Source organism: Elephas maximus, chromosome 16 (assembly GCF_024166365.1).
Source record: "Elephas maximus indicus isolate mEleMax1 chromosome 16, mEleMax1 primary haplotype, whole genome shotgun sequence".
NCBI lineage: Eukaryota > Metazoa > Chordata > Mammalia > Proboscidea > Elephantidae > Elephas > Elephas maximus.
The window spans coordinates 42,741,409-42,885,587 of record NC_064834.1 but is presented as its reverse complement, the minus strand read 5'-3'; the positions used below and the strand labels follow the sequence as shown (position 1 = coordinate 42,885,587).

The window sequence follows — 144,179 nt, the reverse complement described above, 5'->3', positions numbered from 1 at the left end:
CCAAGCTCTTAACCACTAAGCCGCCAGGGGTCCTTTTGATAAATACACCAGCTTATATTCTTTTCACAAATTTAACCCAATCTTTTTTTTTTTTTTTAGTGTGTGTCTCAGCTAAGAAGCTTCCAGCTTTGCTGCTTACAAGCACTTCTGTAGGATAGTTGTTAGTTGCCATTGAGTCAGCTCCAACTTATTGTGACCCCATGTATAAGAGAACGAAATGGTGCCCTGTCCTGCACTATCTTCGTGATCACTGGTATGCTCAAGTCCACTCTTGCAACCACTGTATATTTTGAGTACCTTCCAACCTAGGGGGCTCATTGGACAATATTCTGTTGTGATCCATAGAATTTTCCGTTGTTTGATTTTTGGAAGTAGATCACCAGGCCTTTCTTCCTAGTTTGTCTTAGTCTGGAAGCTCCACTGAAACCTGTTTAGCATCAGAGCAACGCACAAGCCTCCTCTGACAGAAGGTGGTGGCTGCACATGAAGTGCATTGACCAGGAACCGAACCCAGGTCTCATGCTTACCAAGACCAAGCCCTCTGCTGCAGAGTGGATTTTGACTCATAACGACCCTATAAAACAGGGTAGAACTGTCCCATAGGGTTTCCAAGGCTGTAAATCTTTACAGAAGCAGACTGCCACATCTTTCTCCTGTGGAGAGGATGATGTATTCGAACCACCGACCTTTCACTTAGCGGCCGAGTGCTTTAACCATTGCACCACCAGGGCTCCTAGGTCTCCTGCTCAGGAAGTGAGAATTCTACTGTTGAACCACCATCACCTCATGAGGAGGATGGAAAACTCCATTGCTGTTGAGTCGATTCCGGTTTATAGCGAGCCTAGAATTTCCTCACTGGGTTTCTAAGGAGCGGCTGGTGGATTCAAACTGCTGACCTTTTTGTTAGCAGCCATAGCTCTTAACCACTGCGCCACCAGCACTTCTCTGAGGTAGGAAGAGGTAACAGTAATGTAACAGGAAGGCAGAAGCTGGGCTGCAATTTGATCCAAGCTGCAACCTTATCTATCCAGAGATTAACTGTGATAGGGCAAGTGGGGCACGGTAGTGCCCAGGGCTGCCTGGCCTTCTGGCATTACAGCTATGGGCACAGGGCTTTGGCAAATGCCACACTGACCAACACAGACCAGTATAGACTCTACTGACCTGGGAGGCTCTGGAGGCAGAGGTTGTAGCCTGTTTAACTTTGCATCCCCAGTGCCTGAGCTGAAACATAGTTGGAGCTCAATGAATATTTGTTCAGGAATGAATAAATGAAGACATGGACTATAAGCACTGCAGGAATTTTAGAAGGGAGAGATCATTATGAACTTTTTTGAGGCCTTGAAGGACAAGACATGAAATTGTTGTGTTATGAGTTGCTAGGTAGGTAACAAATAAAAAAAAAGAAGTGTGTTCCTCTGAGAGGATGGACACAGCTGATTATCTTGTAGTGTAGTCCTCTCTGCTCAGGGAAGAGTCACTCAAAGGTGTTTCTTAGTTAAGCAAATATAAACAGACATAGACCTACTTATTAGCCTGGGAGAAAGGTGTAATGGGGGCTTCTTTTGTGCCTTAATAGCAGCTCCTTCTTAATCAGATTGAGGATGGATTGTGCAATAAGGGGCTGAGGTTTACCGAAGTATTTGTAGGGAAGTGACGTTGATTGCCTACCCATTCTCTTTCTTTTCTTCTCTATATTTTCTTCCCCAGTTCTGTTCAGGAATCTATTTCTATGCCATGTAGCCACATGGTTCAGGGGAAGCTGACTATCTTGAAGGTGATTGTTCAGGAAGAAAAGCCATTCCTTTTGCCAGTGATTGGTTCAGGCGTGGGCATGTGACCTGATTCTGGCCAATGAGATCTGAACCAACACCAGGGGGCGTCTGGAAAACTTCTTTTCTGAGAGAGGCTACATGAAGAAATGGTCTCTCTTCTTCTTCTGCCGTGTATGAGGCCTGACTGTGATGCCTGGAATTGCCCTCTCAAGAGCAGCCTGAAGAAAAAGTTGACCCTGAGGATGTTAGAAGAAAATAAATGTGAGGGAAAAACCCCTCAAAAGTCGTCCCTACTTCTCTGAAAGTCTGTTTTGTGAGATATCAATGACTATATTGTTTATTCTAGTTTTGAGTCATGGTTTCTGTCACTTGCAGCTGTACCGTACCTGACACAGTCATAAAATAAGATTAGGAGCTTGGCTTAAATAAAGCTCATGAGGTTTTCTTTATTCCTACACTTTTCAATTAACAGCATTTACTATGTGGATGTGCTCTGAAAATCTCCCACCAACCACTCCAAGGGTAGGGTATAATACGCTCCATTTCCCAAACATGCTTGACCATGGAAACCACTGTAGTGAAGGATCCATGGAACTGATGTTCCACAGAGATGTTACTATAGGCAATGGTGAGACCTCAAAGCAGGCAGGTGACAGCATCATACTCTCAGTAAAGCCACACCGGCAATCATGTCTCTGGTGATCATAAAATTTAAGAAAACTTAGAAGTAGCTCCCCAGAAGAAGGTCGGGAGTCCTGCCCTTACTATACTAATTTCTTAGTCTCCTCCCATTTATCAAATTGTGTGGGGCTTGTGTAATTCGGTACATTCATCTCTGAGCATTGAACAAAGTTTCCCTTCTTTTTTAGTTGCTTACCAACATCTGTGAATGAGGTTGGTGATGTATATAGGCATACATACTCAACCAGTCTTTTTCTGGAGTGAATTATTTAAAATAGCCAACTAAATGAATCCCTGCTTGGTGGGTCTCAGAGGAACATTCAAGTTTCTCTCAGGCTCTGACCGCATTTTTCTTCTTCTTTTTTTTTAAGTCCAGCAGCCCCAGGGAAATGCCTTGAGGCCACAAAGGGTAGTTTTAGAATGTTTTCTCTGCAGTTAGTGACAGGGTAGACAAATGGCATAAAATAGAAGGATATACTCCATCCCAGATGGGAAAAATTGCTGCTGCTGGTTTTCTTGATCTATGTTAAATTTATCATGGTTTTTAAACAAAAACTACTTAAAGCCCAAATAGCGAAAGTAAAAAAAGAAGAGGAGAAAATGTGGCCGATTTCTACACGAAGGGCCTCGACCCCCTGAAGATATGAAGAATTGTGCAACCCTGGGCAGATCAATGATCCTGTTTTTCCTCCACACAATGGGGATAATAATAAGTCCTACCCATCTCCAGGGGTAGTGTGAAATTTATGTGGACTAAGGTCCCTGGGTGGTGCAAATAGTTAATGTGCTCAGCTGCTAACCGACAGGTTGGAGGTTCGAGTCCACCCAGAGGTGTCTTGGAAGAAACACTTGGTGATCCACTTCAAAAAAATCATCCATTGAAAACCCTATGGAGCACAGTTCTACTCTGACACACGTGGGGTTCTCATGAGTTAGAATTGACTTGGTGGCAACTGGGGGAAAAAAGATACTTTTGCAAACAGTGGAGCTCTTGTGTGAATGAAATGGAAAAATTGCTGCTGTTTTCTGCCCTCATGTTGTGCTGCGGTAAGGTCACTACTGAGAACCCTCTTGGCTCCAGAATGGGAAGGTCTCTGTGGTAGGTGGTGACTTATTGTGAAGTAGGGCCAATGGAAGTAGACATCCTGTCACAGTCTCTCCTTTGTTAGAAGAAAGGTCACATTCCTACACCAAAGCCCAAACCCAAAGTTCTTCACTGGGAATTCCACTTTAACCCTTAGAGCACCACACTGCTCAGCTCAGGTCTCACATGGATTTAGGGTTGCCCAACTCAGCAGTCGCTGATTCCCTAACTGTTGACTGAGGCCAAGCCAATATGGGAGCTGGTTTGAAAACCCCAGCTAAGACCAGGAAGGCCAGACAAGTGAACTTTCATTGCAGGGTGAGGATTGCATGTTTCCTCTGGCCAGGTAACTATTGGTTACAGGACAAAGAGGAAGACTGACCATCAATCAATAAAATGAGATTAAAAATTAACATGCTCCTGTTTGCTCAACTGTAATCTTTGAATCAGTCAATATCCAGAGGCTGTTCCAGTAACCTGATTTAAGGGCGGCCACAGATTCTGCTCAGAGACCAGCCCAAGTAAACAGTCAAAGCTGAGATAAGTTGAGTAAGACTGTGATGAAATATGTCTAGGAGGTGGATACCCATGAAATGCTTAGAGATTTCTTGCTGGGGGTTGGCATTGTGCTGCTGGGTGTAGTGGGTTTAAGAGAACCCACAGCCCCAGCTTTCCCTGATGGCTTTTATTTCAGCTGTTTATTCCAAGGAAGGGCCATGGGCATCAGGCAACATCCCTTCCTTTTCTCTCCCCTTTTCTGCTGCTTCCCTTCTCCCCAGCCCAACTTCCCAAAGCCCAGTATGGTAGCCTGTCAGAGAGAGGTGTGTGGGCAGAAGGCAGGGAGGGAGCTGGGCACAGATGAGAGTGATGTTCTTGGAGTTTGAGATATAAACGGACCCAGTCTGGGGATGACTTGCTCCCACTCCTTCCTTTCTGGGAGGCTGAAAATATCTGTGAGGAAGTGGAGGATGACAGAAAGTTTACCCATAGTTGTTTAGTATTTTAAATCTATCTATGAGCATAGTATCCAGCACATAGTAGGCACTCAATAAATATTTGGTGAGTGAAAGAAAAAATTAATGAGTGGACTAGGACCACACAAAACTGGGAATCAGAGAACAGGAATTTCAATTTGCATTTTTCCATTTAACTTATTATATATAATTCTCTCTCCTCTCCACTTTCCTTTGCTCTTGCATACTTGTTCTCTCAGCCTGTGTGTGTGTGTGTGTGTGTGTGTGTGTGTGTGTGTGTGTGTATAGAACAGTGGTTCTCAGTCAAGAGTGGTTTTCTTTCCTGAGGACATTTGGCACTGTCTGGAGATATTTTTGGTTGTCACAACTGGGGGAATGCTACTGGTATCTAGTGGGTAGAGATTGGATATGCTACTAACCATCTAACGACAAAGAATTATCTGGCTCAAAATGTCAATAGTGAAAGGCTGAGAAATCCTAGTATTAAAGAATATTTGTGGCAAAACTGCTAATAATGGTTATGGAGGAGGGGTGTAGAATGAGATTATGGAAAACTTTTCACTTTTTAATTTTAATCTTTTATGTATTAGGATTTTTAAACAACATGCATGTATCACGTTTGTGATCAGAATCAATTAAAAAGATATAGAAGTATTTACTGTGCACTTAACTGTATCTTGGGTATCACCCAGGCCCTGAGGGTACAGAAATGGGTGGGATGTAGATGCTGCACTTAGGCGGCCCACAGTTCAACAGGGAATATCAGAAAAGTACTCGCTTAGTGAAAACACAAAGTAGAGGGTGCCCACAGCTTTGTGATATACTGCCTTTATTGTTTATTTTTTTAATTAAGAAGAAAAAGTGCTGAGTGTCACCAGGTGCAATCACCGTGCAGCGCTTCCTGCCTGATGGGGAAGCGCTTGTTGAGTGGTGAGGCTTTGCCCAGGCCTAGGAAACCCTTGACCTGCTCTGCTCTTGGTCAGGCCCAACCTCTGCCCTGGCCTCACTAGCTCCCTCCCAGGGGCTCTCCGAAGCCTAGGGGAGAATGGACAGGACCATGGTGAGAGCGAGCTCCTATTACCAAAGGAGAAGCAAGACTCACTGAGCAAACCCAATGTTTGTGCAGGAAGGGCCTTAGGAACACTAGTGCCAACCCCAGTGGCATCACTAGGGTTGGTGCCACCCAGTGCAGTAGCTCATGGTGTCACCTCCCCCCACCATGGGCCTCCTCCCATACCAGACCATACAGAATCCTTATTAATTTTTTTGTACTAATGTGACTCAAATTCTAATTCTCATATATCATTCCTTCTTTTCCTTTAATTACAATTCATCCTCAAAAAAGTTATTAATATAAGTTCAGAAATACTAATTACCACAATATTACAGCTAAAACACCAGAAAATGTGATGAAAATCAATGGCTATAAAACCAGTCGCAGCAATGAAAATAACAGCTGAGCTTATGGCCTGTGCAGATGAAATCATGTGATTCAAGGCATCACCGTAATTGGGTAATAGCTCTGACTGGAGTGCATTAAAAGTTTCAAAAAGTAAATTAGCATAGAGTTTTAGCCTTATAGGTATATTGATACATGTAAGCTGGGCTTACAAAAAATGTTTTTGTTGTTATAACTAATGTTTTCGCACTGGGTACAGGGATATTTTATAAAAAATAATTTCTGCTGAAACACTGCACAAAAATTTCATAGACAGCCATTTTGGTGTCATCCCTCTGACAGTGTCACCCAGTGCAGTTCACACCCCCATACTCCGATAGTGACATCACTGGCCAACCCCTTGTTTTATGAAAGTGGAAACAGGCCCAGCGAGGGTAAAGGTTTGCCGGAGATAACACAGTGAGTCAATGGCAGGGCTGAAATTGGAACCAGGATTCTCATTTCTAGGCTTGGGGGTCCATTGCTGCTCCAGGACATCCCTTGCTTTTTCCTGGGCTAATTTTCTCCCTCTCCTCCTATCACCGTAGTATCCTCCAGAAGTGTTTGCCTGGCCCTAAGCTTGTTCCCTATTCCCAGGCTGCAGCTTTCACCCTCAAAAGTCTGGATCAGAGACTGAGGAGGTTACCAGAGCAGCCTAGTCAGATGCTCAGCTTCAGTCAGGTGGGTGGCCTTTAACACCTATAAGCGTCAAGCCAGTGAGGTCTGGAAGTCTGGGGGTCATTTGGGGAGGGGACCACACAGCAGGAACCTTGTGTTTGACAGGCTGGGCATCATGATGATGGTGGTGGAGAAGTGGGGATGGGGTGGTGTGTGTGTGTGTGTGTGTGTGTTCCACATAAACAGTCGTCTGTGTTGATATATGTAGATAGGAATTGTGTGTGTGTAGCCGTTAAAAAGAGTTATATCCACATATGAGTCTGAATGGACTTGATAGTACATAAAAAGTGGCTGAAAAACAAGTTTAGTAACAATCCCATTTTTAGATCTAAAATCCTTGATGAATGCTTATGTATGTTTGAATCAGTATAGAGAAAGATACAGAAGGATATACCCCAAACTGCTAATACTGATTACATCAAGTGGTTGAGATTATTACTTAAAAAATTATCTCTAATATCTTGCTTATCATAGAGAGCCTACTACTTTTGTGATTATAAAATCTTGAATAAAATAAAAAAGAACACAGTGTGTGTAATTATATGTATGTGTCTTGGTGGCATGGTGGGTAAGATCTTGGCTGCTAACTAAAAGTTTGGCACTTTGAATCCACCAGCCATTGCTTAGAAATTCTGTGGGGCAGTTCTACTTTATCCTACAGGGCCGCTATGAGTCAGAATCAACTCGAATGCAATGGGTTGGGTTTTTCTTTTTGGTGCATGTATTAATATGTGTACACATGTACATATGTGTCTGCATGTACATGTGAGTAGGTGTGCACACATGTATGTATGGGAGAGCAGTTTCAAGGGAGAACAGTGCTTTCGGTACAAATTCCAGACACTGGCCACATCCTTCAACCCACACACTTACTTGAAAATGTTGACATAAACATCATTGGCATGGCAGATGTGGGCTATTCTGTGGCTCCTCGCTTAGCCAAATGACCTTGGATAAGTCACAAATGGGAGAGGCTGGAGGAGAAACCACCCCTTGAAGCCAAGACCATTCTGCTGATTGACACTGCCTACATGACTATCAAATGCAAAGTGTGATCCTGGATCCTAGACTGAATCTTGGATGGGAAAAATTGACACAACGGACATTATTGGGACAACTGATAAAACTTGAAAATGTAATATATATTAGATAATAGTACTGTATCAATGTTAAACTTCCTGAATTTGATCGTTGTATTATGGTTATATAAGAGAATATCCTTGTTCTTAAGAGATAAATGCAAAATATTTAGGGATAAAGGATCATGATATCCACAACTTACTGTCAATGAGTTCAGTAATAATAATAATTATAGTATAATATAATAATGCAATATAATATGCATAGAGAAGGGGAGAGAGATGATAAAGCAAATATGGCAAAATGTTAATCTAGGTAAAAGTATATACCAAATTCATTGTATTATTCTTGCTACTTATCCGTAAGTTTGAAAAATTTTTTGAAACTTAAATAAAAAAATAAGCTGTTGATGGCAGACCTCTCTTTCTCATTGTCTACATATGATTCCCATGGAAGAGTCTAATTAGTTAGCCTGGATCACATGCTCACTTCATTGAGATGAATGTTGAGACACTGATATACAGCCTTACCAGAAACCCATTGCAGACAAGTTGATTCTGACTCATACCAGAGACTTTATGAAATGGGGAGCAATTCCCCCAAAGAATCTAAAGCAGGTGCAGAGGAGGGTGTTGTGGACATAAAAATGAAGACCAGTACAACCCATCACAACCCTCTCTCAATCTTCACTCTCCTCACAGCTCACAGTTTCCCAGATCTTCCTCTGCTGGTCACTTAGTGTCCACTGACCCCAGGCCATTACTTTCTTCAAAATGGCACCAGACAGAGCCAGATTACACTCAACAAATACCTCTGCACTTGCGACTTTTTCTGATTCCTCTCTCCTGTCAACATACCCACCTGAACCTTATTCCTCTAGGTCTTACCTTTTCTTACTTCATTGAAGAAGGAATCCCTGTTCACATGAGAAGGGTTACCAAGGGTTGTCTCTGTGCACTCTCCCTCAGGGTAAGATTTGCATTTTGAGTAGGCCTTAACCCAGGGAAGAGAAGCCAAAGGTAGCAGTTTTAAGTACAGAAGCAGCCTGAGAAGGTAGTAAATTTGGGACAGATGGGCCTTTTGGCTTCTTTCACATACCACTGTGTAGGTGGCTTTTCCTTCTACCTCAGGCCAGAGTTTCTGACAGGGGGCTGACTGCTGTCCCTCTCGGTTGGAGGAGTCTAGAGTAGCCAAAAGGAACCAAGCCAACATCACTTCATTTCCTGTTAGGCAATTCTGACAATTCCCAAGGAGTAAAGCAGAGTTAGCAAAGAGGTTGCTGGAACTCAGTCAGCGCAGTCGTGACATGGATGTGTCCGCGTTCAGCCTTCTTGAGAACAAGGCAGGATTTAGGGAGCCTGTCTGCAGAGGGTGTAGAGGGAGTGGCAGGATGCACTCTCTGAGTCTGAGGACGGGTTTTAAAAAAAGTCACCTACAGTATTTGGAACTAGTTAAAATAAAGAATACAGCCTCGTTTATCCTTTTTTAAAATAAATTCATTTATGAAAGACTGAATAGTATAACAGTTAAGGTAAAGACACATGTGCTTTCTTGAAAGTGGTGATGTGTTTCGCACAACTCTAGGAAGTACCATCCACGAGGATAGTATGTGGGAGCCCTTGGTTAGGAGCATTACTTGGCTGCTGCTTCCGTGGGCATCATGAGGATTTTCATTTTCTTTACGTTCAAATGTAACCCATACTGAAGGCCGTAGCCTTTCACTTCCATCAGTAAGTGCTTCACATCATCTTCACTTTCGGCAAGCAAGGTCATGTCATCTGCATAAGGCAGGTTGTTAATGAGTCTTCCTTCAGCTCTGATGCCGCATTCTCCTTCATATAGTCCAGCTTCTTGAATTATTTGCTCAGCATACAGATTGAATAAGTATGGCGAAAGGATACAACCCTGCTGCACACCTTTTCCAATTTTAAACCACAATATCCCCTTGTTCTGTTTGAATGACTGCCTCTTCATCTATGTATAGGTTCCACATGAGCACATTTAAGTGTTCTGGAATTCCCAGATCCCCAGTCTTCATAATGTTATATATAGTTTGTTACGATCCACACAGTCCAATGCCTTCACTTAGTTGATAAAATACAAGTAAACATCTTTCTGGTATTCTCTGTTTTCAGCCAAGACCTACCTGACATTAGTAATGATATCCTCATTCCTAAAGAGCACTAATATCAAGTCTATATTCAAATTTCTGACTGCCTCAATTATTTCTTATAGTTGGTTTTCAAATCAGAATCCAAACGAAGTCCACAAATGGTATTAATAGATGCCTTAATTTGCTTTTAATCAATAATAATTAAAAAAAAAACCTTTTCTGGGTTTTTTAAAATTTGTTTTTAATCAGTAATATTTACCCTCTTCATCTCTTATCTTTTTCCTTGAGTCATTGGTCCCATACATTAAAAAAAAATCTTTTAATTTGGCTAACTGCCTTCTTGTGGTATCATTTAATTTAGTCCTCTATCCCCTGTATGTTTTGAAAACTGGTTCATTTGATCTAAAATCTTGATTAGATTGGGGATCAGTTTTTTTTTTTTTGGCAAGATTGCATTACCAATCAGGAGGCACAGGATGTCTGGTTGTTTTATTTTTGGTGATGATTGATCAGTGGATTCAGGTGTTGTCAACCTGATCCTTCCATTATAAAGTGCCTAAAAACCATTTAGCCATTGATGGTTGTTGTCTAGATCAACCATTTAATTAGGAGTTACAAAAGGGAAACTTTCTAATTTTATCAATAAGTATGTGTGTGTATATTTTCCCCATATTTACAATGGTTTATATTTTTTTAGTATGGTTTACCTTTATTGCTATAATTTAGTTTAATATTCTTAACCACTCATTTACTTACAGAGTAGCTAGAACCCTGGTGATGCAGTGGTTAAGAGCTCAGCTGCTAACCAAAAGGTGGGCAGTTCAGATCCACCAGTCACTTCTTGGAAACCTTATGGGACAGGTCTACTCTGTCCTATAGGGTTGCTATGAGTCAGAATCAACTTGGAGGCACTGGGTTTGGTTTTTTGGTATGTGTCATTTCTAGATTGTTAGAGCATATATTATTTGACTTCTTTTCTTAATTCCCTTATTTGTTTTTTATCATTGACTAATGGTTAAATAGAATCTACTAAGCTAAAGGCAGTCCTTTTACTATAGTTTTTCCGGTCACTAGGTCGTTTACATAAGTTAGTCCTCTAGTAGATTCCTCAAGAGGGCTCATAAAAACATTTCCTAAGTTCTTACATGTTCAAAACTATTTGTCTATTGACTTGTTTTCCTGGATTACTGTGTACCCTTTCAATATATGGATTTAGCTCCTATGATGCAAGATTTTGTGAGTTCAACCACTTAGTCTTTGCATCTCCTCAGGCAGTGGAGATGGTTAATTGTGGTTTTTCCCCCTCCACAATACTAAGATTCTTTCCTCCTCCTCTGCCATGAATACAAACGCTTCCTGCAAATATGGCTTGTCTGTGATTGTTAATCTAGCCACAACTCCTTTGCTCCTCAAAACCAAATGGATTTTTCTATGCCGTCATAAACCAAAAAAAAACCAAACCCAGTGCTGTCGAGTCGATTCCGACTCATAGCAACCCTATAGGACAGAGTAGAACCGCCCCAAAGTTTCCAAGGAGCGACTGATGGATTTGAACTGCTGACCCTTCGTGTTCAGCCCCTAAAAAAAAAAAAAAAAAAAAAAAAAAACCCTACTTCTGCTAAATCTCCATGACTCTTGTTGTCTGGGATTGGTCTCCTAGATGTACCAAAAATAGAGTTTGCAGTTTTATTTCTCTTTCTCTTTGATGCTTTTTGGAGGTTTCCACCTAGGAAGAAAAGACAAAAAAGCAGACTGCACATGATCCTACTCAAAAAGAAATCCTGATTCTACCGCGGCTTTCTAGTGGACTTCTGGTTACAGATCTGCTCATTCTACGCGACCCTGACTTATGTGAGGCATTCTGTCTTTTTTCTCTTTGCCTTCCCAGCACCCAGCACAATGCCTAACACTTGATAGGCAGCCTTCCCCTGTGTGTTGAATGAATAACACATGGATGATCTTTATCTTCAAGGAGTTCACAGTGTAGCAGGAATAGAAGAATTTGTAACCTAGACTGGATGCCAACTGGGTAACCTGTGTCTTCCTTCCTGAAGTCATCCTGACCACAAATTCCTCAAACCCCCTTCTCACATATGGGGAAAATCCTTGATGCCCTGTACCTTTCCCGGGATAGTGCTCATGGGCACCTCTTGTTCCAGTTTCCTGCTCTTATAAAGTCTCAACATCTGCTTCTCAAGGCTACTTGCTTTTCTCCTCCAGGCGCCCACGCAGACACGGTCCATAGCCCCTCATTTCCTCAAAACGCTACTTGCATGTAGTGCTCTGAAGACTCAGGGAACTGGAATCAGGAGTGATTGGGTAGAGAACTCATTAAACCGCAGCAACACACAACACAAAAACACATCCTGGTTCTTAAACGCTCCCTTACAACCCCTGTCACCTGAAACATCTCGCTGGTCTTTGCTTCTCCTGGGAATCCTGGCCTCTTGCCATCTTGCTGGGCTCTCTCTACTCCCACTGCAGCACTTTCTCCCCATTCTGGTTCTTCCTCATTCCTTCCTCTGGAAATGCTCATGGAGACTGCAACTTCTTTGTATTAGGCCAGGAACATAATTCCCTTAATCTAACTCCTCTCTCTCTAGACCATGCCCTAGGACCTTTTCCTACAGTTAATATGCCCATGAGAGTGTTTTGTTAAAGAGTTCTCTGCCTCCCAATTCCCATCCCTACATTCTCTACCTCTTCTGTCACTGTGCTAGTCCCTGACATCATTCTTGGCTCTGTCCAACCCAAACTTACTTTACAGTATAAACCAGAGCAATGTTTCCAAGAACTAATACGATTTCACAGCTTCCCTGCTTAAAACACATCAGTGGAATCCCATGTCCCTTAGAAAAAACCAATGAACAAAACAAACAAACAAACAGACAAACAAACACCCCAAACCCTTTGCAGTCGAGTCATTTTCAACTCATAATGACCCTATAGGACAGAGTAGAACTACCCCATAGGGTTTCCAAGGAGCGGCTGGTGGATTCAAGCTGCCAACCTTTGGTTAGCAGCTGAGCTCTTAACTACTATGCCATCAAGGCTCCGTGTCCTTTAGATAACATTGCAAATCCTCAATGCTCTCTACCCCCTTCCCACTCTCATCTCACTCTGCTCTCCCTCTTCTTCTCTCCATCCACACTGGTTTTCCATCAGTTCCTCAAATGCTCCAGTTCTCTCTAGTGGCCAGGCCTTGGTTATATATACTTTTTCCTCTACCAGCTTTGTTCTCCTTCTCCCTCCTTTCCCCTGGCTACATCTCACTCCTCCCTGGAGTATCTGCTTCGGGAGAACTTCCCTATCCTCTCATTGCACCTTGCATCTCCCGCTCCCTTGTAGTACTTACAATACTTACTAATTTTTGTTTCTTGTCTGCTAGGGTGTGCCTTATGTAAAGGCAGGGAGCACTACAGTCTTGTTCATTACCCTGCTTTCATCTCCTGACACAGTGTCTGGCTCAAGTAACAAATAACTATGAATTGAACTTAATGCCTAAGAGAATGCTATGACTGCCCACTGGTGCCATTGATACTGGTTAGGATGAAAAAGTCCAAGTAACTCAGAAGAGGGATCATCACTCTTCCAAGAAAGAAATCAACAATGCTGCATCGTGTTCATGTGGAGGTGCCAGGAGTCTGCCATTCCAACAGAGAGAAAGACAAAAAAGTGCATCCTGAGCTGCCCAGCTGGTGTTTACAGAAACACTGTTCTGTGGTGTTTCTTTCATCACCCAGGAGATAATATTTTTTAAGCCATGTTTCCAGAATTATATAATTGCAATGGAAATGGTTCAGCTCCTGCTGACGAAGTGATTTCTTCAGAGAACTGGGTTCCTTCCAAGAGGAAGGAAGGGCTCCTGAGATGCCTCTGAAAAAGATGAAAGAATTTCCAAAATAGCTGCTTAACGTTATATCACATATGGGATTTTCACATTCATAGCTGGTTGGAAAACCATTTCCGGCTTCAAACCATTTGATTTACTGTCTCTGTGGCTTCAAGCACCCAGAGCTTTACTTATCTGCTGGTTACCAAGGGTTTCTCTGCCGTTTTCTTCCCCCATCCCTCCTTCCTGTCAAATTTTGCCAGTTGTATGATACTAGCATTTGACTATTTTAAGTGTCCACTTAGAGTATAAGCTTCATGGAAGCTGGTACCATGTCTATGCTTTTTGCCTTTGATCCTTCAAATAGCAAGATCTTAATGTATATTGTTGAATAAATAAGTCTCCAATCAAAAAGTATACACGAGAGAATCAGTCATTGATATAGAAAAGAACATTGATAACCTAAACATGCAACTTAAATATGCTCATTCATGCCCATATTAAATATATTCCCTGTTCCAGTTACTTTTACTGCATAACAAACTACTCGAAAACTTAGTGGCTTAAAAAACAACCATTTTTATTATGTTCACAGGTTCTATGGGTCAGGGATTCAGTCAGGGCGCAATGGGGATGGTTTATTTCTGCTCCAAGACATCTGGGACCTCAGCTGGGAAGACTCAAAGGCCTCTTGGCAGGTGGGTCTGTAACTTGACAGATGGGTCTGTAATCATCTTGAGGCCCCTTCACTTAAATGTCTGGTGCCTAGGCTGCTATGATTCAAAAGCCAGGACTGCTGAACCAAGCAAGCATCCACATGTGTCCTTTCCATGTGCCTTGGGCTTCCCCTTAGCATGGCAGCCTCAGAGTAGTTGGCTTTTTACATGGTTGTGAGTATTCCAGTAAGCAAGGTAGAATTTGCATCACTTTTTATGACTCAGTCCCAGAGTCCCATAGTGTTACTACCTTCCATGCTGTGTTGGTCAAACATCACAAGGGAGAAGATTCAAAGAGGGAAATCACCTCTACGTTTTGATGGGGTAGTGTTAAGGTCAGATTGCTGATGAGCTTGTAGGATGGGAGATATTTTTGCTGCCATCTTTGGAAAATACAATCTGGCACAATCCCTTGAGCTTCACCTGTGGATAGGTGGGTAACAAACTTCCTTGCCTCAGTTATTGAAGGGAGACCTGCAGCCAAGGTGATTCCATGCTCATACTGAATCTTTCTTGGGTTTTACCTTGAGGCTTATCTTTTTTCTTTTCAGGAAAGGTACCCCGTCTTTACCTTCTTAACCATTATTAATTTTAGTCTAGAAAAAAAAAATTTTTAAGTGTAAATAGGTGAGATGAGAACATTTCCCATCTGTGTTCATTTATCGAGACATTGAGAAATATTTCTTGGAAAAAAAGAGCAAAATGTTTGAAAAGTTTCATAAACAATTTTCCTCTTAAATATTAATGCACATTAGTAAAATAAAGGCTCTGAGAAGTACTGCAGTAAAGAAACCTTCAAAAAATTTTAATTTGAATATGTATTAGATGGTCAACAAAACATTAATTTCTATTCCTGGTATGATCTAGGATGAATTGAAGCTTTCTGAGCCTTAATTTTTTCATCTATAAGGTGATTTTTGAATATTTCCTTCTCAATTTATTGTTGTTGTTGTTATTAAGTTGCCCCAGAATTCTTTTGCAGGAAATCAACTTTTCCTTCATTCTTCCCTAGCCCTTCACAAGGAGTAGAAACCTGCAGTTTCCACCTCCATATCCTTCCACACCAACTCCTCTCATGTGCCCCACTGACCCTGATATAAGACACCCAGCCCATACCTTCCATAGAACCACATGCCTGGAGTGAGGAAAGATCCACAACATGCACTCTTCTTGGAAAGACCTACCTTTGGGGAATCTCACTAAGTAACAGGGACCATTTCCGTGAAGACAGGGCACTTTAGTGAAAGGAAATTTTGGAGTAGAAGGTACTTACTCCCATCTGCTTCACCACTCTCCTTCCCTATCCCATGGAGGACTTTTCCTAGCTTTTAAGAGCAGGAAATGCCCACAACCCCAACATGTGATCACAGTCGTGTTCATCCCCGTCCAGCAGGCTACTGCTTTCCCAAAGGAACCAAAAGTGTGTCCATTCTCACTAGCCACATAAGCTTTAGGTTCGTGCTGAGACAACCAGGAAAAGGAGAAAGATCAATAGTCCAGGCACCAGGATAGCTGAACACCTGTCCAACTTTGCCACTTCCCAGCTGTGTGATCTGGGGCAACTCACCTGAGCTCTTAGGGCCTGAGTTTTCCTCACTTTATAAGAGTGCAGGGGCAGAACTCTTATTCTCAGATGGTGGTTTGGTTTAGTTTTTGAAAACAGTTTGCCATTATCTCCTGAAGCTGAACAGATGTATACCCTATGACTCAGCAGTTCCAAAAGATATTTACAATAATGTTTAGAGCAGAAGTTTTTCTAATAGCCCCATCTGAATGTCAATCCACAGTAGAACAGATAAATACATGGTAGTATATTCACACACTGTAATACAGTGCAGTAATGAAAAGGTCAATGAGCTAAAATTACATGCAATAACACAGATGAATCTCACAACTATGATGCTGAGAAAAAAAGATACATATATTAATAATGATATTATTTCACTTAAATAAAGATCTAGAAGCAGACTAACCAATCTACAATGTTAGAAATAAGGATAGTGTTTGTTTTGGGGGGCTGGTGACCACAAAGGGGTACAGAGGGCTGGTAATGTTGTTTCTTGATCTGGGTGCTAGGAGGTCTGCTGGCGCAGTGGTTAAGTTCTTGGCTGTTAACTAAAAGGCTACAGCCTTGGAAACTCTGTGGGGCAGTTCTTCTGTGCTATGAGACAGAATCAACTCGACAGCAATGGGTTTATTTACTTATTTGTATCTGGGTGCTGGTTACTTATACTTCATTCAAACGTTTACCAAATAAAAACATGCTCGGGTCATGCGGTGCAGTAGAAAAATCACAAAAGTGGGAGTTGGGATATCAGAATCCTGTTCCCAGTTCTGCAGTGACCATCTCATGACTTTGGGCAAGTTGCTTCCCTTCTTTGGGCCTCAACTTTTTCCGTTTGTAAAATGAGGAAGTTGAATTAGATGAAATAGAAGGTCTGGTGGCACTCAGGAATGGCTGTGAGTTCCTCAGGCCACCCCCAAATCAACCCAGAGCCTTGTGCTTGCCATGCAAACCAAGCCTCAAGATAATCTCCCTTCCAGTTCACTGGCCCTCAACAGTGCCAATTTAGAAAAATTGGAATGGCCACTGAAGAATCATTTACTCTTAACATGCTGGGATAATCCTTACGCCCATCACCCTCACCATGGGATTGTTGTGAGGATTGAGTGTGACTCTGTGTGACAAAGATGCTGTTTAAACTGGACAGAGATTATTCGTTATTGTGCTGTCATAACAACTCAGAAGCAAGGTCATAGTTCAACTTGGGTTTCGAGTGAACGAATTGAGGAATGGGTTGATTTTGATGGTACTATTGATTGCTCACAGTTGAACATGTAAACTATCCATTGGAAGAAAGTTTCAGAGAAACAGGTTAGAGTTCTTGGGATGGAGGTGGGAACAATAGGTGGTGTGTTAAAATCAATTGAACAAACAGGTTTCTACAAAGCTTTTGAGACATTGGGTGGAGTGGTCTCCAGATGAAAGGACTCATAGGGGGCTTATGGCTGTTGCTGCTCTGTCTTCAGCTCCTACAAGACCCTCACCCTGTGCCCCCAATATAGGCCATTTGGGATTTGGGCCAGTGAGTGACACCTGCCAGTCATCTCAGGTGCCTGAGCCCATAAGTTTTGACAGTAAACCAAAACCAGTTGTTTTGGTCTACTGCATGTCATACATGTCAGAGTTGAACTACTCAGACTTTCAATCTTTTGGTTAGCAGTTGAGTACATTAACCATTTGTACCACACAGTAGCAAACATTTATTAAGGGTTCACCATCTATCAAGTCCTTAGCTAATCTCTTTACAAGCTCATTCCATTTTGTCCTCCCAACAGCCCTCTGAGTTAGGTCCTATTATCATTCCCATTTTATTGGTGAGGAAACTGAAGTTCAAAGAGGCCAAATAATTTCCTAGGACTCGAACCCAGCTCTTCTGACTCCACGGCCATGTCCTTAGCCCTGCCATACTTCACCCTGCTCAGAGAGTTTACATTTGCCTCCTCCATGGAAATAGAAAGACAACTGTTGAGCACCCTTGATGAGGCAAGCATCAAACGTACATCCTCCCTAAGTCACCAATGACCCTGTGAGGTAGGTATTGTCATCCCTACTTTACAGGTGAAGAGACTGGCGCTGAGAGATGTTAACACTTACAAAGTCCCACAGCAGGAAGTGAAGAATTTAAACCCGGTCTCTGTGGGACAGAGAGTCCTTGCTCTTCTTCCTTCTGCTCTCCTGCCCCTCCCATCCACCCCCAGTCTTCCCAGATCCACTCACTTAGAAATGATTGCTGCCTTCTTGGGATTCCATGGCTCTTTGACTCTCTCCTACAGCACACCTGGCCATGGACTCTAAGTGCAGAGGTGCATCTACATGCCCTCTCTCTACCAGGTTGGAGGGCTTCCACAGGACAGGGCCAGGTCTGACTTCATCTCTGTTTTCTGTGCCCTGCCCACCCCCCTCCCCCCCAGCGCCAGGGATTCGTGAAGGCAGTCCAGCACTGAACTGTGGAGAGGCTTGGTTATAAACAACCTGGGTGGAATTTGGGAAGCTAAAAAAAAAAATTTTTTTTTTTTTTAAGACTAGCAGGAAGGATCCTGGGATCTTATTGGCCAGATATAATGAATTGGTGTGGGGGGAGATCCTAGTGCTTTAGAGGCTAAATAGCTGAAGAAGGACTCAGGGAGGAACAGCGGAGGTCAGTAAGGGGGTAAGAGATATAAGAGACTTGGATACCGGGTGCCAACAAATACAGTCTCAGGTGCTTCGCAAATGGCATCTTATTAATCCTCACCCCTGAGGTGGATAATATTTCCATCCCCATTTTACAGAGCAGGAAACTTAAATTCAGCTACAGTAACTTATTTGAGGTCCCCCAGGTGGAGCTGGGGTTGGAAACCGGGTCTATGTGACAATAGAATCAGGCAGGAAAAGCCCAACCAGGCATACAGCAGGCTCTGGGTAGTGGTGGCCATCACAGAGCGTGGTGGAGATCCAGCCTTTTCCATCCAGGCCACAATTGCTTGTAGCTCAGCCTAGTGGGCCAAATGGCCCTGCCTACCAGGTTCAGGGTGCCTCCCCTGGATAGTGCTGGCTGGAAGCACCACTCCCACATTCTTGTTCTTTGAAGCTGGAAAGGCCGTGGTTTCAAAACACTGCCACCCCTCTGTCCACACAGGCTTTTGTCAGATACTTCCTGTGCTGTGGCTTGGTTAGAGGTATCAGCAGAGCAAGCAGAGACAGAAGTGGGGCCTTGGAGATGGGAACACAGCCTCCATCCCAGTCACGTGACTTAGCACTGGGCCACCCTGCACAGAGAAGCCAGGGATGCCAAACCATCTTGCAAACTCTCTAGGGCCAGTATGATGCAACCACAGGCCTTGCTGCAAGTTAACACGGCGTCAAAGCTCCAGTAAATTTTGAGAGGAGGAAGAGCAGCGCGGTACAGACTGAGTAGCCGGAGGAGCCAGGACCGAGCCCTGCTCGGCCCTCCCCAGGAGCATGACTGATGCAGGTCATCTCCTCCTCCCCCTGGGTGCCAGACCTCAGCCGGGCACTGAGGGGATGGACTGGGTGGGTGACTTTTCCTATTCCTTAGGGCTTCAAGCTCTGAGGTTCTGCAAAACTGCAAGGCAGAGGCCACAGGGCCAGAGCCCTGAGTCCCTCACTCTCATCTCGGATGAAGCAGCTCTTCCCTTACCGATGCCTGTGCTTAGCTGATGGGTGGTCTCTTGGCAAGGCTTTTTCCTCCCTCCTGTGCTGCCACATCACCACTGTGAGGGAGTGAGTGCCCTTCCTTTCCCCCTTTCTCTGCTGATGACCAGCACATGCGCACACTCAAAGGCCAATGAAGATGGGTTACTTAGTTCTTCACTGAGGTTCGCAGCGATGCATTCAGAATACAGAGGGGATGAACATATTGGGTGCATGGGCCTTCGTCTACCTGCCTCATTTTAGGGCACCTATGTCAGTGCGGGGCCTCTGTCCAGTCCATCAGGATGTTCCACAGGGATGTTTCTTGAAGTTTCCCCTGGACCCACTCTGTGTCTTCTCACTCATCTCTTCTCAACGCAGTGCCTTCATAGCTTTTAGCTCTCCTGTGGCCTGCTCCTCTGCACAGGTGCCCCCTGTGGATGGGGAAAGGATGGGAGTGTTGTGATGCCTCAGTCCAGCTCTGAGGGTGAGGGAGAGGGAAGACCGCCAAGGTGCTGGTGACTCAGGGAACTGTCTGCCTCTTCTTGCTTTCTGGCACACCCTCGATAGTGAAACTGAAAACCTGATGCCGCAAAAGTGGTTGTTCTCCCGAGAAGGCTCCCAGGGCTCTGGAGACCTAATTTGCTCTAAGATCATCACCCATCTCCTTTCCTTACAAAGCCTCATTGGTGTGACTGTGTTCTCTGCTCCGTGGTCTCTGAGTTCTGACCCAGGTTAGTCAGCCTCTGATTCTGTGGGCTCAGCCTGGATATTGGCCATGGCAAGAGAAGCAAGAGGTAAGGAGCAAGCCTTCAACAAATCAACATCCAGTGGTGTAAAAATGACTTCACCACAGTTCCCAGGCATTTGAATATAGGAACTCAGAAGGAACAAAATATCTCCATTGGAAAGAACACTTCCTGGTGTCTGAGATCTGGTCTTGCATCCTCCCAACACCAGAACACCTGCTATTTTGAGTGAGATTATTGGTGGAAGACCCAGAGCTTCTCCCCATTTGTCAAACACAGGTTTATAAGCAGTGGAGCAGAGGGAGGGATGCTCCTTTCCAAGGCCTCTCTGGGTTCTTGGGCGAAGATGGAAGGACCACCCTTCTGGCACAGAGGACAGCTGATTTTTTCCTCCACTGGCGAGTCCTTGAAAGATAGGACTGATTAGAGTGGAGCTCTAGCAGCTCTAGAGCAGTTGAAAGGATACTGAGTCTGAGTAGATGCTCTAGTTCTTATTTGTCACCCCTTAGAACAAAGCACGTGTTTCCAGCTTTCAAGGAACTGGGCAGTGCTGTGGCTGGATCCATACAGTATGTCACTAGGACTCCAGTTCCTTGGAGATGAAGGCAGGTGGTGAAAGCCTGGTCCTTCTGGCCCTGGGAGTTCACACAGAAGCAGCTCTGCGCTGTCCCGCCCCCCAGTGCTCTGCTTGCACCACCCTCTGCTGGACACCCTGTTTGGGTCGGAGGAGGGTATGGTGCCCACACTAATGCCAGCAGAGTCTAATGGGAAGATGTCAGCAGCATCTCCAGGCTGGCTACCAGCTGGACCACTTTCCTGCGTAGACTCCTGGACACTGGTGAGCTCGGGGCAAATGCTGCCGTACCCCGAGACCTCCTGTCCTCACCCTCTGGGTGCAGCTCAGGCTTTTCTGCATGTGAGTCTTCCAGCTCAGCTGAGCTTTGGGGGGTGATGTGAGTACCCCCAGCGATTTCTGGAGGGTGGTCCTACTTGTCTGAGCAGGTGCTCTCAGGGCTCAGCACCATTCTAGGGTCCATAAGTCAGATCCCATTTAGCTCAGTCAAGAGAATGGCACAGTTGTAAAAACTTCTTATTTAAGGAACCAAGATTATAGACAAGAAAATCCTATGGGGCAATTCTACTTTGTCACATGGGGTCGCTTTGGGTTGGAATGGATTCCGCGGTACCTAACAACACAACAACAACAAGGCTACCTAGGAGTCCCTAGGTGGTGTAAACAGTTAACATGCTCCCACTCACAGATGCCTTGAAGAAAGGCCTGGTGATCTATGTTGGAAAAAATAAAGTGCCATTGAAAGCCGTGTGGAGCACAGTTCTACTCTGACACGTGAAGTTGCCATGAGTCGGGGTCAACTCGACAACAACATTTTTTCTAAGGTTACCTAACAAATTGCCATGAGTCGACTTGACAACAACTAAAAACAACAAGAAGAAATTGCCAAAACTGCAGCTTTGCAGTAGAAGCAGCCCAAACCAAAGAAATCAAACCCATCGCCATCGGGTTGATTCCGGCTCATAGCAACCCTATAGGACAGAGTAGAACTGCCCTACAAGGTTTCCAAGGCTGTAAATCTTCACAGAAGCAGACTGCTACATCTTTCTCCTGCGGAGTGGCTGGTGGGTTCAAAAAACTGCCAAACTTGTGGTTAACAGCTGAGCACTTAACCACTGTGCCCCCAGGACTCCTTGGGAGCAGCCCAGCCCTCTCAAACTTTTGATCCATTGGTGACATGTACAACTTGGAGCTGTTTGGGTGGCAAATGCTCCGAGTCACTCCCCAAGGTCACCAGCGTCCCACCCAAGCTAAAGAGGACCAGGAGCGCTGCAAACTGTCAGGAGCCCAGGCTGGACTCCCAGGAAAGGGCTATATTCGGTAGTTGACTGGGAGGCAGTCAAGTGGCAGTAGTATGACTTCTGGGGTCCCACAGGTCTGACTGGAGTCCCAGCTCTGCTGCTGACTAGCTGGTGACCTAGCTAGCCTCAGGATACAACAACGGGCTTGCTTTCAGTGACCTCCAGCGTCCCTCCCCTCTCAAAAACTGTGGGATTCTGCCCTGAGAAATGGAACTAGCCTATTTTGCCAGTGTGTATTGAATATTTTCCACAGCAAATAAACCCTAGCTACTAATTCGACCAAAAAACCCATTGCTGTCGAATCAATTCCGACTCATAGTGAGGACAGAGTAGAACTTCCCCTTAGGGTTTCCAAGGCAGTAAATCTTTACAGAAGTAGGCTGCCACATCTTTCTCCTGCAGAGTGGCTGGTTGGTGGGTTCAAACCTCTGACCTTTTGGTTAGCAGCCTAGAGCTTTAACCACTGTACCACCAGGGCTCCTGGGTTACTAATTACCTGACCTACATTCCCTGTGATTGCAACTGCAGGTGGCGAACCTGGGGATTTCTAACAAGGAAGTGGACAGGAGGTAATAGGAAGCACTCGGGTTTGAGCCCCAGGGCGTGCACTGATCTGGCAGAACCCTGAATTTTTGCTTCCTGCTCTTCTCCAGAAAAAAAAGCCATGTTTTGTTGTTGTTATGTTGCCGTCCATTTGGTTCTGACTCATGGCAACCCCATGTGTGCAGAGTAGAACTGTTCTGTAGAGTTTTCGAGGTGGAAGTAGATGAACAGGTTCATCTTCCAAGCACCTGAGGGCGGGTTCAAACTGCCAACCTTTTGGCTAGTAGTCAAGCTCTTAACTGTTTGCGCTACCCAGGGACTCCAGAAAAAGCCATAATTTAGAAGAGCACCTTAGTCTTTAAAGAAAAACTTTTTTTCTCCTGGTTGCAAAAAAATGAGTTTCTTACACATATAAAAACCTCAAACATTCCAGACATTATGACTCAGAAAGTAAAGTCTCCTGAAATCCTATTGTTGACTCCTTGCTGCTCCCACCCCGCAAGATAACCATGGTTAACAGTTTGTTGATATTCTTGTGGGTATTTTCTATGTAGAAACAACATAATTATATTAATTTATGGACATAGGATACTAAACAGGTTGTTCTTTTATACCTAACAATGTGTTTGGACAACTGCCCATCTTAGTACGTATTAAAAGATCTATTTTATTTCTTTTAGGAAGAGTTTTCTTAACACAATGGGAATCTAGAAAAAGGAGAAAACCATGAAGTATACAACATTTTTTTCTTTCATTTTCAGTATATATTTTTTTCTGCTGTATTTGGGAATTGGAGAACATCTGAAATTAGTTCAAGCACTTCAAATGTAGGTAAATAAAAAAGCCATCACAGAAATGACAGTTGGACTATTGTAGGAGATTGGTGAATAATGGACAAGGCTCACTATGCCATTCTGATCATTCTTTTTTATTATGTCCCTTTTGTCTCCGGGTGGACTGTTTGGACAAGGGGAAATCTTTGTGGTAGGCAGAGTAATGGCCCCCAAAGATGTCCATGTCCTAATATCTGGAACCTGTGAATATGTTACCTTATATGGCAAACGACACTTTGCAGTTGTGATTAAGTCAAGGATCTAGAGATGGGGAGATTATTCTGTTTATCAGGGTAAGCTTGATATAATCACAAGAGTCCTTAAAGTGAGAGCGGTGACAGGAGAGTCAAGGGAGACTTGAAGATGCTACAAGGCTGACTGTGAAGATGGAGGAAGGGGCCAAGGAAGGCGGGCAGCTTCTTGCAGCTGAAAAGACAAGGAAACAATTCTCCACTAGAGCTTCCAGAAGGAATACAGCCCTTCTGACACCTTGATTTTAGCCCAGTGAGACCCATTTTGGACTTCTGACCTCCAGAACTATAAAATAATAAATTTGTGTTGTTTTAAGCCACTAAGTTTGTAGTAATTTATATAGAAGCCATAGGAAACTAATACACCTTTATTCATTCATCTTACATGTTGCAATGTCATTTGGCCCTCCCTTGGCAGAAATAGGATTGAAACACAATTATTGTGTCTGAAATCATGACATGTCTATGGTTCCAGATGACTAGGAACTAACCCGGTACTCACTATCACGTGGCTGTCTAGGTGAGCCAGAATGGGCTTGTGGAAGTCTTCTTTGGCTACCAAAATAAAAAACAAAAATGACAGTGAGAGTCCATTGACCTATAAGAAATGTGCGAGGACCCCAGAGGTTGACAGATCCAAGGTGAAAAAGGCTGCCGGAGAGGTAGGTGGACTTGATATTCTTGCTCCACTTAATGGTCGAAATCCTGGGGGGTCTGTGAGGTTACTTGCCCAAGGTCAAGAGTGGGCCAGGGCCCTGGCAGGGCTAAGACAGATGGTCTCTTCCTCCCAGTGCTGTGATGGTTCCCCTGCTCCTTAAGGGGAACTGTGTAAGGCTTGTCACAGGGTCCACTAGTACCTTCTGTGGCACATCACCTCTCTACCAGCCTTTGGGTCTAGGCACCATTGAGGGGGAACTGGGAGGAGGAGGATGAGTGGGCCCAGATTCGCCCATCTTTGCAACTCTCCAGGACCTAACCCAGGCAGCCTCTCCAGGTGTGTTTGGTTTCAATTTCCCAATGCCCCCTGTGAAGGGTCAAAGGGAGAGGGCCTGGCAGCTGTGGCCTCAGCTGTGATGTGCACAGAGAACTTCCCAACTTTTCCTTTGATCACTGGAACCTCAGAGATCACAAAGAAGAAAAGTAGGTCACTTGGTACACTTCTAGGTCTCCAGATTTCTCTTTTGTTCTGGGAAAACGATCGGAGGTCCTCGGCACCTCTCAGGTCAAGGCTGATGGGCCCATGCATAAACAAGGGCAGTTGCATAACTCAAAGGCCATGTTTTGTGTCCCCCTTTTACTTAAGAAATCACTCTGAGCACTGGTGAGCTGGGCTCTGATTATGGCTGTTTGTACTCCCAACAAAGCACAATTCAGCAATAAAAACTGGAGACTGAAGCCACATTGATCATCTCCTACTGCCTAGCCACTTTACTGGTATTCTTGTTGAGTTTATGTTCATTGTGACAGTCATGTCTGCTCCCCTAGTGTTCTAGCAGATGGAATAAACACACGTGGCCAATGGAGATCAAAATATCTGCTATAGCATTTAGCTCCCAAGTGTAAGGCTCCTTTGTAAAAATCAGTTTGGAGAACATGGCTGAGACCGTACCTCCCTCTCGGATTTATATGCAGAGGAGACTGCTGGTTTCCATCGAACCCCTGCCTTCTTCTCTTTTTAGACACACAGCTGGAGTCCCGAGGCTAAGCAAATGGTTCAGCACCGGGCTACTTATGGACAGGTTGGTGGTTCAAACCCATCCAGAGGTGACTCAGAAGACAGGCCTCGCAATCTGCTTCTGAAAAGTCACAGTCTTGAAAACCCCAAGGAGGGCAGTTCTGCTCTGAAACGCATGGGGTTACCATGAGTCAGAGTCAACTCGATGTGGTTTAGGCACACAACTAGGCCACCTTTTTCAGCCTACCTTGCAGGTAAGCATGGTAATGTGTGATAGATGTGCACTGTGTCTCCAGATCTCCCTCCCAGGAAAGCCTTGCTGCCCAGCTGTAGAAGTGTGGTCAGCAGATGGCTTCCCGCTTTCAGTCCCTTCAGGGAGCTGGCCTGAACATCCTTCCGGAACTGTTGAGTGAGTTACAAATGAACTTCTCCTGTACAAAGGCACTGCTTCTTCAGCTTAGTCTACCCTAACTAGCCCATTTGACCTTGATACCAACAGGATCCTCACTTACCTCTGTAATGTCTTACCTCTATAATTTAAATGGAAAAGCTAGAGTATGGCCAGTCTTCCTTGATGGTGGCCATTGCAGAGCGACTAGAAGCTCAAGTGCCCACTATGTGTAGGCTCAAGCAGACCAGAGATTCCCAGAGAACCAGAGAGAAGAACAGGGCCTGGGGCAGCTTTCCTGTGCAGAGATCCATACTCCAGGGAAACATGGCCCGGTGCTACCAGGCTTTCATCGATCTAAAAGCGGCTTAGTTTCATGTCTCAATTATACAGTTTTTAATGTTTTCTAGTTTATTTGTTGATGCTTTTGTATTTACTTCACCTTGTTGTTCTTTGTTATCCTGCCCAGTCAGCTGAAATTTTGTTAAATTCATTTTCTCTTTTGGTAACAAAATATTTAGAGCTATAATTTTTTTTTTTATAAATACTGCTTTGTCCATATCCCAGGCAGTTGGGTATACAGTGTTTTCACTGTCATGGTTTGGCAAGTGGTCCATTATTACAGACTTAATTTATTCCTTATGTACTATATTTTAAAATTCCAAGTATATTCATTTTTTTTTTCCCTAGAAGAAGAAAAGGGAAACTAAGGAAATCATCTAAAAAGGGGAGCTAAAGAAATCATCTAAAGTCACACAGCCAGTATGTGTCCCATTTAGGACTGTATTGACTGACTCCTGGTTCAGTCAGTGAGAAAACATATCCGGAGTTTCTGGAAAGCATCACTAGTTGCGGGGGGGGGGGGGGGGGGGAGGTGCCGATGGGGAGGGAGACGTGAAATGGAAAATCACCATGTTTGGAGTCAGGCAGACCTGAGTTCAAATTCTGGCTGGACTCCTTGACAACCGTGATTTGGGCAAGGTCCTCTCTGAGTTTCAATTTTCTTATATGTAACATGTGGAAAATAACATTAATTTTCTATGGTTGTTATGAGGATTAAGTGAAATGTGAAATGGTGTGCATACAAGGAAATGTGAACTGGTGTACCATAGATGATCAATAAATATTCTTCTATACTTTTAATTAATATTCCATAGATTCTCAGGGAACTGGATGGGGGGCGGTTAAGCAAAAGTGTCTTTTTCCTATTACAAAGTATTTATCACAGAAAAATTAAAAAAAAACACAAAAAAGGGCAAAAGACAAAAATTAAAATCATGCATATTCTGTGATAACTACAAACACAGTCATATCTTCCCGAACATACACCACACACACACACAAACACACACACACAGCCTTCAAATCTGGATATATCATAGACCTATTCTGTAACCTACCTTTTTTTCCATTCCCCAGTTAATGTACAATGGCCGCCTTTGCTCATGGTTTGTTTCATCTGATAAGTGGGTCATATGGTAATTGGAGGTGGGCAGGCCAAGGCTGTGTACAGTTTGGAGTGGAAAGGTAGACCCAGACTGATGGGAACATCGTGGTAGGTGGGGTCTCAGATGCTTCTCCAAGGCTGACATACTGAAGTCCTGACTTTGAGGGTGTGAGCGGGTTTGTATGAATCAGGGCAACAGGCTACAAATTAAAGACAAAGTACTTACTCATGCAGGTCTCCGGTTCACATCACTGATTTGATGGGTGTTTCATCTGCCCAATCAAGACAAATCAGGCAGGATTTTACCTGAAGTTTACTGACCCAGGACTGTGCCAGGTGCTACATGGGGGCACAGGAAATCTGTGTTTTCAAGCTGCGGATATGTACACATTTAACCGCACATTTGGAAATACTAAGTGCCACCTGAGAAATGAAGATAGGTGTTACGGGTGTGAAAAACAGGGAGATACACCATCTGGCTAGCTGTTTTTTGGGGCTAGGAGAATGGTTCAGGGCAAAGTTTTCCCATGGAGAAAGAATTCTGATCTGGAGAGGTCATGGAGGCAGGAGACCTGGGCTAGGTCAGCATAGACAGGGAGGAATTGGTTGGAAAGGGGCAGGAAGAGCACCTCAGAAGCCAGTAATAGGCTCAGCAGGGATGGCACTGAGCAGGGTGTGTTCAGGAAACAATAAAGGGGCTATCCATCTGGAATTTGCTATTGGGGAATAAAAATAAATTATGAAAAATAAAAGTAGAGCTTATGCTAGGTTTGGAGTTGGAAGGTGGTCAGATAAGCTCCAGATACATATTAGATGCTTGACAGATACATGGTAAAAACAGAATTTTTATAGGGGCATTAGGGTGAATGGGAGAAGAGTAAGTGTACAGTCAGGGAGGCCAATTGGCTATGACAGGTTGGGTGTCTATCTAAACCAAGAAAGTGCCTATAGGAATGGAGCAGAAAGGTCACATCTGAGAGACAACATAAAGATGAAGCTTGATCACACGGAAGTCATGAAGAAGAAAAGTTGAAGATATGACCAACGTATACAAGCCAAGGAAATCAGGAGAATATGACCGTCAGTGTCAGGAATAGAGAGGTAAGAAAGATGTATTGAAGGACTTGTGAGTAGAGACAGTCTGTATGCAACTGGAAGTACAGTACAAGATAGTGCTCCCTGAGAAACCAGCTGAAAATAATTCTGTATTTATTGAAATGTGTGTGTACATAGAAAAATTAAGTTGGGTAGCAGGAAAACCCAGCTGCTTAACTCAGTGGTGACTAATGCTCTACTGTATGTATTCCCATGGGTCAGAGTCACAGTGTCTAAATGGCATGAAAACATTGAGTTATATAATTGTCCTAGAAATCTGGAGAAAATTTCCTGCTATGATACACCTTTTACTGTTTCATAAGGGAAGTATTTAGCATTACATCTGCTTCTTACATCTGTAATTTAGAGTAAGCACATGAAGCATGGAGCTAAAAATCAGTCTCTAGCTGAAATATAATAACCCACTGCTGTCGAGTGGGTTCCGATTCACCGCGACCTCACAGGACAGAGCAGAACTGCCCAATAGGGTTTCCAAGGAAAGCTTGGTGGATTCGAACTGCCAACCTTTTGGTTAGCAGCCTTAACTCTTAGCCACCAGGGTTTCCAAAATATAATAGGCACTCAATAACCAGTGTTGAATGAACAAAATGAATAAACATTGGTGCAAATAACTTACAGAGAACAATGCACGGTCTTGTGCCATATAACATCCATTTGGGCAACGTCCGACCACGTATGTCTGTGGTCCCATAAGGTTATAACAGTGTTCAGAAATCCCAATCAGAGAATGGGATGTAGTGGATTTAGGCATGTGGCACTCGAAAATCACTATGATCCTCAAAAACAAAGAAAAAATTCTCCAAGTTGTTATAGGATCAGCCCCACTGAAAACTACAAGGCGACAGGGACTGATATCAGATATGGAGAAACTGCTAATGACGTGGATTGAGGATCAAACACACAAGCGAATTCCTCTCGGCACGCTGACAATCACTGCTGTAAGAATAAGCTTGCTCAAGATGCTTAAAGAAAAGCAGGACCAGACTACGATATGGAGTTTAGTGCCAGCTCTGGGTGGTTCACATGCTTCAAACAATGTTCTTGGCTGCACAGTGTGAAAGTGAGTGGGGAGTCTGTGAGTGCTGATGCAAAGGCAGCAGAAGCATTTACTGAAACCTTAGATAAACTAAGGGAGGTTATTGGCCTCAGTAAATTTTTAATATGGACAAAACCTCCTTATTCCAGAAGCGAATGCTCTAAAGGACCTTCGTCTATACTGTGGTGTTCACACAACATCCAAATCATGTAACATCCTATTTCCCGCAATGTAGCATGGGTGTTAAATGACGCATGACTGTATTTAGAAGTTTTAGACACTTGTAAAAGGCTAGCCGATGGGGTGAAAAAAGCAAAGGGACACACACTTCTATAGGCTGAGCTGAAGTGGAACAGACTATCTACTACAACTTTTATAAATTTTGGACAATATGTATCTACAAAAATCATAAAATAGACATGTCCAAGCTTGAAAGAACAGGAAATTGTAAGATATAGAAATGAAGAAGAATAGCAGAAAGAAGGAAGCAGGAGCTAATATTAGGGTGACCCATGAGGGTGATCAATTCTGATGGATTTTAATCTACACATGATTTGAAAAGACATGCCTTAGGTCTATTCAAAGTGAGAAGCTGAAACTGATGCCCTGCATAAAGCCTAGAGCTTTACAGGTTGCTGTCTATGCAAAGAGGCTAGGAAAACTCTATTTGTAAACCCTAAACTGCGGTCCAAATTTACACAGTGGTAAAGGAACACTAATCCTAGAAGTTAACATAAAAACTAATGTGGGAAACATGTAGGATCTTGGTTGAAAACAAAATGAAACAGATCTGCTAGGGTACTTCTATTCAGGGCGCATAAAACTCTCAGAGGAAAAGACTATCCCATCTGAAATTTAACAAAAAAACCAAAGTTACAACATTACAAACCACGGATGAAACAAATCACTGAGAGCCAATAGATGAACAAATAAGAAAATTTTAACTCATGAACTGAAGAGAGCTAAACAACCTGAAACAAAATATCAAACAAGTATGCTGAAAATTATTAAAGAAATAAAGCCATATGAACAAAAAACAAGATGAAAAAAGAGCAGGTTGATATGAAAAGGAACCCAAATAGAGCTTTTGAAAATGAACAATACAGCCATTTACCTTAAAAACTCAGTGAGTTGCTTAAACAACAGATTAGGTAGAGAGTGATGGAATGGTTGAATGAGATGGTCCAAGGAGTATGTTTAACAGGAGAGATTAGGGGGGAACAAGGAAGTGCAATATTCAAAGAGGAAATGGCTATTTTCCAGAATTGATGAAAGTTACAAATAACATAGATTCACAAATCATAATGAATCCAAAATGGACTTAAAACCCACAGGCCTAGGCACATTGTCTTTGACGTTCTCTGCAATTTCTTGGCAAAAGAAATATCTTAAAAGTAGTCAGAGAGAAAAGAGAGAATATCTACCAAGGAATAACAAATTATACCGACAGCTAACTTCCTCGTATTAATCCAAAAATCGTGGGCTAATATATTCAAAATGCTAAGAGAAAAATAACCATCAACTAGAAATGCATGCCTAATGAATCCATCTCTTATGGAATAAAGGCAACATAAAGTTATTTTCAGACAAATGAAAAAAGAATTTACTATCAACAAATTCTCATTAAAAGAGCGTCTAATGGATGTACTTCAGGAGGAAGAAAACTGATCCCAGAGGTAACTGTGAGGACCATAAAAGAAGAAGTGGTGTGCAAAGAAAATGTCAATATGTGGTTACATCTTAAAAAAACAAACAAAAAAAAAACTATATAAAAGAATAGTAATTATGTTTAATTTCTGAGGCTAAAAAAGAACTAAATACTGAATAAAAGTAATATGTAAGTCAGGAGAAGGGTGATCAAAGTTAAAGAATTCTAAGACAAAAATTAAAATTCTAAGACAAAAATTAAGATACAAAAATTACATCAGGGATCACAATAAATGGACTAAAACCAAAACCCACTGAAAACAAAGATAGTGATATCGGAAAGAATAACTTAGCTGTAAGCTATTTGCAAAAGACAAACCTAAAATATAAGGGCACAGACTGAAAGTAAAAGGATGGAAAAATATTAGAGATAAAGAAGGTTGCTACATAAGGTTTAATTCACTAGTATAAAACCTACTGCTGTCGAGTTGATTCCGACTTAAAGCGACCCTATAGGACACGGTAGAGCTGCCCCATAGAGTTTCCAAGGAGCAGCTGGTGGATTCGAACTGCTGGCCTTTTGGTTAGAAGCCAACGCTTAACTACTGTGCCACCAGGGCTCCAAATTCATCAGTAGATACAAGTATTCTAAACTCACATCCATAAACTTATATTCATAAACTTATAACCAAACGTCATGGAAAAAAAAATGACCGATTTACCATCATAGTGGGAGATTTTAACATGCCACTCAAAAGCTGATGATCAATATTTAAAAGACTTTATAAAGGTGTAAAGATTTGAACAATACATTAACAACAATAATCAAATGAGTATGTATTTTACACTGTACCCAATAATTAGAGAATACTTTCAACAAATTTCAAAGAATTGGTGTGATCATACAGATATTGGATATATATCATTTTATATTGAAAATAATGCTAAAGAAATTGGTTCTACCTAGTGTCAACAATAGCACATTTTTTTTCTTTATTATTATTGTGCTTTAGGTGAAAGTTTACAGCTCAAGTTAGTTTCTCATACAAAAATTTACATACATATTGGTATGTGACCCTAGCTGCAATCCCTAGAAGGTGACAGCACACTCCCCCTTTCCACATCAGGTTTCCCCTGTCCATTCACCCAGCTCCTAACCCTTTCTGCCTTCTTATCCCACCCCAGACAGGAGCTGCCCATTAAAAAAAAAAAAAAAAATTTTTTTATCTACTTGAACTAAGAAGCACACTCTTCGCAAGTATTATTTTATGTTTTATAGTCCAGTCTCATCTTTGTCTGAAGAGTTGGCTTTGGGAACGGTTTAAGTTCTGGGTTAACAGAGAGTCTGGGGGCCACGTCTCCTGGTGTTCCTCTGGTCTCAGTCAGACCATTAAGTCTGGTCTTGTTACTTGAATTTGAATCTGCACCACACTTTTCTCCTGCTGTGTCAGGGACTCCCTGTTAACGGCACATTTTTTTGTCGCTGTATGCATCCAGCCATTCCCCTAAGAGACAGTGTGATGCGAAAAACAGTCAGCACCTGTAACACCGTTACAGTGAACTGCCTGGTGTTCAAAAAATGAACTGAAGCCTGACTATACAACTTTAATACTTGAAAAACTTTATCCAGAAATTCATAACTTAATACAATACAGATTTGTACAAAAAGAGGGACTGTTAAAAACTTCTGATTATAAAGACAAGAACATGATTAAGCAAAGATTAAAAAAGGACACGACATTTGTAAATGCTGATAAATACTGTGCAATACTTTAATTTACTGTGGCAGATACAAAAACCAAGAATTCATTAACAGCTTATGCTTAAAAAGTAACTGCATGAATTTTCTAGGCTGTTTAAATTAATGAAATATAACAATAGTGGTTTTTTAAAAAAATGAGGTATTAATACACTGTAAACCAAAAACAGAGCATAAATAAATAAAGGCAATGTTCAATTTAGTGATACATGGTTATAAATTTCAACTTAATAGAACAGACAACAAAAAATTTCCAGTTTTTTATGGACTCTGTCATTTAAAAATCTGGCTTGCTTGTGAACTTCTTATTTAAAAGGGACATAGCTATCAATATACAAGCACATCGCTAAACATGCAGACCAAGCCAACACAAATTTTCCATGAGTCATCTCTACCAAATAAAAACTTTGTTTACATTTTACCTAAAACACTTAAACTGGTTTCCTATACATAATTCTTTTGTGCTTATTAGTTAGTATTAACCTACATTAAACATCTGACTTTCTAGTTCAAGCAGTGTTAAGTGGGAAGCAGTTTTATTTGCATATGGATTAAAAACAGCAAAACCAAACCACACCAATATGCCTTTCTCTCTCAGGTTTTCCAAGATTTCTAAGGAGAAAAACCCTTTACGTAGTATACCCAAATGGAAAAGCAGGGTCCTTTCCATCTCAAAATGAGAAGAGTAAGAAGAAAGCAACTCCTTTTCCTCAAAGATTTGTGGTTTGGCTTCCGAACTGCAGGAGAAAAAGCTGATCAGCTCCTCCACCCTGGAAGGATTCTGCTGGTTGGGTTCAAGGAGCAGAGCAACAAGAAAATAGCCTAACTCAGAAAAAAGGGTGGGAAATTATTTGCGTGTGAACTGTATGCTGGTACTAAATGCTGGCGTCATTATTATTGCAAACGTAACTTCAGAGTTTTCTGAAGGGAAGCTGTCAAAGTATAACAGAGAAGTCTGGAATTGGAAACACTTGTAACACGCTAGTAACACTGCTTCATTTTCTGTTAATTAAAAAAAAAGTCATTTACCGTCAGACTTAAAGTATAGTTTCTTTTCACATGCTACTTTATTAGAACATTCACAAAAGGGTACTATTGAATTTACTATGTTCAGAATCCAAAACGTTGAACTTCATTTTTACCAAGCTTTTTTTTTACATCATTTGACACAAATATTATTGTATTCACTTTTGTCAAATATCTTATCCTACTTTTTCCGTAAGTTAGTGTTTCAGTACAAGTGCTGATCAAAAATATTAGAAATAAGCTTTGTACATGAATCAAAATATATATGTGTATATATAAAAACTGTTCTTTTGTGCTTGTAATTGACTTAATGCATCAGGGATTAATTAGATCTGATTTCTTTTCTAATAACCTGACCCATAGGAAGAAATGATCATTATATAAACATTACAGAGTACTCAAAGTAACTAGCTTACTGCCATGTGCATGCAGACTAACACTGATATTTAAAAGAATATAACCTTGAATCCAGTTAGTCTGAAAATAGTTACACTCTTGTACAATCATCTTTATTGATTTGTAAAAGCTGTACACACATCTAAAACCCTGAATTTACTTTGTAAAAATAAATCTTTAGCAATAAATGGCACTATCAAAATCCCATGACCTCAGGCTACTATGTAGCTATTTACATGCTTTTCAGCAATAGGTGAAAAGAATCTTACAGGACCAAAGCCAGTATATCAAAAAACCCTGTGAACTGCATTTGCAATTATACTGTTGCTTACCTCTATATGAAAATATGGCTACGTGCCTCATATTGATGATAATGTAGCTATCTGCTTGGCTACTGTGTGCCGGCAGCATACAATCTGCCACTGGGCTCGGCTATGCCGTTCTCCAATGCATTCTGCTCTCCCAGTGGAACCTGTGACAAACTGCCAACGGGGAATGGGAAAGTGCTATAAAAAAGAGGGACTGGACCCACACTTATCTTTGCTACCTGGTCTTTTCCTCAGTCGAGCAATTTCTGTGCTCTTAGAAAATCATGCCTTCGTTGAAACACTTCATATTTGATTTTAGAAAATCAGCATTTTAAAGTTGGTGAGCTGTGTCAAGGTGTTTGAGACAGAAACATGAAGAGGTAAAAGGCACAATAAGAGGGAAGTGAATGCTACATATAAAAAGTATTATATTTCAAGTCTTCTAGGTTACTCAAGTCCAAAACCTTCTGAATTTGAAATTCCAATGATCAATTTCTGTTTCAGGTCTTTTTTGCTCTTGTAGGGGGGAAGGCAAAGTTGATTGAAGCAGGTGTGGGCCACAGGTAACCTAGGGGAAAAAAAATTTTTTTAATACACTAAGTACTAAAACATACACAAAACGAGTGGTAAAATTTTTTTTAAATACCAGGATACACACATACAAATCTGTTTTACTATGCTGAGATCACTTGCTCATCCCTTCATTGGACAAATACTTTCTGAGAACCTGCCATGTATTGGGCACCATTCTGGACACTCAGGCTGTGTTTACAAACAAGACAGTCAAGTGTCGCTGCTCTCATGAAACTTGCATTTTAATGGTATTTTTTTTAGAGTGAGACAGATTGGGGTTTGAATACTGCCTTCCTCACTAGCTGTGGGACCTTGTTCAAGTTGCTTATGGTCTCCAAATCTCAGTTTCCTCATCAATACGATAGGATAAACTATCCAACTGGACTATTTAACAGGTTAAATGAGCTATATACATATAACACTTCGCAGAGTAGTAGATAATATAACTGTTACTATTATTTCCATCTTGCCTGTCAAAAAATAACAAAAAGGGTGTTTCTGGGGCACTTGATGCCCACACTTCTGAAGCTGCTGCCCTCCATGTACATGCAACGTTCATCCTTTGAATCCTTCTGATCAGCCCCCTACCCCTCTTCCTGATGACACAAGTTATATTCAATCAGGAATTTCTACCTTAGACCCTTTCCTTCAGTCTTTATGAACTCAACAGCATCAGAACAGCTGTCAAAGAAGTCAATGAATGAAACAGAGAAAAGGAGAAGATTTAAAAGGCAGTAAGCCTGTATGATTAGAAATTAAACTTGGAGCCCCCTGTATTAAATGACTCTTAAACTTATCAGAATCAGCATTTACTGAGTGCCTAGCCCTGGTGGCACAGTGGTTAAGTGCTTGGCTGCTAACCAAAAAGTCTGCAATTTGAATCTACCAGTTGCTCCTTGGACACCTTATGGGGCAGTTCTCTTCTGTCCTATAGGATGGCTATGAGTCGGAATCAACACGATGGCAACAGGTTTGTTGTTTTGTTTTTGGTCTACGACGACAAGCATTGTGCTATGTGCTTTTATATGCATTGTTTCATTGAAATTAAACCTCAAAACAACGAAAAAAGTGGTTATTTTAATTCTCATTTTACTGATGAGAAAAAAGACACACACATATATATAAAAAACATATATATACACAGGTTAAATAATCTGTTCAAGACCACTGAGCTGGTAAAGTGTAAACCTGAGATTCAAACCTAGATCAGTCTGACTTCAAGACCAGTGTCCTTGATGTGTAAAGATTTAACATTTTTATTTAACAAAATCAGTGGCTCTGCAATGGTGGGCCTTACAGGAGGAACGGAAATGCCCTTCTCAGCTACAGCACCGTCCTTCCTTTGAGGCACACTGTTGCTGTGCCAGACTGAAGTGTCCGGTGTCTTTGATGGCTGACTGTCTTTAATATAAAGGAGGTCCCCATTGGGAGTCCTAGAGTTGTCTGAGTTTTAGATTCATGCCTAAGCCACAAGAGCGCACCAAATGATTCCTGAAATAAAATAATATGTGAAAAAGTTTAGACGTAATGCCACCTCTGTATTAAAATGGACTACTCAGATTATCTTTTTAATTGATAATATTTTTGTTTAATATAAAGTATTCTGAAAAATTAATTTGTCAAGCAATTAAATCTTTAACCTCAAAAGGCTTCTCTTGGATTTTTTCATTTTGAATGTTGTAAATCTTGTACAGAAATTTCTTAATTTTATATGCATATATTTGTTTTACGTTTTAAATATAATCTCGATGTTGATATTAATATTCATTCATCTACATGTATGTGGCTACATGGAGAATACAAAGTTGTATATGGCATGGCCTCTGCTCTTCAGGAGCTAAATGACTAAGAGGTATGGTGAAATATGGTAAGTGTCATATGACTTAAGGCTTTAAAGAGGACTCTGTCTTCCAACTGGGTCTTTAAGGAGGCGTAGAGTTTTCATAAGTAGAGAGGTAGTAAGCAAACACCATATATATATAAAACCATTTACTGGTACAGAGGAAGGCAGGCACAAAATGTGCCTAACAAATAGCAAAACAGCCCACTGACTAAAGCATAGGGGAAAAAACGAAATTGAAAGGTAGCTTGGGGGAGAAGGCCGTAGAGCTTTATTTGACAAGCTCTAGATGCTAGAACTTAAGCTGATGGGGAGCTACAAAGCTATGCCCAAGGAAATGGTATGATCAATGCAGTGTTGAGGAAAATGAATTAAACAAGATAAAATTATTAGAAAGGGAAGAACCTGAGCAGGCAAATCAGGAAGGAGGCTATTTAAATAAGCTAGGAATGACGTAAAACTGCATTAAGTAAGCCAGGAATGAAGTAAAACCACATTAAGTAAGCCAGGAATGAAGTAAAACTGCATTAAATAAGCTGGAATGAAGTAAAACTACACCAGGGTGGAGGCAGTGGGAATAGAAAAGGCAGATTCTAGCTCTAAAATGAAAGAAAGAACTGGCCAGCCTTGGGGAATGCTCAATGTATGGGGGAGGGCTAAAAAACGATTACAACCCAAGGTAGTGTCTACTCAAATCACTCACTTCATAAATTTCAAAGTGTTTGGGAAAAGGAGTGAGATGATCAGCATTAAACCATCAACACTGCTAGAAAATAATTTAAAGCCATCATCATCACTTTCATATACAAAGAGCACTAGAGGAGACTGATGCTACAGGACTTCTGGTACTAATAGTAAAAAAAAATTAATGTTTTTTCTAAAAAAAAAAAAAAACCTTTAAATAAAAATGAAGGTTAGACAATATACTACTACAAAGCAAGCTGGGTTGTAAAAGACTACAAAGCAGCTATTTGGCTTAGCAAAGTAAAAAGATGATGGAAAGGAACTCTTACCAGTTGGTGTTGGCGTGCCTCAAAAATTAATAATAGAGAACTTTAAGCTGTAGCCTCTCTCATTTCAAGGCCAAGTTTACTCCAAGATTTCGGTATAAATACTTGAGACTGAAAGAATCCCCTGATTACTAACATATTATTTTTACTCTTAGCAAAAACCTACAGCTTAAAATAAAATTACAATCCGGAAATTTACCAGTTAGTAGAAGTTTCATTCTTTGAGATTTTGAAGTTCAAATCAGCCATCCCTCCTACAGGTACTCTGTCACTTCCTGTAGTAAAATGCAGCAACTTCTTTTGAAGATCAAGGGGAAATCCAAGCACAACATCCCAAAAGTATCTAGATGATACCAAAGGAAATAGATATAAACTGTCTCAACAAAATCTTGCATATCAGAATAAAGTAAGCATAAAGAGTAAGCTCTAAGGAAAAAAAAAAAGTCATCAAATATACATAATATCCGTAATGTGAAATTAATGAATCATGAATTCTTTATGTGAGTTAGATTTTCAACTACTATTATAAAATACCATTATTATAAAGTTATAAAAGCAGTCCAACAGTATTCAACTACTATTATAAAATATCATTATTATAAAGTTATAAAAGTAGTCCAACAGTAGATGGCATAAAAGCCATTTTCTTCTCCCACATAATTCAAAGCCTTATTTTTTCAACATACTACTAAAATGGTCTTTATCTGTATCCAACCAAAGCCCTGAAATTCTGGGACCAATGGCATTAAAAAAAAATTGTGGAAACTTACTGCTATCTTTCTGCCAAGGGATTGCTAAGTGATTTCATATTTAATATTCTTGCATTACTTTCTGGAGATAAAATAAGACAGTGTGGAACTTGATGGTATTTTAGCTAACTTACTTGATTTAAACATTTTAAGTAAAACAAGTAAACAAACCACATTCTCTTTCATTCCCTCTTCCACAGCCCCACTACGGGAAGCATGAAGAGATCACCTTATAGTTAAGTCAGTTTTTGCGTAGCCCTCATACTGCGTACTTCTTTGCAGAGCGTGCATATCCAGCTCAGGACTTCCACAGACCAGAATTTCAACCTCTTCTGGCCGAAGCAGCTGCCAATAATTATTTATCAAAAATGATGATTACAGATAATTTAAAAAAAATTAAATTGAAACTATTTTCACTGAATCATATTACCAAAAATTATGACTTCTCTTATAGTAAATCAAACCACGTTTATTGAAGAAAAAGCATTTATATTTTCCCTACTCAGGGAAGATATTTTTGCTTTTGAAAGTTTATAAATCTTGTCAAACCATTAGGTTTCCCTTTCATAAATGGTAATTAGCAGTATACCAGAGAAACAAGCAGAAGACTAAGCATGAATCCAAAGTACGACTCTTCCCCAAAGCCCAGCCTTCAGCTCCCTTAGCTACTCCAGCAACTACTGATTGCCCTGCCTCCTTTCGCTATCCCATGACATATCCTGTCAGCACCGTACAGTGTGGGTACTTGGTTACAGTCTGTCTTGTACTATTAGCTTGTTCTTTTGTCTACATAGTCTTCTACCTAAAGAAATTAAAAAATTTTTTTTTTAAGTTTTTTTTATTGAACTTTAGATGAAGGTTTATAGAACAGGTTAGTTTCTCATCAAACCGCTAGTAAACACATTGTTCTATGACACAGGTTAACAACCCCATGACATGTCAACACTCTCCCCTTCTCAACCCTGGGTTCCCTATTACCTGCTTGCCTGTTCCCTGCTATCTTCCAGTCCCCACCCCAGGGCCAGTGTGCCCCTTTAGTCTTGTTTTGTTCCATGGGCCTGTTCAATCTTTGGCTGAAGGGAGAACCTCAGGAGTGGCCTTGCTACTGAGCTGAAAGGGTGTCTGGGGGCCATGGTCTCAGGGTTTCTCTAGTCTCTGTCAGGCCAGCAAGTCTGGTCTTTCTTTTTGAGTTGCAATTTTGTTCTACATTTTTTCTTCGGCTCTGTCCAGGACCCTCTATTGTGATCCCTGTCAGAGCAGTCAGTGGTAGCCGGGCACCATCTAGTTGTACTGGACTCAGTCTTGTGGAGGCCATGGAAGATGTGGTGCATTATTAGTCATTTGCCTTTGGATTAATCTTCCCCTCGTGTCTTTAGTTTTCTTCATTCTTCCTTGCCCCTGTAAGGCCGGTGGAGTATCCTAGATGGCTGCTCACAGGCTTTTAAGACCCCAGACTCTACTCACCGAAGTAGAATGTAGAACATTTTCTTTATAAGCTCTGTTATGCCAATTGAGCTAGATGTTCCCTGAGACCATGGTCCCCACAGCCCTCAGCCCAGCAATTTGGTCCCTCAGGGAGTTTGGATGTGTCTATGGAGCCACCACGGCCCTGCCTTGTACAGGCTGTGCTGGCTTCTCCAGTATTGTGTACTGTCTTACCCTTCACCAAAGTTGGGGGATTAAAATTCTTAAAAATAGAGACCATGCTATGCTACTTAATTCTTACCTTCCTTTCCTCCACCTCCACAACTGAACTAACAGTGTATCACAGACAAACTCATTTAGAGCTCAATAAATTGCTTCTTTTTCAAAGGTACTTCTAACAACAAACACGTGACATGGGTTACTCTAAAACAAGCTGGAAACAATGTAAGCACACTTGCTCCTGCCCCAAAGTAACACTTCTCTAGAGTCCATTTCTCTCCTACGAAAAATAATTCAAATGAAAGACCTTACTTGAAACCCTCAGAGTAGAACTGAAGGGAGTCACAAGCGGCATGATGGAGCATGCCCTGGGTAGCTGGGGTAAAGAGCACTGGCTCTTTAGAAAACTATGCTTTAATCTTATGCTATTTTCTATGTGGTATTCTAAACAGCAGCTAACCCATAACTACATGGTAAGAGAAGTCAAACCAACCTGAGTCTGCCATGACTCTGGAGACAAACTACTTCCTATAGGTAGAAGGTAACTCAGTTGCTGAGGGACCCTAGAGGCAGCGGGAAGTAGATATATGTGTGTTGTCTACATCAGTAAGAAGTTATAGCTTCTCACTGATTTAATTTTGTCTTCTGTGTTTATCCCTCAGTATTAAGGCCCTGAGCCCATGAGATCTCTTCAACCACTCTGGCTGGAGACATTTTTTTTAAACCCTAAAAGATATAAAGTAAGAAAACAGGGTTCTCTAGTAGAAGGGGAGAAATTGGAGGAACTACTTTAATTTCTAGCTCTACTTAATGGGTTTTGGGTTACTTAACAAAGTAGAAAGCATTTTCTTATTTAAAAAGTTTATCTACTAAAATATTTAAAGAATTATATGACAAATGTTATAGTACTATAAAATCCAATTGAAAACAAAATTCAATGTCTTAAACTCACCATTAGGGCATTTGAAGTGCACACACCATGGAATCCATAATAAAACGCAGCAAACTGCTTATAGATGGATTTGTTGAGAAGAAAGTCAATATAAAGCTGTACATATTCTGGAAAACAATTTTACATCTGTTAAATAGTAAAAGCAGTAGGTGAACACTCATGCATTTTAAGTAAAAAATGGTGTTGAACTTACCTTTCCTATTTTGATTGGTAACTGGAATTTTGTCACCTCCCGGCTTTAAATTATAGGATTTAATTATTCCAAATTCTTCTTGGAAAACCTGATGGGAGATGCCATCACAGCATATTTATTGGTATGGGTGCTGTAACAGCAGGCTTCAATGAACAGGTTTGTAAAATTTTAAGTTTAAGCAGAACAGTTTTTAAAAATTTTCTTTCACAATACACAAACTACAAAAAGGCTAAGCTCTTATGACACTTGTATTAAGAATGAGGTGTCAAAGAAGCATTACGGGGCACAACAGTAGAGCTTTAACTTAACACTATCTGTTTAATACAGTAAATATTTTACTGATGTTCACAAAACTCGGTGTGGCCACTGAGATAATACTTAGGTGTTTGGAACTGTATGGAACACTGTTATTTCCATCGCCCAACTATTGTTCCAAAAACTAACTCATTCTTATGAAGTTGATTCCAACTAATAGGGATCTTGTAGGACAGAGCAGAACTGCCCCACAGGGTTTCCAAGGCTGTAAATCTTTACAGAAGCAGATTGCCACATCTTTCTCCTGCCAACTATTGTTAAAAAAAAAAAAAAAAAAAAACTAGTGCCAACTATTGTTAGGGGAGAGGAAATGAGTGTTTTGGTCTGACTCATTAGTTTCCGCTCCTAACTTCTTGTGTTGAGGGCACAGCAGAGGCTCACTTTTAGAAGCTGAAAAGCTGAGAGAGTAATCAAGTCAAGAGACTATGCTCGTTGCCTATCCCCTTGGTGAATTCCTTTATGCACCTGGTTGATGGCTCACCTACGTGTGTCTTGAAAGACACTTTATCAGGTTAAGACCCTTTAAGACAGGAGATTTTATGTGTTGATTAACCCTTGTTCATCCTTGCTAATGGTAGGTGTTTAATAAGAAATGGCAACACTTATATGAAATATATGGTTAACAGAAAGGTATTTGCCCTTAATAGTACCTGGAAAGTTGAATAGAAATCTTCTTCAACATTGCCTTCATATGATAAGAGCTCACTTAATCCATGGGCCAATTCCTATAAAAATAAATCTGTTATCTGTCTTCCAAAATAAAACAGTATTACATTAAATAATTAAGCAGATCTACTATATAGCTAACTTACATGTAAGGTAGATACACTCTAAATTTAAGAATACAGGTAATATTTGAGATATATTTTCCAGGGCTCAGCATGTTTGTCAATGATTTCTACCATCTGAGAGACTCAGAGAAATTCATTATAGGGTACATAAAAGGGAAATACTCAATTCTAACCACAGAGCAAACTCTGGGGTAGATTTGTTTGTTTATTGAACTTTAGCTAAGGTTTACAGAACAAACTAGTTTCGCATCAAACAGTCAGTACACACACAACACACTCCCTTCTCAACCCTGGGTTCCCTATTACCTGCTTTTCTGTCCCCTCCTGCCTTCTAGTCCTTGCCCCTAGGCTGGTGTGCTCCTTTAGTCTTGTTTAGTTCCATGGGCCTGTTTAATCTTTGGCTGAAGAATGAACCTCAGGAGTGACCTCATTACTGAGCTGAAAGGGTGTCCGGGGGCCATTCTCTCAGGGTTTCTCCAGTTTCTGTCAGGCCAGCAAGTCTAGTCTTTCTTTCTGAGTTAGAATTTTGTTTTACATTTTCCTCCAGCTCTGTCCGGGACCCTCTATTATGATCCCTGTCAGAGCGGTCAGTGGTGGTAGCTGGCACCATCCAGTTGTACTGGACTCAGTCTGGTGAAGGCCATGGTAGATGTGGTCCATTAGTCCTTTGGACTAATCTTTCCCTTGTGTCTTTAGTTTTCTTAATTTTTCTTTGCTCTTGAAGGGGTGAGACCAGTGGAATATCCTAAATGGCCACTCACAGGCTTTTAAGAACCCAGACCCTACTCAACAAAGCAGAATGTAGAACATTTTCTTTATAAACTGTTATACCAATTGAGCTAGATATTCTCTGAGACCATGGTGCCCACAGCCTTGAGCCCAGCACTTCGATCCCTTAGGGAGTTTGGATGTGTCTATGGAGCTACCATGACCTTGCCTTATACAGGCTGTGCTGGCTTCTCCAGTATTGTATACTGTCTTATCCTTTACCAAAGTTACCACTTATCTATTGTCTATTAAATATTTTTTCATCCCCACTCTGGGGTAGATTTTTAAGGAACAAGCTAAATGCATCTTTAATATGGTTGCCACCATAATTTCTTAATATCGGTTACATTACTATTTAGAAATTTATAGTATTCTTACTTTGAATTTATATATTTTTAAAAACCTGCTAATGTTTCAGAATTCATCTTTTAAACAAAAACATGTTACGTGGTTTCTACATTTCATTTACATTTTCCCGCCAAGAAAAAGTTGAGAATACTGGAATACTTTCTTACATTATAACTCATGTTATTCATGAACAAGGATTTAAAAAGAGAAATTAACCCAATATTTAAATTTTTTTTCAGATTTTATAAAAAAATTAAGTTTTAATTTATTAGAAAAAAGGATAAAGAGCTGCATGATTGAATAAGCTTACATAGCTTGCATAATAAATTTTTCATTCCATTAAAGTCAGAAATTTTTATACAAATCCAGACTGATATAGATTTGATACGACTGTCATAACTTATTTTAATTACTAATAAAAATTATGGATTCTGAAAATCAGAATTGGGTATTTGAAATTTTCATTAAGAATTCCAGGGGCTAGTAAGTAAATCCAAGGGAAAGACTTACCATCTTCTTTTAAAGGTTAAACTTTTAATTATAAAATACAGAGCCAATTGGTAATAAAGTTATTTATTCAGCTCTGCTTAATTCAGAAAAGGAGTCAGTAGGATTGTAGCTCTTTTTTTCCAGCCCATTGAATTTTCAAACCCATTTTTATTGAGAATTGTTTTACCTATACTGTGAAACTTAGGCTCTTAGGTGTAATATGCTACCTCTAAAATATTATTAATTATTCACATAGTTAAACTTGCTTACAGAGTATTCTGTTTTTACACACTCTTTCAATGCCCTGGTCTTGTTTGACAGAGCATATCTGACAGCGATTTCTACAGAAGGAAAAGAGATATTGCTGGGCTGGAATCAAGGCTATACTTTCCTCTCCTCTATTCTCAACTACATAAAACCCTTGAAATGTATTTTTCGTATTAAGACTGTGTCAGGAAGATCTTTTTGTTCTTTTGACTGATTATTAATGAGCCAATATAAGAATATGAAATTAATTTAATCTCACTTTTAGCTCTATAACATAAACAGTATATTGATAGAATCTACATAAAATATTCATCACTATTATCTAAAAGAAAGCAGGACCTAAATAAATAAAATTAGAATAGCTTCGGTCACAAAATCAGGCAATTTAGTGGTAAAATTTGGTAAAACTTGAGAATGTGGCACCCCTCCCCCCCAAAAAAAAATCACAGAAGTCTAAAATGAGGAGGTAATCAGAGGTCAGTTAGTCTACTTCCCTCATTTTATAGGTAAGAAAATCAAGGCCCTAAACATTTAAGTGAGCCATCCAAGGTCATAGCTAGTGTGTTATACATCCACGATTATAAAACAGAAATCTTTCAGTTTTTAAAGAAAATGTCCTATCACACTATTTTTCTAACTCTTGAGTTTTATGAAAATGTGAATTTTGGCTATTAATCGGAAAGAATGCAAAATTACAAAGATGCATCTGACATTATCCTCTAGGAAGTATGAAGAATGCTTTTCTGATCAGACTCATGTTCTGGATATGCTTCTCAATTTCATAGGAAGGTGCCAACACTACACTGAACTCATCCGGCCATTAGTGTAGCGATATTTGGACAGCCCCTAACGAGCAATGCAGACTATCCATATTCTAGGTACTTGATAAGAATATAACCAGGAATTCTCTGCTGACCAAAAGTTATCAAAACTCAGCTGTCAAAAAAAAAAAAAAAAAAAAATTATTGAGGGGGCAGGGCTAAGATGGCAGAGTAGTCAGATGTTTCCAGTCAGCCCTCTTATAACAAAGACCCGAAAAAACAAGTGAAATGATTACATTTGTGACAAGCTAGGACCCCTGAACATCAAAGGCAAAGTTAGAAAACAGACTGTGTGGCAGGGGGAAGGAGAGACAGTTCAGAAGCCGAGAGGAGTTGCCAGACCTGAATTGCTGGTAACCCTCAGGCACCATTCCTGGGAGTGACTGCAGCAGGCTGGTGGTAGCATTTGGCTGCAGTTTCCTCAGGGAGAAGCAGCCAGCTACACAGCCTACTCACACCTTCAGAACCAGAAGAGAACGGCACTCTCAGCAAAAGCTAAGTACTTGCGTATATTTTTACCATGGCCCAGCCCCCAAGCTGGCTTCAGTGGCTGTTGATTTTGCCGGGCCTGAGATAGGTCCTGTTGAGCATCCTGAGCCATTCTCCTGGCCCTGGAGAAGGGATAAATTCACAACTGGGGGGAAAGATAATCTGCTAGCTCCACTAACCTGGGAAGCTCAGGACAGAAGTGGCTCCTGTCCAGGCACAAATGGTCCATGGACTTTGAATACCTTCCCGCTTCCCGCCCCAACCCAGACATGTGTGGGCCTATTTCAGGAGCATAGGCCCTTGTTGGCAGACTGCAATTGTTTCAGCTGTACAGTACAGTGGAGAGGTGGGTGTCTGATGTTTGACACTGCTTTGCCTATTAAACAGGGTCCTCACCTACCCACATCAGAGGCCTACGGACTGGTGCCTCCAATCACATCACCCAGCCACCCATGACAGTCCAAGTATAACTGGTACCTCCTCCTCCTTAGAACCAAAAGCACTGGGTGCCCATGGTCTGTCTGCAGAACCCACTCACCTGTGTGCTCTACAGAAAAGGGATGCTCTTTCCTCATAGACATTCGGGGGATGGTTTTCAGTCCCCTGCCTTGGTCAGAGCGTGACACCCTACTGCAACCAGATACCTCTACCTACATCAATCACCCCTGTCCCTCTAAGACTAGGACAGAGCCTGTACCACACACTTGATGACCAACTACCTGGACACCTGGGCTGAATCCATACAAGAAAAGTGAATGGACTCCTAGACTGATATACCTGATAACAGCTCTGGCCATCTGGTGACAGGACGTTAGAGCTTCAAAGGTGAAAATAATCAAGCTAGCTCACTCATGCAACCTATCTGGGCATATCAAAACAAAACAAGGCAACAAGCTAGGATACAGTAAGCAAACATAAAACTAGCTAATACAATAACTTATAGGTGGCTCAGAGACAACAGTCAATATCAAATCACATAAAGATACAGACCATGATCGCTTCAACAAGCTCTCAAGACAAGGAATCAATGGATCTTCTGGATGAAGGTGCCTTCCTGGAATTACCAGATGCAGATTACAAAAGATTAATATACAGAACTCTTCAAGATATCAGGGACGAGATCAGGCAATAAGAACAAGCAAAGGAAGACACAGATAAAGCAGCTGAAGAAATTAAAAAGGTTATTCAAGAACATAATGAAAAATTTAATAAGCTGCAAGAATCCACAGAGACAGCAATCAGAAATTCAGAAGATTAACAACAAAATTACAGAATTAGATCACTCGATAGAAAGTCAGAGGAGCAGAATTGTGGAAGTGGAAGGCAGAATTTGTGAGTCTGAAGATAAAACACTTGGCAATGATAAAATCAAAGAAAAATCAGATAAAAGAATTAAAAAAATGAAGAAACCCTAAGAATCACGTGGGACTCTATCAAGAGAAATAACCTATGAGTGACTAGAGCACCAGAACAGGGAGGGATAACAGAAAATACAGAGAAAATTGTTGAAGATTTGTTGGCAGAAAACTTCCCTGATATCATGAAAGATGAGAACATAATCTATCCAAGATGCTCACTGAACTCCACATAAGGTAGATCTTAAAAGGAAGTCACCAAGCCTTATTATAATCAAACTTGCCAAAACCAAAGATAAAGAGAGAATTTTAAGAGCAGCTATGGATAAACAAAAAGTCACCTACAAAGGAGAGACAATAGAATAAGCTCGGACTACTTGGGAGAAACCATGCAGGCAAGAAGACAATGGGATGGCTTTTACAAAGCACTGAAGGAAAAAAATTGCCAGCCAAGAATCATATATCCAGCAAAACTGTCTCTCAAATATAATGGCAAAATGAGGACATTTCCAGATAAAGACAAGTTTAGGGAATTTGTAAAAACCAAACCAAAACTAAAAGAAATACTAAAAGGAGTTCGCTGGTTAGAAAATCAATAATATCAGAAATCAACCCAAGACTAGAACATAAGACAGAGCAACCAGATGTCAATCCAGATAGAGAAATCACAAAAATAAATCAAGATAAAAAAAGTTCAAATGGGAAAACAGCAATGCCATTATGTAAAGGAAGACAACATTAAAACAATAATGAAGGACTAAGAAATGTAGTCACAGATCTTTCATATGCAGAGAAAGACAAGGTGATATAAAGAAAAAAAAAGTTAGGTTTAAACTTAGAAAAATAGTGGTAAATATTAAGGTAACCACAAAGGAGACTAACAATCCTACTCATCAAAATAAAACACAAAAAATAGAAACTCAGCAGAAACAAAATCAACAACAACAAATAAGAGGAAATGACAATATATAAAATACTCAGCACAAAAAATTAAGTGGGAAAAAGAAACTGTCAACCACACACAGAAAAAGACATCAAAATGATAGCACTAAACTCATAAAAAAAAAAAAATTTTTTTTTTATACCTATCCATAATTATACTGAATGTAAATGGACTAAGTGCACCAATAAAGAGACAGAGTGGCAGAATGGATAAAAAAAATATGATCCATCTATATGCTGCCTACAAGAGACACACCTTAGACTCAGAGACACAAACTAAAACTCAAAGTATGGAAAAAATATATCAAGCAAACAACAATCAAAAAAGAGCAGGAGTGGCAATATTAATTTCTGACAGACTGAAGTTAAAACCACCACAAAGGATAAGGAAGGACACTATATAATGATTAAAGGGACAATATACCAGGAGGACGTAAACATATTAAATATTTATGCACCCAATGACAAGGCTGCAAGATACATAAAACAAACTCTAATAGCATTGAAAAGTGAGATAGCGCCACAATTATAGTAGGAGACTTCAACATACCACTTTCAGTGAAGGACAGAAAATCCAGAAAAAAGCTCAATAAAGACACAAGATCTAAATGTCACAAACAACCAACTTGACCTCATAGACATATACAGAACATTCCACCCAACAGCAGCCAAGTGTACTTTCTTTTCTAGCGCACATGGAATACTCCCTAGAATAGACCACATATTAGGTCATAAAGCAACCCTTGGCAGAATCCAACACATCAAAATATTACAAAGCATATTCTCTGACCATGAGACCATAAAAGTAGCAATCAGTAACAGAAAAAGCAGGGAAAAGAAATCAAACACTTAGAAACTGAATAATACTCTGCTCATAAACAACTGGGGTTATAGAAGACATGAAGGATGGAATAAAGAAATTCATAGAATCCAATGAGAATGAAAACACTTCCTATCAGAACCTTTGGGACACAGTGAAAGCAGTGCTCAGAGGTCAATTTATATCAATAAATGCACATATCCAGAAAGAAGAAAGGGCCAAAATCAAAGGATTATCCCTACAACATGAACAAATAGAGAGAAACAAAAGAAGGCACCAGAAGAAAGTGAATAATAAAAATTAGAGCAGAATTAAATGAAATAGAAAACAGAAAAACAATTGAAAGAATTAACAAGACCAAAAGCTGGTTTTTTAAAAAATCAACAAAATTGGTAAACCATTGGCCAAACTGACAAAAGAAAAACAGGAGAGGAAGCAAAGAACCCGAATAAGAAATGAGATGGGCGGTATTACAACAGACCCAATTGAAATTAAAAGAATCGTATCAATTACTATGAAAAATTGTACTTGAACATATTTGAAAACCTAGAAGAAATGGATGAATTTTTAGAAACACTACCCACCTAAACTAACATAAACAGAGGTAGAACAGCCAATAAACCCATAACAAAGGAAGAGATTGAAAAGGTAATAAAAAAACTCCCAACAAAAAAAAAGCCCTGGCCCAGAAGCCTTCACTGCAGAGCTCTACCAAACTTTCAGAGAAGAGTTAACACCACTACTACTAAAGGTATTTCAGAGCATAGAAAGGACGAAATAATCCCAAACTCATTCTCTGAAGCCAGCATATCTCTGATACTAAAACCAGGTAAAGATACCACAAATAAAGAAAATTACAGACCTATATCCCTCATGAACTTATATGCAAAAATCCTCAACAAAATTCTAGCCAATAGAATTCAACATTTTATAAAAAAAAAAAAAAATTCACCATGACCAAGTGGAATTCATATCAGGTATGCAGGGATGGTTCAACATTAGAAAAACAATTAATGTAATCCATCATATAAATAAAACAAAAGAGAAGAACTACACGATCTCATCAATTGATGCAGAAAAGGCATTTGACAAAGTTCAACACTGATTCATGATAAAAACTCTCAGCAAAATAGAAATAGAAGGAAAATTCCTCAACATAATAAAGGGCATTTATACAAAGCCAACAGCCAACATCATCCTAAATGGAGAGAGTCTGAAAGCATTCCCCTTGAGATGGGGAACCAGACAAGGATGCCCTTTATCACTGCTCTTATTCAACATTGTGTTGGAGGTCCTAGCCAGAGCAATTACGCTAAATAAAGAAATAAAGGGCATCCAGATTGGCAAGGAAGAAGCAAAATATCTCTACTTGCAGATGACATGATCTTATACACAGAAAACGCTAAGGAATCCTCCAGAAAACTACTGAAACTAATAGAAGAGTTCAGCAAAGTATCAGGATACAAGATAAACATACAAAAATCAGTTGGATTCCTCTACACCGAAGAGGAAACCATCAAATCAATACCATTTACAACAGACCCCAAGAAGATAAAATACTTAGGAATAAATCTTACCAGAGATGTAAAAGACCCATACAAAGAAAACTACAAGACACTACTGCAAGAAACCAAAAGAGACCTACAAAAGTGGAAAAACATACCTTGCTCATGGAAAGGGAGACATAACATTGTAAAAATGTCTATCCTACCAAAAGCGATCTATAGATACAATGTAATTCTGATCCAAATTCCAATGACATTTTTCAATGAGATGGAGAAACAAATCACTAACTTCATATGGAAGGGAAAGAGGCTTCAGATAAGTAAAGCATTACTGAAAAAGAGCAAAGTGGGAGGCCTCACTGTACCAGTAGTCAAAACAGCCTGGTACTGGTACAACAACGGATATACAGACCAAAGGAAGAGAATCGAGACATAAATCCACCAACATATGAGCAGCTGATATATGACAAAGGCCCAAAATCAATTAAATGGGGAAAAGACAGTCTCTTTAACAAATGGTGCTGGAAAACTGGATATCCACCTGCAAAAAAATGAAACAAGACCCATACCTCACTCCATGCACAAAAACTAACTCAAAATGGATCAAAAACCTAAATATAAAATCTAAAACGGTAAAGATCATGGAAGAAAAAACAGGGACAATGCTAGGAGCCATAATACATGGCATAAACAGTGTGTGAAACATTAAGAATGCAGAAGAGAAACTAGATAACTGGGAGCTCCTAAAAATCAAACACCTATGCTCATCTAAAGACTTCACCAAAAGAGTAAAAAGGTTACCCTACAGACTGGGAAAAAGTTTTTAGCTATGACATTTCCGATCAGCATCTGATCTCTAAAGTCTACATGATACTGCAAAAACTCAACTACAAAAAGACAATTTGTCAATAGCCCAATTAAAAAAATGGGCAAAGGATATGAACAGGAACTTCACTAAAGAAGACATTCAGGTAGCTAACAGATGTGTGAGGAAATGTTCACGATCATTAGCCATTAGAGAAATGCAGATCAAAACTACAATGAGATTCCATCTCACTCCAACAAGGCTGGTGTTAATCCAAAAAACACAAAATAAGAAATGTTGGAGAGGTTGTGGAGAGACTGGAACACTTATACACTGCTGGTGGGAATGTAAAATGGTACACCCACTTTGGAAATCGATTTGGTGCTTCCTTAAACAGCTAGAAATAGAACTACCATATGATCCAGAAATTCCACTCCTTGGAGTATATCCTAGAGAAATAAGAGCCTTTACATGAACAGATATAGGCACACCCATGTTCACTGCAGCACTGTTTACAATAGCAAAAAATGGAAGCAACGAAGGTGCCCATCGACAGATGAATGGATAAATTATGGTATATTCGCACAATGGAATACTACGCATCCATAAAGAACAGAGATGAATCTGTGAAACATTTCATAACATGGAGGAATCTGGAAGGCATTATGCTGAGTGAAATTAGTCAGTTGCAAAAGGACAAATATTGTATAAGATCACTATTATCAGAACTTGAGAAATAGTTTAAACAGAGAAGAAAATCTTAGATGGTTATGTGAGTGTGGAAGGAGGGTGGGAGAGGGGTGTTCACTAATTAGATAGTAGACAAGGAGTATTTTAGGTGAAGGGAAAGACAACACACAATACAGAAGACGTCAGCAGAACTGGACCAAACCAAAAGCAGTTTCCTGAATAAACTGAATACTTCAAAAGCCAGCGTAGCAGGGGCAGGGGTTTGGGGACCACGGTTTCAGGGGATGTCTAGGTCAACTGGCATAGTAAAATCTATTAAGAAAACATGCTTAATGGTCTTTTTAGGACCCCAGAGGTCATGGTCCCCAGGCCCAAGACAGGAACCATTCCCAAAGCTAACACTTCAGACAGGGACTGGACTGGACTATGGGATACAAAACGATACTGGTGAGGAGTGAGCTTCTTGGATCAAGTAAGACATATGAGACTATGCAGGCAGCTCCTGTCTGGCGGGGAGGTGAGAGGGCCGAGGTGGTCAGAGGCTGGCTGAATGGATATGAAAACAGTGGAGAGAAGGAGTGTGCTGTCTTATTAGGGGGAGATTAACTAGGAGTATATCAAACAAAACAAACAAATCCAGTGCCACTGAGTCGGTTCCGGCTCATAGCAACCCTATAGGACAGAGTAGAACTGCCCCACAGAGTTTCCAAGGACCACCTGGCGGATTCGAACTGCTGACCCTTTGGTTAGCAGCTATAGATAGCACTTAACCACTATGCCACCAGGGTTTCCTAGCAGTATATAGGAAGGTGTACACAAATTTTTGTTTATGAGAGACCCACCTTATTTGTAAACTTTCACTTAAAGCACAATTAAGAAAAAAAACCACCAAAAAAAAAAATTATTATAGGGGACTGTCAGAAGGATGTGTATACTACCCATTCCTCTATCAAATTTTAACCTTGGATTAAATTTTGATGGGAAACTTGCATACTTAGACTGCATTATTTGGCTCCTCATACAATTAAATTTTCTGGTCTGCACAACCTGCCTGCTGTGAGGAATGCTAAAATAAAGTCGTGTGAAATGCATTTATTATATTTCTTTTAGGGGTGTTGTTGCAGACATTGTTAATGACATTACATAGTGTCATCTTAATAAAGATCTGGAGAAGAAATTTCTCTCAAGTCTCAGTACCAACACCTCTTTTTTTCTGAAAACTACCGTTCACTTTTATCTTAAGATCACTGTTGTTCATGTAATAGACTGTGTTTTCTTTTTTGTGAAAGCTCAGGCATATTTATGGCAAGTAGAGGTTTAGACATATGAATGCTACAAAATGCATTCTGATTATTAACCTAATCTCAGGCTTAACTTTATTTTCTAACCCTTATTTCCCCCTTAATCCAATATCCTTGATTTTTAAAATCTAAGATACTTCTTATATGTATCTTTGTAATCTACCTCAAGTTTTTCTTTATTTATGAACAGTAAGTAAACATTAAAGTTATTTATTGTGGATACTCTATCAGTAATCCCTGTAGATTAGTATGAAAAGCCCATTTGTTCCCTTGAGTCTTCTGAACTCCGTCCAAACCCTGTTATTTTACCATTTAACAGCAGCATATCCAGACACCCAGGCAGTTGACTTTCATTACCACTTAATACCTGTTAGTCTAATACTAGTACCACCAACAGAAATTATAATAGAACCACCATGACCATTTAAGCATTCAGCACAGTGATTCAAGTACTAAGTTCTTTATTATCTCATACAGTCCTACCAATACAAAAGTATCACTACCCCACAGTTCATATAACAAAACTTGAACTCAGAAAGGTTCAGCAACTTATCCAAGTTCACAGAGCTAATGTAGTGCAATCGATCACTTTTGTGTGGCCTTTCTTCACATGGTCTTGTCATTCTCACCCAAGTGATTGGGTAGGACTGTGAGTATAAGGTAATTGTGGCCCACCAAAGGGACTGGTCAGCTTTGCCATCCTGCTAGGCTTAAAATGAGCCATCCCAGAGGTGGGAAGGAAAGGATCTCACCACAACCAAGGAAGAACAGCCAAGAGCAGAGCGTATCCTTTGAACCCGGAATGCCTGAGCTGAGAATCTCCTGGAACCAGGAGACTGATAGGGAGAGAAGACAGCAAGCAGAGGTGGCAGAGAAACAGCTGCAGGAGAGACAGAAAGGAGATGGTGTGGCGGGCTTCCTGGCCCACAGAGGGAGAAAGCTAAGTGCCTTCGGACGGGAGTATTACTGGCAGAGTTGGGTGCCTCTGGGCACTTGGTAGAACTAGGTTTACTGTCCCATGGAGCTAGAAAATGAACACCTTTGGGCTGAGCCTTACTGGTGGAGTGGGGTGACTCTGGCACCTACTGGCAGAGCTAAAAGAGCTTTGTAACACTTGCCTGAGCAGGGCAGAGGCCGAGGGCCAGAGAGCAGTGTGCCTGACTGAGAAGAGGTTGTCCTGATGGAAGAACTGTATCCTAAGAGCTCCTGATACTGAATTGTATCCTGTTACTTCTCTAATAAACCCCACAACTGTGAGTATGGTCTGTGAGTTGTGTGCCCATTGCAATGAATTATCGAACCCACCAGAGAGGCAGAGGGTACCATGGGAGGGGCGGCTGGTGTCAGAATTGATAAAGATGGAGAGAGGAGGCATGTCTGACTTCCGCCTCGTAGGAATCAGCCTTGGGATATTGATCTTGACTTTTCTTCCCCCTCGTGAAGTTAGAGGAGGTCTGATGTCACCCCCAAGCCATTTTTATAGCTAATAAGTGGCAGTGTCTGGATTCAAGTCTCTGTCTCTCTGACTTTAAAGCTTGTGTTATATACTATAAGAGTTTGTTGTTAGTTGCCATAGACTTGGCTCATAAGAAAGGAGAATGCTAGAAGAAAAAGGAGATGGGTACAAAGGTGGAGGAAAACATTTAAAAATAAAAATAGCATTAGGAGGAGGGAGACTGAGTAGGTGGAAAAGAGTTGATTTAGCTTTGAGGGACAAGATGCTAACACCTTTATACTTACAGGCATAATTTGACATAAATCATCAATGGTAACACTGCAGATGCCAACTGCTGTATTTTGATCACTAGGAACGACAGGAGGGCTCAATAATTTCTTGTAGCAGCAGGGAGGGAAACGAATATCCAAGGTGATGCTGTTATAAACAGCTAGTCCCATAAGCTATGCATACTAAATGTTAAGCAATAACATAAATTCCATGACAACAAATTAGTTTTGAATTATGCATCAGTCTATTTCTTGCATACTTCTTTCAGATTTAACACTGACTTTTTTCTAATTAGTCCCACATACTTGCTTCCTTCTCTTTCATCTATTTTCCCTTTATTTTATACAACATAATTCCTTGATAACCAAAAGTCATATAAAAAGGGTTCAATGGATAGTATTTAATGACATCCCTGGACAAGTTTATCTAAAATCAGAACAGAAAGCAATTTCAGACATTTCTGTAAACTAGTTAGCATATAAGAAAAAACATTCTAAATTTAAACAAAGATATTGGTGATTTTATAAGCAGTAGCAACAGTTTATTCAGTAGAATTTATTGCAGAACTCACTACTGACTTCGATGATAGTCATTTTAGCTACTTTAAAAATTAAATACAGATCGTGTGAAGAAGAGCAGGTCCCAGGGTGGCACAAACAGTTTGCTCTTAGCTACTAACCAAAAGGTTGGCAGTTTGAATCCACCTAGTGCTGCTGCAAAAGAAGGCCTGGTGATCTACTTCCATAAGATTAGTCACTGAAAACCCTATGAAACACAGTTCTACTCTGTGTGTGTGTGTGTATATGTGTATCTCCATATTTTTATTCATCTCTTTTCTTTTCATAAACCAAGCCAAGCTTGTTACTGTCAAGCTTATCTGACTTATGGCGACCCCATGTATGTCAGAGCAGATCTGCTGTTCATTGGATTTTCAATGGCTGCAATCCTACACATATATATGTGTACTACAAGGAGCTCTGGTGGTGCAATGGTTAAGTGCTCAGCTGCTAACTGAAAGGTTGAAGGTTCAAACCCACCAGCTGCTCCATGGGGGAAAAGACCTGGCCATCTACTCCTGTAAAGATTAAAGCTTAGGAAACCTAACAGGGCAGTACTACCCTCTCCTATAGTCGCTATGAGTCAGAATCAACTCGACAGCACACAACAACAACAACATATATACGACACTACTGATAAGCTAATTGGGCTTGAAAGGCTTTTGTTTACTACTTGGAGTTTTTCCAAAGTATTCAAAGTTAAAAAGCTATAGATGCTATATTTATAAACTTTGCCCAACTGTATTTTATTAATCAGTTATATGGCAGAATGTAACTTATCCCTTTGCTGAAAGACGGGTTTTACATAAAATTCCACAATATTTCAACTGTCAAATAAAGATTATTAAGTTATTAAGGAAGTCATTGATTTTACAGGCTCAAAAGGAAATCTAAACATGTGGTATGAATAAATTACTGAAAACAATTAAAAAAAAATTGGAAGACAGCCAATACTTCAATTTGCTAAGGCAGAATGATGGCTGAGAGTCATTTAAGGAGTAGATATGCTGTTCTACAAGCGACCGTATCAACAGAGGCTGAGCACTATGTTCAAGCAGACATATTAAAAATAAGTTTGAATATACTTATATAATTATGATAATAGCAGTAACAATGATAACCTGTAGCTACCATTTATGATTCCCCACTACGATGCCTGGTTTTAGGCATTTTTTCATTCAGTTTTTTAACTTTAGATTTTATTATAACTCTGAAGGCAGTTTTTAGAAATTTTTTTTACAGATGAGGAAATAAGGCTCATAGGATTTGCTATGTGGAACTCTCATATGCAGAAATACAATGTTTCATTTCACACTAAATTAACCTGTTCTGGTTGAAGCAGGAATGGGGACTGGGGAATCCTCCTGCTGGAGCCACTGAGACATCACGTGGTGTAAACAGAGCAGAGTTTGAAAACCTCACACTATGCCCTTTCGGTATAAGTAACTCTACTTTAAAAAAAACTATCCTATTATGGTTCTTAGGTAATCTTCAAAACATTTCACAATTATTATTATAGGCTTTACTGTAACACTTCAGGTCCAAGGCCTTACCAGTTCTTCCCTGTCCTCTAGGGTCACTGTGGGTCGGAATCAACTCTACATCAATGGGTTTTTGGTTATCATGCCTTCTAGGGAATCAATCGTGCTTTCGCTGGTATATCTTTTTTGAAGATAAATAAACATAAATATGAGGTAGTAGTGGTTATAATGGGACCCTGGTGATGCAGTGTTTAAGAGCTCCAGTTGCTAACCAAAATGTTGGCAGTTTGAATCCACCAAGCTGTCCCTTAGAAACTTTATGGGGCAGTTCTACCCTGTCCTATAGGGTTGCTGTGGGTCAGAATTGACTCAATGGCAATGGGTTTGGTTTGGTCTTTTTTTAGTGGGTATAATAATTTTATATTCAGTGGTTTAACCCAAAATGTGCAACACATAAAAATGCTTATTATACTCTTTGGGTAATGACTGAATAGAAACTAATGTCTACTGCAAAAGAAAACGGCAAATTTATGAGTTTTATCATATACAGCACAAGTCTAAAAATGTTACAGCTAAGTATGATCTAATATTTTATTACAAATATTAGAAAGTCAAAACATCATCTGAATCTAAGCTGTGATAAGAATGTAAAACGTGACAAAGATATGCATCAGGAAATTCAAATGGCTCACAGGGTAGTGAGAAACATCAAAGACTGGGTCATCAACAAAGTTGAAAACATACAACAAATGATTACTGTAGACAACAGGAAAAAAACTGGAGTCTAATCGTTCAGCATTCTTCTGTATGTGGAAGTTAGCATTTCAGATGCTTAGACATGACAGCATATACGAAATTTTAAATTGTTTACTATTAGTTTCTTCCATAATACTTTTTCCTCTATCCAGTCTCCGAATTTCCATATACATTCCTCAGGATTTATTTCAACAAATGGAACAAAGATAAGTATTCAAAGCCCTCTGTAAGATGGCTTGTATCTTTTTCTGATGGTATCTTTCATAAATCCCAGTGTGCCTCCTGCTTCAATCAAGTGGGCCTACTCATTGCTCTGTTAACAGGTCCAGCACAATTCGGCCTTTTTTTTTTTTTCCTAGCCATACCCCCAGCCTAAAATGTCCTGCTCTCTCTAATCTGTGTTAATCAAATATAATTGTACCATGTATTAATCTCTACCTCCTTCGGCAGGAACATACTGAATCTTTTCCATCTCAGAACGCCTTAGCAGTTAATGCCCGTATTGTCACTTCACTCTGAGAACAGAATACTTTGTACCGGTGCTCGTCTGTTCCTTTAGATGGTAAGCTTCTTCTTCTCTTCTTTTAACCTATGTGCCCCCAGAGCTTGCTCATTTACTTACTCTTCCCTCCTTCCTTCCTACTCAGTGAAGGAATTCCCTCTACAGTACACTTGATGGCATACGGATTTATACAATTTAAAAAACATTATAAAGTAATGCTATATGCTTTAAATATTCTCACTCTGTTCAATTTTTATGGATGCCTCTTTCATGTCTCTTGATTTGGGAGCATAACGGGTTAGATTTAATTCCCATATTCCAACTAAGTAACCAGTGACTGTCAAGTAGATTCCGACTCATGGTGACGCTCTGTGTGTCGGAGTAGAACTGTGCTCCATAGGGTTTCCAATGGCTGATTTTTTGGAAGTAAATCACTAAATCTCTTTTAAGGTGCCTCTGGGTGGATGGGAACTGCTAACTTTTTGGTTAGCTGCCAAGCACGTTAACCATTTGGAGCGCCCAAAGACTTCACAGAGTAAACTGAATGAAAATAAGCAAAAAGTGAAAGAACTTAAAAAAAAAAAAAAACTTCATTACGACTGGAAAGATACTTCAAGTTTCAAAAATGTTTTAAACTTCTGGTAATTTAGGTTACATGTGAAATAGAAAATAATTATTTTTTATTTCAGATAAGGCTTTTAGAAAAAAAAAGATCTCAAAAACTCAGTAATTCCTCTGAAGAATTAAATCTACTGACATTATATAGTTGTGATATTACAAACAATAAAGATCATTAAAAATCTATTAGTGAATTTGACAATAATGTCAAATTTGAATAAAATGCTTAAAGTTTTCTAAAATATGAATAAAAATTTTCATCACTGGTCTATTAGCACCTCCTAGTGGACAGTTTAAAGGATACAATTCCAACCAATCGGAATTCAGAATAGTTATCACATTTAAAGCTGCTAAACCAATGGCAGTGTGAATCCTTGTGATAGGTAAACATTCCTGAAAAAAAGAAACAATTTTATTATTAATATAATTGATTAAAAAAAATCAGAGGGATAAAATATGCATGACATCTCATCTATTAGAAGCAAAACAGTGCAGCAATAGTTACGCTATAAGCCATCTTTCATGTTAAAAATTTTACAGATTACTTGAGGGACCATGTATTTGCAAATCTCAATAAATACAAATATATCTGTGTAAAATATATATGTAGATGGCCAGTGTGTGGGCGTTATTTTATTATCAGTATCCTGAATCAAGGATGGAAATACGGTAAAATAATGGAAACTAAATCAATTTTATTTAAAAAAAAAACTATAGTTTTATACTTTGTAAGTTATGATCAAAATTAATTTTGAGGATTATCTAAAAATTTCAATTTATCCATGTCATCCCTATTTCACACTACCAGAAAGATTTATATATGTATATATAAAATAAAAACAAAGAGGAAGAACAGCACTTAAAATTCTCCTTTGAAGAAAAATACTTAACAGGTACTAAGGATTATATAGGTGATTTCTCTAAATAAAAAACAAATTTAAATTTCACAAAGATATTTTCTTAAAACATTAATTCATGAATTCTTATAAAAATGGCTCAATACTTAATGAAAAGAGGCTTCAGAGCAAATTATGGCTTTTTAAAAAATATCAAATATTCTTTATTTCAATGACAAATTTTCACGACTTTGGTTTATTCAGCAAAGATAGAGGATTGCTTCTTTGCAAATGCATACTTTCACTCTTGATACATTTTGTGTGGGATTCCCAGTAAGGTAATTAACATTCAGATTGTCAATTTTATCTAACAAGTTTTAAATGTAATTACTACTCTAAAAAATATTTAACATTTATGGTTGCCTAGAAATCTGCAAAATCATAGGGTAGGTAAAAATAACCGTGATTCGTTGAATTTAACAATTATGAAGAAACATTGTTCATAAAAATTAGACAAGTACTCACCATAATCTGGATGGAAAATCTGGCGAATTAGAAGAAGGAACCATTCTTTAGTCAATCCACCCATATCCAAACCAGCTTCCCCTACAAATGTAACTTTCAACTTCTTTTTCAAGTCTGCTCTTTTCCGGGTTAACTATTTGAAGAAATTATATAGTGGAGAACAAAGGGCAGTGACAAAGGAATTAACTTGTTTTAATTCTGGGAAATGTGTTAGGCAGTGTATCTTATTTACGGTATCACAAAACTCCATTCATCTGCTCGTTCATTCATTCGTTCAGTAAATATGCAGTCATGGTATGGGCTAGGCATTCTTATGTTTGTTTTATAGACCAGGAAACAGAATTAAAGAGATCAGGTACCTTGTCCAAGCTTACTGCCTCCTGGTGTCATATTGCCTCCAAAAATTAACTGAGCAGACTATAACATAAAATAATTAATTTTCTTTTCTTTAATGCTTTCAACACTAAACTTTTTAAAATGATGTAGGTAAAAAAAAAAAAAAAATTTTTTTTTTTTTTTAAGTAGGTAAATCTGCCATCATCTCCTAACAGACACATGAAGATCTCGCTGCAACACTGTACGTGCAGGAAGCTCTATAATACACGCACGGGCACAGGAAGCTCCGTGGTACACGCACGGGCGCAGGAAGCTCCGTGGTACACGCACGGGCGCAGGAAGCTCCGTGGTACACGCACGGGCGCAGGAAGCTCCGTGATACACGGAGGGGCGCAGGAAGCTCCGTGATACACGGACGGGCGCAGGAAGCTCCGTGATACACGGACGGGCGCAGGAAGCTCCGTGATACACGGACGGGCAGTCCCTGGGCTACAAATGAGATCCGTTCCTAAGTGTGTCTTTAAGTTGAATTTGTAGGTAAGTCTAACAGGTGCATACGGTTCTTATTTAGCCTTATTTTAGTGCAAGAAAAGGCTGGAAGCCTTCCCAAGGATTTAAAAGCTGCACGTGCAGCAATTGAAGGTGACTGTGATGAAGAATTTGTTGCCAGTACAAAAAAAAAAAATTTTTTTTTTACACACTGGGTCAGTCGTTCCAGAGTGAGGGCAAATTTACATAACATTAGAGGGCAAGCAGGAGTTGTCTGTAAATTGGACGTTTGTAACCTAGGGACTTACTGTACATACAAGGTAGGTTTGAATCTGAGTACCTTCAATATGCCCTCTAGGTTAGATCCCTGATTTTACAGATAAAGTAATCTGAGGCTTGTAGAAGCAAAAATGGCTTGTTAACACACCTAACCAGTGACAAAGGTGGGTTTAGAATCTAGGTTACACACTCAGACACAATTACTCATTTAAGTGTTCTGTATCAAATCCTTTTCCAGGGAATCAATAACAACAACAACAAAACATTAATACACGTACAAAAAATGAACATAAGGCTTAATTATGAATATAAAACTTATTTTAGCTATGGTATCAAAATACAAGGAGGTACTCTTACTGGCAAAGAGGAATAAAGAAACAGCTTACTAAGATTTCAATACAATAAACTAGATCACAAAATTTAAAGCTTTAATCAATTAATATCACTTTGGAATAAATTATTTATACCTCATCAAGTGAATCGCTAACCAGATGTGTCCGCCTTACTTTCATATTTAGAAATAACATATTCATATCAGGTCTCTGTCTTCGAGATACTTTATCCACCAGACTTTGCTAATTAAATGAGAAAGCAAATATTTGCACTTTTATCTAACGATGAATAATGTCATTTAAAACATTTAGATACTTAATAAAAATCCTTTATATTCTTGTTTATATGTCATCTCCTATATAAAGAACTTCATAAAATCAATTATGCACACATGAATACTGCTAAAATTTTATCTTAGAAATCCATGACACAGGAATACCGATTTTATGAAAATGCCTTATTGGAACAATGATACCCAACCTGTTGCCATCAAGTGGATTCCGAATCATAGCAACCCTCCAGGACAGAGTAGAACTGCCCCATACAGATTCCAAGGAGCAGCTGGTGGATTTGAACTACTGACCGCTTGGTCAGCAGCCCTATCACTTAACCACTGTGCCACCAGGGCTCCATGATACCCAAAGGGGGTCCAAAAACATCTTCTATAGTAAAGAATATTGCATTGTATTTCTGTATGTCTCATCTCTTAAGTTTTCTGTTTAATAAATACAAACATAAAATGGGAACATTTAAAGCAAGGTATTTTGGGTTTTGGTTTGTATACTTATGATGATAAACCTGGGTTGAGGCTTTTTTTAAATACTGAATTTACTCTAAAAACGTAATTAATCTACTTTTAGAATGTAATTTGTCAACATATATCAAAATTCTTAACAATATTCATAATCTTTGTCCCAATAATTCCACTTCTGAGAATTCTAAACAAAGAAAATATTTTACCCAGCGAGATACTCATCACAGCATTATCAATAAAAGCAAAACTTTAGGACTATCTGAAGCACATATCCATCTAGTGGAATATAATACAGCTACTTAAAAATGATGGTCATAGGAAGTATGTAAATAATGTGAAAAATGTTTAAGACAAAACTGAAAAAAGCAGGAAACAAAACTGTGCACAATACTGTTTCATCTGTATTATTTTAAAAAATATATAAAACATCAGAATTTTCTAAAATGGTAAAAGTAGTTATGTTTGGATGTTGGAAATATGGGTAATTTAAAAAAACTGATTTTTCATGGTTTCTTAAAATATGAGCAATGAGCATGTAAAAAACAACAAAGTATATAAATACACATCATATAAAATGTATATGCTTATATATTTAATTTTTTTAGGCTTTATCAGACTACCTCATCTTCTTTGGTAACAAAGAAAACTAATTATTGTACAGATTAAGGATAAATATTTCAGACATTTTAAATACAGCATGTTGCTTTAATATACAAAAATTTAATACTCCAAATCTATATTGTGAGGCTGCTTTCATGATCTTGTAGATCACTATAATAAAACGCTTATTCAGAGCCCTTCTTCATCTCTCTAATATCCAATTCTAAAGACTTATACAGTAGAGTGAAACCTGTGAAAGCTGGAACTCGATGGGACTGCCTTGCTTTTCCAGGTCTCACTAGTTTTCCGCCTTTAAGAAGGTGCAGTCTTAACACTTTTCTGTCATTTGTTTTAGTGGAAAATATTTGAGTTTTCCTTCTCTGATAGGTTTCCACCTTACACAGGATCCGGCTTTCACAGGTTTTACTGTATAGCCTTTTGCTTCTCTGGGTATTCCCTTTGGGGCATAAAGAAATCCATATTTTGGGAAAATACCCTGCGCCCTGGACCTTTCTTCCTGCCCTTTCCTGTCTTCTGTTCCCCATTTGGCTCCTGGTGAGCTGTCACACTGGAAAGATTCAATAAATAAATTTACATTAGGATGCTGATGACAGACCAGCCTTATTGGCTACTCCTCCCAACAGGAATTCATATTTTAAGAGGGAAAAGCTTTAACCAAGAGAAATACACCAACAATGGTAGATTTTTAAACAGTCTGACGAGGAAATAATTTTTAGGTCGGGGAATCACTTTTGTAACTTTAAGCTCTTGCCTACACTGACTACTGTAAGGTTGCCCTTGTGTCAAAATAGTCACCAGTCACTCTTCCACCACATCGATTCTAAGTGGTATGGCCGTTTACAAGTTAAAATGTTGGGAAGCACCCATAAATTGATAATGTCAATTGAATCTTCAGTGCCTCCTCGTTTGCTTCCATGATCTGTGAAGACAGCCTGTGGCAGAGTCTACACCTGCCATCAGTCTACACCTGGTACCTTAGTGTGACTGACACAGACAGAAAACTGCTCAGAGAAATTTAAGTAAACCTGTAGCTCTTCAGGTCTTTTTCTTACAAATATCAAGTCATAGTCCAAGGTGGAAAAGTACTAAAAAGGACATGAAATTGTATAAATGCAACTAACAATATGTCAAAATGGCTAGCTATATAGACTAATCCTTGAGCCAGTATCTACCCAATATCAAATCATAATTCTGGCGCTAAATATACCTGTTTAAACTCATTCTTTAGGGGTTAGTGTGGCTTTGAACTCCCTCAGTAGACACAGCAATAAAATTTCTTCTAATATTCCCATACTCAGTATAAGCTGACTTTGGGGATATCACCAGTCACTCAAATCTTTTGTCTCACTCTGTGACAGAAAAAATACTCACCTCTGGAAACTGAGTTACTGAGGGACAAGCAATTCCTATTTTTTATAGTATTTTGATGTATTATAATTTATGCCTTAGAATTCTTTCTATTTTTGGACAAGACACAGAAACAATTTCTTTTTCCTCTATGCTTCTCTTTGTATTTTAAGAAGCTACAGGCAACCTTCCCTTTAATTTTTTAAATCTGTGAGTAGATAATCATATCTCAAAAGCAGGTGCTCAAAATACATAAGTAACTCCTTAGGTAGACACGATGGCAACAGGTTAAAAGGAGGTAGACTACACATCTAAATGTAGAGTCTAAGGATGAAATAAAAAGTCACTTAATCTGATATTAGATAATGTGCATAAGTTTATTGTGCTGTACAGCAATGAAAATGAGCCCTGGTGGCACAGTGAGCGACCGCTGCTAACTGAAAAGGTTGGCAGTTTGAATCCACCAACTGCTCCAGCGGCGGGGGGGGGGGGGGGGGGGGCGGGCGGGTAAGAGTGGGGGAGAGATGTGGCAGTCTGCTTCCCGTGAAGATTTAAAGCCTTGGAAACCCAATGGGGTAGTTCTACTCTGTCTTATAGGGTCGCTATGAGTCGGAATAGACTTAAAGGCAGCAGGTTTTATAGCAATGAAATGAGTGGTATGGGGTGGTAAGGACAGGCCCAGAAATAAACTTCATTCAGCTTCACAATTTACCTAAAGTCAGCCTGACTGCTACCCCAGTTTCTAGGGCCTTATGCGTTGTGGTTTCCTAAGAACCAACAAAACATCTTTCACCTTCCTTGAGTATATTTCTCAGTTCTCCAAGAGATACACTTTTCTTTAACACCTTCTAATCTTTTGGTTTTTCTATTTGATTTTCATTAAACTTAGAATATGTTCAGTGGCTTCAGGGGTTTGCTCTTAAGGACACCCCTAACTCCACTATAGTTCTCATCAACACTACATTGGTTACCTGGGGATGGAATGTGATCTCTACAAAATGATGTCCAACAAGCTCCCAGTACTTTGGGTCTGTGAGAGGCATTTAATCTTCCCGCTACATTTACAAATATAAGAAACTAATTTGGGAGTGATGATGATTGAGGGGTGTCTTGTTTCCCATATCTTCAACAGGCTTACGTACTTTTTGGGGGAATATGATATGAATTTTTTACTTTTAATATTTCCTGATTATACTAGAACAATTCAGAAGACATTTGACTTATGTATCAAATTATTTATTATATTGATGATAGTCAACATAAATATGTTTTCATAGCTGGCTTACCCTTGCGATGCTTATCATCTGTTGTTCTGAGTCTCTTTGAATAATGATTTTTTTTGCAGCTATAGAAATAACGAATGGGTACTGACAGAAGGAAAACCTGCTCAACAAGTGAAACAGAAAAAGCAAAATGGTGCATTTTTAGCAAAAAGGTATCCCTTCTAATAATATAAAACATTACTTTTATATTGTGTTTTACATTTACAAAATGACTGTATGTGGATTATTTCTTTTAATTACTAGATATGCAGGAAAGGAAGCTACATCTATTTAGCACATGAAATATGTGGTCATCACTTATATTTATGCAAATAATTTCAGTTTATTTATAATCATCTGTACATCATTACCTGTGAAGAATATGGCCAACACCAGAACCAGGAGGCAGAAATGTTGATGAAGAAATGTCATGTGCTTAACTTAATAAACGAACTCACTATTATATGGCTATTTCTGATGTGTGAGCTTCAGAAATGAGAAAATACAGCATTAACTATAGTTGGTAAAAAGTAAAGTAAGACACTGAAGACAAATAAAACAAAAAGAATCTTGCTGTTAGTACTATAATTAAAAGATGTAGTAATATGAAATAGTATATATTTATAAAGACAACATTATAACTAAAGGGTGTGAACTTAATGACTCTCCTCGGTCACAGCTCATTCTGTTACATACAAAAGCCACAGAAAAATGCATGGTTAATTACTTATTGGTGACTACTATGGCAGCAAAGACACTTCCGGACTTAAGACTCCCATCAGAAGTAATTGCAATGAATCCATCCAGTTATAGCTGAATCCATCCACGTATAGTTAAATAGTTCATCTGTGACCACTGGGTACAGTGAGGAATAAGGAGATAGTTTTTGTGTGAACTAAAATGAAATGCTTTCCCCTTGGGACAAAATTGTCAAAACAAAAACAGTAGGAGTTGTTCAGTAGTATATGTAATATTTTGGATCACTAAATGCTAACCAAAAACTTGGAAATGAAAAGAAAATACAATGAACTTGGTGGGATATATGATATTGACCATGTTATGTACATCAGAACAATGCTTCTCAACCTTTCCCTTGTCATGTCACAAATTGCTAGAGGTAACTTGCCTTAGGGCTCCAGGTCCCCCCCAGGTCTGGGCTGGCAGGATCATAGCACCTATGTAACTCATTCTTGGTAAACCAGTGCTATGGCGAACTGGTTAGAGGACACTCAGCATTAAAATATGCATCGTAACTCCTGGAGTTCTGTGATTTTGCCCATAGCATTACAACTACATCAAAATGGGAGGAAAAAGCATCTTGGTAAAATACGCTTTGCTAAGAAAATATCCATCAGACTAACTGAGGTCCCCAAACACTGGATTCTTATTCAGTTCTGAGTATTGAGGTATAGACTGAAAAATGCCTAGAAGGTCATTCCACGTTTTAGGCAGTTCTGGTAGAGAGGATTCCTGGTGAGTTGAATTAATTTAGGAACTAATCTGAGGTTTTGGGTTTATTTATACCTATGCCATATCTTTTAGTCAGTGTCCTCTAGAATAAAAGCAATCTCCAGGATATCACATGGTCTGGCAATATGTTATACTTCGGATAGTCCTTCTGGTTTAATCCAGAATACTAGTGTATTAAAGAATTTAGTCAGGTGTTTTGAAAATCTATTGCACTATATTAATAAATAAATCGGTAACAAACATTCTTTATGTAGTGTATGTAAAAGACAACAACTGTTCAATGTGCTAGATCAGGCAATGGCAAAATATATTCCATGAGACAAATACGGCCTACCACCTGTTTTTGTAAATAAAGTGTTTCTGGGACACAGACACACCCATTTGCTTACGTATTGTCTAAGGCTGCTTTCATGCCACAATGGCAGAACAGAGTCCTTATAGCCTGCAAAGCTGAAAATACTGACCACCTAGCCCTTTACCGAAAAGGCTTGTTGACTCTGTACTGGATGGTGGCACAGTGAATAAGATATAAAAAATTACATACTGAGAGAGAGCTTTTCCCTTCTTGAAAAGATGCTATTAACCAAACCAAAATCAAATTAACATGTACATAAATTTAAAATGGTAACAGGAAAAGAAAATTCTTTAAGAAATATGATATTCCAACGCTGAATATCTTAACTGTACTTATAAGTTTGTATGAGAATGTATGTGCATATTTTAATTTATTTGTACATACTTAAAATTAAGCCACTATTTTGAATAGTATTTCATTCAGATGAATAATCAAATGAGCTTTCAATCCTACCTGTGAGAGTTTCCAAAGCTCTGCCAGGTATGATACTCTTCCATGAGATCAATGTGATCCAATGTAGAATTATAGAAATCAGTGTAAGGAATAAGGGGAGGGTGAGCCAAATTGTTTGCTGTATCTGTAAAGATAAGTTGTAACATAATGATCTTTTCCAACATGCACATGATTTATTCTAATAATGAAAAGAACATTTTAATATCCAACACACAGCGTTTATCTAGAAATCCCTATTTTAAACAACTGTAGCTCCAAATGGAAAAAGTAATTCTTAAGTTGGTCAAAATGTACCCAACAATTTCTTGCTTTTTTAAAAAAAACTTGTGGTGGTGATTCTAATAGTAGCAATGAGAGTACACAGATGGCTATCGACTCATACTATTTTCCTATCAGTATGTTCTCTCTTAGGGGTCCTCAGTAATTAATGGAAGTTCCTGTTTTCTCAGGAATCCTGCTTAGCAGGCCATATGCGGACAATAGAGAATAAATACAGAATAAAACAAAACAAAAAAACCAAACCCACTGCCGTCAGGTCGATTCAGCTCACAGGGACCCTATAGGACAGAGCAGAACTTCCCCATAGGATTTCTAAGTAGCGGCTGGTGGTTTCAAACCGCTGACCTTTGGGTTACAGCTAAATGCTCAACCACTGCGCCACCAGGGCTCCACTAATACAGAATACTGCCCAGTAAAGGCATAGAGCTTTTTTCACGCTTATAAATTAAATTGTGAAATCCATTATCAAAATAGAAAATAAATTATAACTCTTTCCGTCAAAGAAATTGCTTTAAGTTGAATAATGGCTCTATACATAGTACTTTGATATCCTTAAGGAAATACCAATAATATTTAACAAAAAAAAAAGAATAATAAAAACCTACTAAGTAAAGCCAACACTTTAGATGCTGATGGAATCCACCAGGAACACTTTGCTATCGGTGGAAATTCTTCAGGCTTTGCAGGAAACAGGCGTAAAGAAATAAATTGCAGCAATCTTTCTACCAATTGTTTGAACCTCTTCTGGGATAATCTGGTAAAGATTTCCAAATAATTCCAATCAAAATTTCATAGTTTCTACTTTGCTAGGTATCAAACTACATCCTAAAGCCAAATAAACACAAAATTTTAGCCATTCCCCCAAATTCTATTTCTTATATGACCTGGCATTTGAAGAATCACAAAATCTTATCTTGAATACGGTTTCTAAAAAATAAACACCAAAATTGCAACAAAGTTAGTATCGAGCATAATTTTTTAAGACTTTCAATATATTTAAAATTAATTTTAGAAATATTTCACCTCTTTCAACTTTTATCAATTATGTAGAAATGTCACTGTTAATGTGAGTATTTATTGTTCTATGAAAAAAAGGATTGTGTTTTTACAGGTCGGTATGGATGGTTAACTTGTATTTCATGATGACCTTTTAAGGTGAGAAGGCACCATATAAATAATGGTGAGATTTACTGATAGAGAGACAGTAAATAACAAGACTTAAATGAAAATAGCAATGCCTGAGCAAATTTAGTCACTGCCTTTGAGATACCAGAAAAACTAAGGATGGGAGTGTGCTGTACAGAAACCAAAAGCAGTGGAAAGAAATTCTTAACAGCAGCTTGTACAAGCAAAAATATTACTTACATTAAGACAGATTTTCAATTATGGTCTATGTAGTGCTAAAGTATAGTTTTACAATTGGCTTTTGAAGCATTATAAATTGTAAGTATTATATGTAAAGAGCTGGAAACATTTAAATATATTTTATTGTAAAATCACTAATAAAAATCACACTTCAGAGCTGTGAGTCTTTTCATAAAAGTTCTTAATATCATAGAATGATTTACTTTTTAAACCAGTGAACTAGGAAATGATGGTCAGCTTCCACTAAGGCAGCTATCTGTCGTAGCAAGTGAGCATAGATGACGTACGTAGATGTGTTATTAAATTGAGGATTCTGAAAAAGATATTAAACATAATTGTGTTAAAACTTTGTAGCAGGTAAAAGGAAAGACACGAAGCGTAATGAGGTAAGCCATAAATTCATGGAACTAAATTTGAGACTATGAAAGGTGAATATCCTTTGAAACAATAATCTATTTGCTATTAACAAAGAGACTTTGATATACACTGTGGTACTGTACAAAGAACATGGGCTCTGAATTAAAATAGATGTGGGTCTAAGGGCTAATTCTACCACTTACTAGCTGTGTGCCCTTACCCATGTTCCTTAAACTCTGCCTCTCAGCTTCTCATCTGTAAAATGGGAATGATAATATTGATCTGCTCTGAGTAATAATAAAGAAAATGTATGTAAAGCACCTACTTCAGTGCCTGGTATGAAGTAGGCATTTTATAAATGGTGGCAATCACTATCATGAAACTAAACAAAAAATCTGGCTCTTCCTTGATTAAAAAATAGAATTCTAGAAAAATGAAATCAAAGCTGATTGTGAAACTCATGTCACTGTGAAATGAGGGGGCCCCTTATCTCACAAAGAGTAAGAGGAGGGTCACCTAATGGCTCTGATAACTTATCAATGTTAAACGGACGTTGCTTGTAAACTAAGCAAAACCTCTAGTTATTTTTCTAAAATCCATGACTCCATCACAATGTACATCTCAGAAGCTCATGGAAAAAATGTTATTTAAGAACAAACTGAAATTAAAAAAAAAAAAAATAGGAGAGCACTATGTACTTTTCAAAATTGACTTACTGGCAGCACAATTCAAAATTGGAGAATGACCCTAGCTGGTAGCTTCATCCAGTGATGGCTCCTGAGAGGCACTGGATGTTGGGAACAGAGCTCACTGCTGACTAATGTCCTCACCTAAAATTGACCTCCATGCTGTCATTTGTCTAGCTTTTACCATCTCTACTATATTTCCTTTCTTTTTTTCTAGTTTCCCCTCTTTCTCCTCCTACTTTTCTATTACCCCTCCTAACATCTCTCTTAACTGCCTTTTCACCACGTCCCCCTTTTTATCCCCCGTTTTTCTTTTTTTCTCTCTCCCCTTTCCTCACACTTCTCCCCACATATTTCATTTTACTGGGCATAAAAATGAACTAATACTGTATCTTATTTAATATAAACTTTTCTTACCTTTAAATGAGATAATAATATACACAAATACCTTTTGTAAATTGTAAAGGATAATACAAACGTAGTAAGCTAGCTATGGCAAGAACATGTTTCTTTCTCAAAAAACAGTAAAAACTAAAAATTGATTTTTATTTGTCTGGGCCATAGCTTATTGTTATTATTTTTTAATTTATGACTCTGTATCTCTCAAGGGGAAAAAGTTCATCATCCTTGCTTTACCAAATAGAAATAACAACCTTTATCCTTCTGTTAGAATTCTAACTTAAGCTAGAAACCTACTAGTTGGGGAAATAAAAGAAAGTCTTGGAGTCCTTTAAAACCAGTTACAAGAAAAGACAGTGAATGGAGGAGGAAGGGCTTCCATTCTGTTTGTCCCTGAATACCATGCAGGCAGGCAAGAACTAAATTAAAATTTTAATCTTGCTGATAAATTAGCTTCCCAATGTTTATTGGTTACAGCTTTAATCTTCTGGTCATAAGTAACTACAATTCTAAAAAGTATCAATGTGTTGCTCAAAATAATGCCTAATATTTGATATTATTTCACTTACATATGCATGGATTCAGATCTGAATAGACAACTTCAACTAAGCTCTTGCTTTCTTACCTGTAAAAGTATAAAATATGCTCTAAGATCATCTTTTGTTCGTGGACTGAAAAAAAGAAACAAGCACACTTGAATATGGATCAATGTTTAATCTCCTAGTATCTAATAAAAAATGACCAATATATGTTTCTATGAGAACTGAGTTGATAAAAGCCAAAAAAACTACACTTAATATGTATTATTACTTTATGTCTACTCAAGGCTGGTTCTGAAGATCCCTAAAGGCTGAGTTAAGCAGGCTATAACATTTTGTAATGTAAGTATTGTGACTAACTCTGGGAACAGTCTAACAAATAATCAACAATTTTAGAGTACTGTGATTTTGCTTTAATAAGGGACAGCTGAATATTCACTTTAGAATACATTTCTGAAGTGAATGTATTTAGAAATATGTGCAGATCAAGTCACACTTGAAATGTACCTAGGGCATTCCTAATTAAAAGAATCATATTCTGAACACCTCTGAAAAGTCAGTAACTAATTTTTATTTTTTTCCATGTTAATCTGGATTTTCACATTATCAGATCTGACCAAGAGTTTTCGTTATTCCCAAGGTTGATGAGTTATCTCTTTCTTGCCCTCTCAAGATGTATGTGATACCCTCTCACAAACAGCCTGTAGTAACTTCTTGAATGAAAAGTGGTTTATCTATATAGTAATCAGATGTAATTCAAGACTCTTGACTAGATCCTGAATTGAAAAACAAACCCTTATATTAAAGAACACTCTTGGGACAAGAGGGGAAATTTAAATGTGGACAGGATTTTAGAGCGTGTTACTGTATCAATGTTACATCTATTTGGTGTGATAATGGTGTTATGGTTATGTAGGAAAATGTTCTTAGGAAATATATGCTGAAGTAATTAGGGGTGAAGTTTCATGATGTCTTCAACTTACTGAAAAAAAAAAACACACAGAGGAAAAGGAAGTAAATACAAATGTGGCTCAAGGTGAAAGGTATGAGTGTACATTCTATTCTTTAACTTTTCTGCAGTCTGAAATCTTTCAAAATTAAAAGTTGGGGAAAAAAATGGTTCACCTCCAAGTATCTTCTTCAATTCCCTTTCAGAAAATAAAGTGACTGAATTATTTACTTTTCAGTTAAAGTTACAAAATTAACCTGAAAACATAAATCATTGCTCAAAAGTATACTAGATGTACCTTAAAAAAATAGTTATATAAACTGAAATTTAAATGTATCTATTTAAATTTGAAATAAATACATATATTTTTTTAGTTAGCCAATAATAACATTCTTCTGTAAAGTAATTACAAAATTGACTTGACTTAAATTATTTAGGTTTAAATAAAATTTAATGCCCATATTATTTCACTCTAGGCTCCTGATATAAGTTACTACCCCATTTTTGTAAAGCATGCATATATGAACACAAAAAATTTTACATACAGTTTTAAAGAATTCACAGACCCTCTGAAGCCCATCTATGGATCCTAAGAAGCTACAGATCTCAAGTTAAAAGTTGGGCTATAAATGGTTTATAATTTCTTCTGATCAACATTTTCATTATAACTAAAATCTTATCTCAGAGTCAGATACATGCACATTATTAAAAATATGAGATGTTTAAGTTAAATGTTTATATTGATTAGCTAAATATTGGTTATAATTACCCTTTCCATTCTCTTAGCAGGCTGTTAATGATACCCTTTAATACTGTTTTCTGAATGTCTTGAGGCTGTAGGGAAAAGAAAAATCACAAGGTAGTTAGGATTAGCTACTTAGAAAGGTGACAGTTATGTTAATTACATTTACAAATCTGTTTCAATACTTGAAATCAGACTTGATGATTCTGAAATTGAAATTATGTTTCAATTGCACATTTTAGTAACCTAGGGAGCAACAATGACATAAGATTACACAATGAGAATGCTGGCCCCTGGATGTGCAATGTGCAGCCTGTACAACCATATATGGTGTCCCTTTGAAAACCAACAGTAGTTTTATAAAAGTGAAATATAATTTACTTTTCCTGGCTTGATAGGATAAAATCATGAAAACAAGTCCAAAAGTAATATGTTTAACAATATAAAATGATTGCTATATTTTGAATATATTTAATCTTATGAGTACCATGTTATAATTAGCAGTTAAACCCACAATTCTCTAGTAAGTGGAACCAAATTATATTTAAATAAAAATATGATAATAAAGATTTTTCATGATAGGATAAAAGATTTAGAAAAGGCATAAAATGGCATTCCTTTATAATTTAATAATTCAAATACTAAAACAAATCTTATTCACTACCAAATATCTAAAATATGAATGAATGAAAATAAAATACATCTAGATGGTGCTTTAGCTTATAACAAATAATGAATAAAACCTTCATTAACTAGAAGCTTCAAATAGTCATTAAAATTTCTATCTTTTTTTTTTAAATGAAAAAGGCAAATGCCAAAGAAACGAGCACATGTTATGGGTTTATTTAAAAACCACAACCATGACTTCCAAGACATGCCTGCCTGCATTCATTTAGTCTAATGTCTTAACAACTTAAAAATCATTCCTTTCTCTTCCTCTGCTTACAGGACCCTTCACACCTAGAAGACAAACACCGCACCGCTCAACTAACCACTTACTTAGTGTCTGCCCCTGAGCAGTGGAAAAAAAACATAAAACTACTGACTGGGCAATGGGTGGGGCTTACTTTATGACCACAAATCTCAAGAGGACACTCACCTATACCACAGACAGTCTTATATTTCCCTAGTCCATCTGCTTTCCTACTTTCCAAGACGACTAATTCAAACGTTCTCCTCAGTTCTCAGATCTCCAACACCTCCTTCTCATCATCACTCAGCTCCTGACCTTGCCACACACTTCTGAGAGAAAACAGATGTACCAGAGGAGAACTGATTTCCTGTCCCACCATCATGCGTACCAATTTACCTGCATCTGTATCTGCACTTGATCAAAGCCAACCCTCCACTTGGTCCTATATCCCATCTTCTCTTGCTTTGTCAAGCACCTCTTTATTACTGTTTTCTCTCTCCTGTATCATCAATTTCTCCCTTTACACTAGATCATTCCCATCAGTATAACATCACATGCTAATTCTCATCTGTGCTGATCTGTCTCTCCATATCTACTCTTTTCCAACCTGCTCCACCCTGCTCTGTGCTCCAGGAAGCTGACCCCTAAGGACTGCATCAGCCAGGCTCCTTTGCCTTCTGTCTTCTGACTGGGTTTGGCAGAAGAGGGAGGAGAGTGAGGTTAGGGTATTTGTTCCCTCAGCTCCCTCTCTTCAGGGTCAACACTTTTAGTCAAGGGACACAGCTTCTATAAAGGCAGCCTTCTCCTCCACAGTCTATTTCCAGGTTCACTCCTGAGATCCTGTACTGTTTTTTTATGGTTCCCCTCACTCTGGTAACAACTCTAAAGGTAAATAGTCCTTGTTCAGTTACCTAATTTGAGTGTTATCTGTTTCCTGCCAGGACAGTGACTAATATATGCTCATATAATGGCCCAAGGCATTCCCAGCTTCCACCTCATTTTCTTTCACAGCAAAACTCTTCAAGGTCATCTGTACTCACTGTCTCTACTTCCTCTCCTCTCATTCTCTCTTCAATCCATTCCAAGTAAGCTTTTGTCCCTACAATTCCAATGAAACAACTCTTTAAAGTCATGAATTATCTATATCTTACTAAAGACAATGGTCAATTCTCTGTCCAAATCTTATTGTATACCTCTCAGCAGCATTTGATAAGGTTGACTACTCTCCCCTTTAAACATTTTGTTCTTCCCTTTGGTGGTGCCTGAGCCTTCTTGATCTGGTCATTATTTAAAAAAAAAAAAAAAAAATCCCCAAAAAACTTTATTAATTCTGATGGGTGTATAGGGTTATTTCCATGTCTTTGATGACGAATGATGCTAAGCACGCTTTTATATGTTTAATAATGAAGTAGTGAAATTGGGAATTAGGCAAAGACATCTGCTATCACTCCTTTTATTCAAAATTCTACAAGAGTGCCTAGCCAGTGCAGTAAGTCAAATATATACATACAGAGAAGATAAAATAATTGGATAAAAAAGAAATGAAATTCTCATCGTCCACAAATGACAGGATCGTACAAGTAGGAAATTCAAACAAACTACTGATGTACTATTAGGATTAATGAGTGAATTTACCAAGGCCACTACATAAAGCTAAATATATGAAAGTGTTTCCCTATACTAGCAACAATTAGAAAATGAAATTACGATACCATAAAAAAGCAAATACGTAGAAATAAATGTAACAAGAAATGTGTAAGTCTTCTAACCAGAAAACTACAAAATATTACCAAGAGAAACTAAAGAAGATCTAAGAAATTAGAGGAATATAGCACGCTCATGGATTGGAAGAACTGAAATTCTTCGTAAACTGAACTAGAGCAGCAGGGTTCTCAAAATGTGGTTCCTGGATCAGAAGCATCAACATAATCTAGAGATTTGTAAGAAATGCAAATTCTTGAGTCCTGTTCCAGACCTAGTGAATCTGAAAGTCTGTATTTTAACAAGGCTTTCCTGTTGTTCTGATACATGCAGAAGTCTGAGAACCACGCACGTACAGACCAATGCAATTCCAATACAATCAAGTAACCCTTACCTCCTTTTGCTGAGTAGAGGAGGCATAAATTTATTTTAGAAAGACTTTCTTAAACAAGGACTGGATGTACTTTCTGCTTAATTTTCAGTTAATCAGAAAAATAAAAAAATTATCTACTTTTCTAAGTATTCCAATTAAATCTACTATAAAATTATATCAGAGTTTGTAATTGTGTTACAAGGTGACTCTTAAATATTTGTGCAGCTGCTTCTGAAATACAGAAGAGACACAGAATGATACTACCGGCATGCGTTCATAAATGATACTTACAGTATTAAGTAAGGCATCATAAACAGCATTCACAAATTTAGCATTAACCCCAGAGTCTTCAATGGTATTAAACGAGGCAGTGGTATCTTTCTGCAAATTCAATTAAATAATTAAATGAACATAACATTTTATGGACTATTCTTACTAATATTTGAGCCATAACTATATCTTCATAATTTCTACTATTTTTTTTGTCTGATGGTAAAAATGAACTGTTAGTGTAAAATTATTGAAAATAAAAAATGTATAAAAATTATTTTAATAATTTTCTTTTGTAAAAGTGAAAGAATGGAGTCAAACATTAACATTATAAATAAAGGCAATACAAATAAAAATTTTTATGATGTCACTTAAGTAATATTTGATTATTCATGATACATATAATTTCAGAAATCAATACATAAATGTTTGGTTAAGCAGTTATTTAAGTCAATATTAGGTAGAAAATAAGGTAAATTTATCATATCTTTTTTGGAAAATTTAAAACTAAAAATGAATTTAAAATGTGTTTTATGTATTACCTTAAATGCAGCATTTAGTTCTGGGAACGAATCAAATGTTGTTAGATAAAAATCATGTACTGCTTTCCAATCCCCTGATGACTTAACTTTCTCTACATCTTCCCTAAAATAAGAACATACATTAACCACATATAGATATATTATTCAGATAAAATAGCATTCCAAAAACCAAAAACCCACTGCCTTCGAGGCAATTCCGACTTCTAAAAATAGCATTACTTCTTTATAAATAAATGTCACCAAATGTGTACTTTGAAATACTGAAACTGAATATAGAAATATGTGCCAGTTAGTTAATGTAAATGCAGTTTATGAACTTGTAATTCTTAATTGGATTAAGATATTAATTCATCAACTTTTTTACTTACCTTCTTTAAAAAAAGGTCATTCTTGACATACCCCTTTCCAATTATCACTATCTCTTTTCCGTCGCTTCATAGTCAAACTTGAGAGATTTTGTCTGCCTTCTGCCTTTAAGTTCTCACTCTCAGTTTACTCCTTCAAGTATCCATTTGGATTTTTTGAGTGGTGTCACAGTTTTTATACTGTGTATTATTTTATCACCACTTTTATCTCCTTGTATCTGTTTCGACTCATACTCTTTTCCTTGGTGTTTCCTTTCTTTTGCTGAAACCTACCTACCCCTTACTTTTCATATTTTTGCTTTTGCCTTCAACTTGAGACATTTAGTCATTAGTATCTTCACTCTTTGCTAATACCTTGATAACGATCAATTAATTCTTCACACAAAGATACTAAATTTGTAAAGTGCTGACATGAAGATGACTACATGTATGTACATAATGGTGAGTTGAAACTTACTGGAAATCCTTCATAGTTTTGGGCTGGATAGGAATGGTAGGTTCTGGAAGGGCCGAGGCCTTCATTTCGGATGGTAGTGCATCTATAGAGATGCGCTGTTTTTGCCTAACATCAAGGCAAGTAGGTGGCAGGTCTCTCACTGTGAAGTATAAAAAAACATTCAATGTAATTAATCACAAAATTTTTCCTAACAATTTACCTGTGGAAGAACCTGGGCCATTTACCCTGTAAAGTTTCCTACAGTCTGGATGGTGCTGATTACGTACTCATGGTATAGGTCAACGTGGTCCTCTGTACTCTTGCACATAAGCTGTTGGCTCCACAGCCTTGACCAGATTCACTTTTTAGTCTTTTGGCAAGATTATAAGTGCTATGGTGTCCACTCATCAGTAGTCATATGTTTGACTGTCTCTTTTTTTGTGATGCTAGCAGCCAATGATGCCCAACGCCTAGACCCATTAATTCACTAAACCAAAACCAAACTAAACCCATTTCCATCAAGTTGCTTCTGACTCAGCAACCTCATAAGACAGAGTAGAACTGCCCCATATGGTTTCCAAGAAGTGGTTGGCAGATTCGAATTGCCAACCTTTTGGTTAGCAGTTGAGCTCTTAACCACTATGCCACCAGGGCTCCATTAATTCACAAGGGGTTTGTAAACAGTGACAATATAATTATATGCTTTCTTTTTCATTTATTAGTTTGGACACTTTGCTATCATTTGGTTACCAATCAGTACAATTTACACAGGAATGGCAGAATAGATGCTTGTTTCTTTTCCTTTATTTACCAGTTTTAAAATAATAATTTGATTCCCTATTATCTTCTGAAAGTTTTTTTTTTTTTAAAATACTGGTATGAATTTGTGGATTTAAACATATTTAAAATATTTCCATCTGTTATAAATTAAATTGTGTCCCTCATTTGCAGAAGATTTGATTACAAACATGGAAAAATACAAAAGAATTTACAAATAATTTGAAATAATAGAAAAGTTTAGCAAGGTAGATGGATTAAAAAAATTCAATATATAAAAGTCAACTGTATTACTAAATACCAGCTACAAACAATGAGAAAACATAATTTAAAAGAAGACAACATTCACAAAACTTAAAGAAAGTAAGTACCAAGGAATAAACTGTAAAATCTCTATAGAAAGAATAGTAAAATTTTGTTGAGGGACATTAAAGATCTTAGGTGAATACAAAGATAGACCATGTCTATGGGTAGAAAGAGTGAATATCAAACTCCTCTCAACTGATCTATAGATTCAATGTAATAAAAATCCCACCAGTACTTTGGAACGTGACAAAGTGATTCCAAAAGTTATATGGAAGACCAAGGAAACAAGAATAGCCAAGTCCTTTCTAAAGAAAGGGTAAGGAAGAGGATCTTGCCTGATCAGATAGCAACTGCTGAAGCTATAGCAACAAATACAATGTTGTACTGGTACAAGACCACAGGATCATACAAGTGACCAACAAAATAGAGAGCCAGAGTCATATCTATACATATATGACAGCTTAATATGTGAAATACATGGCAGATCACTGAAAAAAGGAAGGATTTGAAAGTATGGTTAACCATGTGGAGAAAAAAATGGACTTGGATCCTTATCTCACACCTTAATAACTTAAATGTCAAAGCAAAACTACAGATTAGGAGAATATCCTTCTGACTCTGGAATAGTCTCTTTAAAAAAAAAAATTAAAGAACTAGAAAATAAAAAATTGATATTTTTGACTATGTGAAAATTAAGAAGTTCTGATCATCAAAAGATACTTCAAAGAAAGTAAAAAGTTACAAATTTCAAGAAACTATTTGAAACACATATAACAAGGGATTAGTATCAAGAATGTACAGATATTTCCTAAAAATCAGTAAAAAGAAAAACAACTCAATAGAAAAATGTGCAAATGAATCAAGCAGGAATTTTAGAGAAGAGGAAACACACATGCATACATGAAGATACGTTTAGTCTCATTAGTATTAAGGAAATGGAAGTAAAGAACACAATGTGAAATGATTTTATACCCATCTGAATGGCAGGAATTAAGATGTCTGACAACTGCAAATGTTGGAGAAGATGTGGATCAGTAGGGTATTTCATGTAGGAGTATGCTGCTGCTGTTAGGTGCTGTTGAGTCGGCTCCGACTATTGTGACATTATGTATAACAGAATGAAACACTGCCCAGTCCTGCACCATCTCCGTAATTGTTGCTGTTTGAGCCCATTGTTGCAGTCACTGTGCCAATCCACGTAGGAGTATAAACTGGTACAAATGCTTCAAAAAACTGAAAAACTGTTTGGCATCCTCTTATAAAGCTGAACATTCATATACACTACTCATTGTCATCAAGTCGATTCCGACTCACAGTGACCATACAGGACAGAGTAGAACTGCCCCACAGGGTTTCCAAGGAGCAGCTAGTGGATTCGAACTGCCCACCTTTTGGTTAGCAGCCTGAGCTCTTAACCACTGTGCCACCAGGGCTCTTCTAAAAAATTCCAGTCCTATACAAATACCCAGGAGAAATTCTGTGTAAGTACATCAGAAGGCACGTACAAGAATGTTCAGAGTAGCACTGTCTCTATAGAAAAAAATCTGAAAATGACCCAACTACCCCGTAACCAGAGATAAAGGTACTGTGGTATATTTATTTATACAATGGAAAATTACACAGCTGTCACTGCAAGCGAACTATAGTTACATATCACAATTTGGATAGATCTTATCAAAATAATTTAATGTTCTCCATTTTTATAATTTGTCATTGCAAGATGATAGAAATGGAATCATACGTATGTAACCTTTTGGGACTGGCTTTTTTCACCAAGCATAATTCTCTAAAGATTCATCCACGTTGTTCCATATATCAGTAATGTGTTTTTTTAGTGCTGGGTAGTATTCTATAGGGTCACTATGAGTCGGAATCGACTCGAAGGCAGTGGGCTGGCTTTTTGGTGTTTAGTATTCCATGGAATGAAGGTACCAGTTTAACCATTCACCCGTTGAAGACACCTGGATTGTTTCTAGCTTTGCTCTATTACATAAAGCTGTTAAACACATTTGCGTACAGGTTCTTCATTTCTTTAGGATATATGCCCAGGAGTTCAATTGCTGGACTGCATGACAGTTGCATGTTATTTATTTATTTATTTATTTTAAGCAACTACCCACTTGTTTTTCAGAGTGGCTGTACCATTTTATATTCCTACCAGTAATACATGAGTGATCTAGCGTCTCCATATCCTTGCCAGCATTTGGTGGTGTCGTTATTTTAGTTATTCTGACAGTTCTCTAATGATATCTCAGTGTGGTTTTAATTTGCATTTCCCTAGTGGCTAATGATAATTGAACATCTTTTCATGTGCTTACATTCTATTCCGGGAAATGTCTCTTCAGGTCTTTCACCCAGGTTCCAATTGGACTGGTTACTTTTTTCAACTGCTGAGTTTTGAGAGTTTTATATTCTACACAGTAATCCTTCATCATATATGTGCTCTGCAAATATTTTCTCCCACTCTGTAGCTTGTCTTTTCACCCTCTTAACAGGGACTTTTGCACAGTGCAAGTTTTTAATTTCAGGAAGTCAAATTTGTCAAGTTTTCCTTTTATGAACTGTGCTTTTGGTGTCAAGTCTAAGAATTCTTTCCTAGTCTTAGATGCCAAAGAATTTCTCCAAAGATTTTGTTTTTCTCTAAAAACTTTATAATTTTACATTTAAATTCCCGATTCATTTCCAGTTAATTTTTTATAAGGTGTGAAATTGGGTCAAAGTTTATTTATTTATTTTGCCTAAAGATGTACTCTAGCACCATTTTACTGAAAAGGCTATCCTTCCTCCATTAAACTGCTTTTGTACCTTTGTCAAATTTCAGCTGGATGGGTCTACTTCTGGGCGGTCTACTTTGTCCCGCTGACCTTTGTATCTATCCCTCCATTAATACCACACAGTCATGAAATCAGGTAGACTGATTCTTCTCACTTTATTCTTCTTTTTCACAACTGTTTTAGCTATTCCAGTTCTTCTGTCTTTCCACATAAATGTTAGAATAATCTTGTTACACAAAGTCTGGCTGAGATTTTCATAGGAATTTCATTAGTTGTGTATTATCAGTTTGGGGAGAATGACATCTTTACTATGTTGTCTTCCAATACATGAACAAGATTACATCTCTCCATTTATTTAGGTCTTGACTTCTTTCATCAACTTTATGTAACTTTCAGCACACAAATCTGAATTTACACCTATTTATTTTATTCTTTTTTGAGCAACTGCAAATGCTTTTTATGTTAGTTGTACTTAGCGGGAGACATAGGGAAAAGTATGTCTATGCCTTCCTCCCAGAAGTGGGAGTCTCCTACCACTATATTTAATTTTTGCATATGCTTAGTCTTAAAAAGTTACCCTATGTTCTAAAATATTTTTGGTGATCTATTTTCTTTTATCTTGTATTATATTTAAAATTTCAACATTTATTTTACACTCTTTTCTTCTATGATTTATATCTCCATAATTTGTTGAGTTAGACATTTTCATAAATTATGTTGGCCATTTTCCCTACCATTTACAAAAATTTCAGAAGTGCTACCTATAATTTAAATACTGTATGGAGTTTTTCCAACATCACAAGTATTCTCATCGTGCTGTTGTTGTCAGTTGCCATCAAGTTGGCACCAACTCATGGTGACCCCACGTACAACAGAATGAAACGTAGCCCAGTCCTGCACCATCCTCCTGATTGTTTTTTATGTTTGAGTCCACTGTTGTGGCTGTTGTGTAATCCACCTCATTGCAGGTTTCCCTTGCCTTCACTGGGCCTGCATTTTACCAAACACGATGTCCTTTCCAGTGACTGGTTCCTCCTGATGGCATGTCTAAAATAAGCAAGTCAAAGTCTCAGACAACATTTTGTGATCCACAGTGTTTTTTGTTAGTTAATTTTCGGAAGTAGATTGCCAGGCCCTGCTTGCTGGACTCTCCTGGTTTGGAAACGCCGCTAAGATCTGTCCATCGTGGGTGACCCTGCTGATATTTAAAATACCAGTGGCATAGGTTCCAGCATCATAGCAACACACAAACCACCAGAGTATGACAAACTGACAGAAAGGTGGTGGATTTCTCAGCATAGCTATCAATTATTATCATCTCTTATTTGTACTAATAGCAAGGAACAGATTTTCTTGTTGCTGGTACTTAGTTTAGACACCAAGATAGAAAAATGTAGACCATTAAGGAGAACATGAGTATATCTTTATATGAATAGTTGATTAGATTTTAACAATGAACTTTCCTTCCAGTGTTAAAAAAATCTTTGAAGGGTTGTATGATTTATATAAAGATCATTCTTAAACAGTGAATAGAAGGCAGCAGAAGTGGAATAAAAATAAATCAAGTATTAATACTTCCAAACCAATAAAACAGATTAATGTGGGTCTTGTATCACATACCAATAAAATGCACATATATGGAATTTAGCCATATTCTCATATAACCAGGATGTATTTTCAACTAAGCAAACACAGCCATATCAATAAACATGGCAGTAACATAGCTACGGGTCTTCCTTCTTTCCTTCCACTTATCTGTTCTCTCAATTATCTATCCTTGGCTCTATCACCAATTTCAACAGAATAAGATAAATTTCATTAGTGTCGGAGTATTATTTAAAGTAAACTTTCATTCTGGGAGATGGTAGAGAGATGCCAATTTTTTACAATAAACATCAATGGTTTTCAAACTTTACTATATATCAGGATCACCTGCAAGGCTTGTTAAAACACAGATTATCAGACTCCATTTCCACAGCTTCTGATTTAGTCTGGGGTGGGACATAAAACTTTCCATTTCTAACATGTTTCCAGGTGATGGTGATACATACTTTGAAAATCACTGCTCAACCATAATAGAGAATAATGGCATTGACAATATAAAAGAGATTATTAAACTTCCTTAATTCAATTTTCTAATTGGTTTTATACCCTTCATTAAATATGAAAATATCCAATTTCTAGCAAATTATACTTCAAGTACAAAAAATGTACACAGGTTCAATTTACGAGCAAGTACAATTAGATATCTCCATGAATTATTTATTATAGTTACGGTTGGAAATCTTTATTAATGGGAAAGAAATGGGCATGTCAGCAGAAAGGAAATAGATAAGTCATCTTTTCTCTTCCAACACCAGTCTTGTTACTATCATCTCTTGTGGCTCCTCTACAGTTTTCTCTTCCTCTTCACCAGGCTTAATCTCCTCTATCCCTTCCCACACATCTTTCCATTCCCGGCTATCAACACCCACTATTAAGCACAAACAGACTCATTCACTTATTCACTCACAGAGCATATATACACATTTTCATACCCACTTATTTTTATTAATACCATGCTGAGGCGGAAGAAGAGTTAAATGTGAGTTAATAAGATAACTAGACTTCAGCAAAGCCTGAGGCTGGGGAAATTTTTATATAGGGAAAATAAAACAGTCATGCCAAGGCCAAGAGGCTTATGGGATGAGGTTAGAATGAGAGGCCCAGACGGGATTTATTTTTAGCTCAGAAGGTAACTTGAACTGAAGAGTGATGCAGAATGTTAATGTACTGGGTTAACGTAATTTGAGTGAGAAAGAAAGGCAGAATCCTTCTCTGACATTAGTGAATGAAAGCCAAACTACAGGATGTGACATTCAGCTATTAGGAAAGGAAGAATAACAGCTCACAGCTGCTCTCACGTCCCTGACTATCAAGGCATTGTTTCCAGGGACAGGCTTTCTGACTGTTCTCACAGATGGTTATTAAAATCTAATTCAAAAGAGAAAATCAATAACCGTGGTGATGAGAGATTAATTAAATCTCAAACTGATATTATAAATAGAACAGGCCAATCTTTGTTCTACTGTATGCAGGTTTTCTATCGCAATACACTAAAAAGCTAAAATGTATTTATCAGTGAAAACCTGTCATTTAGGTTTCATTCAGCCAATTCTTGGGAACACTGTGTGCTAAACTGATAAGCAGTAATCATTTTTTTCCTGTCTTTTAATATAATGTTGCCAATTTTAGTTGGTTGCTTAGAAACATTAAGTAAAATATGTGAAGCTAGTGCAAGAAGAATAAGGTTTGTGGTGGGGGCCAGCAATATATTAAAAAAATGTGAAGAACGTAATAAAACTATATATAAGGGTGTGAGATTATCAGCCAAATTTTGCCAGCTCACTGTTTTCAACATGCTATCATAGACTGACTCTGCCTGGAAACCAGTAGTAATATGTAGCTTTCTACAGCTGCTGCTGTTGTGCACCAGAGTTGATTCTGATTCACAGCGACCCTAGATGACAGAGTAGAACTGCCCCACAGAGATTCCTTGGCTATAATCTTTACAAGAGCAGATCATCAGATGTTTTCTCCCATAGTTAGTAGCCGAGTGCTTAACCACTGCACCATCAGGGCTCCACAGCCGTAGCCACTAAAACTAACACTGCCATTTTAAACTGGCCACATGATTAGAAGATGGAAGAGTGTTCCTGGCTAGCCAACACAGATGGCAACAGCAACATCACAGGTAAAGGGTCTCTACGTAGGCTGGGTGTTCATAGGAGGAATTTGGGCCTGCTGTGACTGACATACTCTTGCAAAATGTTAATACTCTAAATTTCTTAAAAATTTGTTTTATTTTTTGTTGCTGTTGTTGAAAATATACACAGTAGAACATATATCAATTCAACAATTTCTACATGTACAATTCAGTGACACTGATTATATTATTAAAGCTGTGCAGCCATTCTCACTCTCCTTTTCTCAATTGTTCCTTCTCCATTAACATAAACTCATCGCCCCCTAAATTTCCTATCTAATCTTTCGAGTTGCTGTGGTCAATCTGATCCCATATAGATAGTTCTTAAACAAGCACAATGCTCAAGGCAGACATTCTTCACTAATTAAACTATTGTTTGGTTTCAACAAACAGATGTAATGCTGGAAGCTTTCATTTGTCTAGATCAAGAAATCTGGAAGACAGCTACCTGGCCAGTCGACTGGAAGAGATCCATATTTGTGCCCATTCCAAAGAAAGGTGATGCAACAGCATGCAGAAATTACTGAACAATATCATTAATATTACATGCAAGTAAAATTTTGTTGAAGATAATTTAAAAAGTTCGTAGCAGTACACTGACAGCAAATTGCCAGAAATTCAAGCCAGACGCAGAAGAGGATGTAGAAAGAGGGATATCATTGCTGATGTCAGGTGGATCTTGGATGAAAGCAGAGCATACCAGAAAGATGTTTACCTGTGTTTTATTGACTATGCAAAGGCATTCGACTGTGTGGATCATAAATTATGGTTAACATTGTGAAGAATGGGAATTCCAGAACACTTAATTGTGCTCATGGAAACCTATACATAGACCAAGAGGCAGCCATCCAAACAGAACAAGGGGATACTGAGTGGTTTAAAATCAGAACACATGTGTGTCAGGGATGTATCCTTGCACTATACTTATTCAATCTGTATTCTGAGCAAATATTACGAGAACTGGACTATATGAAGAAGAAAGCAGCATCAGAATTGGAGGAAGACTCATTAACAACCTGTGATATGCAAATGACATAACCTTGCTTGCTGAAAGTGAAGAGGACTTGCAGCACTTACTGATGAAGACCAAAGAGTACAGCCTTCGGTATGGATTACATCTCAATGTAAAGAAAACAAAAATTCTCAAAACTGGACCAATAAGCAACATCATGATAAATGGAGAAAATACTGAAGTTGTCATGAGTCTCATTTTATTGGGTTCACAATCAATAGCCATGGAAGCAGCAGTCAAGAAATCAAATGACGCATTGCACTGGGCAAATCTGCTGCAAAAGACCTCTTTTAAGGTTAAAAAGCAAAGATGGCACTTTGAGGACTAAGGTGCACCTGACCCAAGCCATGGTGTTTTCAACCACCTCATCTGCATGTGAAAGTTGGACAATGAATAAGGAAGACCGAAGAAGAATTGATGTTTTTGAGTTATGGTGTTGGCAAAGAATGCTGAATATACTACGGACTGCCAGGAGAACAAACAAATCCGTCTTGAAAGAAATACAGCCAGAATGCTCCTCAGAAGCGAGGATGGTGAGACTTGGTCTCATGTACTTTGGACATGTTATCAGGAGGGATCAACCCCTGGAGAAGGACACTATTATGAATTGAAATGTGTTCCCCCAAAATATGTGTCAGCTTGACTAGTCCATGATTCCCAGTATTGTGTGACTGTCTACCATTTTGTCATCTGATGTGATTTTCCTACATGTTGGAAATCCTACCTCTATGACGTAGTGAGGCAGGATTAGTGGCAGTTATGTTAATGAGTCAGGACTCTATCTATAAGATTAGGTTGTGTCTTAAGCCAATCTCTTTTGAGATATAAAAAAGAGAAGTGAGCAGAAAGACAGGAGGATCTCACACCACTAAGAAACAAAAGCCAGGACAAGAGCGTGTGGTTTGAACCTGGGGTCCCTGCATTGAGAAGCTCCTTTACCACAGAAGACTGATGACAAGGACCTTCCCCAGATCCCAGAGAGAGAGAAAGCTTTCCCCTGGAGATAGCATCCTGAATTCAGACTTCTAGCCTCCTAGACTGTGAGAATAAATTTCTCTTTGATAAAGCCATCCACTAGTGGTATTTCTGTTACAGCAGCACTAGATAAGTAAGACAGACACCATGCTTGGTAAAGTAGAGGGTGAGTGAAAGAGAGGAAGACCTTCAATGAGATGGACTGACACAGTAGCTGCAACAATGGGCTCAAACATAGCAACGTTTGTGAGAATAGCACAGAACCAGGCAGTGCTTCATTCTGTTGTACACAGGGTTGCTATGAGTCAGAACCGACTTGATGGCACCTAACAATGACAACAACATTGTTTGGTTTAATGAAGATTTCAAGGGATATTTCTGGTTTAAGGTTTAAAGATTATCTCAGGGCAATAGTTTCAGGGGTTCATTCAGCCCCAATGGCTCCAGAAAAGTCTGGATTCTATGAGAATTTGAAATTCTGCCTGCATTTTCCCCCTTTTGATGAAGGACTCTGTAGAATCCTTGATCAAAACATTCAGTGATGTGTTATACCCTAAGTTTTATCACAAATAATCTTTAATATAATACGTAATAAATAAATAATGAAAAGAACACTAACTTTGGAAATAAGCGGGCTAGGGTTCTGGCTGGGCTATTAACTTTCTTAACCTTAGACAAGTCACTGAAACTCGTTGGGCCTCAATTATGACACTACAAAATGAGGGAGATGGGTTGTTTTCAAACAGGGGCTGAAAAGCCCCAAGGTTCCAAAGATGAACCTCTAGGCCCACCTCAGGAGAATGATGCTGTGTGGATGGGTCTACTCAGAGAAGTTCAGTTTTCTCTGTTTAACATAACTATGTTCTAAAAAACAAAATTAATTTTTTAAAAAGTGTTTTGCTATAAAAAAAGAACAAAAATAGGTTAAAAAAATTGGTGTAGACAATTTCTAAGATCACTGACACTTCCATCTCTGTAACTCCACATATTTAATATATGAATAAAATGTACAAGATTTACAAACCAATGAAAAAAGTAAGAAGTCTCTATTACAGTGACCTATATATGACATGTAAGAGAGAGACTGAAGAAGCATGGAAACTTAAAATGTATATGTTATCTAAACACCTGATTTTATTTACAACTTCCCCACAACATGGTATAAGAAAATGTTCTGAAATAAGAGAAGAAGACATGGCTTCCAGTTCTGGATCTAGTTTACAGTCACATGATGTGGCAGTTTTAAAATATGCCCACACGTTATCTGACACTTCTCCCATAATGGGAGTCTATTGCCTTTCCCTTTGACTATGGGCCAGGCTGACTGACTGCTAATGAGCAGAATGTGGCAGAAGTGACACTGCATGACTAGGCTGTAAGAAGCATTAACTTCTACTTGGCTCTCTCTTTTGGGATGCTCACCTTTAGAATCCTGTCACCATGCTATGAGGACACCAAGCAGCTACAAGAAAAGGCCACGTGGAGATGTTACAGCCCAGCCCCATCTAAGGTCCTGGCCTATATTCAGCACCAACTGCCAGACATGTGAATGAGTGAGCCTTCAGGTGATTCTCGCCTCCAGCCTTCCGGCCACCTCAGCTGATGCTCTGGAGAACAAAGATAAGCCCTCCCCACCAAGCTTCTCCAAAATCACACATTCCTGAGCGAAATAAAATTTGCCACTGTTTTAAGCCACTAAGTTTTGGGGTGGTTTATCATTATGCACATAGATAACAGAGCATGTAACCCTGTATAAGTCAGGTAATCCCTCATCTTCATTTGTTAAACAAACAAATGAGTTTTTTTCAGGTTAAGATTGAGCAGATATTTAATGCCCTCCAAAATCCCACTAACACTACTGTAAAAGGTTTTGTTGTTTTTGTTCTAAAGACATAAACCTATCAGGATACTCAGAAGAGAATAGTCTCAAAGTTTAAAAAAATAAAGAGCCAGATAACAAACAAATCTGTGAAAACTGACTTAGCAGGTCTGAGAAAGCCAAACACCAAGCACCAATAGGGAAAAATGAAAAAGCAACCTGACTTACACCTTAGAACCCTCAAAAGCACAGAACCTGGAACTAGGGATGTAAAGGGACAAGGCTAAAATAGGAAGAACTATGGTGAAAATTGTTTGGAAAAAAAAGATCCCTAGATCCCCTCCCTGCCACTAGGTGATGGTTCCTGCCCTACCCTCACCCCAGCAGAAGTCTGAAAATTGATTATTTGAAGAGGGTAAAATAGAGGTGCTTTGGATTGGGGGGAAAACCAGACAGGATTATAAGAACTGAACCAAAAAACAGGGCAGTAAATAATTTATAAATAACTAAATAATGAATGCATAGATTCCCTGCTCTCTTTCCCCAGCAAAGAGAACACTGGCAGCCAGACCCATATCTTGCCCTTTCCCTAGATAGGATGTCATGGATTGTGTCCCCCCAAAATTTGTGTCAACTTGGCTAGGCCCTGATTTCCAGTACTGTGTGACTGTCCACCATTTTGTCATCTGATGTGATTTTCTTATGTGTTGTAAATTCTACCTCTATGATGTTAATGAGTCAGGATTAGAGGCAGTTATGTTAATCAGGCAGGACTCAATCTACAAGATTGGGTTGTGTCTTGAGCCAATCTCTTTTGACATAGAAAAGAGAGAAGCGAGCAGAGAGACATGGGGACCTAATACCACCAAGACACAGGAGCCAGGAGAATAGTGCTCTTGGACTCAGGGTCCCTGTGCTGAGAAGCTCCTTGACCAGGGAAGACTGATGACAAGGACCTTCCTCCAGAGCCAACAGACAGAGAAAGCCTTCCCCTGGAGCTGGCACCCTGAATTCAGACTTCTAGCATCCTAGACTGTGAGAGAATAAATTCCCCTTTGTTAAAGCCATCCACTTGTGATATTTTTGTTATAGCAGCACTAGATAACTAAGACATGGGAGGTTTGAAGACACTTTCCTGGGGAATCTGACCAACCCAAGAAGAAATAACTAAAGATACTTACATTTGGAATCTCTACCTAATAGTGGCAAACTTGTCCCTTCCTTGCATATCCAGGCATGTGCTTGCTATTCAGTTTTTCAAAATGAAACAATACATTATTAATGGAAACATACATAGGTAATAAAACTACCAAGAAAAACAAGGGAACAGTAGTTACCACTGGAGGGAAGGGTAGGGCAATGTGACTGGGGCAATGAGACTGGGGTGGACTCACAGGGGCTGTTAAAGTGCTGGTAATACTCTTTTTCTCAATGTGAGTGCTAAGTTCATGAGTTTCCATTTTATTATTATTATTAAAACCATATACAAATGTTGATTATTCTCTTCTGTATGCGTAATACATTTCAAGACTTAAAAAAAAATGTATGCAAACAGTTAGTCATGGGGTAAGAGCAATGAGAACCCCTGCCCCATCACAATCCCTTCCCCTACAACTTGGCTGCTTTTGGATATAATCGCTAACATTTACTGAACTTCATATGTGCCAGGCATGGAATTGAATGCTTTACACATCATTATTTATCCTTACAAGATATCTTCTTTATTATTTTACAGTTGGGAAAACAAGCAGAGAAGTTAAATAACTTTCCAGGGTCACGGAGTTTTTAAGTCACAGAGTCAGGATTCAAATCCACCCTGATAGGTTACAAAACCTGTATTATTTCCACTTTTGAATAATGCTAAACTTTCTACCATGCATAAAGCATGTAGCACAACTGAACCCTATATTCACATGGAAATATAAGCCAGTAAACTATGAAATGCTCCCATCCCCCACCCCACCCAAAAAAATCTCAACAAGGATCAAGGAAAATCAATGTACTGTATAAAATTAGCCCTGTTAATTATAAAACTTAGATGTAAAAGTTATTTTACAACTCATAAAGCTGATTTCCTCATTCGATAAATGAAGGCTCATGAGCAATAAGTTATCTGCCTAAGGTCACACTGACAGTTACTGGTAGTGGTTGACTTAAAGACTTAGTTCTTATTTAATAACATAACGCACAATGTGTGCTACCAGGCAGGTAATAAATGAGCTACAATTTGAAGGAGCCCTCTATCAGTTCAGTATTTCCATGTTGCTTCTGAATATTTCAGTAGTGGTAGGCAGGTGGCTGAAACAGGGAGAGACCACAGTGGATTAGTCATAACAGGTGGTGTTTACATCACTGTCTATACGATGACTTTTCTGAACATTTGGCAAAAAATAAAACTGCAGGTGGGAGAGTGCAAGGAAGAAAGGGTGGGGTGGGGAGGAGGACTCTGACTCACAGGACTTTATTCAACAGAGCCAAACAAAGTGATACATTCATTGGCTTTTACAGGCGTACTTTTTACTAAGTTCAATGATGTGTGTTTATAAAAGTGCAATAAAAGCAGGGGTGAAATGTTTTTATGGGTCTAGTTATAAACATATTTAAAAAATCCTTTCTATAGAAGGTTATTTTTAATGAAATAGATACCCAAGTTATACTGGACTTATGGAGGATAACTTATTGTAGCTTTGAGACGGGTCTGACATTCCTACAACCAGAAACCCAGAAAAAGTGCCTCTCATTCATTTCTTCAATCAGTCAATTATTTACTTGGTACAGGCTCCATGTACCATGGACGCTGGGTCCTGGATACACACAGATGAATAAAAAAACTCAAAGAGATTATAAATACATTTATGCTTGACCCACCAATTCTACTTCTGGGAACATAGCCTAGATATACCTGCATATGAACAAAATAACGTATGTACAGCCAATCCCTTGTGGCATTGTTTACAATAGCAAAAGATTGGAAAAATGCATTTCTCACACTAGGGGTCTGATTAAATAAATTATGGTATATATGATACAACTGAATACAGTTGTAAACAAAGAACAAGAAAGCTTTCTAAGTACTGATACAGAAAGATATCCAGGACATACTAACGGGAAAAAACCAAAAAAAACAGTGATGAACAATGTATATGTAGTCACTTTTTCTTTAAAGAAAGGTAGAACATAAGAATGTATATTTATATTTGCTTGCAATCTGCACAAAGAAACACAGGGAAGAATAAAAACAACTTTTTTTTAAGGGGACAGCAGGGAAGAGTGCGAGAGTGAGACATCTGAGAGTATGCTTCCTTATACACTTTTGATTCTTAAAACACATAAATGTATTACCTATTAAAATTAAGTTTAAGATAAAATAACTTTTTTAAAAAAGTGGTTTTTTTGTTGTTAATATACACAGCAAAGCATACACCAACTCAACAGTTTCTGCATGTACAATTCAGTGACAGTGACTATATTCTTTGAGTTGTGCAACCATTCTCACCCTTCGTTTCTGAGCTGTTCCTCCCCATTAACATAAACTCACTGCCCCTGAGGTTCCTACCTAATCTTTGAGTTGCTGTTGTCAATCTGATCCCACATAGATAGTTCTTAAAAGAGCATAATACTCAAGGCAGACATTTTTTACTAGTTAAGCTGAACTATTGTTTGGCTTTAGGAAGACTTCAGGGCTATTTTTGGTTTAAAATTTAAAGATTTCAGGGCAAGAGTGTCAGAGGTTATCTAGCCTCCATGGCTCCAGAAAGTCTGGAGTCCATGATAATTTGAAATTCTGTTCTGCATTATCCCTCTTTTGATCAGGACTCTTCTGTACAACCTTTGATTAAAATGTTCAGTAACGGTAACCAGGCACCATTCATAAATTTAACATAAAAAAGAAAAAAATAAAGACCTTTCTCTTGCCAAAATAAAAGTTCAAGGAGCTTCCAGATCAGTAGAAATAGGTACGTAAACAAATTCAACAAGGTACTCTAAGTTCTTGAAAGACAGACTTCTCACATTAACCTGTTGTGACTCTGACTCACAGCAACCCTGTAAGATAGAGCAGAACTGCTCCACAGCATTTCCAAGCAGTAGCCGGTGGACTTGAACTGACAACCTTTTTGGTTAGCAGCCACGCTCTTAACCACTGCACTACTAGGGCTCCCATAGGAACAGTTAAAAAAAAAAGCCAAGTTCAAGACATTTATCCTGATATAGGGAAGGAGCTTGTAAATTTAGTCCAGAATCAGTTCATTCTCAAACAAACAAACAAAACCCTGGAGATGAGGTCATCCGAGGCATCAGAGATCCTTCTCCTAGGGTAGGAATCCTAAGGCAGCTACGCAAGTCCTTTTCTCTTCCTAGACAGCTGGGTTTTTTCTAACAGCTTGTTTCCCTGTCTGTCCCTGAAGCTGCTCTTGGAGAAACTGTGACAACTCTGTGTCACTTTACTTCTGTATAGATATGTATCGATCACAGGACCCCAGCACACACAGATCCAACCACCTATCTGAGCCAAAGACCAGCCTGTTCTTCCCTTGTCTATTTCAGGGTGACAAAGATAATGGGATACATTTTTCGAGTGTATAAAAGCTGCATAGTTCAGCCGTATCAGGATTCTGCTAAGTAAACTCATGAAACAGGTTGAGATGGGAGTGGAACACTGCTCTCGAGGTAAATGTCGGAGTTCGTCTCTACCCTTTTCTGAGTTACTAAGAATGTAAAGATATTTAAAAAGGTTTGGGGAAGAATTTTTTTTTTCTTTTAAAAGATGTTCAGTTCTGTTTAAACACGTTTTAATTAAATCTGAAAAGGGGCATCATCCCTTTAGAAAGGAAGATACAGATGAGTCAGAGAAGGCAGTGTTCCCCACTACCACCACCACCATGACTTGTCATTTAGGTTGTTTCTCCGAAGATGTATCATCCCCAGCAGCTGTTCTAGTAGGTAAAACTCCTACACTCTTCAGATCTTTAAAAAGGATGACCAACTCAACAGGCATACCTAGTCATGTGATCTACGGGGAGGAAAGGCATCCCTCAGCTGTTAGGTAAACCCACGCTGGGACTTTGCAGCTTTTCTGTTACCAGTTGAAGATTAGGCAGGGAGGCAGGCTGTTAGAGAATACCCAGTACAGGTCCTGCTACCAGAAAAGGGGAAAGAAAACTGTAACAACTGCCAAGAATGATGAATCTTTGAGGAAACAATCTCATTGGAAAATAAGAGCAGCTTCCCAAAACATCAAGGAATTATAAACATGCTTACATTTGGAAGAGTTAGTCTAACTCTTCATTCAGTAAAAATTATTTCTGTGGTGCCTCTGACATACAACCTCCATGTCACATTTGAATTCAGGTGGCATCCAGATGGAACTGCTAGAAGTCAGCACCAGGAGTTCTAATGAAGTAAAGGAAGTCTGCTAAGAGGTCTATCCATCTAGAGTAGTGTATACAAAGTTCAGGTTGGGGCTGCATCAAGATTTCACAAGGCTGGCACAGACGAGAGGGAAGCAGACAAAGTGGCAGGAGCTCAAGTAGATGGTCCATGTCCAGAGTCAATCAGTACACCCAAGCAGGAGGCAGGCAGGTGGTGGCATACAAGTTAACAAGCTGGGTTCAGAGGACAAGGAACTAGTATAGATAGGATGGGGCAGACAGGAATGAGTCTGGAATCAAAGGCTGAGAAATCTGAACAGTCCAAACAAAGGGATATAGCTAGCCATCATTTCTTTTTGACTCTCTCTCAAAGTAGATGTCTCAATTTTCTTAAACGTCTTAACCCTCCAATGAGACTTCACTTAATTCAAGGTTAGAAAAAGTGAGCTTTCCTACTTGAACTTCGTCCTTCTATTTCCTCTGTGCATTTATCTTCCCTCTATTCCATCACCACAGACTCAGAGTAATAAGCATCCTTCCCTCCTTGCTGGAGCCAACATTTCAACCCTTCTGTTTGTATTCTTCCTTGGCCATCTTCCTTGACCTTATACTACTTCTCTGCTCATTTTATTATTTTATGTCCCTACTGAAACTCTAGTTTTTTCTTCTGTATTAGACTCTTCCTCTTGATTTTACTACTCTGCAAGATGCCATTGTTCTCTTCTTTCTTCCAATTCAGGCTACTCTAAAAGCAGTCTACATTTGCTGATGAGGTCTACAGGGCCTGTGACAAAGTGGAAAGGAACTGTGAACAGCCTCTTGGAGCTAAGAGTGGCCCTTGACCGATGGCCAACAAGGAAATGGGGAACTCAGTTCTACAACTGCAAGGAAGTGAATTCTGCCAACAACCTGAAGAAGTCTGGGAGAAGATTCTTTCCCAGAGCCCAGTCCAGCCAACATGCTGATTTCGGCCTTTTGAGAACCTAAGCAGAAAACCCTGACAAGTCTGACCTACAGAGGTGTGAGCTATAAACAGATTTTTTTTAAGCTGTTAGGTTTGTGGTAATCTATTGAGCAACAACAGAAATCTAACACAAAGGGTATTCTAATATGGGCTCTATTTCATGATTATTGGAGGCTCGAATAAAATAATGTTATGAAAGTGTTCTCTAAATTATAAATATTGCACAAATTAAAGTTATAATTCTTATCTATTTAATAGATAAAACAGAAATAATTTCTCTGAACTACTCTCTCTCATCGAATAGGCTAATTTTCTTTATTCCTCTGTTTCTGTAGGGGTATCATAGTACACCTTCTCCTTGCTTACCAACTACTTGTCCGATATTTTGCATTTATGACAATGGTAAAAAAATCTACTATCTGACTACTTTGTGCATTAGTGACATATGTCTGGCAGTAACAAACACTGAGGTGCAAGGTAAGAGTAATGCTGGCTGTGATGGTTAAGGTTATGTATCAACTTGGCTGGGCCATGATTCTCAGTTGTTTGACAGTTATGTAATGATGTGATTTGGCAGTTACATAATGATGTAACTGGAAGCTATGTAATGATGTAGTCATCCTCCACTTTGTGATCTGATATGGTCATCTTCCATTTTCATCTAAAGCTAATGTTCGCATAACAGCCTGGTCTTTGGAACCTAACCATGTAAATAAGTGAGGAGTAGGTGTATGAGTTTGTTCGGTTATGTTGGGGGGTGGGTGGGGCGTGGAAGATTGTGATATAAAGGCAAAGGTGCTTTCGTAGGGTGAGACCAAGGTGATAGGCTATCTCTGTGTGGGTGTGTATGTGCAAATACATAAAGGAAGAAAGAAGTTATCAAAGGTAAAGTTTCATTAATGAGGTAATGTCAATACTAGCCTATAAAACTGCGGAAGTCCCTGGGTGTTGCAAACAGTTAAAATGCTTGGCTGCTAACCTAAAGATTGGAGGTTCTCAGAAGAAAGGCCTGGTGACCTACTTCCAAAAAAAAAAAATCAACCATGGATAGCCCTATGGAAGATAGTTATACTCTGACACACAAAGGGTCGCCAGGACTTGGAATCAACTTGATGGTAACTGGTTTTTGAGACTGTAGAATAGTTCTAGTACTAGCTTGGAGTGTCAAACAGAAAATCTGTACAAGAATAATTTATACCATATGCAGCTATGAATATTAGCAATTTACCAGGAACTGTGTCCTTAAACATCTTCTAGGTTTGTTGGTTTTTGGTACTGTGAAGAGCATTTTAAACCTTTGTAGGTTTGTTTTGTTTTGTTACAAGGTCGGGGCATTTATAATTATGCAAGTATTGTATGCTTCCTGCGATAAAACAACACAGAGTTATACAAAGAACACATTAATAATATAATCCCAATCCTACCTTTCTGAGGAAACCATTAATAGATTGGTGAGAGTCTTCCATAACTCTACGCATGCTCAAAGTATGAAAGATTCCCCAATACTTAAAAGAAAATGGTGTCACATTCTACCTATTATCGTGTATTGTTTTTTTCATGTTATAATGTATTCTGGGCATTTTTCCTAGACACTTCATATACTTATCACATACTTTGCAATTGCATGGTATTTACAATATGGATTACCATAATTTAGTCAACCAATCCATTTAGGTTGCTTCATACACCAGTATTAAAGTATGTTCTTTCTATATACTTTGTACATATGTCACATTATTTCCTTAGGATAAATTCCTAAGTGGATCAAGAGTATATGCACATTTAAAAATTTGAATATATGTCAACAATTTGCCCTGCAGTAAAGTTGTATCAACTCCGAAGCTAACTGCAATAAAAATGCCTATTTCCATACTCCCTAGACAACATCAGGAAACCCTGGTGGCATACTGGTTAAGAGAGCTACAGCTGCTAACCAAAAGGCTAGCAGTTTGAATCCACCAGGTGCTCCCTGAAAACCCTATGGGGCAGTTCTATCCTGTCCTATAGGGTCGCTATGAGTCAGAATCGACCCGACGGCAAGAAGTACGTATGTATGTAGACATCAGATATTATGCATCCTTTTATTCGCTGCAACTGAGTAAGCAAATGGTAACTCCTTGTTTTAATCCGTGCTTCCAAAGAAAAAAAATTTTTTTTCTTTTGATTATTAGTGAGATTGAATATCTTTTGATATGTTAATTGTTCCTATTCCCTTTTTTGATTTGTCTGTGTATTTTTCTTTTATTTCTATTGGATTGCTCATTTTACTGATTAATGATCTTTGTAATTTAAGCATACGTTTTTTTACCCACTTTGACATTTGTACTTTAATTTGGTTTACAACCTTTTTTAAAACTCCTATCGACGTTTTAAATTTTCTTACGTATTCAAATTCATCAATCTTTTGTTTTATGGCTGCTGGCACTGTTGTCATTCTAACAAATTTATTATAGAACCAATTTCATATATTTTCTTCTAGTACTTTTACAGTTTTTATAAAGTTTAACTTTACTATTTCAAGAGGCTGGCCAATTGGCCTGATTCCATTTGTTGAATAATTTAATGTCACTTTTTATGATATACAACTTTTTTTTTTATTAATTAATCTATCTCCATATGTCTATCTTGGTGGTAGTGTTATCATTAGTGTAGATTTATAATACATGGTTCTCTGGCGGAATTAAAAAAAACCACAAACCCGTTGCTGTTGAGTTGATTCTGACTCATAGCGACTCTATAGGACAGAGTAGAACTCCCCATAGGGTTTCCAAGGAGTGGCTGGTGCATTCAAACTACCAACTTTTTAGTTAGCAGCTGAGCTCTTAACCACTTTGCCATCAGGGCTCCATAGGGAAATGGGTCCCCTCATTATTTTTTCTTGTACTCTCTCAGACATTTATTCTTATACATCAAATAGAGAATTATTTTGTTATGTTTCCCCCAAACTGCTGGAAAATTAAATGCAGAGATTAATCTGACTGTACCCGACAACTTTATATTTACAAATTTTCCATTTAAACTGTTAGTCTTTTGACAGAATTTTATAGTTTTCTCCATATAGGTTTTGTACATTTCTTTTTAGGCTTATTTATAAGTATTTCATATGTTTTCCATAACTCTTTTAATTGATTACTGCTCATATAAAGGAAATCTTTTGGTTTTTTTTTTTTTGTGTGTGTGTGTGTGTATTTGTACTATGTCTGGTTCCCTAACAAAATTTTATTATTCATGATTTGTATTTCAGACTCTTACACTAGGTAACAATCACTTAAAAATCATGATGATTTTGCTTCTTCCATATTTATATGGCTTATTTTTTTCTTATTGTATTAATTAACTAGACCTACCAGAACAATGGTAAGTAAATGCTATAATAGCATCCTTGCCCTAGTCTTCATTTTAAAAGGACTGCTTTAGCATTTCACCATTAACCAAGTTTGTATTGTTTCCTGCTAATACTCATCATACTACAGAAATACCTTTTCATTTATAGTTTACTGACAGGATTTTTTAAAAATCAGGAATGGGTGTCAAATTTTATTAAATGCTTTTTCTGCAGCTACTAAGGTACTGCATGCTTTTCCTGCTGAAGCCACTAATATTATAATAATAGATTTCCCAATCCTATCTACTCAGTACCAAGCATGAAAGCTGAGAGTCATCCTTGTTTCCTCCTTCAGCCTGACTTACATCTTGTTACTCGGTAACATCTGTCTAACCCACTCCTTTCTCTCCATCTCTACACGCACTGCCTTAGTTCAGGGCCTCAGCATTTTTTCAGAGTCCTCCCAACTAGTCTTCACACCAGTTTTCCAATCTTACTCATACTAACTCTCTAAAACTTTTCGGAGTGAAGATCCTAAAACACGTATCATTCTCCTGATAAAATTCTTCGGTGGCTTCCCAGACCAAACAAGCCCCTCTACAATTTGGTTCCTGCCTCTCTCTAGCCTTATCTTCTACAGCTTCCTCTCCCAACCTTTACTCCATCTCAAACACAAGCTTCCTTTGCCTGGAACATTCTTTCCATTGATTCTTTACCTGGTGAACTGCTATTTATTCTTCACAACTCAGACTAGAAGCTTTCTCTATGAAGCCTTTTCTAGTATCTCCAGTCCAGAACGTATCCTCTGACTTAGTCTGTGCTTTACCACTAGCATAGCACTTCCCTGATGCCTCCTAAATTGTTTATTTACTTCCCCACCCCGCCCCACCCGACTAGAACAACCATCTCCAAACTGGGAAGAGAGCTCCCACTTAAAAAATGGAAAACAACATTAGAACTTCTACTTTATTGTTCACATTTGTTTATTGCATCTTTCTTTTTATTGTACTTTAGATGAAGGATTACACGGCAAGTTTGTTTCTTATTAAACAATACACATACTGTTTTGCGACACTGGTTGCCAACTCCACAATACTCTCCCCTTCTTGACCTTGGGTTCCCCATTACCAGCTTTACTGTCCCCTCCTGCCTTCTCCTCCCTGCCCCTGAGCTGGTATGCCCGTTTAGTCTTGCTTTGTTTTATGGGCCCGTCTAATCTTTGGCTAAGGGTGAACCTCAGGAGGGACTTCAGTACTGACTCAAAAGCGTACCTGGGGGCCATACTCTTAGGTTTTCTCCAGTCTTTGTCAGACCAGTAAGTCTGGTCTTTTTTTGTGTGTTAGAATCTTGTTCTACATTTTCCTCTAGCTCTGCAGGACCCTCTACCGTGATCTCTGTTAAGAGCAGTAGGTGGTGGTAGCCAGGCACCATCTCGTTGTGCTGGACTCAGTCTGGTGGAGACTGTGGCAGTTGTGGTCCATTAGTCTTTTGGTCTAATCTTTCCCTTGTGTCTTTAGTTTTCTCTACTTTATTTTCAATATTGAACATGTGCAGAAAAATATTTGTAAAATCTGTGTATCTGTAATAAGCTGAATTCTAAAACTGCCCTTAAGATTCCCACCCCTTGGTTTACATGCCCTGTATAATCCCTTCCCTTTGAGGGTGGGTGGTGGTGTGGTGTTAGTTGCTGTCCAGTCAATTCGGACTCATGAAGATGCCATGTGTGGTACCTGTGAATATGATAAGCTTTCACTCCCACGATTAGGTCACTTATCAGCTGACTTTGAGTTAATCAAAAGAGAGATTCTCTAGAGTGGACCTGCCCTAATAAGAAGAGTTTTTAAAAGGTTACTCCTCAGAAAGAAGTTTTTCTGCTGGCCTGAAAGAAAGCAATCAGTCATGTTGTGAACTGACTATGGGCACCATGGAGCAAAAAACTGCAGGCAGCCTATAGAAGGCTAAGAGAGGTCCCAGGCCAACAGACAGCAGGAAAAGGAAGACCTCAGTCACACAGCCACAAAGAAATTAATTCTGTCAGCAACCAATAAGCTTGGAAGAAGACCCCACGTGTCAGATAAGAATCACAGCCCTGGTCAACACCCTGATTGTAGCCTGTTGAGACCCTAAGCAGAAGGCCCAACTAACCCATAACTGGATCCTGACCAACAGAAACTGAGATAGAAATGTAAGCTGTTTTAAGCTGCTAAACTTGTGGTAATTTGTTACATAGCAATAGCAAATCAACACAATGATAACAACACAGTGAGAAGCTGGTATTTATTACCAGTTAAAAAAAAAATTAAATGTTATATTTCATTTTGAAGTTCATGTATCTCCTGCCAATCCCTTACCCTTCACTTCCTCCTCAGGCATAAGCATTATCCCGTATTCTTACCATTCCTTTGCTTTTCTTAGTATTTTTTTTAACATATTGGCTTCATCCCTAAATAATGTATCATTTCATTTTAATGTTAAATAAACGGAATCATATTATATACATTTTTCTGGGCTTTACTTTTTTGTTATATTTTATATTCCTTAAGACTCATCCATATTACTATATTTACCTGTGGTTCATTCACTGCACACAGTGTTCAATTAAATGGATAGACCAAAATATATTTAGACATATTACCATTGGATGTTTGGGTTGGTTCTAGGTGTTTGCTAATACAATACTGCTGCTATGAACATTCTTGTTTGTCCCTCCTGTGTAAATGAATAAGATTTTCTCTAGAAAGATCATCTACGTAAGAGCAAAACTGCTGGTTCATAGGGTAAGCACATCTCAACTTTACTAGGCAACACCAAACTGATTTCCAACGTGGGTGTACTAACGTACACGCCCACTGGAAGTCTATGAAATTCCACCTGCTCTGCAGCTTTGCCATTTTAGTTTTCTGTGGGTGTTATAACAAATTATCATAAACTTAGTAGCTTAAAATAGCATGTTTTTATCTTACAGTTCTAGAGGTCAGAAGTCTGGAATGGGTTTCTATGGGCTAAAATTAAGGTGTTGGCAGGGCCACATTTCTTTCTGGAGCTCTAGGGGAGAAGCCGTTTCCCTGCCTTTCCCAGGGAGAAGAAGATGAGAGGGATGCCATGTGAGAAAGACTCCACTGGTTACTGCTGGCTTTCAAGATGGAAAGGGATTACAAGCTAATGAATACAGGCAGCTTATACCCATTGCCATTGAGTCAATTCCGACTCATAGGGACCCTACAGGACAGAGTAAAAGTGCCCCATAGAGTTTCCAAGGGGTGCCTGGTAGATGCAAACTGCTGACATTTTGGTTAGCAGCTGTAGCTCTTAACCACTTTGCCACCAGGGCTTCACAGATCTAGTTAGGTTTCCTATTTCTTTAGTCATCTGGCAAGGTATATTTTTTTTCTGGGAATTCATCCATTTTATCTAAGCTTTTGAATGTATTAGTGTAAAATTATTCATGTCAATTCAGTATCTTATTAATGTCTACATATGCACCTCTTTTCAATCTAAATAGAGTTATTGGTACATTTTCTTTTTCTATTGATCAATATTGTCACAGGTTTGTCAATTTCATTAATCTTCTTGAAGAACCAACTTCTGGCTTTCTGATTCTCTACACTGTTTATTTTCTAAGATTCTTCTCTTGTCTTTACTATTTCCCTCCACTTACTTTTTTTGTAAAGAGAGTAAAGTATTTTGTTGTTCTTTTTCTAATTTCTTAAGTTGGATGTTTAGCTAATTCCTTTTCTGTTTCTCTTTTCTTCTAACATAATAAACACTAAGGCTATATGGAGCCCTGGTGGCACAGTGGTTAAGAGCTTGGCTGTTAACCAAAAGGTCAGCAGTTCAAATCTACCAGCTGCTCCCTGGAAACACTATGGGGCAGTTGCACTCTGTCCTATAGGGTCACTACAAGTCGGATTCAACTCAACAGCAACAGGATTGGTTGGTTCCTTTTTTGAAGGCTTTATGTTTCCTTCAGGATACTGCTTTAAGTGTATCCCATGAGTTTGATATGTAGTATTTTCATATCTAAATACTTCCTTGACCAATTTTGCTAGGGGTTTATCAATTTTTCTAATCTAATATCCATTTTTATCTATTTGACCCATTAATTATTTAGAAAGGTATTCCTTAATTTCCAAAACATCATTTATAATAGCAAAAACTACAAACAACCCAAGTTGTGAATACAGTTACTGAATACAATAAGTTGTGTATGTTCATACAATGTAACACAATTCAACAATTAAAAGAACTACTGATACACGCAAACGGATGAATCTCACGGACCATATGCTGAATGAAGAAACCAGACATAAAGAGTACATAGTGATGATTCCATTTATATGAAGTTCTAGAACAGACAAAATTAATTTATGCTTTTTTAAAAGTCAGATCAGAAAAGTGGTTGTCAGGGATGGACTGAAGGGGTACTTACTGGGCAGAAATACAAGGGAACTTTCTGGGAACTATTCCTACACTTGACTTCTAAATAACATTTACCACTAAAAGGAACTGGGGCTCCTTAGAGAATGGACTTATTCCAGGCTTCAGACAGGAAAAATACAAGGTGACTCTGGAATTTTTTAACTTCTTGTTGCACCAGAAATTACGGAAGTACATAAAAATGATGGCTACATACACCCATGAACACCAGCTAGAAAAGGCTCCCCTGGCCTAATCTGGGATAATCTGAATGTTGAAATATATAATGACAGAATAGATAACTCATCAACTAAATTAGAAATCCATGTGACCTAACTGATAAACATACATGAATAAATAAATAAATGGAAGAGGAGGGAAACTTTTCCCTTACAGCTAAATGCTAACTAATAAATATAAAAGAAATGTTGGAGTTAGAGCGGATGCTAACACTAGCCGGATCAAAGTTGAATGAGGAGCAGGACACTTAAATATAGGTGGTCCCTGACTTATGACATATTTGAGTTATGACAAACCGCACTTACGACCACCCGGGTTTTTTTTTTTTTGTACAATGTGGCAGTGTATAATTTGCTGATGTTACCACTCTCATCCCAACCCTAAAGACAAATAAAGATCACATTTATAAAGATACTGATAATAAAACACAATAATAATGAAAACTAAAAAAAGAGTTATCAGCTTACGTCAGAACTGACTTATGATGGAATTATTGGAACAAAATCCCATCATAAATCGGGGACTATCTATAGCCTTTAAGTTACCTCCCCAAAAATTACTTTTTACAAAGGGCAATGCAGTAACTTTACAGTGAAGAAGCCTGGTAGATATCACCTTAGCCAAGTAGTCAGAGTTACTATCACCAACAGTGAGACAAATCAACGTGTGCCTGCTGATATGATGCACTCAGGACACAGTAAAGTACATCACTTCTGGTATTGATGAAAAAAATGTACAACTTGAATATAATCATGAGGAAACATCAGACAAATCGTAATTAATGGTCATTCAACAAAATAACTAGCTTATACTCTTAAAGGAGCCCTGGTGCCACAAAGATGTCAAGGTCAAGAAAGGCAAAGAGAGTCTAAGAAACTTTTCAGATAAAGAAGCCTAAAGAAATGTGACAAATTAAATGTGATGTGTGATCCTAGACTGGATCCTGCAACAGGGCAAAAAAATTTATAAGTGACAGTGGACAAATCCGAATATAAACTATGGATTAGATATGGAACCAATTTTTTGATAACCAGTTAGTCTGAAAGAATGACTGACAACAGGGAAGATGAAAAATTTGAAGTCAATTTTTAACAAAAGCTATAGCAAAATTTATGGATGGGTTGAAAATTTAGTACCTTGATAATAAGCACAGCCGACCTAATATACGCGATGTGTCTTTTCTTGGCAATGACAGCCATTAAAAACAAGTACTGAACAAAACTGAACTTCGAACCAGATCTTTGAATTACTGTACAATAAAGTGATATATTTTAAAAACAACAAGCATATTAGACAAAACTTTTTATTGTACCATTGATTTTTTTATAAGTGTGTAATATGGCTTGTTTTATCTTTATCTTGTCCTTTAAAATTTTCTATTTTTATGTGTCTTATAAGGTACATAACATAATAGTATAGTAAACCAAAAAACCAAACCCATTGCCGTCGAGTCAATTCTGACTCATAGCGACCCTACCAGACAGAGTAAAACTGTCTCATAGGTTTCCAAGGTGCAGCGGATGGATTTGAACTGCTGACCTCTGGTTAGCAGCTGCAGCTTGCCATAGCTCTTAACCACTGTGCCACCAGGGCTCCACTGATATAATAGTACGTGCATGTAACTTATAAATAAACATACATATACCTATAATTTATAAGTAAACATACATTTATCGGGGGTACTTGCTAAAAAATTTCAGTAATAGGAATACTATTACACTAGATACCTAAGGGACGTAACATGTTTTACTTGCTTTTAAATATTTTCCTAGTTGCATATACTAAATGCCTAATAAATTTTCTCACTAAAAACCAGTATTTTCTCAAAAGGAGAAAATAAAAATTAGATTTTAAAATTTACTTTTTAATAGTTTGATAATATAGTTTCAGCCAAGATATGAAGACTAATGTGTGCATTTAGTAATTATAATAATTAAATTTTTTTACCATTCTTGATGTTAGGGAAAACAAGATGTGTCGGTGAACTTCTGTTTTCGGCAGCTTCTTTCTTCTGGCTAACGGTCGAAACAAAACCGCTTAAAGTGGAAATTTGCCCTTTGGCTCCTCCTCTGTCTGAACCCTAAAAACAGAAAAGTTAATATTGCAAAATAGTTCCTATTAGCCATACTTGAGTTATTTTATTATAAAAATCATTAACATTTGTAATAGAGCTTTTAATTTGATGATAGGCAGGTTTATAAAACTGATGCATATAGAAATGACTTACCCTCCAGGACCAAATTGTTTTTAAGTATAAAATGAAAATAGCCATGTCATTTAACTGCTTACAAATTGATAGAGTTTGAAAATGGGCATAATAACAACACCTAACTCGCTGGGTTGTTGTGAGGTTTAACTGAACTAAAGTACATAAAAAAAGCAGCACAGTTCCTTGTATGTAGTATACACTCCATTAACGTCAACTGCTATTTTAACTTTACATTAGTTAAGAACTTAATATTACCAAAAAAATAAAAACCAAACACACTGCTGTCAAGTCGATTCTGACTCATGTTGACCCTACAGGACAGAGTAGAACTGCCCCACAGGGTTTCCAAGGAGCGGCTGGTGGATTTGAACTTCTGACCTTTTGGTTAGCAACCAAGCTCTTAACCACCGTGCCACCAGGGCCCTGACTTAGATAATACTATTTTTGTGACCTTCACAAATGTTATTTTAATTATTTTTAATAATTAATCTCCATGTGGTACTTCACAGCTTGATTTACTGAAGGCTTTCCTGTCATGTGATACAACTTTAAAAAAGTTCAAGCAAAAAGATAAGGACTTAGGGGTACAATTACCCAGAGTACAAGCACGGTTAATGTATCCTGGGTAGGTGCCACCAGGATTAAAAAAAAAAATCCTGCTAAAGCATTTAGGGATCCTTAGGCACAAAGCAAACTTCCTAAAGCATAGAATTTATCCATTTACACATTTTCCACAAAACAATCACTCTATTAAATTCATAATACATAAAATTAATCTGTAATTTATAATTATAAATAATAATATGTTATCAGTAAGAGATTCAGCTACAGAGTTGTCTCAGAGCTTATTTACAGCTCTCACCTCCTTATATACTATGTTTCAGGTTCTGGAAACCCTGGTGGTGTAGTGGTTAAGTGCTATGGCTGCTAACCAAAAGGTCAGCAGTTCAAATTCACCAGGTGCTCCCTGGAACCTCTATGGGGCAGTTCTACTCTGTCCTATAAGGTTGCGATGAGTCAGAATCGACTCGACGGCAACAGGTTGGTTTTCTTGGTTCAGCTTCTAGATGCATACAGGCAGTCCCTGAATTACAAACAAATTCTGTTCCTAAATCTGTCTTTAAGCCGAATTTTATGTAAATCGGAAGAGTACGGTTTGTATCTAACATCAGTCAAATGTTTGTCTTAGTATATAGTATATAATGTACCTTCTATGCATAAAAAACATTAAAGAAACATATCCAGATACACTTAAACATCTTTAACACAATGTTATGGATTGAAATGTGTGTCAACTTTACTAGGCCATGATTCCCAGTATTGTGTGGCTGTACATTTTGTGATCTGATGTGATTATTCTCTGTGTTGTAAACCCTAACCTCTACGACGTTAATGGGGGCCCTGGTGGCACAGCGGTTAAGAGCACAGGCTGCTAATCAAAAACTCAGCAGTTCAAATCCACCAGCTGCTCCTTGGAAGCCCTATGGGGCAGTTCTACTCTGTCCTATAGGGTCACTATGAGTTGTTATCAACTCAAGGGCAATGGGCAGTAGTAATTATTGTGGTTAGGTGCTGTAGAGTTGGTTCCAACTCATAGCAACCCTATGTACAACAGAATGAAACACTGCCTGGTCTGGCACCATCCTCACAATCGTTGCTATGTTTGTGCCCATTGTTGCAACCACTGTGTCAATCCATCTCGCTGAGGGTCTTCCTCTTTTTTGCTGACCCTTTACTTTACCAAGCATGATATCCTTCTCCAGGGACTGATCCCTCCTGATTACATGTCCAAAGTATGTAATACATAGTCTCACCATCCTTGCCTCTAAGGAGAATTATGGTTGCACTTTATCTAAGACAGATGTTTGTTCTTTTGGCAGTCCATGGTATATTCAATATTCTTCGCCAACACCACAACTCAAAGGCTTCCATTCTTCTTTGGTCTTCCTTATTCGTCATCTAGCTTTCACATGCATATCAGGCGACTGAAAACACCATGGCTTGTGTCAGGTGCATCTTAGTCCTCAAGGTGACATCTTTGCTTTTTAACACTTTGAAGAGATCTCTTGCAGCCGATTTGCTCAATGCAATGCGTTGTTTCATTTCTTGACTGCTGCTTCCATGGGTGTTGATTGTGGATCCAAGTAAAATGAAATCCGTGACAACCTCAATCTTTTCTCCATTTATCATGATGTTGCTTATTGGACCAATTGTGAGGATTTTTGTTTTCTTTATGTTGAGCTGTAATCCATACTGAAGGCTGTAGTTTTTGATCTTCATCAGTAAGTGCTTCAAATCATCTTCACTTTCAGGAAGCAAGGTAGCTTGCTTCCAGCATCATAGCAACAAACAAGCCCCCACAGTATGACAAACTGACATACACATGGGGAGTAGTAGTAGTGGTATGGTGTTAATGAGGCAGGATTAGGGGCAGTTATGCTAATGAGGCAGAACTCAATCTACAGTGTTAAGCTGCATCTTGAGTCGATCTCTCTTGAGATGTAAAAGAGAGAATCGAACAGAGAGAGGGACCTCCTACCACTAAGAACGAAGGGCCATAAGTGGAGCATATCCTCTGGACCTGGGGTCCCTGAGCCGATAAACTCCCAGACTGAGAGGAAGACTGATGACAAGGACCTTCCCCCAGAGCCAAAAGAAAGAGAAAGCCTTCCCCTAGAGCTGGTACCCTGAATTTGGACCTTTAGCCTCCTAAACTGTGACAGAATAAATTTCTGTTTGTTAAAGCCATCCACCTGTGGCATTTCTGTTACAGCAGTATTAGATAAGTAAGACATATAATAACACAGTAATAACAATATTTTGATGCATGTCACAAAGTAATGCCCCTTTGTTATTATGAACCATTGTACATACCTCCGGTTTTTAACAGCAGGTTTTTCAGAGGCTGGTTCCTAACTATGGGTTGTACCTAAGAGGGATGTTCATAACCCAGGGACTGCCTGTACTAGAATACAGAAGTTAACGTCTTTCTATCCATTTCTTTACTCTAAAGGTAACTTCCTTGCTTTCACGGCAGAGAGTTTCTTTTTCATCTCTTCATTCATTCACCAAATTAATTTCTATTTATCTTTTCAGAATAAGCTTATATGTCATGTGGCAGAAACATTTACACTCACTAAATATCCACAGTTCTCCCACATTCTCCACTCTCTTGTAGTTAGATGGAGCCACGTGTTTTTTTTTTTTTTTTAATAGACACAGTGGAAATAATTTCTGTCACTTCTGGGCCAAGAAGTGTTAACACATTTAAGGCAGGCAAACTGCTAGCTCCTCTCTCTCTTCTTCGTCTGTTACAACCATGGAGGCTAAGAGTGGAGAAATCAGAACATCTATCAGCTTGAGTCCCTAAGTGGCTATGTGGAGCAGTCACTGCCAACCAACATTAGGTATGTACCATCACAACATTCAACCACTGACTCTTGGGGGTTAATTTGTAACTGTAGCATAAACTAATCTATCACAAATTCTCTGTGAAGTTTCTTCGGGTGGCTGTCGCTTCCACAATATCACTCATTCTTATTTATGCTTGTAATTTACTTCAATTATTCCACTGAAATTATAATTGTTTTCGTATTGGTCCTTCATGCTGGACCAGGAATTCCTTATTCATCACAGAGCTTGACATATAGTTAATCTTCTGCGTAGGTCCTGCGCTTTAGAAGAAATGAATTATGTTTTTCTTTCTTTCTTCCTTCCCCTCCTTTCCTTTTTTTTCCTTGAAAGATCAGTATGAAAAGAACTCAGAGTAAGTAAATTTCAGATACAATACATACAGAATTAAAACATCTCTGGGATTAAGAGATTTTTTTTAGCAATCAGTTAATTAATTCCTTAACAGATGAGGAAACCAAGGCTGTCTGAGACTGACCCCCATCAGTTAGCTAACCACAGAGATGCGATAGGCACTAAATGAGAACGTGAAGGATACTGCTATGAGAAAATTACATAATGTAACTTTTTGTGCATGGTATCTTTGGCCACTCATGGATTTTGTTTTTGTTTATTTGCTTTTGCTTGCTCCTTGATTCTTGGCTAGATTTCGGTTCAGTGAAGTCTAGCTGATTTAGTATTTCTGTGTTAGGGTTAGCTTCCATGATCCAGCCTATAATAGTTACATACAGTACCTAATTAAAATAAAGTAGCCTTCTAAGAAATGTAGGATATGAAAGTGAAATTTCAGAATCATAAACGAGATGATATCATCTGGCATTTTGTAATAAACTTAGGACATAATGGCTCCTCAAAATATGATTACTCCTATAACAACAACATAATAAAACAAGTCATTTATTGAGTGTATGTTACACGCCTGGTGTCGTATTACCTGTGGCCATCAAGTCAATTTTGACTCACGGCAACTCTACAGCACAGAGTATAACTGCCCTATAGGGTTCCCAAGGCTGTAAACTTTAAGGAAGCAGGCTGTCACATCTTTCTCCCTCAGAGTGGCTAGTGGGTTTTGACCACCAACCTTTTGGTTAGCACCCAAGTGCTTAAAACCACTGTGCCCCAGGGCTCCCTGGTACTATATTAGGTGCTTTATATGGATTATAAAATTCCTATGAGATATATATTTACACCCCATTTTACAGGGAAACTGAAGTGCCATGCCCAAGTTCACAGAGCTAGTTTAAGTGGGAAACCAGAATTCAAACTCCAGTCTGTATGACAATGAAGTCCGTATTCCTAAATCACCATACCACAGAGTCTCTCGCTGTAGCTGCGATCAGTCGCTAAGGGCTGACCATTTGCTAGTAGGTGTATTACACACAACAGCATATTTAATTTCAGGATAACCTTTTGTGGTTATTATTTTCCCTACTTCTATGAATGTAAGTTGAATAAATTTAGTAGCTTTAAGAGCAATAGCCTAACCAGGAGAAATTAACATAAACAGAAAAGCTAAGTGTACTACAGAGAAACCTTTGCTGTTCCAGCAGTCTACTCAATATTTTCTTCTCTTTTTATCCCCTTCCTCCACCCCTTTTTAATAAAAGGAAGTCCCAAAAAACAGTGCATGGTTCACCTGTGGGATGTAGTACAAAATAACGAGTAACTGATTCAATCAACAAAGTCATTCAACAACTATCAGTTCTAATTCCTAGTAGACTTACAATGTAGATGCCCAAAGATATGACAGAATATACTCCAAGACAGAAAAAAAGGTAAATAAGACAGTAATACTCAAATTTTTCTATAAGATAGTCTTAGTAAATTATATAATTTACATATTAGTAAATTACAGCAATATGCTCAAGTTCACAGTAGTAGTTTGTTGAGTTTGTTGATTAGAAAAATAAAATCTAAATAAACTATATATTTGAAAAGTAAATCATTCTTTGCTATAAATATCAGCATTAATTAATATTAATTAAAATTAAGAATTCTTTTTTTTTTTTTTTTATTAACTACTAGGGCCAAGTTTGCTTATTTGAATGGCTTGCCCTGTCAGAACACCTTAAATAAAAGTGGGAACAAATGCCAAATCTTGAATGCAATATAGATTTCATTTACACGTGATAATAATAGTAATCCACTTGTAAAATGAGGTCATCCAAGTCTTATACAGTGAAAGTCCCCTTAGTAATAGAGCTTTAGTTGCAAATATCTACAATAACTCAAAATACCAAACAAAACAAAACAAAACACTCATTGCTGTCGAGTCAATTCCAACTCATAGCGGCCCTATATCAAGGATTTTTTTTTTTCTTGATAACTTTTATGGATGTTATCTAAAACTCAGCAAAAATAGGATCTGGGCAGCAATGTGGTTAAAACAGAGTCAGTGAGGAAGAATGGTCTAGGAAGATGGGACTGGAGGGGTAAGCAGGGGCCATATCATGAAACCTAGAGGCTAAGGAGTATTGATTCTAACCTGCAAGATGTTTACCTGTGTTTTATCAACTATGTGGATCGTAACAAATTATGGATATTACAAGGAATGAGAATTTCAAAACACTTAATTGTGTTCATACAGAACCTGTACACGGACCAAGAGGCAGTCATTTGAACATAAAAAGGGGGATATTATGTGGTTTAAAATTAGAAAAGGTGTGTAGCAGGGCTGTATCCTTTCACCTTACTTATTCAATCTGTATGTTGAACAAATAACTCAAGAAGCTAGACTATATGATGAAGTATGACACACCAGGATTAGAGGAAGATTCATTAACAACCTCTGATATGGAGATAACATGATCCTGCTTGCTGAAAATAAAGACAACTTGAAGCACTTACTGATGAAGGTCAAAGACTACAGCCTTCCGTATGGATTACACCAAAACATGAAGAAAATGAAAATCCTCACAACTAGACCAATAAACAACATCATGATAAACGAAGGAGAAACTGAAGTTGTCAATGATTTCATTCTACTTGTATCAACGATCAACATCCACGGAAGCAGCAGTCAAGAAATCAAATGATGTATTACATTGGGCAAATATGTACAAAAGACCTCTTTAAAGTTTTAAAAAGCCAAGATTTCACTTTAAGAACTAAGGTGTGCCTGACCCAAGACATGGTATTTTCAATCGCTTCATATACATGCAAAAGCTGGATGATGAAAATGAAGACAGATGAAGAACTGATGCATTTGAACCATGGTGTGGGCAAAGAATACTGAATATACTGTGGACTACCAGAATGACAAACAAGTAAGCCTTAGAAGAAATACAACCAGAATGTTCCTCAGAAGTGAGGATGGCAAGATTTTGACTCACTTACTTTGGACACATCATCAGGGAAGTCCAGTTGCTAGAAAGGGACATCACGGTTGGTAAAGTAGAGGGCCAATAAAAATGAATGAGACCCTCAATGAGATGGACTGACAAAACAGCCACAACAAGGACTCAAGCATAGCAATGATCATGAAGATGGTGCAGGACAGGCAACATTTTGTTCCATTATACATAAGGTTGTCATGAGTTGAAGTGGCACCAACTAACAACCAGAGGATAGGGAAAGATTGCTGAAGACTTCTAAGCATGGGACTGACATGACCATACTTAAATTTTTAGAAAAATTACTCCGGCAACAGTGTAGTGAATATACTGAAGGGGTGTAATTTTGGAAGCACAGACCATGTAGGAATCTACTGCAAAAAATGAAGGAAACTAAACAGACAGTAGTAATAGAGAATGAAGAGAAATGGCAGCCAGGGCCAAAATAATGGCAAAAATGGTAACATGCATTTCAGGTCCAAGTCTGAAGTATACTGAGAATCAGAGCACCCTCCCAAAAACTACAAAATAAGTGAACAATGCAAAATACTTAATTTCAAATTTCAGGGGAACAGACATATTTTGACACTTCAGTGTAAAGAAGATTTAAATTATGTAAAAACTTGAAGAAAATTCTAGAAGATCAGGTTTTACATAAACATGATTTGTAAGTAACCAGAAAAGGAACCAATATGTACTAGGCAAAAGCATGCTGCTCGTGCCAAAGTAACTGAATTTTTCTAGTTGACAGGGTTATTGTTAGGCAGCAGTGGAAAACCAATGCAATGGCCAAAACCAAACCCACCGCTGTCAAGTCAATTCTGACTCACAGCGACACTATAAGACAGAACAGAACTGCCCCATATGGTTTCCAAGGAGCACCTGGGGGATTCAAACTACTGACCTTTTGGTTAACAGCCATAGCTCTTAACCATTATGCCACCAGGGTTTCCAATACAAGGACAGAACCATGGAAAACCCTGACACTTATTATATGTGCTAACAAAGGATATTAATAATGAATGGCCATTCAGTCAGCCAATAAATACATGAAAAGATGCTCACAATCATTAGCCATTAGAGAGATGCAAATAAAAACTACAATGAGATACCATCTCATCCCTGCAAAAAATGGCAATGATTAAAAAAAAAACAGAAAAGAAATTCCAGTGAGGTTGTAGAGAGATTGGAACTCTCATACACTGCTGGTGGGATTTTAAAATGGTACAACCACTATGGAAAACACTATGGCACTTCCTCAAAAAGCTAGAAATACAAATATTTTATGATCCAGCAATCCCACTGCCAGTTATATATCCAAGAGATGTAACAGCAGTGACAGAAATAGACATATGCACATCTAAGCTCGGGGCAGCATTTTTCATAACTGTAAAAGATGGAAACAACTTAATGCTCATCAATGGATAAAAAACCAAACCAAACTCACTGCCCTCGAGTCAATTACTGACTCATAGTGACCCTATAGGATAGAGTAGAACTGCCCCACAGAGTTCCCAAGGAGCACCTGGTGGATTTGAACTGCTGACCTTTTGGTTAACAGCTGTAGCTCTTAATCACTACGCCACCAGGGTTTATCAATGGATAAACGGATAAACGAATTGTGTTACATACATATAATGGAATACTATCAAACTATGAAGAATAATGAAGAGTCCTCAAAACATAACATGGATGAATCTGGAGGGGATTATACTGAGCAAAATAAGTCAATCGCAAAAGGACAAATACTGTATGGTCCCACTATTATAAAAAGTCAAGAATAGATATACACACAGAAAGCAACATTCTTTGATGGCTACCAGGGGTGGGAGGGAGAATCACTTTCTAGATAATGGACACTTGTTATTTCTGGTGATAGGAAAGGCAATACCAAATATGGGTGAAGTCTATACAACCGGACCAAGGTAAATGAAGACACTAAGAAGTACATAAGATAAAGGAACAATTTTGGTAAATGCTTTAACATATACAATTCTGCAATAACAAAAATAACCTGTGGTTACACAGGTAGATATGTACGCATATATATGTATAAAAAAAAGTATAAGAAGGCATAAATGAGTACGTGCAAGAGCATGTATAGGCATATTTGTAGGCATATGTATACACTTGTTTGTGCAGTATATATCTCCATATATAAGAAATCACGTGGGGACACAGTTATAAAGGCTTCCTATACATATCCAAACAACTCACGGAATTGGTTTATAGGTTAAAAGGCTTAGGACCATAGTCTCATGGGACAACTTACTCAATTTGCATAGTATAGTTCATAAAGATAATGTTCTACAACCTAGTTTAGTGAGCAGCGTCTGGGGTCTTAAATGCTTGCAAGCAGCCATTTAAGATACAATTGTCTCTACTCATCTGGAGCAAAAGAGAATGAAGAAAACCAAGGACTCAAAGAAACTAGTCCACAGGACTAATAACCCACAACAAACACAGCCTCTTCTAACCTCAGACCGGAAGAACTAGACGATGCCTGAATATCACTACCTATTGTTCTGACCAGGGACACAATAGAAGGCCCTGGGTAGAATGGGAGACAAATGTAGAACAAAATTCTAATTCCTAAAAAAATGTCAAACAGAGACTAGAGGAATCCCTAAGACTACTGTCCTAAGATACCTTTTGACCTCTGTACTGAAGCCAAATAATAGTTTGGCTTACAAAATAAACAATATCACCTGTGATTAATGTGCTCCCTTAAGCTCCAACTACATGAAACCAAAAGGTCAGTATCTACCCAAAAGCAAGGACAAGAAAGCAAGGAGAGGAAGGGAGCTATACCAATGGAAGAACAAACAAAATGGAAATAATGAGAATGCTGACACATTATGAAAATTGTAACCAATGTCACAAACAATTTGAATAAAAATTGTTTAATGGGAACCTCATTTGCTGGGTAAACTTTCACTTAAAACACAATGTTTAAAAAAAAAGAGAATGAATGGCCAAAGGGGCAAGAAACCCAACAGAAGGTCAAGTGTTACAAACTAAACTGAGAGAGGATAAAATTTCAAGAAGAAAGTGGTCAATAATATTACATGATAAAGAGTGGACAGGCCCAAAAAGTGTCTAGTGGAATGACTGGAATAAAATCTTGGGAGACTTGGAGACAACAGAGTCAGAGCAGTGGTGGGGTCAGAAACTATATGAAATGAATTGACAAATAACTGGGAAAATAAGAAATGAAAAGCAATGAGCAGGGATTACTCTGTCAAGGAGCTTTATTTCTTACCCGAAAGAGAGAGAGGCCAGTGGATGAAAGGGTACAAAGGTTTGAGGGGAAATATACTGAACATGTTTTGTTGACTGCCAAATCCAATGTTCCTTTCTATCTAAACTGTCCCACTCATGGTCCCCAAAGCACTACTGCTATTCTTTGTGCAGAGATGGCCAGGGATTGAAGCAGGAGTAGGCACTCAACCCAAAGGCACCCTATGTGTAGGCTGGGTGGCCACACGTTAGGCGGCCTAGCACAAAAGGCACTGAAGCATTTTAGTAAGTCAATCAGACCAGATCTTTCAAGATTTTAGACTGAGAAATATGAGAAAGACTGGCCAGCCAAGGGTGAGAGAAGAGCAGAGAGATAGACATCAGCTAGTCTACAGCATTGCCTCTGTTCCTGTTTGCTTTCTAGTTTTAATCTAAGTGCATCATTCCAATAAATGCCCTTTTTCCTTAAGAAATCATTAAGTGCTTAAATCCTATTCCTTGTAATTAAAAAAAAAAGCTAAAAAAACATGAAAAAAAAATCCTTGGTTTGGTAAGCCTTTTGCTTGCAAGATGACTGTGCTCCTGACAGTTTATACTTGAGATAACATAAAATTAATCATGGACAGTTTCACAGGTTGACACAGCACTACAGATTAAAACAAACAAACAAACCCTCAACAGTTGCCCCATAGCACAAGAGAAATCTTACACTTAACCTAATACTTTCATGAGAAAACATGGACATCATGCTGTGCAATGGTAAACTAACTGAAAAGTGGAGAATCAAATGAGGAAGCCATAGGGTATTAATGACATCAGACTACAGACAGACTAAATTAAAATAGAACAATATTATTTTACAACCCTTATAAATGTTATCTCTGAGTCTTACAGAAGAAGACTAATGATGAAGCTTGGATTTTGGCCAAAATACAAACAGTGGGTTGGATGTGTGTGAAGACTAAATAGTAGTAGAATAAATACCCAACCAGCTCTTGTAGACTGAAGATAAGTATTATGGATTGAATTGTGTCTTCCAAAAATACGTGTTGTAAATCCTAACCTCTATGCCTGTGGTTATAATCCCATTTGGGAAAACGTTGTCTTTATGTTAATGAGGCAGAGTTAGTATAGGGTGTATTTTGAATCCATCTCTTATAAAAGGAACAGATTAAGCAAGCAGAGATGGGAAACAGAGATGCAAGCCACATGAAGGCTGTCTAGGAGCAGAAGCTCAGAAGAGACAAGGACCTTCCTCCAGATCTCAGAGAGAGAGAAAGCCTTCCCCTAGACCCAGCACTCTGAATTTGGACTTCAAGCCTCCTAAACTGTCAGACAATGTTCCGCTGCTATTCATAAGGTTTTCACTGGCTAATTCTTTTCAGAAGTAGACTGCTGGGTCCTTCTTCCTATGAAGAAGAACGGGGCGTCGAGATTGGAGGAAGACTCATTAACAACCTGAGTTATGAAGATGATACAACCTTGCTTGCTAAAAGTGAAGAGGACTTGAAGCACTTACAAATGAACATCAAAGACCACAGCCTTCACGATGGACTGCACCTCAACATAAAAAAATAATTTTTTTTTTTTTAAAGAAAACAAAAATCCTCACAACTGGACCAATGAGCAACATCATGATAAACAGAGAAAAGACTGAAGTTGTCGAGGATTTCATTTTACTTGGATCCACAATCAACAGCCATGGAAGCAGCAGTCAAGAAATAAAAAGATGCATTGCATTGGGTAAAACTGCTGCAAAGGACCTCTTCAAAGTGCTGAAGAGCAAAGATGTCACCCTGAAGTCTAAGGTGCGCCTGACCCAAGCCATGGTATTTTCAATCGCATCACGTGCATGTGAAAGCTGGACAATGAATAAGGAAGACCAAAGTAGAGTTGACGTCTTTGAATCGTGGTTTTGGCGAAGAATATTGAATATACCATGGACTGCCAAAAGAACAAACAAATCTGTCTTGGAAGAAATGCGGCCAGAATGCTTCTTAGAGGCAAGGATGGCGAGACTGCATCTTACATGCTTTGGACATGTTGTCAGGAGGGATCAGTCCCTGGAGAAGGACATCATGCTTGGCAGAGTACAGGGTCAGCGAAAAGAGGATGACCCTCAACGAGGTGGACTGACACAGTGGCTGCAACAATGCGCTCAAGGATAACAACGATTGTAAGGATGGCGCAGGACCAGGCAGTGTTCCGTTCTATTGTGCGTAGGGTCACTATGAGTTGGAACGGACTTGACGGCACCTAACAACAACAACAAACTGTCAGAAAATAAATTTGTTTGTTAAAGCCATTCTCTTGTGATATTTTTGTTACAGCAGCACTAGATAACTACGAGAGTAAATATAAGTAGGAAACACAGGGTGAACAAAAAAAAAACAATTTAAGACTTCATTGAAGTGGAAACCACACACACACACACACACACACACACAAATACTTCAATCCGGCATAACAAATAAGAGTTGAATCTTCAGGCAGAAGCTGACCATGAGTTTAATAAACACTGCAAAGAGCATAAAATTTTTACACAGTAATTACAATAACTAATTAAAGATCATATTTCATAAGTATTTAACATGGATCTCCATGGTCTTTTTAACTATATAGACGCACAGATTATATGTAAGATTACAATATAAAATAATCTTAAAAAATTTAGATAAATATTTAGAGTACCTATCTGTTATGCTCCTGTTATCATACAATCAAATGCTTTAAATCTTTTTTTTTTGTAATTTTTATTGTGCTTTAAGTGAACGTTTACAAATCAAGTCAGTCTCTCACACAAAAACCCATATACACCTTGCTACGCACTCTCAATTACTCTCCCCCTAATGACTCAGCCTGCTCTCTCCCTCCACTCTCTCTTTTTGTGTCCATTTCGCCAGCTTCTAACCCCCTCCACCCTCTCATTTCCCCTCCAGGCAGGAGATGCCAACATTGTCTCAAGTGTCCACCTGATCCAAGAAGCTCACTCCTCACCAGCATCCCTCTCCAACCCATTGTCCAGTCGAATCCACGTCTGAAGAGTTGGCTTCGGGAATGGTTCCTGTCCTGGGCCAACGGAAGGTCCAGAGGCCATGACCACTGGGGTCCTTCTAGTCTCAGTCAGACCATCAAGTCTGGTCTTATGAGAATTTGGGGTCTGCATCCCACCTCTCTCCTACTCCCTCAGGGGTTCTCTGTTGTGTTCCCTGTCAAGGCAGTCATTGGTTGTAGCTGGGCACCATCTAGTTCCTCTGGTCTCAAGATGATGTAGTTTCTGGTTCATGGGGCCCTTTCTGTCTCTTGGGCTCATAACTACATTGTGTCCCTGGTGTTCTTCACTCTCCTTTGATCCAGGTGGGTTGAGACTCCTTGATGCATCTTAGATGGCCGCTTACTAGCATTTAAGACCCCAGACACCACTCTTTAAAGTGGGATGCAGAATGTTTTCTTAATAGATTTTATTATGCCAATCGACTTAGATGTCCCCTGAAACCATGGTCCCCAGACCCCTGCACCTGGTACGCTGGCCTTCGAAGCATTCAGTTTATTCAGGAAACTTCTTTGCTTTTGGTTTAGTCCAGTTGTGCTGACCTCCCCTGTATTGTGTGGTCTCCTTCCCTTCACCTAAACTAGTTCTTATCTACTATCTAATTAGTGATTAGTGTTTATCCCTCCCCCTTCTCGTAACCACAAAATAATGTTTTCTTCTCAGTTTAAACTATTTCTCAAGTTCTTATAATAGTGGTCTTTATACAATATTTGTCCTTTTGCAACCGACTCATTTCACTAAGCAGAATGCCTTCCAGGTTCCTCCATGTTATGAAATGTTTCACAGATTCCTCACTGTTCTTTATGGATGCACAGTATTCCATTTTGTGAATATACCATAATTTATTTATCCATTCATCTGTTGATGGGCACCTTGACTGCTTCCATCTTTTTGCTATCATAAACAGTGCTGCAATGAATATGGGTATGCATATATCTGTGTGGAGGCTCTTATTTCTCTAGGATATATTTCAAGGAGTGGGATTGTGGATCGTATGGTAGTTTTATTTCTAGCTTTTTAAGGAAGCGCAAAATCAATTTCAAAAGTGCTTGTACCATTTGACATTCCCACCAGCAGTGTATAAGAGTTCCAATCTCTCCACAGCCTCTCCAACATTTATTATTTTGTGTTTTTTGGATTAATGCCAGCCTTGTTGCAGTGAGATGAAATCTCATTGTAGTTTTGATCTGCATTTCTCTAATGGCTAATGATCGTGAACATTTCCTCATATATCTGTTAGCTACCTGAATGTCTTCTTTAGTGAAATGTCTATTCATATCTTTTGCCGATTTTTTAATTGGGTTGTCTTTTTGTAGTTGAGTTTTTGCAGTATCATGTCGATTTTAGAGATCAGGCGCTGATCAGAAATGTCATAGCTAAAAACTTTTTCCCAGTCTATAGGTCTTTTTACTCTTTTGGTGAAGTCTTTGGATGAGCATAGGTGTTCGATTTTTAGGAGCTCCCAGTTATCTAGTTTTTCTACTAAATTCTTAATAATGTTTTGTATACTCTTTATGCCATGTATTAGGGCTCCTAATGTTGTCCCTATTTTTTCTTCCATGATCTTTATCGTTTTAGATTTTATATTTAGGTCTTTGATCCATTTTGAGTTAGTTTTTGTGCATGGACAGAGGTATGGGTCTTGTTTCATTTTTTTTGCAGACAGAAATTCAGTTATGCCAGCACCATTTGTTAAAAAGGCTGTCATTTAACTGTTTTGGGGCCTTTGTCATATATCAACTGCTCATATGTGGATGGATTCATGTCTGGATTCTCAATTCTGTTCCACTGGTCCATGTATCTGTTGTTGTACCAGTACCAGGCTGTTTTGACTACTGTGGCAGTATAATAGGCTCTAAAATCAGGTAAAGTAAGGCCTCCCACTTTGTTCTTCTTTTTCAGTAATGCCTTATTTATCTGGGACCTCTTTCTCATCCATATGAAGTTGGTGATTTGTTTCTCCATCTCATTAAAAAATGTCACTGGGATTTGCATCGGAATTGCATTAAATGTATAAATTGCTTTTGGTAGAACAGACATTTTTATAATGTTAAGTCTTCCTATCTATGAGCAAGGTATGCTTTTCCACTTATGTAAGTTTCTTTTGGTTTCTTGTAGAAGTGTACCGTAGTTTTCTTTGTATAAGTCTTTTACATCTTTGGTAAGATTTATTCCTAAGTATTTTATCTTCTTGGCGGCTACTGTAAATGGCATTGATTTGGTGATTTCATATTCGATGTTCTTTTTGTTGGTGTAGAGGAGTCCAACCGATTTTTGTATGTTTATCTTTTATCCTGATACTCTGCTGAACTCTTCTATCAGTTTCAGTAGTTTTGAGGATTCCTTAGGGTTTTCTGTGTATAAGATCATGTCATCTGCAAATAGAGATATGTTTACTTCTTCCTTGCCAATCTGGATGCCCTTTATTTCTTTATCTAGCCTAATTGCTCCGGCTAGGACCTCCAACACAATATTGAATAAGAGCGGTGATAAAGGGCATCCTTGTCTGGTTCGCGATCTCAAAGGGAATGCTTTCAGACTCTCCATTTAGGGTGATGTTGGCTTTGTATAAATGCCCTTTATTATGTTGTGGAATTTTCCTCCTATTCCTATTTTGCTGAGAGTTTATCAAGAATGTGTTGAACTTTGTCAAATGCCTCTTCTGCATCAATTGATAAAATCATGTGATTCTTGTCTTTTATTTATGTAGTAGATTACATTAATTGGTTTTCCAATGTTGAACCATCCCTGCATAGCTGGTATGAATACCACTTGGTCATGGTGAATTATTTTTTTGATATGTTGTTGATTCCTATTGCCTAGAATTTTGTTGAGGATTTTTGCATCTACGTTCATGAGGGATAGAGGTCTATAATTTTCTTTTCATGTGGTGTCTTTACCTGGTTTTGGTGTCAGGGATATGGTGGCTTCATAAAATGAGTTTAGTAGTATTCCCTTCTTTTCTATGCTCTGAAATACCTTTAGTAGTAGCGGTGTTAACTCTTCTCTGAAAGTTTGGTAGAACTCTGCAGTGACGCCTTCCGGACCAGGGCTTTTTTTTGTTGGGAGTTTTTTGATTACCTTTTCAATCTCTTCTTTTCTTATGGGTCTATTTAGTTGTTCTACCTCTGTGTTAGTTTGTGTGTGTGTGTGTGTGTGTGTGTGTTTCTACCTCTGTGTTAGTTTAGGTAGGTAGTGTGTTTCTAGGAATTCACCCATTTCTTCTAGGTTTTCAAATTTTTTAGAGTACAATTTCTCGTAGTAATATGACAAGATTCCTTTAATTTCAGTTGGGTCTGTTGTAATATCAGCCATCTCATTTCTTATTTGGGTTATTTGCTTCCTCTCCTGTTCTTCTTTTGTGAGTTTGGCCAATGGTTTACCAATTTTGTTGAGTTTTTTAAAAAAACAGCTTTTGGTCTTGTTAATTCTTTCAATTGTTTTTCTGTTTTCTATTTCATTTAGTTCAACTCTAATTTTTATTATTTGTTTTCTTCTGGCACCTATGGGTTTCTTGTGTTGCTCTCTTTCTATTTGTTCAAGTAGCAGGGATAATTCTTTGATTTTGGCCCTTTCTTTTTTTTTGGATGTGCGCATATATTGATAGAAATTGGCCTTTGAGCACTGCTTTTGCTGTGTCCCAGAGGTTCTGATAGGAAGTGTTTTCGTTCTCATTGGATTCTGTGAATTTCTTTATTCCATCCCTAATGTCTTCTACAATCCAGTCTTTTTCGAGCAGGGTATTCTTCAGTTCCAAGTGTTTGATTTCTTTTCCCTGCTTTTCCTGTTATTGATTTCCACTTTTATGGCCTTATGGTCAGAGAAGATGCTTTGTAATTATTTCAATGTTTTGGATTCTCCTAAGGCTTGCTTTATGACCTACTATGTGGTCTATTCTAGAGAATGTTCCATGTGCACTAGAAAAGAAAGTACACTTGGTTGCTGCTGGATGGAGTGTTCTATATACATCTATGAGGTCAAGTTGGTTGATTGTGGCATTTAGATCTTCCGTGTCTTTATTGAGATTCTTTCTGGATGTCCTGTCCTTCACTGCAAGTGGTGTGTTGAAGTCTCCTACTATTATTGTGGAGCTGTCTATCTCACTTTTCAATGCTGATAGAGTTTGTTTTATGTATCTTGCAGCCCTGTCTTGGGTGCATAAATATTTAATACGGTTATATCTTCTTGGTGTATTGTCCCTTGAACCATGATACAGTGTCCTTCCTTATCCTTTCTGACGGATTCAACTTTAAAGTCTATTTTGTCAGAAATTAATATTGCCACTCCTGTTCTTTTTTGATTGTTGTTTGCCTGATATATTTTTTTCAACCCTTTGAGTGTTAGTTTGTTTGTGTCTCTAAGTCTAAGGTCTGTCTCTTGTAGGCAGCATATAGACAGATCTTGTTTTTTAATCCATTCTGTCACTCTCTGTCTCTTTATTGGTGCATTTAGTCCATTTACATTCAGGGTAATTATGGGTAGGGATGCTATCATTTTGATGTCCTTTTCTGTGTGTTGACAGTTTCTTTTTCCCACTTAAGTTTCTGTGCCGAGTAGGTTTTCTTTATATATTGTCCTTTCCTCATATTTGTTGTTGTTGATTTTGTTTCTGCTGAGTCTGTATTTTTCACTTGCATTTTATTGTGATGAGTAGGATAGTTTGTCTCCTTTGTGGTTACCTTGTTATTTACTCCTTTTTTTTTAATTTAAAACTTTTATTTCTTTTTTTCTTTGTATCCTCCGCTCCATACGGAAGGTGTATGATTACATTCCTTATTCACTCTTTATTATTTTAATGTGGTCTTCTTTTATATAATAACATCGCTGTTACCCTCTTTTGAGTTTTTTTTTTTTTTTTTTTAAATAATCTTTTTTTGTTGTTAATGATCTTGCTTTGTTTTTTTGGATTTCCCTGTCTGGGTTGACTTCTGGTTGCTCTGCCCAGTATTCTAGTCTTGGGTTGATACCTGATATTATTGATTTTCTAACCAAAGAACTCCCTTTAGTATTTCCTGTAGTTTTGGTTTGTTTTTTACGAATTCCCTTAACTTGTGTTTATCTGGGAATGTCTTAATTTCACCTTCATATTTAAGAGACAGTTTTGATGGATATATGATTCTTGGCAGGCAATTTTTTTCTTTCAATTTTTTAAATATGTCATCACATTGCCTTCTTACCTGCATGGTTTCTGCCAGGTAGTCCGAGCTTATTCTTATTGGCTCTCCTTTGTAGGTGACTTTTCATTTGTCCCTCGCTGCTCTTATAATTCTCTCTTTATCTTTGGTTTTGGCAGGTTTGATTATAATATGACTTGGTGACTTTCTTTTCAGATCCACCTTATGTGGAGTTTGATGAGCATCTTGGATAGGTATCTTCTCATCTTTCACAATATCAGGGAAGTTTTCTGCCAACAAATCTTCAAAAATTCTGTCTGCATTTTCTGTCATCCCTTTCTGTTCTGGTACTCCAATCACTCATAGGTTATTTCTCTTGATAGAGTCCCACATGATTATTAAGTTTCTTCATTTTTTTTAAATTCTTTGATCTGATTTTTCTTCAAATATGTTAGTGCCAAGTGATTTATCTTCGAGTTCAGAAATTCTAGCTTCTACTTGCTCAATTCTGCTCCTCTGATCTTGTATTGAGTTGTCTACTTCTGTAATTTTATTGTTAATCTTCCGAATTTCTGATTGCTGCCTGTCTATGGATTTTTCCAGCTTTTTAAACTTTTCATTATGTTCCTGAATAATCTTTCTAAATTCTTCAATTGCTTTATCTGTATGTTCCTTGGCTTGTTCTGCATATTGCCTCATTTCCTTCCTCATGTCTTGAAGGGTTCTATGTATTAAACTTTTGTATTCTGGCTCTGGTAATTCCAGGAATGCACTTTCATCTAGAAGATCCCTGGATTCTTTGTTTTGAGAGCCTGTTGAGGTGATCATGGTCGGTTTCTTTATGTGACTTGATATTTACTGTTGTCTCCAAGCCATCTATAAGTTATTGTATTAGTTTATGCTTGCTTACTGTGTCATAGCTGCTTGCTTTGTTTTGTTTTGGTATACCCTTAAGGGTTGCTTGAGTGAGCTAGCTTATTTTCGCCTTTGGAGCTCTGATGTCCCATCCCCAGCTGGCTAGAGCTGTTATCAGGTGTATCAGTCTAGGAGTCCATTCAGTTTTCTTGTATGAATTCAGCTCAGGTTTCTAGGTAGGTGATCATCAAGTGTGTGGTACAGGCTCTATCCTACAGTCTTAGAGGGGCAGGGGTGATTGGCGTATATACCAGTACCTGGCTGCAGCAGGGGGTCACACTCTGAACAAGGCAGGGGGCTGAGAACCAACCCCCAAGTGTCTATGAGGAAAATGCACCTCTGTTCCCTAGAGCATGCTGGTGGATGGGTTCTGCAGAGGGACCATGGGCACCCAAAGTTTCTGGCTGTAAGGACTGGGAGGTACCAGTTATCTTTGGACCCCTGTTGTGGGTGGTTGGGTGACCTGAGTGGAGCTACCAGTCCTTAGGTCCCTGATGTGGGTAGGTGAGGACCTTGTTTAATAGGCAAAGCAATGTCAAATGTCAAACACCCACCTCTCTACGGCACAGCTGAAACGGTTGGAGTTTGCCAACATGGGACTATTCTCCTGAAATAGGCCCACACAGGTCCATGCAGAAGGGAAAGGTGCTCAAGGTCCATGACGGTTTATGCCTGGACAGGAGCCGCTTCTGCCCTGAGCTCCCCCAGTTAATGGAGCTAGCAAATTATCTTATCGCCCCAGTTGCAAATTTTTTCCTTCCCCAAGGCCGGGAAGATGGCTCTAGGTGCTCAATAGGGCCTATCTCAGGCCCAGGGATTCGGCCACTGAAGCCGGCTTGGGGGTGGCGGGGGGCCGCGCAGTAAAATATACAGAAGTACTTAGCTTTTGCCGAGAGTGCCAATCTCCTCAGGTTCTGGAGGTGTGAGTAGGCTGTGTGGCTGGCTGCTTCTCCCTGAGGAAACTGCGGCCAAATGCTAGTATCAGCCCGCTGCCGCCGCCGCTCCAGAAATGGTGCCTGACGGCTCCCCGTGATTCAGGTTCGGTAACTTCTCTCTAGTTCTGAACGGTCTCTTCTTCCCCCTGCCCCTCAGTTTGTTGTCTAAGCTTGCCTTTGATGCTCGGGGCTCCCAGCTTGTCAGAAATATACTCACTTCACTTGTTTTTTTGGGTCTTTGTTGTAAAGTGGGCTCGCCAGAAGCATCTGTCTATTCTGCCATATTGGCTCCGCCTCCAAATGCTTTAAATCTTATTTTAAATTTTGTCATTTAAATGAGTTCCTACTTTACTGAGAAAAAGACAGTCTGAGCTAAACTTCTGATTTCTTTATCATATTTTCCCATCAGATGACATACGAAGGATGTTCATGGTTCTCCATGATGGGTTTTGTAATGACTGTCAAGCTATATTATATCCAGAAGTTCTGGTAAAACTTACTTTGATCATTCTCCATCCCCCAAAAGCTAACCTAGAACTTAAAAACATTTTTTTCATATTTTAACCCAATCCTCGACAAATACCGCAATCCTTGACAAATATCTGAGAGTCTTTGCATTAAAATATTTTAAAATTTAATCTCTGTCTACAAAACTGATTATTCAAAACATATTTTGAACTACTAGATTTGCAAACAAGCTGGAAATGCTTGCATATTAAACTGTATCCAGCAATCTACTTAGGTAGGTCAGATTGGCAGCAGTTTTATTGAGTCAAGAGACAACACATTACAAATGCATAGACAGATGGACTCTATGTGGAGCTCCTTGGTTTGGTGTTTCCTGAATGCAAAATTGTCACACAAAATAATCTTTCCAAAATTCATGTTAACTTTACTGATGACCAGCACTTCACCTGAGGACATCCTGTTCGGGAAATGGAATTCATTAACAGCTTTCAGATGCTAACTATGAAAATTCTAGTTTGTGTGATGAGATTTCCTGGACAGAATGTATAAATCTCCAGATGTCTTCAGGTTTTATGAAATAACACTACTACGCCACCCTTTAAAATAGTTCATGATCTTTTTAAACACTTAAGACTATACTAGCATTTCCTGGGCAACTCTCTTCAGTACTTCTGATCACATTCATAAACTACTTAGCTGTTGACCATTCCCAACCATTCAGAAATGGGAGTCTTGACCCAGCTTTCAGGTCCCTTATTGTAAAAGCAGTGGTACCCCGTAACATAGCAAGTAAGAAACTGTACACCCCAACATCACAGAATTTATATAAACTACAAACCCGAAGGTTACAAATAAGTCATTGTAATGGGAAAAGTTAGAATTTTAAATAACTGTACTATCCTGGAAGTAAAAGAAAGGCCTGGTGATCTGCTTCCATAAACATTACAACCAAGAAAACCCTATGGGGCAGTTCTACTCTACAACATATGGGGTCACCGTGAGTCGGAATCAACTCAACGGCAATGGGTTTGGGTTTTTTTTCCATTTGTTTTTGTATTCAGGAATACTCCATTCATCTGAGAGTCTGATAACTTGCCAAGTTAATCTTCCAAATTGTAGCTGAATAAAAGACAGAAGTCTTTTTGTGAAACAAGCGACACAAGGCTTCATTAGCAAATTTATGCCCTTCACTCCACAGACAGAACTCAAAATCCAAACTTACTTTATGCAACATTCTTATTTAGCTTGAGTATGGATGTTGTAGCCATTTAAACCAAATAGATCATTTGGTTTCTCAACCCACAAAAAAAACCATTTTTTTAAATAGTAAATTAGGAGGGGATGGGGTGTGTGTTTGTGTGGCAATTGGTGATTACCTAGTAACAAACAAAAAGGCAAGAGATAAACTAAAATGTAGGTATGTAACTGTTGGATATTATACTACATCATGAATGTTCATAACAACTGGCCTAAGTCACCATGAAATGTTAATTTATGTTCAGTGTCTTCTATTTGAGAAGAGATGCACACAAAAGGTATTTTAGAAAATGCTCCATACCATAAATAATGACTGGGCACTTTCCAACATCCGAAAACACTTGGTTATTTGGAAAATTCACTTATGTAGAATACCCGTCACCAATAATGCTAGATTAAAAAATTATTAAAAGTAATAGTACAAAAGAAATATAACTTACATTAGGGCAGTGCTTCTCGAACTTTTTGCTCTTCGGACCTCTTTACACTCATAAAAATCACTGAGGACCTCAAAGAGCTTTGTTTATGTCAGTTATATCTATCAATATTTACTGTATTAGAAATTAAAACTAAAAAAAATAAAATACATATTAATTTGTTTAAAAACAACAATAAGCCCGTTTCTTGTTAACATAAAAAACCAAAACCCACAGCCGTCGAGTCGATTCCAATTCATAGTGACCCTATAGGACACAGTAGAACTGCCCCATATGTTAATGTAATTAAATTTACAAAAAATAATTGTATTTTCCCAAACAATAAATTAGTGAGATTTGGTGCGTATCTTTACTGTCTGACATTAGAAGACAGCTAGATTCTCATATCTAATTAATTTGTTGTAATATCACTTCTCAAGTATCATATAGTCTCTGGAAAACTCTACTGTACACAGATGAGAGAATAAGAGTGAATAAGGCTAATAACATCTTAGCATCATTATGAAGGTAGTTTAGATCTCACAGACCCCTAAAAGGGTGTGGAGAACCACACTTAGAGGGCTGCTGCAATAGAGATAAGTAATTAGAACTAAGAATGAATGTTGCTGTTGTGTGCCACTGAGTTAATTATGACTTATGGTGACCCTACGACAGAGTAGAACTGCCCCATAGGGTTTCTTAGGCTATAATCTTCACGGGAACAGATCACCAGGTGGCCTTGAACTGCCAGACTTTGGGTTAGCAGCTGAGTCTTTCACCATTGCACCACCAGGGCTCCAAGAATGAATAAGTACAGCATTTTAAGAGATCGTACGAGAAGAAGATATCTAGATATGCTCTGTTCAGTACAGGCAGTCCCCAGGTTACAAACGAAATGCATTCCTAAGGGTGTCCTTAAGCTGCAACTGTAGGTAAGTCAACACAGGCACATAAGGTTTTTGTTTAGCCTTACTTTGGAAACCCTGGTGGTGTAGTAGTTAAGTGTCCTACAGGACACGGTGGAACTGTCCCATAGAGTTTCCAAGGCGCGCCTGGCAGATTCGAACTGCCGACCCTTTGGTTAGCAGCCGTAGCACTTAACCACTACGCCACCAGGGTTTCCTTTTGTTTTTTCACTGGGTTTGGAAACCCTGGTGGTGTAGCAGTTAAGTGCTATGGCTGCTAAATAAAAGGTTGGCAGTTTGAGTCCACTAGGTGCTCCTTGGAAAGTCTATGGGGCAGTGCTACTCTGTCCTATAGGGTCACTCACTATGAGTCGGAATCAACCCAAAGGCAACGGGTTTGGTTTTTTTGTTTTTAGTGCAAGAAGGAGCCCTGGTGGTGCTGTGGTTAAGAGCTTGGCTGCGAACCAAAAGGTCAGCAGTTTGAATCTACCAGCCGCTCCCTGGAGACCCTATGCGGCAGTTCTACTCTGTCCTATAGGGTTGCTCTAAGTCGGAATTGACTCGACTTCAATGACTTTGGTTTTTTAGTGCAAGAAAAGGCTTGAAACCTTTGCAATGATTTAAAGCTGCACATGCAGCGAGTGAATGTGATTGTGAGGAAGAATCTGTTTCCAGTGGGGCTAGTTCACTCATTCCAAAGTGAGGGCAAGTATGAGTTGACCTTCAGTCAGACATTCGGAACCCGGGGACTTCCTATATTGTCGTTTGTCACATGCAAGCTATTTAGCACTTGAACTGAGGCTAGTCCAACTTGAGATGCACTGTAAGTGTAAAACACACAGGCTCCAGAGACTCAGAATGATAAAGAGGTAAAATATGTCACTAAGCGTCTATACTGATTAAATGTTGAAATGATAAGTTTCTGGATATGTTGAGTTAAATAAAATACATTATTAAAATTAATTTTACCTTTCTTTTTATTCTTTTTAATGTGGCCTTAGAAATTTTTTTTTTTGAAAATTTTGAATTATGTATGTGGTTCACATCATATTTCAATTGGACAGCACTGATCTAAACATACGTACTTGAACTAGCTCCAATCCAACATATAACCGTAGGAAGGAGGACAGAATATTATTCCGACCCATAACTGCCTGCACCATTTTGGAAGAAAGAGTATGTTGGAAAGGTAGCAAATTTAAAAATGGTATAAAATACTCCATATACAATGCATAAAAGAATAAAAATCTGAGTTTTATGTGTTGGTAATTTCTGATATGTATAAAGCAACAATGGCAATCTGTATACTTCTGGCCACACCTCACTGAAATTTGCTTTTCAATTCCAAGGATGAATGTTTTGACAATAGATTGAACGCTCCTAATACAAAGTGTGTATCCTGGAAACCCTGGTGGCGTAGCGGTTAAGTGCTACGGCTGCTGACCAAGGGGGCAGTTCGAATCCGCCAGGCGCTCCTTGGAAACTCTATGGGGCAGTTCTACCCTGTCCTCTAGGGTCGCTATGAGTCGGAATGGACTCGACGGCACTGGGTTTGGTTTGGTTTTAGTATCCTTCAATCTTAATGAATTCAGGGACTACCTACGATGCATGGAAAAATTACTCTTTCAAAGAGTGGCTTCCTTAGATATGAGCAAGAGTTATGTCAAAAGGTTTGGGAACAAATATGCATTTACGTGTTTTAAGTTAAAAAAAAAAAAAAAAAACAGCTAATATACCCCACTCTGCAATAAATTGGCTGGCCTTTGTCCCAGGTTCCTGGGAGGTAACCTCTAAGTTCTCAGAATTTCCTGAGTTACAGGAATGTTTTTATTCTGCATGGTGGGCCCCTTGGATCACATCTGCTAGTTTATGCGAAGGTGGCTAATGGTGAGCACCTGACAGTTTATGCCAATGAGATGGCTGGGGGTGGGGCCAGCCATATCAGTATTCTAGGGTGGGAGCTGGCTATGCCAGAAAGGTCAACCATGTGATTAGAAGATTGGGGTTTTGAGTCACTATATCAGCCTAATCTCCAGGGAGGAAAGGAGGCTGGAGATCAAATGCAACCAGTGGGCAATGGACCAGTGGGCAATGATTCAAGCAATCATGCCTACATAATGAAACCCCACAAAAAAAAAAAAAACTCTGGACACACCAAAACCTTGGGTGAGTTTCCCTGGTTGGCAAACACTCTTGCGGTGTTGTCACATTTTGATTTCAGAAAGGCAATGGGTCCCAGGGAACAACAGAAACTTTGTGTTTGGAACCATTCCCAGACCTCAACCTATGTGCCTCTCTCTGACTGGTTCTGATTTGTATTCTCTGGCTATAATAAAACTGTAATAGTAAGTACAGCAGTTTCCTGAGTTCTGTGAGTTGTTCTAGTGAATTACTGAATCTGAGTGTGATATGGGAACCCCCAAATTTGTAGCCAGCTGGTCAGAAGTGAGGGTGGCTCTGGGGACCCCCAAAAGTATAGCTGTAAGGCAGTCTTGTGGAAGACTGTGCACTCAGATTGTGCAGTTTGCCAAACTCAATGCACCCACTTAACCAACTTTTTATAATAAACTGACCTTCATCAGGGCAACCTCAGATGAGACGCTTCAAGTTATTAGAATCTACAAAAGAGGCTATTGTAGGCCCTGTTACTGAGTAAAGATATTTTGTTTTTCTTTCTTGTATGTTCTTTACAGTTCTCTATTTAGGATGCTGGGTTATAAAATCAGAAGTGCTAACTGTGTTCCACATTCTTCTAATAAGAAGTGAAAAGGTAGATACTTCCAAGGTGTGAACTTTCCTCCCAAACTAAATAGCACCAGCCCAAGGGGAATTGCTCTCTTTAAGTGATATAACCCACATCTTTCAAGGAAGACTAGGAAATAAGGTTGTCAAACTTAAAGCAAAATTTATCACCAAAAAGTCACAATGCAATTGATTCTACAGGTTACCTGAAATTAATCCTACTGAATATAAAAGAAATGTTAGTCCCAAGGCTCAGAAATTTCAGTATTCATTTATAATTAGGAAGGCAAGATGGCATGGTAGGTTCTATTTATTTTACACCATAGGAAAAGACAAAGTAGCATCAACCCTTATATGGTGAAATATTAATTTAAAAATGTATAATTGATGTAGTCATAATTCCTCAACAAATTAAGTACCTTGTTCTTTAATAAAAACTGGATCAAAACAAAGTTAATTTGAAATATACCTTTCTTTAACCACTAGACTCAAATTCAAACTTTAAGTTGCTGTCAAGCACTTTATCTTTAAATCTCATTAATTCTAACTTTCATTACCTCAATTCTGCTCCTGTAACCTTCTATTGAGTTGTCTAATTCTGAAATTTTATTATTAATCTGGGTCTCTATGGATTCATCACGTCTTAGGTTCCTCTATTGCTTTGTCTGTGTGTTCTTTGGCTTGTTCTGCGTTTTGTCTGATCTCCTTCCTGATCTCTTGAAGAGCTCTGTATATTAATCTTTTGAATTCTACCTCTAGTAATTCCAAGAAGTCATTTTCCTCTGGAAGGTTTCTTGGTTCTTTGTTTTGGTAGCTTGCTGAAGCCATCATGGTCTGCCTCTTTATGTGATTTGATATTGACTGTGGGTGGGTTGTCTTTGAGCCATCAACAAGTTATTATATTTATTTTATGTTTGCTTACCGTGTCCTAGCTTCTTGTTTCATTTTCTTTTGATATGCCCAAATACACTAGTTGTGTGAGCTACTTTGATTATTGGCATCTTTGAAGCTCTCACATCCTTTCACCAGGTGGTTAGAGCTGTTACTAGGCATGTTAGTTTACTTTTCTTGTGTGGATTCAGCTCAGATGTCCAGGTCGTCAGTCACCGAGTGTGTGGTACAGGCTCTCACCTACAGTCCTAGACGGGCAGGGGTGACCGAAGTAGGCGCAGGTATCTGGCTGCAGCAGGAGGTCACCTGTTGAGCAAGGCAGGGCGCTGACAGCTGCCCGAGCATCTGGGTAGAAGGTGTGTCCCTGTTCCCTAGAGTGTGTACGTGGGTGGGCTTTGCAGCCAGACTATGGGTACCCAAAGCTGTTGGCTATAAGGACTGGGAGGCACCGTTTATTCTTGTACGCCTGTGGCAGGTGGCTTGGTGAAATGGGTGGACCCACCAGTCCTCAGACCCCTGATGTGGGTAGGTGAGGACTCTGCTTAATGGGCAGGGCGGTGTCAAATGTCACGAATCTGCCACTACCCCTTATAGATGATACAGTTGAAAATAGGCTTCAGGTATTTTTTATATAGCCTGTTACACTATGCTAACGAGGGCCTATGCAGCTGAAATGGTCTATGCAGGGGTGAAAGGTATTCAAAGTCCGTGGACCCCTTATGCCTGTGCCTAGGCAAAGGGCTGTACCTGCTCTGAGTTCCCGGCTTAGGGGAGCTGGTAGACTATTTTTTGCTGTTTGTTAATGTGTTCCCTCTCCAAGGCCAGAACGGCTTAGGGTGCCAGATAGGTCCTTCTTCCAGCCCAGAGGGCGCAGCAATCGCTGAAGCTGGACTGGGACCCGGAGCACAACTGGGAGAGGGCAGGTAAATGGAAGGGAGGTACTTCCCAAAGGGCGTTTTTTTTTTTTTTTTTTGATCCATGGAGTAGGTTAGATGCTTGTACTTACCTTTCGCCGGCCAAGTGCCACTTCTTGCTGGTTCTGGAGGCTTGAGCAGACTCACTACTGCTCGGTCTCTCCCGATGTGGAACAGTGTTCTCAGCGCCACTGCCTGCCTCACCCCGCATGCGCCAGCAGATCCAGTCTGCAGGCTGCCGGTGCCAGCCAGGTCAGTTCTGGCAACTCCTCGCTGCTTCTGAGCCATCTCTCCCTCCCCCTGCCACTGAGTCCGATTCCTTAACTTTTTCTTTGATGTTCAGGGCTCCTAGATTGTCATATATAATTGATCCACTTGTTTTTTTGGGTTTTTGTTGTAAGAGGGACCATAGGAAGTATCTGACTACTCCACCATCGTGGCCCCACCTCTAGTCTCAAACTTCAGATTGCCTTTTCAATTCAGCTAAATTAGTAAAATTTCAATAATTTCTGTTTCTAAAAGGTATGTTCACTAATTGCATTCATTCAAAAAAATTTTTTGGCTGCTTACTAAAAGCAAGGCACTGCATCAAATGTCACACAGATTCTCCCCAAATTACAAATACCAACTTAAGAACAACTAACTATTCACATAAGTAAGGCTCAGCAGTATAATATTTTACAACATGAGAGGCAGCCTATATTAGTAGAATCAACTATAATATTAAGGGGGAAAAAGGAGAAAAAGTAGGGAAATAAAAGCTTCTCAGAGTTTTCTCAGTTCCACCCATTTCCTCACTCATTTTCTGTTGATCTTTCTCTGCTCCCTCTTCCTCAACTGTAACTAAAAATAAGCAATTTCCAAACACTATACAAAAAGCTGCTACTCTGGCAATACTAGCTGTACCCTTTTTTGAAGCTAGTTCTTTTTCGCTTCAAAAAGAATTCATACAAATCAAGACATACATCAGCCCTGAAGAGTTCAGAGACTGCGTGGCATCCCTTAATTCAATGAGGGTGTGTGGAACAGGGAAGTCCATGGATTGATAAAAGGCCAACACCTAGAGGGCCTGAGGCTCAATTCAGAAGGCTATGAAGAAAAGCATCAAAGCCACACGACAGGCATGGAAAGGGCTGGGTGGCTTCCAAACAGCTTTTCAGCTATACATGCTGGTTTGTAACTAATAAGAACAGTGTCATCCAATATTTACTGAGTGCTTACTTTGTACAAGACTCTTTTCTAAATGCCTTATATATATTAATTAACTTACTCCTCATTCCCACCTATGAAGTAGGTTCTATCATTATTTTCCCTATTTTATAGAAAGGGAGCTACAAATAGTAGAGCAGTATCTGATTCGACACTTTTGGAAGTTCCCTGGTTCACAATTTATACTGACCGTTTTTCTTCAATTGTTGAATATAGTTAAATTATTTGTGTCCCAATATCCTGAATTAATTCTGAATGGGCAAATAAGCAGGCAACAACATTATGACTTTGCAGTTAAAAAAAAAGTTGAGAAACAGACTTTTGGAACACAACCCACTCAAAATTAAGAGACATCTTGGACATGTATTTACATAGCCATAAGCTTCCCTTTTTATGTCTTAAGACTGTCAGATCATTTTTAATCAGAATGTTTTATTTTACATAGAATTTAATAGTATGTTCATACCATAATATTAAAACTGAAATGATATATCCTAGAGGACGTATTTCTCTCCCATAACAGCACAACAAAAGCTGAACAAATTTGCCAGTAGACCACATCTTCTTTTCTAAAATAGAAATATTGCTATAGGTGCAGTTCTTTGCACTATCACACATGGCCCATATACCTATGACCACAGATATAGTGTGTGTTGAATAGGGAAATTAGTATGAGTTTTTGAGTCAATCTCTGGCCCTTACTAGCCATTTTACCCTTCAGCACGGTACACACAGCCCTCCTTGACTCTCAGATTCCTTTTCTGTGAACTGGGAACAGCTGTTTTGATTGCATTAGCTGACTAAATAAGAAAATACTTGGAAAATGCTTAGCACAGAGTAGGTATTCTAGAAATAGTAGCTATTTCTTATTAAATACATACATCTCTGATGTATTTGTGAAAATATCTGTGGTTTAGTAAATTGTTTAGAACACCTTTACCACCGTTGCCTTCATTCTCTCCCATCTCACCACTTGTTTAGAATGTAACGGGCATGTGTAAGATTGTTCCAAACACTTGCAGGGCAGGGTTTACGTAAATTCATCACACACACACACACACACACACACACACACACACACACACACACACTTTCACTTGGAAGGCTGAGTGTAGGACTGCTTTTTTATGTAAATATTTTTCTGAGAGACCTTGTCTGGAAACCTTAGAATCCTTTTTCTTTGTAAATCTTCCTTTTCCTTCATTTCTGTTACCTAGATTGTCCACGTTGTGTGGATTCTTCCATCCCTTAAGCTTTATTCCATGGTCACCACCCTAGCGAATTCACTAGGCACCCTAATGAACCACCTCAGGCACGGCTACAAAGCTCCTTTCTTCACTCTTCTTCCTCCCTCCTCTACACTGCCACTGATTGCATTATGTCCTTCCTCTATTTAAGAAACTCTAATAGCTTCCCACCAACTACAGAATGAAGTTCAAACTTCTCTGCCTAGTGATCTGGCTTCATACCCCAGGCAATCTTATCTCCCACAAGTTCTCAGCATGCTTCCATTGGGCTAGCCTTATTACTCCCTAATTTTTCCCTTTAAGCCTTGCTCATGTTGTTTTCCCCACTGGATTATTTTTCCCACTTTCGTTTGCCCATCCAAATCCTACCACCCTTCAATGGCCGGCCAGCTTAAATAATTACCTTTACTTCAAGGCCTTTCTTCACTGTTCTGTACACATTAATCTCCTTTCACTGATCTCCTATAGTGCAAACTGTTTCTATGGCTCATTGTGGCTTTTACATGCTGCTCTGCTTTGTTATGTTTTCATGTGTTTGCCATGCCTACCCTGAGGCTGGGACCTTCATCTTTTTTTTAAACCTTGTCTTTATATTTTCTGGAGTGTCTAGCAGAAAGCTAAGCATAACAGATGTTCAATAACTTGTAATTTCATTTTGGTATAGAAACTCCATCAATCCCACTTACACACACCTGACACAATGTCTACAAACCTTCTCCTTCCTGTTACTGACTTCAGATCAAATTCTCATGCTTTCCCTAAAGCTATTTCCCTCACCTTCCACCATCTTGACAAATTTTCTTGCCTTTATTGTGGGCAAACTTCCCTTTAAAACTCTAAACTGATTTCTTTCATTACTCTTCACGTGCTTGACCTAAGTAAAATCTAGCTCTTTCTTGAACCTGCTCCATTCCTTGCTACCAAATTCCATGGAGAACCTCCCTTTTCCTGTTCACCGATTTAAATGCTGAAGTAGACAAACTCACCCTCACTTGCCACTGTTATCTCTGCCCTTCTCCAGACGGTTTTCTCCTTCCTCTTCACCACTTTCTTTTCTAACTGCTGTATTACATCAACAATTAATTTATAATATTCTCCTCCACTCCAATTGTTGAACCTCTGTAAATTCAATATTCACATCATTAGCCCTTCATACACATATACAATTTCAAATTCTTTATTCTCCTCACCTCTGTTGACTTGCGTCTCCTCTCCACAGCAGCAAGGCCAAACCTCAAACACAGACGGTTTTCCAAGGGCTCTATCTTGACCTCTTGGACATCTCTAACTCAAACCACTTTAACTGTCATTCCTTTCAATTCCCCACCACACCTGCTTTCTGCCATCCATACCTTTCACCAGTCCATTTCAAATGCTGCTGCATAAACTAATTACACTTGGGTGAGTACAGTTAAAAATATAGATTCCTGGGCCTTACCCACAGAGCTTCTAATTCAGTAAACAGAGCCTCATCCCAGAATTTCCGATTTAACTGGCCCACCTCAGGGACTGAACACTGGTATCTTTATAAGTCCCCCTGGTGATTCTAATGTGAATTATAAGTTGAAAACTGTTGTCCTAGTGTAAGGTCTGAGAATCAGGACTTTAACATACTACCAAGGCAACTGGGGTTCAGTCAGGTTTAAGACCACTGTTAGGCACTTCCTGGCTAGAATGGACTTCCGTCATACTTACGTGGCCTTAGGATCAATCGCTTGGGGCTGCCCTTTCTAGTATCCTCCCCTCCACTCCCGCATATTTCTTTAAATATCCAGGATATATTCCAAACTCTTCAACCTTATTTAGGGTCAGCATAATATGTCTCCTATTTATTTTATTGAGCTCTCCCGCTAAATTGTTTTTGTTGTTGTTGGGTGTTGTCTAGTTGGCTCTGACTCATACTGACCCCATGCACAACAGAACAAAACACTGCCCAGTCCTACACCATCCTCAAAATTGTTGCTATGCTTAAGCCCATTGTTGTAGCCATGTGTCAATCCATCTCATTGAGGGTCTTCCTCTTTTTAGGTGATCCTCTACTTTATTAAGCATGATGTCCTTCTGCAGGGATTGGTCCTTCCTGATAACATGTTCAAAGTACATGAGATGAAGTCTCACTATCCTTGATTCTACGGAACATTCTGGCTGTTTTAACACTCTCATAAAATGTGATACAATGCTTTTTGGAAAAAGCCAGTATTTTAAGGCCACTTAAATTGAGTCATAAACTCAATCAAGAAAGGCAGAGCTATTAACTTGGGTGAAAAAAGTATCACTAAAATGGCTCAAAGAAGAAGGTTATTGCTGGCAATCAGGTTCCTAAGCAAGCCCCTAGGGGCTCTATTTAATCAGCAGGGAGGCTGAAAAACAGCAGGTCACAAGCTGTCTTTCTCTGCCCCCTACACTAAAGACTTTCCCACCCACTGGTGAACCTAAGTTAGTACCCTGTCTCTTCTAGCCTTCTTACCCTTTGGAAGGACCATGCACATATTTTGACTTAGGTTTTTTACTGCTAGAAACCAAAACCAAACCCATTGCTGTCGGGCCAATTCCAGCTCATAACAACCATTCCAGATCTGGAAATCTTTCTCTGACAAACACATACTCTTATCATCGGTAAGTCCCTCCTCTTCCCCTTGCTCTTTTAACTCTTGCCACAAAACCTTAGAAGTCCCTTTCCTTCCTGTCACAAGTCAAAATACAAAGAATTGGTGCTAATGACAAACCTGTCAATTCAAAGAGCTGTAAATTCTGAAGTTAAACTATCATTGAAAAAAACAGTCCTAGCAACCCTGGAACACCTTGTCAGGCACCAGAAAACTGCTCTCAGAATCTCAAGTTTTTCTATTTATTTTCATCCTCTTCTAAATCTAACCTGTATCTTTGCAAGGTTTAAAAAAAAAAACTTTTTGAACTCTACTATTTTATTTGACTAGTTCATAATCCTTTACTGACAATTCCAAAATGCTGTAAAGTCTTCAAAAGTGAAAGGTTTTTTGTAACCCATCTTGTCGTAAAACATGACCTGAGCAGAATTCTTTGCTACTTATAATTAGACTTTATCCTATTAGCCTGACCACACCTATGTTTCACTGCAGAATTATTAACATGCTTGACTATGGGAAACTGGCTCAGATGGCACCGTGGGTATTGTATAATGCATGGTATATATACCACCTTCTTTCTAAAATCTGAAAAACTCTGGATTTCAAAGCCCCAAGAGTATCAGATAATAAATAGATTGTAGACCTCTATCCACAACTCTAAGTTTGCATTCCAAACCTCAATTTCTCAGTTACAATGAGATAAATAGGTTTTTCGGGTGCCGGCTTGAGGACCTACCGCCCATTCATAAAACTGTTTCTATGAGTATAAACATTCATTGTTGTAAATACTTGACATAGAAAACAACTGTTGCAACACTACCTATTTGTGAGTTAAGAACTTCCTAAATAAGCTCTGAAAACAGGGTATAAGCAGTAGGAACTGGGTCTCCAAGCAGTTGGGTGACAAATTTCCTCAAAGCATTTCCCAAGGTGATCCTTAACCCCAGCTCCAATTTACCAATCAACTGTAGCTATATTTTTTAATGTGTGCCATTTTATTACTGTCCACAATTTGCTGCATTGATTTAACTTAACGAGCTTGTTCTAACAATTTCCAGTTATCACAGTCCTTCGACATTTTTTAAAAAGCCTTGTGAATCAAAACATTATCCCTAATACTGATATTTTTTATAAGAGTGAGCTATTTTAGTAAGTTCTTAGTCACTTTTTTTTTTTTAGTCACTTATGGGAGGTTTTAAGAAGTGAATTGCAAGTAGAAATAAAGAAAATGTACAGTGTTCACTAAACTTTTACTATCTTTTCACAGAGAGATGCATGATGTGTCATGATCTTCATATATATCAAAGCAAACTTTCAAAAAGTATTTAAATATTACACCACATAAAAATCTCAAAATCAGAATTTTGTATTGCAAAGTAACCAGTCACAACCGCCAGTAAAAATAGAGATGGGGACGGGGGCGGGGGGGGGGCTGTCCCATTACATCATCCGGGGAAATGTAGTTTGAAGCCTGAGAGCGCTCTCCAAATAACCCTTCCGAAAATCCAGCTTGAAAAATCATCCCTGTCAACCTTAGATAACTTGAGTTTAAATAAAAGGGTAAAAAAGCCTTCCCCCAGAAGTCACATGTCTGTACCATACGAAAAATAAAACCATCACCGATGCATCTACCTCCCACTTCCCTGACAGCAACGGAAAGGTCTCAATTAAGTGGAAACTCGCCGCAGAGCCTGTTCAGTCGGAAGGGGGAAGGGAAAGCAGGCGGGCATCTCCGAGGAAAAACCACTCCCGCCTGGCTGACACCTTATCCTCGTGCAGCAAATAATGCCAACTCCAAGATGCAGGTCATTTCCTTATAGGAAGTGGGGGCCAAAAAAATAGAAATCAACCAAAAGCATCCGGCGGACCCCTCACCCCTTATTTCCCAAGGCTAGAAGGTGCTGCTCCCGAAGTGTTCGAGGCTGCCCGACGAGGCACTACTCTTTTATTTCGGCCCCAGAAAGGGCAGCTCAAATGCATCTCCCCGGGCGGCCCTGGGGTTCCCGAAGGAGACGCAGGCTCCCGACGCCCCTCGCCCTCTCCGCCGACGCCCGCCGTCGGGGCGCCCCGCGGCCCCCACCCTGCACCTACCGCAGTCGCGCCGGCGCCCGCCGACACGATGGGCGGCAGCTTCTCGCGCTCTGGCTCCTTCCCTTTCTTCTCCTCGGGTGCGGCCGCCGTCACCGCCGGCGGCGCGGCGGGCGAGGGCACCCGATCCGCCTCACTCATGTCGGGCCGGACGGCGGGAGCGCGAGGCGGCGGCGGCGGCGGCGGCGGCGGCGGCCAGGCTGCTGCTGGGGCTGGCGCTGCTGCCGCCACGGCCGCGAGAGGGCTCTGGCCGCCGCTTCTAACCGCCGCCGCCGCTCCGCCCCCGCGCCCGCGCCCGCGGCCCTGCGCGCACACGGCTCCGGCGCGCCCGCCCCACCCCCCGCCGCCCACGCTCGCGCTGGCGACTGCGGCTCCCGACGGCTGCCGACTGTCTCCCGAGCCCGGTCCCGGCTACTGGCTCCCCGGTTGGGGGCTCCGGCTGCAGCGTCCTGCCCCGCGGACCTGGAGAGAGGGCGCCGCGGCCGACCTGGGCCGCCATGTTGTTTGCCGACTGTTGTCCGAGAGTGAGGAGGGGATCCGCGGCGGGGCCGCAGTGGAGGGTCTGGACTCAGACGGACTACGCGGGGCCTGGGAAGGGTCGGGCGGGGTTAGAGAGCGCCGGGGGCGCGGGGGGTGTCCGTAGGGCAGGGCCGGCGCGGCAGTTTCGCCTTCTCGGGCGGCCCTGAACTGGGGCGCTTAGACCGCTGGGCGAGCGTCCTGGGCCCTGGGCTGGCTGCCCTTTCTCGCCAGTGCTCACAGGACCGTCCTGCCTTGGAGCCGCTGCTCGCCCCGCTCTGTCTGCCCCACGGAGTGGCGGCCGCGAGCCTGTGCATCCTTGGAAGACATCCTTTCTTAGTCGACCGACCCTTTCTGATGCGCCTATATCCTCCACCTACAAAGGAAAAACAGGGTGGGACCTTGTGGGCCCCCTCTTCCCCTCCCAGGATCAGAGGGCCAAGCCGCACTTTCCATTCCCTGTTTCCTCTCTTCGTCCTTTTGATTGCCAAATCCTCCTCTTCCTTCCAGTCCCACGCGCCTGCCTCTCGCTCTCCCCCTGGATCCCATTGCTGCCTTCTTTCCCCTCCTTTTTTCCTTCTAGAAATTACACATGGACATAACCAAACTGTACTGCATAGTCCTTCATATTACATCGTTATAAAATATGAGTAAGAACTTAAAAACTGAAGAGGGAAGCTTTTAATCATCATCTTCAACACCCTCACCAACCACCATCACCAAGGCACATAGACAATTCCCTTTCCGTTCTTATCGCCTCCTCCTCTTTCTTAGTGTGCTGGAGCGGCGAGACACCTGCTGATCTAAAAGCAGGGAGAGAATAGGAACGCGCTGTATCGCCGATGTGGAATTTCTCGGCTTTCAGGTTGTGGCTTCGTTATTTTGTTCGAGGTTGAGTGAATTTTCAGATAGCTCAAGGAGACCCAGACTCAAATGTAGGAACCAAAAACGTCTCCGAAATAAACCCAAAGATGATTTTTGGATTATCTTTTTTTTTTTTTTTTTACCTAATTCAGAGCAGTGTATTCCTGGTCATGAGCGTAACTAAGTACTAGTTAACAGTGCATCTTGATGAAGTTGCGTGTTTTTCAAAGCGAGAATTTGTAACAAGCAAATCTGAAGTAAGCAATGTAATGAATACAATAATTAGTATTCAAGGTTGCCTTCTAAATTGTAAATTTGACTTTAATTTATAGAAAGCCTTTCTAGTTTTAATATAGTTGCTGTCACCACCTATTTAAATGTTAATTAAAAAAAGGTATGAAGTAAGTGCTGTATCGTCAGCAATAAAGTATTTCAGTGCTAATTAGCCTGGAAGGGAAAGATGTATATAGACATTACTTTGAAACATCATTCCCTCTATATTTTTCTTGAATTCCTTTTTAGGATTTTCTTCTTAAACCTCTGGGATCCTCATCCCATAGAGAGTAACAGACAATTGTTCCCCACTTTTAACAGGTCAGCATGCTGATGTTTTGATACAGCAACAACTTCAAATGTTTTATAAACTGAAGCCTTTATTTTAATTACAATTCAAGATATACTATGATGCTAAGTCTAGAAGAACTTGATGGAACAGGGAAAAAGTATCCTTCCTATTGTTTTCAGCTAGGTTTAGTAATTTCCTATAAAAATGCTTGGATGAGAAACAACTTGAATTACATGCCTTCTGATTTCCCTTTCACATGTGAGACTAAAAATTGTGTCTGTACATGTAGTCATAGTCAATAGAACAGAATGCTTAAATATTGGCAAAACAAGGCAAGTCAGAATGTTTTTATTTCTGCTACTGCACCAGGATAGATGACAACCCATTTCTGAACAAGTCCACTGATAATTTCAAACTGTGAGTTAGTTACATATGGAAAATGAAAGGTAAGTCATTGAAGTTTTCTTTTAGTTCCTATTAAAGATATTACCCTCAATTCACAGCCCCATGCTTTGTTTCATGCATGTGCACTCCAAGATGGGCTTGGAGGGGTGGGAGTGAGGGAATGCTGGAGAACTGCAGAGTGAACTGGTGAGCTTGAGAGACACATTCCCAGCTGCCACCAACATGCTTCTAGGGGCCCTGGTGGGAGAAGAGAGGTTTGTGGAGCAGAACCTACAGTCATAGCTGTTCGGTATAAAGGTGTGGAGGAGATGCTTTGCCGCTATGCCAAGCTTCAGCCAGAAGTGCAGCAGTGATGGCATCCAAGCCTTGGAAAACCTGGGGATGAGGCAGAGAAACCTTTCACCTTCCTGAGTCCACATTGGGAAACCTGAGCTTATTAATTGTGGCCATAGGGAGTAGAGGAATGGAAAGATGGGTAGAGAATTGGTTGTTTCCATGTACGAAAAGAAAGGACCAAATTACAAGGTAATAGAAGGTCCGAGGTAACCCTGGTAACGTAGTGGTTAAGAGTTCAGCTGCTAACCAAAAAGGTCAGCAGTTTAAATCCACCAGGCGCTCCTTGGAAACCCTATGGGGCAGTTCTGCTCTGTGCTATGGTGCCGCTATGAGTCGGACTCGACAGCAACAAGTTTGGATTTTTTTTTTTGAAGGTCCAAATTAAACAATTTTCCATTTTAATTACATTCAGTAATGTTAACTAATCCAGTGAACAATATAGCAAAGAAGGTTCTGAGGTCATTTAAGAACGGTTTATAGCTAATATCTTAATTATGGAAGGTATACAAAACAAAAACTGTTGCCATCCAGTCAGTTCCAACTCATACCAACCCTATAGGACAAAGTAGAACTGCCCGAAAGGGTTTCCAAGGAGCAGCTGATGGATTCAAACTGCAGACCTGGTTAGCAGCCCAGCCTTCCACTACTGTGCCATGAGGACTCCACAGAAGGTACGGCAATGGATTAATGCAACTTATTTTTTAAGAAAACATTTGTTTTTTCACATTTCGACTGAGTTTTGTTCTAAAGTAGGAAACTTGGGAAAATACACTTATTTTAGCCATGTTGACATTATTAAAACATTGTTAGAACTCTTCCTGAGGTTCAGTGACTATACTTTTTTATAATCACTATTTTAAAAAATAACTTCAGTTTATTACAAAAATAATACATTGTCATTACAGTAAAAAAAAAAAAAA

At 38.9% G+C, this 144,179-nt stretch overlaps 1 protein-coding gene across 7 annotated transcripts; it reads right to left on the bottom strand.

The window, feature by feature from the left end:
- Positions 1-34,211: 34,211 nt before the first annotated feature.
- Positions 34,212-140,755, bottom strand: HECTD2 (HECT domain E3 ubiquitin protein ligase 2). 7 transcript variants are annotated; one of them, XM_049855716.1, is made up of 21 exons: positions 140,577-140,755; positions 105,570-105,702; positions 77,922-78,060; positions 77,100-77,202; positions 76,579-76,668; positions 73,328-73,392; positions 71,696-71,741; positions 69,832-69,941; positions 68,869-69,017; positions 67,985-68,108; positions 65,731-65,827; positions 61,857-61,964; positions 60,286-60,418; positions 59,229-59,317; positions 55,025-55,183; positions 42,544-42,618; positions 41,579-41,666; positions 41,386-41,492; positions 39,019-39,134; positions 38,240-38,383; positions 34,212-35,185 (listed from the first exon to the last, which is right to left on the bottom strand). In XM_049855716.1, exons 1-21 carry the CDS (start codon positions 140,712-140,714, stop codon positions 35,065-35,067), a joined length of 2,334 nt encoding a protein of 777 aa, XP_049711673.1. In that variant the 5' UTR covers positions 140,715-140,755; the 3' UTR covers positions 34,212-35,064. The 7 variants fall into 7 exon arrangements, 6 of the variants coding, with proteins under 6 accessions (XP_049711673.1, XP_049711674.1, XP_049711675.1 ...); XM_049855717.1 differs by having other exon boundaries at positions 69,916-69,941; XM_049855718.1 differs by lacking the exons at positions 34,212-35,185; positions 38,240-38,383; positions 39,019-39,134; ... (1 more) ...; positions 41,579-41,666; positions 42,544-42,618 and having other exon boundaries at positions 55,106-55,192.
- Between the last annotated feature and the right edge of the window lie 3,424 nt (positions 140,756-144,179).

What these genes read in the sequence shown, in the direction of transcription:
- HECTD2 (XM_049855716.1), bottom strand. Translation starts at nt 140,714, where the DNA reads ATGAGTGAGGCGGATCGGGTGCCCTCGCCCGCCGCGCCGCCGGCGGTG. An exon ending in AACTAAATGCTGCATTTAAG is followed by an intron (nt 76,669 to 77,099) that starts GTAATACATAAA and finishes TTGAATTTGCAG; the next exon opens with AAAGATACCACTGCCTCGTT. An exon ending in GATTTTCCATCCAGATTATG is followed by an intron (nt 59,318 to 60,285) that starts GTGAGTACTTGT and finishes TCTTTTTTTCAG; the next exon opens with GAATGTTTACCTATCACAAG.